At 40.5% G+C, this 143,650-nt stretch overlaps 4 protein-coding genes across 10 annotated transcripts in view; all 4 read left to right on the top strand.

Moving 5' to 3' along the window:
* ZFR (zinc finger RNA binding protein) overlaps positions 1 to 23,856 on the top strand; it is a 45,589-nt gene extending 21,733 nt beyond the window's left edge. Inside the window, exons 8-21 of one of the 5 annotated variants that reach the window (XM_017811295.1) lie at positions 1,215 to 1,515; positions 2,410 to 2,603; positions 4,401 to 4,520; positions 5,010 to 5,155; positions 5,538 to 5,700; positions 7,252 to 7,457; positions 7,676 to 7,826; positions 9,248 to 9,389; positions 14,279 to 14,376; positions 15,200 to 15,295; positions 19,269 to 19,380; positions 19,489 to 19,586; positions 20,303 to 20,512; positions 22,933 to 23,856. In XM_017811295.1, coding sequence (XP_017666784.1) covers positions 1,215 to 1,515; positions 2,410 to 2,603; positions 4,401 to 4,520; positions 5,010 to 5,155; positions 5,538 to 5,700; positions 7,252 to 7,457; positions 7,676 to 7,826; positions 9,248 to 9,389; positions 14,279 to 14,376; positions 15,200 to 15,295; positions 19,269 to 19,380; positions 19,489 to 19,586; positions 20,303 to 20,482 — 2,007 coding nt within the window. In that variant the 3' untranslated portion in view covers positions 20,483 to 20,512; positions 22,933 to 23,856. Of the gene's footprint in view, positions 1 to 1,214; positions 1,516 to 2,409; positions 2,604 to 4,400; positions 4,521 to 5,009; positions 5,156 to 5,537; positions 5,701 to 7,251; positions 7,458 to 7,675; positions 7,827 to 9,247; positions 9,390 to 14,278; positions 14,377 to 15,199; positions 15,296 to 19,268; positions 19,381 to 19,488; positions 19,587 to 20,302; positions 22,667 to 22,929 lie in introns of those variants that run through there. The other 4 variants (XM_017811294.1, XM_017811296.1, XM_017811293.1 and 1 more) reach the window with 4 other exon arrangements.
* Positions 23,857 to 34,647: 10,791 nt separating this feature from the next.
* MTMR12 (myotubularin related protein 12) lies at positions 34,648 to 67,167 on the top strand. Of its 3 annotated transcripts, XM_017811206.1 has the most exons (17): positions 34,663 to 34,766; positions 41,707 to 41,809; positions 42,799 to 42,853; positions 43,752 to 43,891; positions 45,698 to 45,770; positions 46,558 to 46,688; positions 47,340 to 47,433; positions 49,938 to 50,061; positions 51,248 to 51,323; positions 53,603 to 53,709; positions 55,842 to 55,966; positions 58,613 to 58,691; positions 60,313 to 60,383; positions 61,419 to 61,591; positions 62,302 to 62,469; positions 63,246 to 63,407; positions 64,406 to 67,167. In XM_017811206.1, exons 4-17 carry the CDS (start codon positions 43,793 to 43,795, stop codon positions 64,979 to 64,981), a joined length of 2,058 nt encoding a protein of 685 aa, XP_017666695.1. In that variant the 5' UTR covers positions 34,663 to 34,766; positions 41,707 to 41,809; positions 42,799 to 42,853; positions 43,752 to 43,792; the 3' UTR covers positions 64,982 to 67,167. The 3 variants fall into 3 exon arrangements, with proteins under 3 accessions (XP_017666694.1, XP_017666696.1, XP_017666695.1); XM_017811205.1 differs by lacking the exon at positions 41,707 to 41,809 and having other exon boundaries at positions 34,648 to 34,766; XM_017811207.1 differs by lacking the exons at positions 41,707 to 41,809; positions 55,842 to 55,966; positions 58,613 to 58,691 and having other exon boundaries at positions 34,648 to 34,766.
* Positions 67,168 to 83,640: 16,473 nt separating this feature from the next.
* On the top strand, positions 83,641 to 114,746 carry GOLPH3 (golgi phosphoprotein 3). The gene is made up of 4 exons (XM_017811208.1): positions 83,641 to 83,979; positions 101,763 to 101,894; positions 107,664 to 107,778; positions 110,936 to 114,746. Exons 1-4 carry the CDS (start codon positions 83,764 to 83,766, stop codon positions 111,358 to 111,360), a joined length of 888 nt encoding a protein of 295 aa, XP_017666697.1. The 5' UTR covers positions 83,641 to 83,763; the 3' UTR covers positions 111,361 to 114,746.
* Positions 114,747 to 137,368: 22,622 nt separating this feature from the next.
* PDZD2 (PDZ domain containing 2) overlaps positions 137,369 to 143,650 on the top strand; it is a 206,183-nt gene continuing 199,901 nt past the window's right edge. Inside the window, exon 1 of the mRNA XM_017811307.1 lies at positions 137,369 to 137,413. The gene's annotated coding sequence lies outside the window, so the exon portion shown is untranslated. The remainder of the gene's footprint in view (positions 137,414 to 143,650) is intronic.

The following is a 143,650-nucleotide window of genomic DNA, read 5'->3' as shown; positions in this document are numbered from 1 at the left end:
GACCATTACTTCTTTGGGTTCTACCCAATAACTCCATAGTTATATGGAGTATAGTATATGTTATCCTTATGTAATTGGATGTGGTTTTCTCTTTCTGATAGGTAGTCACTAACCACTGCTCTTTTAGGTTCTTACGAGTATAAAAATGAAGTCTGAAAGGACTCTGTTTCTGTGGTAACTGAAGAACTGTGTGCATTCTACTGGAAAAAAAAAAGTAATTTTAAAGAGTTGCTTGAACTTAAATTTATAGTATTGTGTGACATTAATATGTCTGTATTCTGATAGGGAACATAAAACCTAAGAACCTAAGAAATTAATTTATACAGTTGTGAGCATATCATGCTTGTGTACATGTGTTTGCATTTAAGGCATGTCTTAAAGATTTGTATGGTTTTTACTCCTATTTTCAAAACCCAGTCTTTAGTTTTGGTTTTGCATGTTTTCTGCTTATGGACTACATGGATTGCTTTTCCAGGTGATGGTCAGCAGTCACCAAAAAGAAGTCTTATTCTGTCAGGCATATTGTGGAAAGGCCTCTGCTTATTACTTCTAAGAATAAGCATGTACCTCTTTACTATGTAAGAGATATTAAAGAACTCTGAAATACCTCTTCCATCCTCTTTAACTATTTCTATACGTGTACCTTTTTCTCCTCTTAAAGCAAAACGCTTTTGCCCAAGGAACCTTTTCAGTTTTGCTAGATGAACTGGAAATTCTTTCAATATGAATACTCTTAAAATGTAGCAATTGAAAGAGACAGTGTTGTTCAATTTAATTAATTACTTAAATAGTTTAATTAGTTGCAAATACTGTTTGGAACCAAAATAGTTCAATGTGCTACACTTTTGGAGGGAGAATAAAAAGCAACCAGACAACAAAACAGACACATTGAAACAATGGGAGCAAAATGTTTTCTTGAGTTGTGCTGACTTACAAGTTTATTGCATTTCTGCTCTCATCTACACAGCTGTGGGAGTAAATGCTTGAATTTCTCATGGAAGTAAATATTTACTGACATAAATATTTACTGTTTCCTTGTGATACAAATGCCAAGAGCTTTCAAATGTCCTTTTTTTTTCTTTTTTTTTTTTTTTTGCTAGGACTACTTTTTGTAAAAAAACAACAGCCAAGTTTTTTAGTTATATTGATCTTTGTGATGCATAATTGAGATCATATTATGAATTTGAATTATGAATTTCTCTTCATACTTACAGGTAGTAAAGTTGCACACAAAACTGGGCAAACCCATTCCTTCAACTGAACCGAATGTGGTTACCCAGGCGACTTCCTCAACATCCACATCTGCTTCCAAGCCAACTGCCTCTGCTTCAAATATAGCAACTAGCAGCAGTACTGTGAACTCTTCTGTGGCATCCTCTGCAGTGAAAATTCTTACTCCCACGGCAAACACGCCACTTAACACTGCGTCCAACAACAAAACATCTTCAACCGCTGCTAATATACCTGTAAAGAAAATATCTACACCGAAAATTAACTTTGTTGGCAAGTACAGAAGTCAGTCTTTATTTTGAAACCTAACCTATTCTATAATTTTTTATTATGTATGAGTGCAGAGATACAAACGTATTTAGTTAACTTCAGGCATGAGGAACTCCGTTGCATTTAAAGGAATTACTGATAGGTGAGAATAGGGATGTATATTAAAGTTATTTTCAAAATTTGTGGTATTTTCTGCCTGGTTGTCTCCCACCTTCATGAGAAATCGCACGCTTATGGTTTCTTATGTAGTAGCTGCTGGAGTATTGCAGTTTATAGTCCAGCTGGTCCTAATTTCAGTTCACAGCCTGGACTGTTAAGGCACCTGCAGTAGGTTGGCAGTCAGTAACTGGGCAACTGAAACATCCTTGTAAGAGTAGAAATGTAACCGTGGAAACTTTGAACTGAGCATGACAGACACTGAAAGATGGGAAGCAGCTGTTCCACAATAAGCTGTCCTGCTCTTCAAGGAAAGACATACACAGTTGCAACACTATATGGGTATACTGCCTTTACTAGTACAAACACTATAACATTTTAAAGTTCTTTTTTTTGATACATTTACACAATGTCAAAAAAAAATTTAAAATATATTCAGCTGACTTGTTCCATTCTGTCCTGTCTCTTGGAAAAGCGGGGGGAAAAAAAACCCCAAAACAGTAATTTTATAAAGCAAAAGTTTTTCTTGTTAAAACAAAAAACTTTAGCGTTTAAGTCACTTGAATGTTGCTAAACTCATTTTTAAACTCTTTATCTGTATTTAAAAATATGTTTAAGTTCTAACTGATTTTAAAAGACTGATAATGCTTTGGCCAGACCATTGATATTTGCAAATAAAGTCTTCAGTGTGCACATCATGTTTAATCACATTCTCATTTTATGAAAGTTAATTTAACATTTTTTGATTTCTAGGTGGCAACAAGCTTCAGACAACAGGAAGTAAAATGGAAGAAATGAAATCAGCTGAAAGTGTTAAAACAACTCCTGCTGCTACAGTACAAACACAGGAAGTAAGAGCAGACACAACAGCTGAAACAGTGGCTTCCACAACTCTTGCAGCCTTGCAAAGTGATGTCCAACCAGTGGGCCATGACTATGTGGAGGAGGTATTAATGTGAAAATGTGTATTTTAATTGTTTTAGTGAAGCATAATTGCAGAGTGGTTGAGGTTGGCAGGGACATCTTGAGGTCATCTGTTCAGCCCCCCTGCTCAAGCAGGGCCTCCTACAGCCAGTCACCCAGGACCATGTCCAGGTAGTTTTTGAGGATGTCCAAGGATGGAGACTCCGTAACTTTCTTGGGCAAACTGTGCCAGGGCTCACAATAACAAAATGTTTCCTAATGTTCAGTTGTGTTTTTGTGTCTGTTACCTCTGGTCCTGGCACTGTGCACCACTGAAAAGAGTCTGGTTGTGTCCTCTTTACATCCTTCTTCCTTCAGGTATCTATATACATTGATAAGATCCCATCCCCATCAACCTCCTCTTCCCTAGGCTAGACAGTCAAGGTCCCTCTGGATGTCAGGGCAACCCTCTGGCATATCAGCCACTCCTCTTAGTTTCGTGTCATCAGCAGACTTGCTGAGGTTACACTCTGCCCCATCATCCAGGTCATTCCTGAAGATGGAGCCAGTGTTGATCCCTAGGGTACACTGCTGGCTGCTAGCCTCCAACTAGGCTTCATTCCGCTGATCACTGCCGTTGGCCAGGCTGTTCAGATAGCTTTCAGTCCACCACTGTATCCTTATCCAACCTGTGCATTAACGGATTATGTTTGAGGATATTGTGGTCAGACTGTGTCAAAGGCTTTACTGAAGTCCAGATAGATGGTATCAATTGCTGTCTTCATCTGCCAGGCTTCACTTTGGTGAAGCCATGCTGACTGCTCCTGATGATTTTTTGCCCTCTTTGTATCTGGAAATGGTTTCCAGGGTTAGCTACTTGAATCACCTTCCTAAGGATCAAGGTGAGGTTAACTGATCTGTAATTCCCTCAGTCCTCTGTGGATGGCGGGAGTACAGAGACAAAGCAGATGATCAATATGATCAAAGCGATGTCCAGTTTATTATTTAAATCAGTTAACTTTTATACAGTTTAGTTTGTTCTGGGTACATGCTCACAACAAGGTGATTGGATAGCTCAGTCTGTGCACGCGTCTCATGCTTTCAGTTTATTGGACCTGGTACTCTGTCCATGTGGCCTGAAATCATAGTTGGCATGCAAAGCTCTTTCTATTGATCTGCCTTTAGGGTTTTTCTGAGATCTGCAGGTGTTTCATTATCTCCAGTTTCTCAAGGCTTTCTTACTTTAAACATACTGTTTTCTCAAACTTTATAACTGTAAACACACGGCTAACAAGTATAAACATTGCATATTTTCACACAGCTTATAAGTATAAACATTACACCGCTTGCCACTTCTAAAGTCATGGCAAGCAAGGCCTACAGAGTGCAGGAAAAATTGCACTACTCCGGCCACAGTCCTCCTTGAAGATAAGAGTGACAGGGCACTGAACCTGCAAAGGCTTGTGCATGTGTTTACACTTTTGTATTGTACATATTTCTTTTTTTGCTCAGTGGGGCATTCTTCAGGTGACTGGCATGAGAAAGGTTGACCAAGTCTAATGTAAATTTTGTATTATATGCAGTGGTATATAGGTTTGTAATTTATTCAGCTCAGTACGTTCAGGTTTGAATTTAAAGCTATGGACAGTGGTTGTCTGTCAGCAATGAAAGTTCTCCTTTGCCTTCTTTCAGTCATTGAATGAACTTCTTAGCATGTTTTGAGACAGGTAGACATTATCCAGTGTCACTGGATAGTTAGACTAATGGATAATTAATTTTTACATCAGCTTTATAAAAAAAGAAAATAAAAGGCCAAAATGTGTTACAACTTTATTTTCCAGGTAAGGAATGACGAAGGAAAGGTGATCCGCTTTCACTGTAAACTCTGTGAATGCAGTTTTAATGATCCCAATGCCAAGGAGATGCACTTGAAAGGGAGGCGGCACAGACTTCAGTATAAGGTTGGTACAAATGCTAATGCTTCTCTCTGAAAATCAACCAGATGTCACTGATCACGTGTTCTTACATTTAAAGACTAGAAGAAAGGAGGCATATGAAATAAAAGTTAGAGAAATACATTTCCTAGGGCATATACTCTTTAAAAAATAATGCACACTGTGAAACTATTTTGGTTTGGGTTTTTTAAGATGTTTTAACATTGCTTGTAGTATGCAATCAACAATTGTGTTACACAATTTCAAATAGTGTAAAATAGTATTGCTCAATGTTTTTGTCAGGATAAACCATGTACACTCTTTGTGGAATCCTTAAGAAACAAGTGTTTGTAGATTTTTTTAGTGATAAGTGCATTCATGCAGCTCTAAAACTGCATTTTACTCCCCTTCATTTTACTGTAGACGAGTAGGGCTTGTTAAATATGTCACAACAGCTCTGTAATCTTGTGATGAGAAGAGGAAATCAACATTTAATTAATTATATTTTTGAACTAGAAAAAAGTAAACCCAGACTTACAAGTAGAAGTAAAGCCCAGTATTCGAGCAAGAAAAATTCAAGAAGAGAAGATGAGGAAACAGATGCAGAAAGAAGAATACTGGAGAAGGCGAGAAGAGGAGGAACGCTGGAGGATGGAAATGAGGTAATGCATTGTTTTATGAATGAATGAATGAGACAAAGCTGCAGTCAGATTATCTGAAACTAAATTCAGTAGTTACTTATTTTGAGTACTTCTTTGAGGAACTCTGTACTGTCTTGTTTTAAATTAGGTTTTCATTATCTCTCTGGGGTTTTTGTTTGTCATTGTTCACTCCCTCTGAGGAATGTAGAGTTGTTAGAATTACTTTGCTGTAAATTCAGACCTCCTTTTAAAATAATAATTCATTTTAGTTGCCCTCTGGAGTTCACTGGTATTTGCTTATGACCACTAAAAAGTGGTTGGTGAGGACATATGAGAATCTCTTTAGGATGGCTGCAGGTATTAACTGCTATATAAAGAGAACACTTTGATTGATGCACTTCAGGCGGTATGAAGAGGATATGTACTGGAGGAGAATGGAGGAAGAGCAGCACCACTGGGATGACCGACGCAGAATACCAGATGGAGGATATCCTCATGGTCCTCCAGGACCTCTAGGCCTGCTGGGAGTTAGACCAGGAATGCCTCCTCAGCCTCAAGGACCAGCTGTGAGTTTCTTAAATTGAGAAAAAAAATTAAATCATACTTACCAGGAGACCCAGTTAAGAATTACAAATTATTCAGTGCTATTTCATTTGTCTCCAGTGTTTGTTAATAAAGGATTTGGAAAAGTGAAAAATTTTATGGCAATGAAATGGTGTAGGTGGACCTGTCTTCCAAAATAAGCCCACTGAAATGACAAGAGGATGCCTTAAATATTGTTTCTTCTGAAATACAAGTCACATTGCATTTCTATAGTTTTTATTTTATTTGACTGCATTACATAATTTGTGGACAAATACTTGGATAAAAAGTGGCTGGATCATCAGTCTCAAAGGATAGTGCTTAGTGGTGGATCATACTCTACCTGTGTGGAGTGCAGTACCACATAGTTTTATCCTGAGGTCAGTCTGAAAAGGACCTTATGGATGATCTGAAAGGTGATGGGGTGAGTGCACACTCCTGTGGTTTGCAACTGGCATGAAACTGAACCAGTCTGGGATGGGGAGGATGGCTGATACCTTTGAGGGCAAGGCTGCCATCCTGAGGGACTTAGGCAGGCTGGAGGAATGGAACTTTATGGAATTGTGCAAGGACAAATATCTAATACTGCACTCAGAGAGGAATAACCCCATGCCTTGATACAGGCTGGGTAGCAGCTCTGCTGAAAGGGATCTGGAGGTCTTGGCAAACAGCAAGCTGACTATAAGTCAGCAGTGTGCCCTGGCAGCAGGCCAGCAGCACCCTGGGCTTTGGTAACAGGAGCATAATCAAGAGGTGAAAGGAAGTGATCACTTTCGTGAGAAACAAACTGATATAGTACATTTAGTTTGGGGCTTGCCAGTAGAAGAAAGATACAATAAACTGTAGCAGGTTCATTGTGGGGCTACCAGGATGGTGAGGGGTCTGGAATGCATGCCCTGAGAGACAGGGATCTGGGCTTATTCAGTCTGGAGAAGCTTCAGTGGGACATAATAGCCTTCTCTTACCTGTGTATTATAAAGACAATGGAGCTAGGCTTTTACAGCCATGAGAGGGTGAGACACATGCAGCTTGAGCCAAGTCAAAAGAGGTTCAGATTGAAAACAGGAAATCATGTTTTTTCATGCAAATGGCGTACAGCCTCCATCTTTGATGGTTTTCAAAAACCAACAGGCTAAAGCCCTGAGCAACATGATGTGGTCTAACAGCTGACCATGTTTTGCACAGGACGTTGGACTGTACAACTTCCTGAGATCCCATATTGTATGAATGTAGTCATGGATACTTTATTTTGCATCAGTATGCAAGTATTTCCCAGTTGACAGAAAGACAAGAGGTATTTTTTTGGCAGAGGTCCCTCTGATCCTGGGATTTGTAATTTGTTTAATTTTGACACATTTCATGTCTTTCAGACGCTATTGATTGTGACCAGTGTAGATTGTTAAGGACTCTTCATGTTTTGTTACATTTCAGTGATGTCAGGGTTGAATATTCTGTTGTTTAGCCACATGTTTGGGCTTTGATCACAACTTGGAAGTGCACTCAAGTTTCAGAAATACACTTTTTTGTCTGTGTAGCCTTTGCGCCGCCCTGACTCTTCTGACGACCGCTACGTGATGACCAAGCATGCTGCTATATATCCAACGGAGGAGGAGCTTCAGGCAGTCCAGAAAATTGTTTCTATTACTGAGCGTGCTTTGAAACTTGTTTCTGACAGCATGACTGATCTGGAAAAAAGCAAGAACAAAGAGGGAGATGACAAAAAGGATGGCAGTAAAGACAGGTATTTTTTTAAATTAGTTTTTATGAGTGTCATTCTTTTTCCTTACCCAGTTATCAGTGCTTGAGGGATTCTCTTCTCTTTGGGTTTTTATACAGTATATGCCACTGTGGTCCCAGAAGTATGTGGAATACTATTTTGTTTCACTTCTCTATGTTCAGGATTATTTTCAAGGTTTTTCCATTGTTGTTTTAAATACGACTTTTAACTGTAATTCACAGAGCTTTGAAGGGAGTTTTACGGGTAGGCGTTTTGGCTAAAGGATTGCTGCTCCATGGAGACCGAAACGTCAATCTTGTTTTGTTATGTGCTGAGAAGCCTTCTAAGTCATTGCTCAGTCGTATTGCTGAAAGTCTTCCTAAGCAACTTGCAGTAAGTAGAATTTTGGGGTTTAGATTGGAATTTTTGTAGATGTGCTGTAAAAGTCAAGTCACATATCAGCAGGGCTCGCTGTGCTACATTTCATAGCTCTGGTTCAGTTTCTTTCCATTTTCTGAGTGTTTTCATCTGAATTCAGAGACTGCTGCAAATTCTGCTTTCTCTGTATTGTGTCCATACAAGGGTGCACTCTAGCGGTGTAGTACCAGTCATCATTTTATAGATTTTATTTAAATGGGAAATAGAAATGAGCACAAGAAAGACTGTTATTCAGTTATCAGCAGCAATAGGGGTAATTTGTGCGGTGTTACAGAAAGCTTGCTGCCTGAAGGTCAGGTTCTCCATTAATGCCAGTCTTTTTGTAGTTATATCTTGTTTCCCATTTCTGTCAGTGCTTTGTAGGTCCACAGTTAGCTTAGTCTTGTCGGGTGTTTTGTGTGATTTGGATCTTTGAAAAAACAAACATGCAGTCTTAGACCATTCAGTGAAATTAATATAAACCATTTGTGGTATTTCCACAAGGAAGGAAATTTAAAAATAAAGTCTCTCCCTTCTCTCTGCTGAATGAAGCCTGTCCAGTGTCACCCTAGAGTCCCTGTCACAGCATTAGTATTTCACTGCAGTCCAGTATAAATTGCTTGACAGAATATCACTGACATGGTAGAAGCTTTAGCAGGATCAGATTAATTAGAAAATAGTCTCAGGTTTTGCTCTTGTTTGAAATAACAGAACAGAAGTCAATTTAAAAAAATGCACATCTTGGGCTGTCTTTGTGGAGATGTCACTTGTCTATGTAGTTTGTGGAAGAATGTCAGAGAGGTGCTGACAGCTTCCTTTTGGGGCTGTATAGAATTATTAAATAAAATTCGCAAGAAGCAATTTTTAAAAACAGTCTTGTTCAGTTACTCTTAAATTTTTTTCCCTTGGTGTTTATCTTGCCCTTAGTTCTTAGCATGTTGTGACAGCCAAGCATAGGATGTACCTAGCAGTACCCATCCTGAAACTGTGAGCTTGAAAAACAACCGCTGCATCTTTGCTTTTTAAAGGCTTCTGTGTTCCAATGAGAAACACCCTGCTGACATTCTAAGTGGCACTGAGGCTTTTCTTTATCTCAAACACCGTCAAGATTCTCGTTATGTAATTGTATCTGAATTTCCTTTCTGGGTAGTTTTCTTTCTTTTGCATGCTTGATTACTGTTGCGTATTTTCATTAACGATTTGGAAACAATATGCAAGTCCGGATATCTGTCTTTATAGTGTGTACTTTGATTTCTATGCCTACACAGGTATCTGCTTCATAAAATTATGTTGCGTTTCTGTCTTTCTGTTAAAAAAACACTATGTTGGAGTCCATTTTCTTCCCCGCACTTTTATTGACCACATGCTAACAGAAATTTCTGTTTCTCAATATTTAGGTAATAAGTCCTGAGAAATACGATATCAAGTGTGCAGTCCCAGAAGCAGCAATAATTTTAAATTCATGTGTGGAACCCAAAATGCAAGTTACAATCACACTGACATCTCCAGTCATTCGGGAAGAGAACATGAGGGATGGAGGTTGGGAAGTTGTTAAAGATGTTACTTTTTTCTCACCCGTTTTTTTAATGTTTATCTATTCTGCTTAAGATGGCATTAAGGTCCTGGAAGGCAACATGCTGGCACATATATTTGGTCGAAACCTTGTTTTTCAACAACCAGTCTTGGTAGAGAACAGTTGGTTAAAATAAATGCGTATATGATGCTTTTATTTAATTTTTAAAATTGTTAACTTTATGTCCAACCTCAGCTTTCTGGAAAAGGTACAAACTTGACTTTTTTCCCCTCTTTTAAAATTATGTGGAAAACTAAGTATTTTATACTAAGTGGCTATCAACTGGCTTCCTAGATCAGTCTTGCCTTAAGAGAAAGATTTTATGGTTTTAGAAAATCAAATGACAGGGTTTTGGGTTTAAACTGGATCAGTATTACCATCACTTAGTCATTCCAAATAGCAGCGCATTTAAAATGCACTTTCAATAATACTTTCGATGGTAACATTGCTTCTAACTTTAAAAGACAATGCGATTTTTTCCAGCTCTCTGAGGTTGTTTTTTGGTCTGAAGTGCTTTTTGAGTATATTTAGGCTCCTGGTATTACTATCAGTCTTCTATCCAACTGGCAAACCCAGACTAGTACAATAAGAAATGGCTTTGTCGTTGAGCTGAAGCAGAAGGTGGAGCTTGTAAATCAATTTGCATTTCTGAAGTCCACAGTTTCTCTGGTGCCAGCAGTGTTGCTTTAGGGTCTGTTCTGTAACACTTTCAGAGCTCCCAAAGCTTTTAAGCCAACAAGCATGATTAATGTCTGCAGTACATTGGTTCTTTTTATTTACGGGTCAGATAAAATTAACTTTTGTTTCCTTTTAATCCTGTATTTTCATAGTTGAAAGTGATCATAGCAAACAGGGTTCTGGTGTTTGACAGTGAACCTACAAATAGGAAATCTGAGGCGGTCTTAACACATTTCATATGCAGGTTGAAAGAAACTGTATGTGTGTATGTATACATGTGCTTGTGTATATACGTATTTATATAAGCCACAGAGGTTTTTTTATTTCATCTCATCATTACATGTCCTCTAAAATACTTGAGGTTTTTATATTGCATTAGTAAATGTCCGGTAGCTGTGCCTAGTGCATTATAAGCAAGCTGTGTTAACACAGTCATCCTGCATACTCAGAAAGAAAAATTTCAAGATGCATTCTGTGGTTTGGATGACTTCCAAAGAGTCTTAGAGTGCTTTGTACATAATTTTTAAGCTGTGCATATTATTCCTAGCTATAAAGGCTTTGTAACATGTACTGTCACACCCAACCAATTTTACTTGTTTTTTAACAATCTAAGGGGAACGTGATTGGCCTGAATCTGACTTCCCATATTATTTAAGTTTATAAAGAATATGTTCACTTAAAAGATTTTATTATTAAATTAGACTAACTATTAAGTGAAATTATCCTTAAACACCATGCTTATTTCTCAATGTGCTGTGCAAAAGTGCAATATTGATTCCTGCTACAACACTTAATTTCAGATAAGTGATTTCTGGCCTAAAATTCCATGGTGTGGACTAAAAATAAAAGAATTTTCAAATTACTACCATCAGTCCCTTAATTTATGCCACCAAAAGGAAACAAATCTGTATTTTTGTCTGACCCACACTTGAGTTAAATTATCTTTGTGAGTTTATTCACTGCTGAATGCAGTACTGCCTCTAGGCAAACAAAGTCAAGTTAAATTTCTCTTCAAGACACTGAGCAGTATAAAATGGATGTGCAGAAAAGTTCACTTTTGAAACTGGAGCAAATAGAAGACTGAATTGCCAATTATTGCAGCAAAGGAGTTCCTTGTTGCGAAGACTGCTGCTTATTTGCTGCAGAGTAACAGTATGTGTTTGTGTTTTTCTTACTGCAGCTTCTCATGCTCTGTGTCTTACATTGGTTTGAAGTTCTCATTTTTTTTAGCCCGCTTGGGGAGCTAGTTCAGGTGTTAAGGAAGGCTTTACCGGAAGAACCAGTTCGAGTAAAGATGAGACTGTCTTGCACGTGGAGTAGAATCATGTTTGATGTGTAATTACATGATGAAAGGCTAAAAAAACCCCACCAAAACAGTAAAATAAAATTGTTAACCGCATAGCTACTGTTTCTCACAGTATTGTGCATTTGACAGTTTCCTGAATCTGATATTCCAAGAGCTCTAACTCCTGCTGTGGAGTCTTCCTTCAGCAAACAGAGTGTACATACTTACAAAGACATCTGTGTGTGCGCGTGTGTCTTTTTTATCCTTAGCTAACAGCCCCGGTCCAAAGCCTTCTAGCAGAGGGACTTGATTCCTGTCAGGGGTGGCTGCCAAGACATCGGAAGGATTTTTGACCAAGGTTTTCTAAAGCTCAGTGTCACACCTGCCATGCTTTACAAAGGAGGGGTTTGGATGCATAGTCCTAGCATCTACTGTTACTTTGTGTTTGGTTTTTTTTTTTTTTTTTTTTTCTTTTCGTCTTTGTCTCTCTCCTAGAATTAAGCAGTGTTCACACTAGTCTTGAAATAGTTGACTGGATAAAATGTATTTCACATAATAAAACTTACCTAAATTGATACACCTGTTAACTTTTAATGAAGAGGTAGTGTGGACACAGCATGTCTAACTGAAGATTAACCCCTTATGTTTAGCCTAGTAATTAGAGTTATACAGGGTAAGAATTCGTGCCCGTATTTTGTAAATTAATTCAGGTTTTCTCTTAGTTTAATAGGGTGGTAGGTTAGGCATCTGATTTTAGTTAAATAGTCTTTAAGGGGTTAATCCTGAAATGTGAAACATATGCAAAAATCCACAGATTAAATATTACAAGAGTTCCCTTGATATATCTTTTCAGTCAATGTGCAATACATGCCTCAGCAACTTCTAACTTTCAGAGTCTTAAGTTTCAAGAATGTTCTTATAATAGCTATTAGTAGTCCATTTTAGATGGGCGTTTCCAGCACTAAGATTCTTTTCTGTGCATTTAAACTGCAATTCTTAGTAAAATTGTTTTCCAAATTAAAGTTTTTCAGAGGTAGAAGTAAAGTTTAAAATTATTTAATGATTTGTTGTGCTAAAAGTTTGCACAGTGTCACTATTTGCGTATTAGTTTTAGAAGAAAGTAAATAATTGACTGATTAGGCTAGTAGGCCCAACAACACATATTTTTATTTCTAATTCTCAGCCTTACTTTCCCAGTTTTTCCTAGTGTGGGTTTTCTCAAGATGTTCTCCTTGTCTCTTATATCTGGGTTGTACTCCTTTCATCCGTTACCTTACCTGGCACCCCTCTTGTTTAGGTTTTGAGGGGATTATTTTGCTGGAGTTTTTTTTCATTTGTTTTATTTTTTTAAAAGAAACACCACTTGAGATGTCACCATTTGCTCTGTAATTGCCTTGTTAGTGCAGATTTCCATCTTTCCACTTCAACTTGTAGTATGTAAGTTGGAATATCTGTGTGAGGAGATACCTATGTTCTTCTCAACTTTGTTCTTATGAAGTCCTTTCCCTTTTATCCCTGTGCAATGGGGCTGCTTTATCAAAATGCTCAAATCTGAATGTAGTACTTCACATTAAATTTAATTACTGTATTGCAAAGCTATACCACCGCATTAATTCATGGCTTTTCATCGCTGTATAGTAAAGTATCCTACTATTTATTTTACATTTGTGGTTTCAGAGCATTATTTCTGCAACATCCCTAAAAGCTTCTTGTTGCAGGCATGTTTGATAAGTCTCTGTTTTTAAATTTTATGCTCTGGCTTAGCTAAATTTGTATCTTTCTGAGTAAACTATATTGCTCCATACAGCCAGCTCCTGTGAAATGAGTGCAATTGAGTGAGGGCTTTTTGTTCATTTTATCTGGTGTATCACCAGTTATGCTGCCAATATACTTTGTTAGTAGTCCCAATAGCCATTTTCACAACTACTAAAAAAAACTTCTAAAGGTTATCACATTATACCGATGTAATTTTCAGGCTGTGGATACCCTTTCACATTGTTCAGTGGTTCCAGTTTCGCTGATGAAATCACTTCTGTGGTCCCTTCCTTTTTGGTAGCAAAGCAGTCAGTTTGGTAATTAAATCCTTTTCTGAATATTTAAATACACAAGGTCTACTGTATTTTTTTATCTTTCAGGCATTCTGCTTTGTTTTTTAGACTATTCCTTGCTTTTCTCTTTCCTGCTGAATCTTACGTAAAGCAGACCCTTTTCAGATCCAAGTGTTGCTGGAACACATCACGTGTATTATCACTGAGGAATTTTATTTACATGAGTAAGAGAGGATACTAGAAAGCAATGGAACTCTGTAATATTGAAGAACATTTCACATTCCTTTAGTCAGGTTTTTAAAGCAAAATAATTTCAAGTTTAAGGTATGATAAAAATAACATCATTACTAAACATCTAGTGCTGTTAAGATTTGTTATATTTAGTTTTTCTTTTAAGAATAGGTCCCAAATAACACGTGACCATTAAAATTTACAAGAAACTAAGTTTGAATGTTTCTGCTTGGTTAAAGTGGATTTTTGTGTTCCTTCTGTCTTGTGTTCTCTGTGCTGGTGCACTGTGTCCAACCATCCTTCCTTCGGAATTTAATTTTAGGGGATATGTGTTTTTCCAGTGTTAGCTTAAATAAAGAAATGCTGCGCATTGCATGATCTGCAATGCATTTGAAAATAAGCTCAGAGCTGAAGCGCAACATGCTCTTGATCTTCCGACTGGGTTGATGCCCTCATCCGAATTGAACGACTTTCGTTGAACATTTACATTTGTTGCTCAAGGGTTTTAAACTTTAAATGGCATGTGTGACATTGAAGCTATTTAAGGAAGTGTCTTGCTCACCTGGTCAAACACCCATTCCTCACTGCATTTTGCCAATTCAATCCATTTTAGATGTAACCTCGGGTATGGTGAAAGACCCACCGGACGTCTTGGACAGGCAAAAATGCCTTGACGCTCTGGCTGCTCTACGCCACGCTAAGTGGTTCCAGGTTCGGAACATCATTTTACTTTCTTCTTGTAGCCTTATGAGAGATTAGTTCAGTTACAATATAAATGTTTAATTGTGTGAAAAAACTCAGCGTTGTTCATGCTAATAATACTTAATACTTTTCTGGTCCCTAAATTTAACTGTAGAAGGTTGAGTATGGAGGAACTGCTTTATGCAGTGGTTGCTCATTTGACGTCATTTTTTTTTCTGGTGATGGAGAAGGCGATGTTGAAAGCTTGACTCGCTTGGGGTGATCATACGGTGTATATTTGTTATATATTCCATAAGGCTGCAGAGTAACTTCGCTTTAAATAATGGAATATGTGTTTAAAGCTTTGTGTTTAGATTTTAAGACCTTTTTTTTTTCTATTTCTTTAAGTGCATTAAGTGTAGGGAATGAAAGGTGAGAAGCAACTGTTTGGTTTAGTGACTTTGCATGCTGGCAAAGGCACAATAAAGAAACCAAACAGATTCCCTTGACCTTTCAGTCTCTATACCTATTTCTTAGATCTTTACTTTATTCTTTTTTTTCTAATATAGAAAGATACTGTATTTATTGTTACAAATGAACATAGGTCAAAGTGTACAGGGGATCAAGAAATGTTGTTCTTGTATAACCTGTGCACTTTGACTTCTACCACCTTAAATTACTAACCCTATATAAAATACTGCTGTAAATGGCAGCTCATGGAATAAAGTTGTAGAATGATTTGTTTCAATCTTGTATCTGAGCTTCCATTGAACAGCGGTGTTTTAGTCGTTCAGCAAGTCCTATTTGCTGCAGGTGCAGGGATTAATTAATTTGATTTTGTATTGCTCTCAAGGCTAGAGCTAATGGTCTGCAGTCCTGTGTGATTATCATACGTATTCTTCGTGACCTCTGTCAGCGGGTCCCTACTTGGTCTGATTTTCCAAGCTGGGTAAGTAATGTCCTTTTGAATGAGTGTTTTTAATAAATGTGGTACTGCAAGTAAAGTGTAGGGAAGTGTTACTATAATTTTTCAATTTAGATTTTTTCAACAAGTAATGTAGGGGTTTGTTTGGGATTTTTTGGAGCATTTTTTGGTAACAAATACTCCAGATTCCCTCATAAAGTATAATTTTCTGAGGTTTTGTCATTTAAAGCTGGAAGTAATTATTTTTTCCAAAAGGAATTTTCTGTTTCTTTTTTATCCTCTGTGGGTATATTCTTGTTGTTGGTTTTAGCATTTTTTCCCTTTACTCTGTATAAAAAAATATATTTTTTTCTAACCATCTACTCTAAATGCTTGGAGTTGGCTGAAGCTTATTTAAAATGATGTTAGCTGTGCCCAGATAGTTCCATGATAACAGAAAGGCTACTTGAAAGAATAAATCATAGTAATTCCTGTGATCATTAATATGGCCCTCCCACAAGGTGAAATGCCACAGTACTTCAGTACAGTCTGTGGTTGTGTCACCATCCGATTTTAATCAGTGTCACTTAAATCTCTGGGTTGCATAGGGTCAGCTCTCTAAATTCTTGCATCTGAGTGTTTTTGGAGCATTGACCTGAGTGTCCTTTTGCATTGACTATTAAATTACCTCTCCAGGAGTGCAGCATGTGCTCCGGATATTAACAGATGTTTAATCTGCGGACTGGACAAAGTTTGTCTGAAACAAGTCTCTGAAACTTGTATTGTGAGGAAATAAACTTAGCTCTGACTGTTTTGTTTCACAGACCAAATCCAATTGCAATGTGCTCCTTCCTATTCAGATTTGGCAGGAAGGGCACAGTCATTGTCAAGGAAGTTTCAGCAGTTGGCTTTATTTCAATGAGAAATGTTTTACAACTCTACTAAGTTTGCAGACAATTTTATTAAATTACTTCTGATAGTATTTACTGCTTCTGGAAAGAAGTGGAGCGGTTACATCTGGTTTTTAAATATCTAATGGGAAAAAAAGTACTGTTTGTTTCTGTGCTACATTTGATGAAAAGTACATTGGACAAATAGGGCTTCAAAGACACTGAGAAGTAAGTGCCCTCCTAATATCACTGCGATACTAAGTTGCCAAAGAATAAACCCTGGCATACTTTTAGAAGAGCATCCTTAGAACTACTGCAACACACAGCGGGCTGCACATGGGTGAAGAACAAGGAGTGTAGTTCCTTAGTGCTCACATTACCTGTTCTAATACAATCCAAAAGGGAAGAGAGGTAGGAAGCAGCGTGTCAGACCTATCTGTGTCTCAGTTCTCTCCAAAAGTGATTCCTGACTTGCTCCTGGCACCTGATGCATTGTCAGTGACATGTATCAGCATTGAAGTGTAGTCAGCAGTTCTTTGGTCCCGTCGGAAAAATCTTACTGATTAAAACAATGGCTAAATGAAATTGGTGATTTCTGCCAGTCACAGATGGAATTTCATAGACTGGAGAAACACAGTTTTCTTGATACAGGTCTAACTTATATGCCAGAAACCTCTTACAAACAAAGGACATGCCAGAGTTTTAAAAAAAAACCAGCATAACTAGTTGTAAAAATAGAAGATATTAGGAAGTCTAAAATATTGATATTAGTAGCATTTTATATGTCTAAAAGTAAAAATTAAATTAAAAAGCGTTTTCAGGTTCCTACAAGTTAGAAGAAACTATTACTCAAGTTTGGTGTTTCAAACTTCAGATCCAGCCTTTTGTGGACATAAATGCCAGGGCATCAGTCATAATTCATATTTTCCTAGAATTGAGTTCTAGACTTCAGTGTATTGTGTGAGGATTCAAATGAACTAGACTTGAATAAATGCAGAAGCATGGTCTGCTTTGTTCTTCACTGATGCATTTTGCTTCCTACTTGAAAACCACCACATAACTGTTGCCAAGTCCTAAGTGATACAGTATGAGTATGGAAATAACATGCTCAGGAATTGAAATATGTCAGTTAAATGGAGCTAAAATAGAAAGGAATGGGCATCCTTGGTGAAGGATTGGGATCAGCACTGCCTGTAGTTAACTTACATACATGAGAATAAGCATTTACATGTGGAAAGGAAAAATCAAGGGTAGCACTGTAAAGGTAGCGAGAAGGACAAGGACCAAACAACAGATGTGTCCAAAAATCCTACCTAAGAGAGACACATTGTTTGAGAATTAAACTTGCCAAAGAGGTGATAATGAAACATCCGTTTAATGCTTGGAAAGAAAACTAAGGAAATCTAGTCTTTACTTTTACAAATATCTTTTATAGATTTTTCTGGAAAAAAACAGTGTATCACAAAAGTAAACAGTGGAAATAGTCACAGAAAAAAACACAAATGTTTAAAATACAGCTGATGATTTAAACCATTTTAACTAGTATCAAATAATGTGTAAAATTTAGAAAACATGTTTATTACTGGGTGTTGTTTTACCCTTGTTTAACATCTGAGTTAGTGTTAGGCAACAACCAGGAGAAAACTTGCTATGAACTTCAGTTTTGCTAAACTGAAGAACTATTAACCACTTAAACATTTTAAGAACATTAATTTTTTTATGTTTTCTGTACTCTTGTAGAAAAAAAGTATTTTTCTGTATCATCCTGTTAATTTCATTGGCTGTACTGTGTACTATATTAACATGGCTGACAGAATCAAGTGACCCATGATGTTTCATATGCTTAAAAAAGGGCTGCACTAGTTGTCTACCTGCATATGTAGGCTACAAGTTTGTAAATTTCTACAAAATTATTGAACAACTTGTGATGAGAAGAATGATGTCATAGCATCACAGAATTGTTAAGCTTGGGAAAGACCTTTAAGATCCCAAAGTCCAACTGTTAACCCAGGACCATGACCACTAATCCATGTCCTTAAGTGCCATATTCCCGTTTCATGAACACTTCCAGGGATGGTGACTCCACCACCTCCATGAGCAGCCTGTTCCAATGCCTTACAACCCATTCAGTGAAAAATTTTCTGCTTATGTACAATATAAATCTTCCCTGCTTCAGCTTGAGGCCATTTTCTTGTCCTGTCACTTTGTTCCCTGGAAGAAGGGGCTTACTCCCACCTTGTTACAACCTCCTTTTCAGGTGGTTATAGAGAGTGATAAGGTCCCCCCTGAGCATCCTTTTCTCCAGACTGAGCCCAGCCAGCTCCCTCAGCTGCTCCTCACAGGATTTGGGTTCCACACCCTTCCCCAACTCAATTGTCCTTCTCTGGATATGCTCCAGCACCTCAGTGTCTTTCTTGGAGTGAGTAGCCCAAAACTGATCACAGGATTTGAGGCATGGTCTCACCATTGCCCAGTGCAGGGGGACAATCCCTGCCATGGTTCTGCTGGCCACACCACTACTGCTGACACAGACCAGGTGCCATTGGCCTTCTTGGTCACCTGGCCACACTCTGGCTCATGTTCAGCCACTGTCAGCCAGCACTGGGACACTTTCCAGCCACTGTGTCCCAGGCCTGTAGGTCTGCATGGGGTTGTTGTGACCCAAGGGCAGGACCCAGCACTTGGCCCTGGTGAACCTCACAGAATTGGCCTCAGCCCATCGATTCAGCCTGTCCAGATCCCACTGCAGAGTGTTCCTACCCTCCAGTAGATCAACACTTCCAGAGAGCTTGGTGTCATCTGTGAACTGACTGAGGGTGTGCTTGATCCCCTTGTCCAGGTCATCAGTAAAGATATTAAACAGGAATGGGCCTGATACTGAGCTCCGGAGAATAGTGATTGGCCACCAGTATCATTATCAGTACTCAGTTTTAATCTTGCACCACCTTTCTTTTTATTTATCTTTATAAAATAACAGGATTTTTTCTTTCCTTTTTAGCTGAAAGTGTTGTATGATGTGTGGTGTTCAAAATTCCAGATTCAAAAGTTCTGTATTGAGCAACAGGAGCAGCTTTTTTCTGTCTTAATCCATATTCTGATTTGACTGAATTCTCTTATTTTTGGTCTAGGCTATGGAGTTGCTTGTGGAAAAAGCAATTAGCAGTGCTACTGGACCACAGAGTCCTGGAGATGCACTGAGAAGAGTTTTTGAGTGTATATCTTCTGGAATCATCCTTAAAGGCAAGTTGCATTTGATCAGTGTATGTGTATTATGTTTAACCAATGTAGAATCTGTAATCTTGGTTGAAATCTGGAAAAGATGAGCTACTAATAGCCTGATTATCATAGGTGGTCCTGGCCTTCTGGACCCTTGTGAAAAAGATCCTTTCGATACACTTGCTGTAATGACAGATCAGCAACGAGAGGATATTACTTCAAGTGCGCAGGTAAGGAAAGGATGCGTAAAGTGACTAAAACTGATGGATGCTTTTTGCTTAGGTTTAATTTTGGGTTTGTTTTTTTTTCAATGGAGCTATATATTGGACATGAATTTTTCTTCCTCAGAATGTAGTCGGATCTTACCAGTCTTAAGTTAGGCATTAAACATGTCACATTAGAAGATGTAGAATAGTGCTCATTTTTGCACTAAAATTAAAGTATTGTCCTGAAAGGTTAGTAGCATTCTCATACATATATCTGTCTCTCTGTAAATAGGCTCACTCTGCACCAGCATGCTACTAGATTGGACATTACAATGACATTTAATATTTTATAAATAAATCTGTGTAATTTTAATTTTTAATATGACAGTAGTGATCATTCATGCCTGGGGGTTAAGAGGTTACTGCCTCTTCATTTGATCCTTTTGCTAAAGTTTACTAATGCCTAATGGGCCACATGACAAGCAGTGGACTGCTTCAGTGCAAGTCCAGCAGTAAGACACATGTACATTATTTTTGAGCTAAGATGATGTACTTACAGAAGAAGCAAATGCGACATACACATTTTCTTATGTTGACTTTGTTTAGGGAAATAAAGAAGGGATAATTAGAGCTAAGGATAGTATCATGCACCACTAATGTTCTTCCATAATTGTTTGATGAAGTACTCAGAATTAACATTTGTTCCTAGCAGAAATAACTTCTTTCTACCCTTTTTCTAGTTCGCACTGAGACTCCTTGCATTCCGTCAAATACACAAAGTTCTAGGAATGGATCCATTACCACAGATGAATCAACGCTTCAACATCCATAATAATCGTAAAAGGAGAAGAGACAGTGATGGGGTTGATGGATTTGAAGGAGAGGGAAAGAAAGACAAAAAAGATTATGATAACTTTTAAAAATGTTTGTCATCATTGGTAAGATTGAAGGTAATGAAAAGTCCATTTGTTGCCTTGCTTTTACTTCATTCATAATAATGTCTGCTTAAAACATCCAAAACATGGATCTGGTTCCAACTTGGGAATTAGATTTTGAAGTTTGATTAGTTTTTTAACAACCTAGCTCTTCTATGAGATTCTGAATATTTCAATTGGATGTACTGTACCAGACAAATTATGGATGGAAAGACTGCAAATGGAAACTCTGTTGTCATAGGAAAAAATAGTTTTCCTTCATTTCGTTTTCTTTTAATATTTTGCTAACTTTAGTAACTTCTTTTTATTATGTCTTTTTTATTAACAAGTGCACTGTCTTCCTTTCTTGACTATATTTAATGCAGCATTTGTGCTTCTGTTGCTTTGTGTATTTTGACTTTTTATTTGCCTTTGACACTAGTTGTATGAGTTACTTTGTGTTAGGTAGTAGAATTGTTCCCCTCCCAAATAATATTTTGCAGAAGTTGGTTGGGTTTTTTTGTAAAGTGAGACTGCAGGATCATGTTTTATTCTAAATGTGAAGGGATTACAACACATAATTGTCCTGCCATTTGAGTGCTCAGAATTAAATGTTTTTGCCAATCTTGTGGCATTTGTCTCCTTAGTGTGATATAACGGTGTAATTAAGACAAATTTGTGTTAATCTAATCGAGTTTGCTGTTAGTTGTGCATTAGCAGTATAAAAGCTAATATATACAGTATGGTCTTGCAACAGTTTTAAAGCACTGCATAATTGATCAAAGATTTGCATGATGGTTTTTTTTTTTTATAGAAGGGCTTTTAAAACTATTACCTTAGGTTAAATGCGTAGATCTTTGTATGATTGACTTTGTGACATAGCAAGGCCAAAAAATAACTTTCTGAATTTCTTAACAAGCAAAAGTGGGCATTTCCCATTTAGACAAAGTTAGTCATTCTTTTCAGTCAACTTTGTCAATATGGTATTAATGCCTTTCAGCCCTTAAAATAAATGTTTGTCATATCAGTGCCTGTGAGGTTATCCTTATATCTGTTCCTGTATAAACTTTCTGTGACTTTTTCATTAATTCAAAATTTAAAAGTGAAGTATTACTGAAAAAGTGAAGGTTATCAAACAAAAAACCCAGAAAATTATTTGCTGTGGCCATAGTGTATGCTTATGTCTCTTTCGAAAATCTAAATATAGCAGTGGTGTAAGTAAAGTTACATCATACTGTTAATGTATGCTCTGGTACACCGGTGTGATATGTTGTCACAGCACTACAGTGGAATACACAAATAAAAATTAAAATTTATTAAAAATACGCAAATAAAAATTAAAATGTATTAAATGACTAAAATTCATTATATACTGGAAAGTGAAATTTCACTCTGTTAAATGTGTATTATGCTTTGTTGCAAACCCATAAAACACAGGTTAACATAGACTAACATTCCAGTAACTACTTTATCAATGGCTGTAGGAGAGTATCACACATGACAAAGATAATTTGTTAATTCTGGTACTATTTATTAAGGAAAACCCAGCTTTTGTTCCATTTCAAGGTCGAATTTATCTTTGAACTTTTTAATAAGTCACTCTTGGAGTAAAGGGGATGTTTCTTTTCACGACATTTACTGCTAAACAGCCTGGGCCTGTGGAATAAAAATACAGTATTTTAAAAAAACAGAGGGAGTCTAAAGACTTAAAAGAAAAACATGTAATAATAGTGTTCTTCAAGCACCAGAGTGCAATTTTCAAGGGAGTGACTAGCTTTCTAAATAATTTCCATGTCAGAAATACAAAAAAGCAGAAATGCTTTAATATTACTTTAAAGAAATTACACTAGTTCTGTTGTCCAGCCTTCATGCATAGCTCCAAGCATATGCTTGTTCTTAGGGGATATCTTGCTGCCATCATGTCTAGTTCGCCATTACTATTTATTTTGGAAGCTACAGGTGCTATTCATGTGGCTAGTTCAACTCCATACCAAAGTTTCTTTCCTCATAAAACAAACTTGTCTATTCAGGAATGTGACCCTAAAATATAGGATTAAAAAGGTCAAAGATGTATTTTGGATTTTCTGTATTTTTGTTCTACTGGCTTTGAGCTCCTAACCAGTTTCTGGATGTTTTGAAATATTGTATACTTAAAGTGATTCCACATTAAATATGAAGCTGTGACCATTATTTTTGTGCTGTGTGGTGAAGGGTGAATTTGCATTTTGTGTTCGGTTTTCCTGGACGTTTGAATGGATAACTTCTGACTCTGGTTAACAAGCCTAAGAAGAATGGAAAAATGAGGTTTTAAAAAGTACAGAGCTAGCTTTTACTTTAAATATTACACTGTGCACTTAGGAAGACAGAACTGTAACCAAGTAAGCATTTTAATATCCTGTGTTTTGGCAATGCTGGAAGTTGACTAATAAGTAGCGTTTGCCTTTTTTATTCAGCAGTACTGGGCGTTAAAACTCAGAATCACAGACACTGTAGTCCTTATACACAAAAGATAAATGCACAAAGGAAGGGTACTCCCCTCCACGCTCACCTTAGAGGGACAGTTTGTGAGAATGTGAGCTCTTCTCTTTTGAAGCTTTTTCAGCCTTTGACTTGTCTGCCTAGTTAATAAATATGTCCTGTCTGTGAGCAGTGTGGTTTCACATGGATTCTTGCATAAAGGCATTGCTAGAAATTAAAGTATGTTGGACATAGTCCATCAACTTCTAGATGAACAGTTAAAGTTCCAGACCTATTGAATGTGATGCATTCATTTGCAACTTCTGTTTTTAGACCTATTTCCCTACACAGAAGTGATTTAAAGAAGTTCTTAAAATTGTTCTACCTAGAAAATTTCTGAGAGTTGGAATCAACTTTAAACATTCCTACGACAATTTGTATGCATATTTAACATTCTGGTTGCTGTTTGAGTGTCTGCTGATCATTAGTCTGTTAAGTATTCACACAATGCTTAATTCTTTTCTTTATGAAACAATTAAGACTGTCCAATTAGGACTGTCCAAATGGATTTGAATAGCATAGCATTAATAATGGGGGGGAGTAGACACAGTTGGCAATGTTTTTTTCTACTTTTATGGTAAGTTTACAAAGTACAGTGACAGATTCAACAAAAACATCTGTTTTCCTTCCGTTTGTTGGGGGTTTTTTTCAATGACAGCTGTAAGCCAGAGAGTTTTCTAGCCAAAAAGACTAGCAAATTAAATTTCTTTTGAGAGATTCTTTTATAGATCTTCTCAGAAGATCTTTTTTTGCCTTCAGTGTGGTATTTCTCAGGCTTTTAATAATGAAACAGATTCTTGGTCTTTTTGAGGAGGAAAAAAAATCCAAGGAGTGTTGTCTATAGACTTATCATGATGATTTTGATTTATATGCAAATAAAAATCAGGCTTCATTCTGTAAATATCTGTTAATTGTTATTCTCCCATTTTGTTCCACTTTTTCATTTGGCTTACAAAAATCTGAGAGAAGTTTGCTGTTTATTGAACTGCTTTCCGATTGTTTACACTTTGCATTTTAAGAAATGCTGCTCTAATAATACTTTACAAGTGTAGAGTTCCTGCCAGGATAAAGGTCACTGTTTCTCCGAGGTATGTGACTTGCAGCTCTTGCTGGGGATCTTTACCCTGCACAGAGCACACTTTCCCATATAACATGGCCCTTACACACTTCTCTTAGTAAAGGTCATCATTAAGAGTCATCTTCTTTAATACATGTGTTTTCTTCAACTATTTTGCAAGGCCATGGCTGTTAGTATTTATTTATTACAGGGTAGTTTGAAGCCTATCACCTTTTAGGGGCTCAGCCTCTAGTTAAATACTTTCCCATATGCTCTGCATTAGTCCCACCTGAGGCTGATTTCCTAATCTGAAAGAAACATGGAATGGCATCAAGAAACCTCTGTGGATTTTTTAAGTTTCCTGTACGTAAAAATCAAAGATTGCAGAGTGGAGTGGGTGGCCAAGAGAAAATGAATGGCTTTTTCTACAGAAAAAGGTTACTTTAACATTAAAAAGGTGACAGAAAGCCTTTTATTTCTACAAGAGAATCACAAACCTTGCTCCTTACATAAGCTCTTTTCTTTCCTTTTCTGCATGCTGCATCGTGCTTGTATTAATAGTGTGCATACTATTAATCAGGAAATTCTGTCCAGAATATGTAAAGCAGCCTTATCACAGGCTTCACTTCTGGCACACATTTACATTTGCCAGTAATTATCCAGTTATGCAAGTTAATGGACAGCATGGGAGAGATGAAGGTGCCTGAATACAGGAGTTTACTGTCATGTTTTACATGCTTTATGTGCTGCTCCAAAAGAGGGTGGGTTTATCAGAGGTTCAGGCCCAGGGCTGCCAGTCCCACATGGATACCTTGTTGTCATAGGATGTCAAGAATGTCATGGCTTAGGTAACTACCCTATATTTACACACATGAGAGAAAAGTGCAGTAAGTTTAAGAATTGGGAGCCAGAGTGGTCCAGAATGTTGCCAATGTAGTCATGCGAAACTGCAGCCCTGGGAAGGTGGGATAACCATGAAGGAAGCATTGTGGTACCAGCAGCAGAGTGTGTTTGTCACAGGAAAGTGTCTGTGATAATTGTCATCCCGATTTCTACCAGTAACTTAAATAGTTTATCTTAATGTGTAAATAGTGGAAAGGGAAAGGGATATAAGTAGCGGAAATGGATTAAAGTAGAATATAATAGAACAGACTCCTTCAGTTGGAAAGGATCTGCAGTCGCTGTCCAGTCCAACTGCTTGACCACTACAGGGCTGACCAAGTTCGAGGATGCTTTTAAGGGCACTATCCAAATACTTTTGAACACTGACAAGCTGGGGAGGCATCGACCCTTTCTCTAGGAAGCCTGTCCCAGTGTTTGACCACCCTCTCAGCAAAGAAATGCTTCCTAATGTCCAGTTTAAATCTCTCCAGGTGTAGCTGTGAACCATTCCTATATGTCCTCTCCCTGGATACCAGGGAGAAGAGCTCAGCATCTCCTCTCCCCTTACCCTCCTCAGGAAGTTGCAGAGGGCAACGAGGTCACACCTCAGCATTCTTTTCTCTGAACTGGACAAACCCAAAGTCCTCAGCTGCTTCTCACAGGAAATCTCTTCCAGCCCTCTCAGCAGCTTTGTTTCCCTCCTCAGGACACATTCCAAACCTTCACATCCTGCTCCACCTGCAGGGCCCAGCACTGCACACGGTGAGGCCGCACAAGGCTGAGCACAGCGGGATCATCCCCTCTCTGGGCCGGGTGGTTGTGCTGTGTTCAAAGTATCCCAGGATGTGTTTTCCCCCTGGGCTGCCAGGGTACACTCTGCTGACCCACACTGAGCTCAGTGCCAGCCGGGCCCCCACATCCCTCTCTGCAGGTGTCCAGCCACTCCTGTGCCTGTCATTACTCCATCCCAGAACGCAGAATCCAGCATTTGGACTTTGTTAAATTTCTTTCCATTAGAAAGGGGGAAAAAACCCAAGAAAAATGATTACAGAAGAACAGAAATAATTAAATGGGTCCAATTGAAGAAATGAGGAAGGCCATTAGAGAGCTACAAATCAAAGCTAAATTAAAAAGGGAGGAAAAAAGATCAAGTAGTACAATAATCAACTCCAAAAATAGTGTGGAAAATTGAAAAGAAAGACTTTATTTCATGTAGAAAGAAGACTAGTGCATGGTTTGCCACCCATGCATCAATTGGAGTGCCCTACAAAAACAACTAAAAAAGAAGTTCCAGATGATTGAGGAAGTTGAGACCAAAATAATTTAGGCCAGCTGAGTTAAGGTTTTAATAAATGTTACATGTCATGTCACTGCAAGTGAGCTGGGGGAAAAGGTGAAGGGAAGTTTGAACAGAAGCGACTGGAATACTGACCTTTCGTGCATCTGTCCTACCTCACATACAGAACTGAACATGTAGTGTCCACGCACTGCTCCCTTACACGTGAATGAAGGGTGTTAAAAAGCGTGTGAAGACACTTCTCCAAACACTTGGAAACCCAAGTGAATGCTTAACAGCCAAAAAAGAAAGTGCACTTTTATGCAGCAAATCAACGGGTCTGTGTTTGTCCCTATGTTCTCCCAGCAGCAGAGAGCGCTGTGTCCTCAGAAGCAGCTCCCACTGGAAAGACAAAGTTCATTCTCACCTTTCTGTGACAAGCAGGTAGGGAAAACTGATCAGTTTCAGCTACTACAGTGTTCCTCTCTATTGCTGAAGAATGCATTTTAAAAGCATTTTAAATAAGTTTTCTTTAAGTTGCCATGGCAGCAAAACCCAAAATAAAATCTCCTGGTGCATTAGAAGAGAGCAGTGGTTACAAACACAATCAGGACTATCTCGTGAATAAATTAGAAATAAATACGGATATAAAGAAATTAAACAATTCAGAGCAGGCAGAAGGGAGAAGAGAGATTCAATTTGTCCAGAGTCACTGGGAAGCTGCAAAGAAGAAATGAGCTATGGAAGTTCTGCAAGGTAAGGATAGATTCCCACTGAGGAAGGTGACCTGAGAAAGGTTATAAAGGAAGACTTGATAAAAGCTTGTCAGAACACTGTATCTGGCAAATCACCGATAACAGGAGGAGAGGGACATTTCAGATGTAATTCTTCTGTGAGGAGGTACTGTGTGGTTTTGCTTTCTTACATACATTTCTTAAGAAGTTTCTTGCGGGCTACTACCAGGGTTGATTTCAGGGCAATATATTCAGGATAAGCATTCCTCATATCTCAGTTGTAAATCATAAATGAGGATTCTGGATCCTGTAATTAATATCCCCAGCATGTTCTCCAGCATATCCAAAGGCATAAGATGTGCCAATTTACAAGCTGTGTGACCTGTTCAGAGCTCCAGTTACAGGAGTAGCCTGGCCTGAAGTGTTTCTGAAGAAGCAGTGATACAAAGAAAACAGACCTGAAAACCAAAGGTTTGGGACAAAGTCCACACAATAAACTTCTGCCAATCTTCTGCTGGCTTATATATTCTCCCTGAGGAAAAGTCCCTCTACAAATTTCACCCACGGATCAGAAAAAAATAGAAGAATTAAAATAACTTATTTCCTTGAAAAAACATTCTGGAGTTCTATAAGGGCAGGTGAGTTTTAGAATTATCAAGAAAGATACTTCCAAATACCCATCTGCATTCAGACATGCCAAAATCCCCTATAGACATCAGCATGAATATGTTTTAATTCTAGCACAAATATGTCTTAATTGTAGAAAGTTTGGTCAAAAAACTTTCCAAAGGCCTGAAGCTGAAAACCACAGCAATTCCAGAGAAAAATATTCTAGCAAATCGAAGACAGTTGCTAACAGGGTAGAATATATGAGTTTATGAGATATCTTTTACAAGATTTGCTGCTTCCATAAAGTTTGCTGCTTCAAAGACTCGTTTGTCTTAGCCAAATAAAGGCTTACCTTGCTTAGACAAAGGCCTTTTTGGAGTCAGGGACAAAAATGGGAAGTTAGAGCCAGCCTCTAGACTTAAGTTTGTGGTTTTAGTTCCCACTAAAGAGTGTGTCGCTTTCCTGAAGGGGTGGGTTTGTGCCTGTTTCTTAAATTGTCTGGGCTGGATTTTTGAGTTGCAGCAGCTATATGGGAGGTGAGGACGACAGCGTGAGCATTTATTTAGCTGGATGGCTTCTCTCTTACCCAGCATCCATGATCAGTGACACACAAGTGCCTTTTCCATTAGGAAATCAAAGCCAAGAGTATGTCGAGGGCCTGGTAGGCAGAGTAAAACAAGCACATTTTTTTACTGCAGTCATGCACTAGATACAATTGTCACACAAGGAAAGAACATGTGAAGCTACCAAAAGCTTCAAGTCTGTATGTGCCCTTCACAAAGAGAAGAGGCTACTGTATAGGCCTTGTATTTCTCCCTAAGGATACTCTGGAACCTGCCTGTCCAGTACCCTGTGACTTGGATGCTGGATGGTTCTCAATAGCTCCTCTTCTCCCACAGTAGAAGTCCTCATGCCCGATAGGAAGAGTCCTGCACAGGAAGAGCTATTTAACTAGATGGACCAGATTCCTAGCTAGCGATGGAGAGCTGAAAATCTTTCCCAAGGACTTTACAACCATATTGCATTTGGAGAAGTTACTTGGGCAGAAAGAATCGGGGCTGCCCGATTCCTTGGCAGATTTTTCTACCGCTCAGCTCAAGGACTGGCATCAAACTGGGAGCTGAATGTTGCTCTTTGGTTTCTTGGGTTCACTCCAAGACAGAAGAGTCAATTCACATCCTTAGATATCATGAGGACCACATAGCTATTTATCATTCTTGTTTTCTAAGAGATCCTTAAGACCTCCCTTTGGTGTGCAGGTTTAGAAGAACCGAGGGTGAGAGGTGATCCCCAATTTAACTTTTCCTGACATCCAGACATGGCATAGGCTTGTCTCCTGATACAGATGGGCTTTGGCTCACTCTTTGGGTACTGTTAAGAGTAAGAAGTCTCCAGCCTGAAGTGATTTGGATTCACAGCTTTTTGAAGAATGAAAGAAAGAGGTTCACTACACAAACAAAGAAGTCTCTGTGTGCCCATGAAAAAGGAATTGTGTTTGCTTTCAAGAGATCAAAAAAAAAATGAGGAACTTTTCTAGCTCTTGTATTCTTGTTTGTGACACCCATGCTTTCCTGGGTGAGTAGAGTTAGTAGTTACTCACTTCCTCTTCTCCCACTTGTAGCTAATAAAAGAAGGTGATTTTGCTATTAGATGTGAGGTGCTGTGTTCATTCAATTTTCACAAGTCTCATAGCAATACTTTGTTTTCCATCCTCAAGTTTAAAACATGTAATTCCAAGCTCTGTCTCAATGACTAAACACGCTGTTCCAGGGTGTGTTCCCAGCAGGTAATGCCTGTGTCTCATTGCATAATTGTTAATTTGGACCTGCACTCTTCTGCATGCATGTTTTGGCACTATATACCCTATATGCTCCAAATGGTAGATGAACCTTCCTGGTCATTGATCAGATGTTCCCATGGCCCCTCTCTATGGCCTTTTACCATCTAGATTATTACTTAACCAAGACTCCAAATTTTAGCTCTGGAAGGCCCCTGTAGAACAAAAATATCCAATAATTAGGGGATGGATACAAAATTGCAATGGTCTGTATTGCTACTGCTGAAGGAATTGCTGTTTGCCGTCTGAGTCATGATGTGGCCATGTGGGACATCCCAGATGGCTTTACTTAAGAAATAAAATGCATCTCTTCAACCACCTTCAGGGAGGAACTGGGCATGTGGCATCCATAGATTGAGACATGGGATGGATTAGGAGTCAGAGCCAGAGTTTTCAGCTGATGAAAGCTAGAATAGGTCTGCTTTCCCTTTACTAGGGGAGATTCACACAAAACCTCCCCAAAGAAATTAGGTTCTCACAACAATGAATAGAAAACGCTACATACAAAATTGAAACACACAATACAGTCAGTAGAGAAAGATCACTGTAACAAAGATGAGAGATAAAGAGTTCATGTAAGACACCATTACACAATCTCTGACCATATACTTTCATATATGAGGATGGAAACAAATGGTTATACTCCACAGCTCCAGTATTACCTTGGAGTTCACCTCGAAGGTGACAGACTGTAATCTGAACCGAGTTTGGAAACTAACTCCCAAAGGACACTGGAAGTACTGACAGATGAAAATGTCAGTGTGAATCCAGTGATAAAAGCGACATCTTAGAGTAGAGCTTTTATTTTTCTTTTTTTTTAGAATTGTCTTAATTTGCATAAAGCTAACATTCATGACTTTTCATAGGAAATTATCTTAACCTGTGTAAAGCAGAGATAGCTATAGACTGATTTGCTGACCTTTTCCCAGGGGATATCACAGTATATTCGTCATTTATGATTTTTTTCTCTGATAGTTCCCAGTGATCTGACTGCCATCTTCATCTTAATTCTCCTATATTTCTTGCATTCTGATTTCAGCCACTTTAATGTGCTTAATATATTAATCCCTAAACTGAGTTACTTAACTGAACAGTAGAGATAGGGAGTATCAGACCCAGCACGCATGGCAGATCTGTTTATACTCAAGGTAAATCCAACACTTTGGGGACACCTCCTCCCTTCTTAGCACACGTGACCATGTGTAATGCTCTGGGAAGTGTCAAGAGTAACTCTGCATGTATGACAGAAATACCTAGGTTTGTACAGTTCTTCTGGTAATGCCCAGACAAGCGTGAAAAAAAGAAAAATCTTCAAATTCTGTCCAGGTAGCTTTTCTGGATAGAAGAGGAGGATTGTGAAACCTTGACAAAGGGTAACTTTGTAAGATTCTCTTTCCAGCTGCTGTGTCAAAATCTTTACCTGTGCCACCACTGGAGATGCACTTACTAAAAGTAGTGTCCACACCTGGACGTAGCCATGATGGGAGGTCAAAGAGGTGCACAGCCACGGAGTCCTGCCAGTGATTCACCCCTCTGGAATGGAAGCTCTGCCCACCTGTGACTTTGCAGGTCTACAGAAGGGCAAAGGCTCCTTCTATTTTCTTCAGCAAGAGGAAATCGGGAGTAGAAATTCAGTAGTCGCACAAGTTTGCTCAACACCCAGAAATGGCTTTAAAAGTTTGTGACACCTGTGCAACCCATACCAAAGCATCCACAACAACACACACTGACCTGCATCCCACCCGAGTGCACCACAGTGCATGCGAGCACACTCTGGACTCCCCAAGGCACCGCAATTTACAAAGTCCCAGGCTCAGAAAAGCTGGAATGCGGCACAAAGCTGTGTTCAGTGATCTTTGCCAGCTGCACTCCAGATACTGCCTCGGATAATGCCTTATCCAGGCTACTCACTCCCCATGGCCAAGGCAATGCTGATGAGGAGGACTGCCACGAAGGAAAATAGGAGACACAACTTGTAGTTGAGAGGATCCCTGAAAAAAAATTGATAGAAAAGCTGCAAGTGGCTCCTTTGTGTCTCCCCTCCGTCAGCTGTTCCCACCCAGCCTGGGCACAGCTGAGAATTCAGCCCAAAGAATTACTCAAAGTAATGGCACGTAAATTTTTTAAACAAAGCAATCTCTGTTCAGGGGAAGAGCAGAGCTAGTCTGGAGTTTCCCTTTTAAAGGTGAATACTGTGATTATGTTTTTAGAGAGTTCAAAGTATCAGGATAAAATAGGGGCAGTAAAATGCTGGATGTTCCTCACCCACCACAGATAAACTAGAACTTGACTTTTGAAAAGTTTTAGTCTTCTACATTTGCATGACTGTCACTGATATAACTGAGAAATGTAAAACTGAACAAAACTAAATTACATAATTTTACACACTTTTTTTTTTTTAATATACTGGAAGTCATTGGCAGAATGAAACAACACTTCCCATTTAGAAGTAACGTGGGAAGACATATCCTGTTAATACACCATCCCAGGAATTTTAATTTGTTGCTAAATTATGTCTTAAAAAGTCTTCACTGGTGAAGAGAATAATCCCAAATGATGCAGGATTCAACTGCGTTATCTCCTCACAGGGAGAAAATTACAGGGGGTAATTTGGAACAACACTACAGAGTAAAAATGTGCAGGGAGGGAGCACATGAAAGTGACAGAAAAGTAAATATATAAATACATAAATGAGAGGCAGTAGATGACTATAGTGTAAAGACAAGGAGGGGAAGTAGGGCACTTCAGAAGACCAGCTTCAGTCTGACCAAGCTGATTTCCCGAGGTGCTCTGAGCACTGGGCACTCTCTTGAGGCTGTTTCTTAACAAAGGCTATATTTGGGTGCCTTCACAAGGAGCCTATTTCCCTCCACTGTCTGCAGGAGGAATCTATGGAGATCAGGTGGCTGGTTTGAAGTTGGCTTTTGTGAGTACTCCCCACAGACTCCAGATTTTAGAAGAGAAAAGGAGAAGACAGAGGCCTTTCTGAGGAAAGGGAAGATCCCCAAAGGCCTCAGGGCTCTGTAATCTGTTGGGTCACTGTGGGTTGCAGCTGGCCCTTTCAGATGCCAGTGTACTTTTCTGAGGTCAGTTAACCTGCATGTGTGTTAGTTTATTTCATTCATTCCAGAAAAGGTGAACACACTGACTGATGAAGGGGATCTGAATCCCACCCTTAAATTCCAGGCAAAAGGCTTCAAATTCCTTCTGCGATTGGTTGAGCCCTGCACATTTGGCAGCCTGGAGAGCAAACCCCAGGAAGGAACACTTCTTGTTCATTACCAGGACACGGATTTTTTGCTGTGGATATTAGCAGTTACATTCCGATTTTTTTGGATGTAGGGCTTTTTTTTTATGAGATGTTGAAGAATGAATTCCCATGTGCTATGTGGGAATTAAAGCTCCTTTTGCACTTCCCATCCAAGTTAAGACTCTGGCCTAGTGTCAAAACATCCTTCCTCTTTGAAATGTGTTATGTCAGTAAGTAGCTGATTTTTGCCTTAGTGTGCTATAAACTTCATGGCATTCTGAGGTATTCATGCTATTCTCACTGTAAATTCAGATACTTTAAAACTTTTTTTTTATAGTGCTGTTCTCTTTCTTTGTGTATTTTAATACACTAGAGAGCACAGAAATGCAGTCCTACATTTCCCCTCTCCCTGGACTTACACCAATTTAATCCCATGGGGTGTACTTTTGACCTATGCAGCTGAGGTCAGCTGCAATGTAAGGAATGACAAGGAAGCAGCTGTGGAGTGAAACAAGAGAGCTCTTCTGCGTGGGATCCCACACCAGAATAACCTTTGTTGTAAAACTACTAATGAAACCTAATCTCTGAATTTTCTTTTTTTTCTGACCATTTTCTTGAAGGTTATTAAATCCAAAGACTTCTTTTTCCTTGAGTTTGAAAATAGGGAAATTGTTTTATTTCTGAATTAAAACAGTCACTCTATTTTATTTTTATAAAGGCTGTCTTACACACGTAATCCTTTTTCTTCCTCTTTTAGTTTTCCTAGGTCTGGGTTTGGAGCAAGGTAAATAAAGAGTATTGCAACAAAAAGGGAGAGAATGATATCAGAAGTACTTATTATTATTATTTAAGTAGCTATTGATATTCACATCTTATGGTCTACCGAAGTTTGTAAAGTATGTTTTATTTGTAAAAATATTTCCATAAACTCTACTCTGTGTGCAAATTGTCGCCTGGGTTACCATTCATCATTTGAATTGCTGTGTTGTCTTGCTGCATTGCCACAGGCCACTTGCAATATTTGCATTGTTCTGTATCCATATAAAAATGGAGCTTTTAAAAGTAACCTAGATACCAGGTAAACCCGGTGTTCGTTTACAGCGTCCAAAGACGACATTCCAGAGAGGCTGTGGTTGTAACACACGAACAGATATTGAGCAGAGGACTTCTTGGGGTCTATTAGCAGTCAGGTTTTAGAGGATTTAGAGGATTATTTCATGGAGAGCTAATTTTATGTCATTTTCCTTGCACTTCTCCTGCCACACCTAAAACTCTACACCTCAGTGCTTTCTGCAGATTTTATTTAATGGTGAATTTTCTTATAAGTTTGCACAGATACAAGACTGGCGTTTTGCAGCTGAGTACAAAACAGTGCAATGGAAGACTAAAACAAAGTGTAGATTGGATATTAGGAAGATATTCTTGACTGTGAGGGTGGTGAGGCACTGGTACAGGTTGCCCACAGAAGCTGTGGATGCCCCATCCCTGGAAATGTTCAAGAGTAAGTCGGATGGTGTTCCGAGCAACCTGGTCTGGTGGAAGGTGTCTCTGCCTATAGCAAGGGGGTTTGGAACGAAATGAGCTTTAGGTCCTTTACAACCCAAACCATTCCGTGATTTTATGACTCTCTGGAAGTGACAACGGGACCGAGGCACAGGCAGGGGCAGGCGCTCCTCTCAGCAACGCAAAAAGGGGTGCGGTTACCCCGAATTCAAAAAGCCAGCGGAGGAGGGACCCCTGTTAGCCCAAGCCGCGTCCAGCAGATCAAAGCAAGAGCCGCCTGCACCTTCCCGGGACATCCCGCGGGAGATGCCCAGGGCCGTGCCCTCCCACCCCCAGGGACGGTGACTGACAGCGGCCGGGCCCAGTGAGGGCTGTGGGCGGGAGGCGGCGGCCCAGAAATGGCCGTCGCGGGGCCGGGCCGGGGCCGGGTTTGGGGCTGTGGGCGGGCATGGGCGGTGTCGACTCCGTGATGCGGATCCTGGCCGCGCCGCGGCGGGCTCGCTCCTTCCGCTGTCTCCCCGCTCGGGACGAGCCCAGGGAAGCGGTGCGGCCGCCGGCCGGGGCCATGTTGGGCGGCGGGGCCAGGGCGGCCAAGCCGTCCTTCGTGTCCTACATCAGCCCGGAGGTGCGGGGGGCGCGGGGGCGGGCGGGGAAGGGCCGCGGGAGGGGCGGCGGGGCCGCGGCGGGGGCCGCGGGGTCCTCCCGCCCCCTCGGCCCCGGCGGGTCCGCGGGGAGCGGAGGATCCTGAGGGAGCGGGGACGGTGCCCGGGGTGCCGCCGGAGACTGCGGGGCTGCGCCTCCCGGGGGCTGCCCCGAAGGTGAGGGGGTGAAAAAAAAGCTGAAAAAATATTAAGAAATATCGCTGGCTGGTCAGAGGAGTTGTTTTTATGAGCGGGGACCAGATGTCGGGCTGTGGCTGCTCGTCCCGTAAGGTGGGACTTTCCGAACCTGTTGTTCTTATTGTCCCTGAACATCACTTCGCGCTGTGCCTCGGTGAACTCCTTGCTCTCAGTTCTGCCGCTGGAAAGCTCTGGATCTCCCTCCGTAACAGCTCTTGGCTGTGTGTATCTTTCTGTGTTCAACCTTCATATTGTTCTTCCCTCTCGTCCTTGCACTTACTTATTGAAACTTGTGTTGGCGGCTTGATCGAAGTGACCTTAGACTCGGTTTACTGAGGTCATCTTGTTACCAGATGGCGTTAGGTCAGTATTATTCTGTATTTCTCCATTCTTATTCCTGGTAAACAGCTGTTTTCTAGTTAAACCAATCCATGAAAATGAGCCATATGTGTTGGGTTTTTTTCCCCACCTCCTAGTTCTTTGTAATGTGTGTCAGACCGGTTCTTCTTAATTGTCTGATTCTAATGAGATCTTCTTAAGGAAGAGATTTTTGTTTATCATGTTGGTTAGTACAGTCTGTCACTGGTAGGACCTTGGTAAGTCCACTGCTTTTATTTTTTACTGGATCTGAAAACAATGCAGTTGTTACAACTAAAGTAGCTGTGCGACTTAAAACTTAGATCCTTAGTTTGTGATAGCAAAACTGGTTCTATATGTTGTTCAGGCCTAGTGACTTGTAGTTTCATTGGTTTGCTTTAAAAGTTTTCTCTTTCTTGTATTTCCAAGAGAAAACGGGTGTAAATGACATGTACAAATATTTCTGGAGTCAGCCACTAAATCCCTGTGTGACGTCACTGTTTCACCTTAGGAAAGTACCTTGTACAAATATACAAAATTCAGTTCTCAGGGAACTGAATTTTGTGAAGGTCACAACTTGACTTGTTGGACTTACTGGATGATATTTCACCACTTAAATGAGTGAGGTGGATGCCTAAAGCTCGCTAGAAAAAAATGGCTGGTCTGGAAAAGTACAAGTCAAATATATATAATGCAAAATAGTAAAATATCAAATAATAAAGAGTACTTTAGCTTGATTTCAACTGCAGTGATGCAGCACCTCAAATATGATCCTGATGGCTGCAGGAAGAATAACAGAAGTATTTAATATTGGAAGATGAAGCTCTTAATGAAATATCCTGATTCACTCGAGCTTGCAGTCATTAACTCTTGACGTATTCCCGCTGCTTTTAGCCCTCTCCTTTTTAGACTTAAATTTAACAATTTCATGGGCTCTTGCAGCAGAAACTTTGTGTTACAGTTGTGACTTCTGCCATAGAATTGGTGTCTCGCTAGCACCTTCAAAAACTCAGTGAAATTGAGGTCTGATGTAAGTAGCAAGTAAAGCAAGTGTCACTCTGCTCTTGTTGACAGCCTATGACTGCCTTAATGGTTACACAGGAAACTGAAGACTTCAGTGGCTTTTTTGAGGATTAAAAAAAAAAAATTAGATATATGTTGAAATCTGTGAGACTATTTGGGTATCTAGAAAAAGCATGTTGATTAAATATCCTAAAGTAAGCAGAAGGGAGCATCTCTCAAGGAACTGTATTCTGTATGCACCCAAGAAAAATAACTTTCTGAACATGAGTTTCCTGTACAAGTTAACTTTCATATAGCTGAGTTTTTAAAATGGATCTAGGCTGATAGAACAGGGGGAAATTCCTAATTCCCTGGGTATGGAACATAGTTTGGTCGGCTGGGAAATTCGATCAAGGTAGTGTTAACTTCCAGGTGCTCAGGGAGGAATATTGGCAACAGGTTTATTCAGCATGATGCTTCCTCTGGCAGGTCCTGTCAAAAGATGGGTACCAGCAGTTCAGGGACTTGATGAGTTTGAGTTTACATCACTGGAGTAGCATTGGAGTTAGTGGTGAACTTCTTGCTGAATTTACAGAGCCTTGCCTTGAATCTCTTTGTGGTTCTAACCTGCAGCAAGATTTCCTGTCAACCATGGTGCAACAGAGAGCGATATGCTAGCGTTATGCTGTAGCCCCCCCTTGCTTGCAGCCTCCAGGTTCTTTGGGCTTGTCCTTGTTTGCTTGGGAAGTTGTTTAAGACCTTAAGCTGCCCCTTCTGGGTTAGGGGAGCCCTACAATAAGGAAATCAACAGCCAGCGCTGAGTTTTGGTTTAGCCCCTCTTATTTATTCCATCTTCAGATACTTGAGGGACACACTAGACAATGTTCTGAAAAGTAAAATTTAAGTTAGCTTTAAGCTGTGCTGTGTGTTTGATTAAGAAAAGAAACAGGAACACTATTCATGTTAATATATGACCACATGGAAGTAAGGAGTGAAAAGAAAATGCTCTTTATTAAAGGAACAGAAGTATTTTCTGCTGTGAAACCCCAGAATGTTTGGAAAAGCAGTGTTTTTGACATCTGACTAAATATAACCTAGTTATGCTCTGCTGTATAAAACCACAGATCAATCAATGGTCTGTTGAGAGTGAGACTGTAGGATGTTGATATTAATGACACACTTCCCCTCAGGACAGACTTGGCTACCCTGCAGGAAGTGGGGTGAATGCTGGGGTATAAAGTCAATGTTTTGACATGTCTGATCATAGACTTGGAATATTTGTCTATGGAGACACAGAAACAAGAACCATTGAACTACTTCATGATTTCTAACTTTTCAAACTTTCAAAACTGGGGGGATTTACAGGGCAAACAAGGTAGATCATATTTTCCTAAAAAAATCTTAATATGGATAAAAAAGTAGATATTAAATTTGATTTCAAGCTTAAAGTTGATTTTTGTGCACATACATTCTTTAGAGTTAAATCCTTCATGTTAATTATTATGGAATGCTATTTCATGTGTTAGCCCTTAAACTTTAAAAGAGGTTGTTCTGCTCCATGCTGCTTGTCCCTGAAATCTGGAGTACACCACAGACTGCTGAGGGTAACTTTCATACCTCTTGTGCTTTGTCTCTCAGATCCTGCACATTTTTTTAGCTCATAACCACCGCAAATACTTTTTGCTTGTAAATCTTGGTACAATATTGTGCGTTCTGTAGTAATCACTCTTAAAATAGCACAATGCTCCTTCAAAGCTGGAATGGTGTCATTAAAGGGTTAGTGGTATATGGAATAGGAGTTATTGAAGAGGACAGCTGGGCTGACATGGGGGAAGCCAGGAGCTGATGTCAGAGGGGATGGACAGGACAATGTAAGGAAAGAGGAAAGGATAAGAGATGAAACGGACATGGAAAACACGCGCTATGATCTAATGGACTGTTGAATAATGGAGTGAAAGGAAGGAAAACAAGCAGTTAGAAATTATTTTCAGCAATGTTATTGAAGTGTGGTAAGTATATTCTCTGGATTGTATGGCATACAACATGGGATTAGGCTTGTGTGACCAATAAAGAAAATACCAAGTACTTAATGTGGTTTGTTTCAGAATACTAAGTATATGCTATGCATTTGCACAGGTATTTCCTTTTTTGCGTGACGTTCTGGTGGAATCGTCAGGCACAAGTTTGATTTATTTTACTCAGGAACGCTGTACGTTGCTTGTTGGAGCACCACAACTAGCTTGCAAGTATTTCAGTGCAGTTTGACTCTTACAACTGATAACTTAACTATACATTTATCTTTCACCCCTCTTTTAGTCTTTTGATGAAGTAAATATGAAAAAAAAGCAGATGTTCATAGCAAACTTCACCATGATGTAGAGCTTCCCCATGCAGAGCTTACTTTTGGAAAACTGTATAAAAACACCAAAGTATCCTGTGTCCTCACAGCTCTACTATTTGCTGTCAGGTTTGAAAAAATGTACTTTTCAGCCAACACTCTTGATACCCTGAAAGTGATAACTGGTTCCTTTACTGTTTGAATCTCAGAAACATGTTTTCTCAGTATGTTTACTAAAAATCTTATTTTTCATTGTTGGAACTACCTCTAGCACAAATGTCCAGCTATAGATGAATGGAGGCATTACTGTGGGTAAGGTGGGTTCAGAGTTTACAGCATACAGTTTGCAGTAGCAGACTGTATGCGTGGTCTCTGCTGGGAGTGATGACCAACATCCAGTGTCAGTAGACTTGTATCTATCTCTCTCTCTATATATATATTGCAATACTGACTGAAAAGCAAATACCCAGATTTTCTAACAAGGTCTGTGTTCTAGCATGCAGGTAGTGTTTTTCTCTCTTTACATATCTCCTGTACACAGTTGTTTACCTCCACATGGAGTTAGAGGAATTGCTCTCAGTTGTAGTGAGGTTGTAGGACAAAAAGCAGGGCTCACTTGGGATTCCTTTCCTGCTCCAGCTGTTAGGACCGTCTTAATGAAGCATAGCTGCTGCTTGACCTTGCTGCCCTGAACTTGATGTTGCCTCACATGTGCCTTCAGCACTTGGGGAAGACCTCCCCAGACACATGTGGGGAATATACACTAGTCCCTTCAAATACATATGTTTTTGGGAGACCTGAATGTAGTCCCTGGGTATTGCAAACTGTGCAGTTGTTGCTCATACTCAGGTAAAAACCAAGATGAGAAGAGGTGAGCCTTTCCTTAAGAAAAACAGTTTCTGTATTGTCTTTTCTCCCGTGTTGAGGCAGAGAATCTGTGAGCAGTGTGGTGTCTCCTTTCCCTAGCACTTCATGTTATTATAGGGCAATCACCTGAAGTTGCTTTGAACTAGCTAGGAGGAGTATGCATTATGAATTAATAAGGTGTCAGCCTTATGTCAGCCTGAAATTGTGCCATGATTTGGTACTCTGCACTGTTACAACTGATAATTAAAGGGCATTGCTGTAATACCTACCACTATTCTAGAGCCTGGAAAAAGGACTGTAGCACAAGGTGAGTGCACTAGTGAGAAGCATCTCTGAGAAAGAAGTTTCTAAAACCCTCAGCAAAGTTCAGGTCTTTGTCTCTATAGTATCTGAAGTTAATTTTCATCATTTGTGTGGTGTCCTATGGGTGTCTGCTTTTAGCTGTGGCTGCTAGTAGGGTTTCCTGTGTTGTATCTTGAGTAAGAAGTGACAAAATGCTGCTTGGGGAATTCAGAACCAGGAAGCTACAGATCTATCTAAATAGATCTATAAGAAGTATCTCTCTACAATCTGCATAGCTTTCTGTGGTCACATATGGAAAGTGCTTGCATGCTTAGCTTAAGCAAATGGTCAAAGGGTGAAGATTCCTGAAGTCCAAATGTGTTAGTAGCTTTTGTGGAAAAGGACAGATTTATTCCTGCTGCTTCCCTTTCTTTTGTTTCTGTGCTCATCTGACCTGTTGATGAGCCAGTTCTGCTAACAATGGGCACTAACTACAAAACCAGATGTAGCACAAGTACATACATCCCAGCTGATCTTATGAACCAAATTACCTCACTATGTATCAGACAAACCCAGGGATAAAAGAACTGGATGGGAGACTATGAACCTGTGACTAATTAAAGGGATGTTGAACAGCATGAATTGTAGTGTCAGCAGGCTCTTAAGTTAGTGGTAGGATCTGTGTTGCCCCAAAACTTAAATACATGTTAAAAAAAAATTTGAAACAGAATGGAGATGGTAGCTAAAGATGTGGTTTCCTGCACAACTTGCACAGACTCACGGTGAGTTAACAACATATCTTCCTAAAGATCTTTGTCTTCTCCCTGAAAAGAGCAAATACAAAATGTATCTACAAAATGTTACTAGAATTTAATGTGTCTTAATACCCTTCCTTGGAAAATGAGTGCCACAGTATGGATTCTTCGGCAACATTCATGGCTTGCAGTCTAACTATCCCTAGTGTTTAATATGTTCATTAAGTCATTATGGGAATATAAATGTTGACTTTCAAATAGAACTGTTCTGTAGGCTTAGCTCTCGAAAGCTGTTGAATGTTACAGGGTTTCTGCCTATAGTAAGCACTTCAGTGAGTGGGGTTTTGTCAACAAAGCAAAACTGGATTTTACATGGTAGTCTCACTGTTTGACTGAGGTCTCTAATCTGCTCTGATGGAATCTAATGAAAATTCTAATTCCTTTTAGAAGATAACCAATTTAACTTGTAACCAACACCCAAAGCACCTGTACAAAATTATTGCCTTGGATACCTGTATAAAATCTTCATTGCATTTTAGCAAATGTGTGTAAGCATAAAGAACTTATTTGAGGTCAATTTTTTTTTCCTCAGGTCTTATCTGCCAACAGTAACATAAAATGGTACTCATGACAATGAGTTAAAACACTGAAGCAGTGTGTATACAGAAACAGTAGTTATTACATGCCTTATGATATCTCCGAAAGTAAAAGTTACTGGAAAAGCTACCTGGTTAATATACTGCTTTACTGTTCTGTGGCAGTGATTATTGGCATGCAGTTTCTGAGCAGTGTTGCATGTAGTTGCACACAAAGAGTGATTGTATAAGGTATGGCTATTAAAGTCACTAGTAAATCCAAAGTTTAGCTTAGGAGTGGTGAGGAGGCAACACTGGAGAAAGAAAAGAGTGTGCATATCTTCTCTGAATGCAGCAGTACTTACATTAAGCTACAGTAATTTTTCTAGCTGACAAGTGTGAACTTTGATTAAAATCTACTGGTACAACGCCCACTCTTAGAAGTCAAAGGTAGCAAACTGTGTTTTGCTTTCTGCATTAGCTGCCAGCTGTAGTTATGGATTTCTTCCTTCACCACCATTTTAATTTTATAACCTTTTTCTCTTTTCAGCCTGTCATGAACATCTCTGCTGTTCTCATGACATGATTTCCTGGTGGCTTTAGCTTTGCTGTACAACTTTCAAACTTTGTTTTGAGTCTTCTGAGTGTTGAGGGCAAGTGTTTATATGAAGGGCAGGGGGGTTTATTTTTGTGCTCTCAGGGGCTTTTGTTTCTCTGTACTTAATCCAGCAAAACTATTATTGCTTGTATCTCCCTTTGATTGCTTGCCTTGATTTGCAGTATCTGACTCTGGATGCTGGTGACAAACTAAAATTAGATTGCTTATTGCTGTGGCCCCAGGGGGGTTTCCAGTTAACTAATAGTTTTCCAGAAAGACTCCAATGCGTGTGAAGTTATTGGACTTGGAGGAGGAAGTTCTGAACTGACTGAGCAGGAAGGGTGTAGCATGTCCTCTAGTTTATTAGTCTTTTGGCTGGAGATTTTAGCCCAACTATCAGTCCCATGAGGCTGGAATAAGTGATACTGAGAACGTTCATTTCATGCAGTTTAGTTCCAAACTAAAGAATATCCTATCACTGGTTTTTACCTCTTGACTCTGAGATCCTGAAGTCCCTTTTACTTTGTGTTAGTACTGTTTAAGTAACCTTTTGTGCTTTGATTGGAATAATACATGTAAGAAAATCAGAAACAGGTAGTGATGGATGAACCTTGGAAAAACTGTGAAGGATGCATTAGAAAAAATAGTCATATGTGGCAAAGCTTATGAATGAATTCTGGGAGATGGTGTTGTAATACTAAGTTTGTGCTTATTCATTCAGATGTGCTGAGAGAACTTAGTGTTTGTAATGCTTTATTTTTGTCTGTTCTTTACACAAATAATGCATTTTTTTGTGTGTGTTCAGAAATGCATGTAACTGTCACTGTGGGTGGCAAACCACTTAATTATTTAGCTAATAGACTACTGACATTTAGTAGAAGGATCACATTGCAAACTTACTCTCCTTTTGTATAGAAGGCGTTTTCCTTAATTTTAATTTGCCTATTTGCTAGAATGTGAGGTGTGTTAGAGGGGGAGTGTAGTTGTTTACAGCATGTGTTGAAGGTGATAATTCAAAGTAATAATTACTCTTTCTGTCTTTAGGAAATACACATAAAGGAGCCCATAGAAAAGGAAGTAAATCCTCGCTTATTACCAGGTAACTGTTGTATGTTACATGTTTTTTTTGTTTGGGAACTGAAGACAAGAACTAGAGGAAACTTACTTTCTAGTTGCTTTGCTTCTACTGCAAGTTACTTAGGCCTTTTGCCTAATTTACTGTTAAGACTTTTTTTTTTTAATTTACAATTATTTCTTTTTAAAAAATGTTTTCCAAGATCAGGAAAGACAAAATATCAGTAAAAGTTTACAATAAACTAGTATTGGTGTATTAAATTTCTTGCACTTTCTAGGAAAGACCAAGAGTTTGTCTGATTTTACCTATTAAAACTTCATTTTCTTAAACTTGAAGTTCAGTTCCTGTGAATTCTAGGACTAGATCTTTGTTGACCATTATTTATGCAAACTTGCATTTGAGAACTTTAAAATAGCCCTGGGACCTGCAAAATAAGGAATGTCCTCAGTCAAAGTTATGAAGAATTAACCATGATGAACTTGAAATAATTAACTCAAATGTTTCAGCATTCTTAGAGTTTAACAGAAAGGAAAATTGGAAGAGTTTAACTTGTTTATTGACCGGATACTCTTTGTTGTCGTTTGTTTTTTTTTTTTTTTCAAGTACACACTGGCAAGGTTGTTCTTTGCAACTCTGTGTGTTGTTCTTCTGCCACTTAGAGTAGGCCATGGCAGAGATACCTCTGGTTACAGAACTCCTAAGCATCTGCAGTTCAGGCTGTCCAGTAGTGTGAATAACCTGGAAGGTTCTCAGTGTGCTGATTCAGGAGCTGCCTCTTAGTGGTTTTGTGTCACAGTGATGAAATATTTTCAGATGAGTTCTGAGAAGCTGTCAGGAAGTTAATGCTGAGTTTAAGATAACAACTGAAACAATTAACTTATAAATGTCAGTTATGTTGCAAGTTGGTGTTTCTTTCGTACAGGTGAACTGCTGCTTTGTGAAGCAAGCACAGTGTACAAGTATATGCAAGAAGATGGATCAAATCGTGGCACCTACGGGAAACTCGTGTGCACGAACTTCAAGATTTCTTTCCTTGACGATGATTCTGCTTCAGATGATAATGTAGGAAAGCAAGTTTTCTAATTATGACCAAACAGGCTCTAAAGCATGTAGTGTTTCTGAATAAATAATCGTATCGGGGTTTTTTTGCATCCCTGTGTAAAGGAAAGATAAGTTTATAAATTGTTCTAATGCATGCAGAGTAACTTTGGTCTGCATCTGCATCCTCAAGCTCTAATGATTATTTTAATGAAAACCAATGCAAGCTTAATGTGGACACTTACCTTAGACGTAGTTTATAGCTTTTGTGAGTTGATGAAGCTTAAGTTAAAAGAATCTATTGTTTTGAAAATTAAATCAACAGTTTGTTTAAACCCGATTTCTGACTCCTTGTCTGGTAGCAGTAGTGGAAGTGTGTCAAACATGGCTCTGGTACTGGATAACATCTGTCTGACTTGACTTGGGCTACATCTGCAGAATTACTTCAGGGCTGTACAAGACTGAATAAGCTAGTACTCAGTGGAAATGCTCCAGATAACTTGTGTGGCTCACTAAGGCTCTGAATTATTCCATTCAAAGTCAGGTGTTACTGAAAAATTTAAAAATCTAGTGCTGTTGAGCTTGCAAAACAGTGAATAAGCTAGAAGCTCCTCAAATCTTAAAAATTATTTCCATCTTGTTTCCTTTGGTTTAGGTGCTCAAATTGAGCTGTGAAAGGGGAATGATAATGCCACACCTTTTTTGATATGCTTAAGCATTGAAACAGTTTGGTCCATTTAGGTGATAAAAGTGACAGGAGGGCCTGGTATGTGGCTCTTGAGTGCAAGATGATCTCAACAGTGAAGAACAGTGAGAATAATATGATCAGCACACATTGATGGTAGTCAGAAGTTTGTTGGGGTAAAATTTCACAAAGTTTAAGCATTAAAACTAAGGCTTCTGTAGCCAAATACAGATTTTTCAGACCTTCTGGAATTAAAACAAATTGTGGAGTTTTTTAGCATAAATTGCAAGTGATGTGGAAGTAGTTGGTAATTAGTGTGGAAAGTTAGTAATGACCATGCTACTTTCTGTTCTACCACTAACTTTAGACCTTGGTTTTATAGTATGCCAAGTCAACTATATTTCTTTTAACAAAAGTTCGGTATTAGCCACCTGATGCAGCGTACTGCAGACCTGGAAGTAACGTGAATAAGGTTAACTCTGTTCACAGCAAAATATAATTTACTGATGTAGTGTATATCAGCCTTTTGGTAATAATATTTTACATAACCATGTTTAATTGTAGCATCACTGAAATGCCATTTTTAACTCTGAACCTGTGGAATGATAAAAGTGGAGGGAACTCCAAATCACTTCAAGTTTGGTGACACAGTAATAATTGGGTTGTGTGTGTCTTCACTTTACCCAGTGATAAATCTGGCTATGATGCTGGAATATTCTTGGGATGCTTGTTCTTTTAAGAGACTTTGTATTTCCTGCCAGGTTCCCATAGCAAGGAAACTTGTCATAAAAGGGCTTGGATTCCATCAAGTTACTGTATTTCCTGTTTACTGGGATGATTCTACTTTGAAAAGTGACTCTCAATAGAAATACATGCTTTGAAGCTATTGGAAAAATAAAATCTCTGTCTACATTTCAAGCATGGCTGAGACTTAAAAAAACTGTGTCTGCAGTTTACAAACTATGTCTGTGTAACCTGCATCTGTCTGTATTTTAATAACTATTTTCAGTGTTCTGCCTTACACAGCTTGTAAGAATAAGAAGTGCTGCTGCTGATATTAATGTACTGAATGCATCCTTTACTTGTGAGAAGGTGCTACTGCTTAGCAGTGTGACTTTTCTAAGAATATTTTTTTTATGTTCTAGGAACCAGAATTTAAGAATAAAATTGTAGGAGAAAATGACATAACCCTGCAATGTGTAGATCAGATCTATGGAGGTAGGTCAGCTTTCTCCTCTGAGGTGTTTTGTAGCTCTCCTTTTACATGTACATTGTTTTTAGAAAACTGATAGATTTGTCACGTTGGAAACTAGGATTGGGTAGTCTAGAACAAGCAGCTGCAGTTATATTTAATGATGAAATGACAGATAAGAATTCTCTCAGAACCCAGTCTGATCCTTCAAGCTTGTCAAATTAATTTTAGTTTATTTGATTGAATTAATTTGATTAATTATCTTGCTGGGACAAACAGAACAATCCCTTCAAAATACAATGATTCAAACCAGAGAATGTACTGTGAAAAGTCTCTTAAGTTTGGTGCACAAAGATCTTCCAGTGTATCAACTATTCCTGTAAATGTGGAGGTATTCACTTCATTTGAACAGTAGCACTGCAGAGCAGTACAAGTACCAAATTACCAAACAATACTTCTTGTTTGCCTAAGGGAACTTTGTTTTATGAAATCCATGATATCTTCAACATATTAAAGGAGATCTAAAACGAGGTCTTGGTTTTAATTTTCAGGTAAATCAAGGAGTGCTTTGCAGCTGGTTTGGTACAAATTTGTTTTCTACCTCGTATGAAATAATTTGAGGGGTTTGAAAGAAAAGGTTGAGTATATTAACACAAGAGTGTGCCTACCTGTGTTGTATGATACTTATTTTCTCTTGCTAAAACTTGGGCTTGAAATAGTTTATTGAGAATTCTGAAGAGTCAGACAGGTACAACTATATCAACAGATGGCAAATATCTTTTTGATATTTACTTGGGCTTTTTAATTTTACAGTTTATGATGAGAAAAAGAAACTTCTAACTGGACAGCTGAGAAAATACCCAGAAAGGTTAATTATCTACTGTAAAGATCTTAGAGTATTTAATTTTTGCCTGAGATACACAAAAGAAGAGGAAGTGAAAAGAGTAAGTATAGTAACTTAATTTGTTTTTCTATTTTTAAGCTTAGTGTTGAGTGTTTGTGAAGATGAGAGAAGGGTAAAATTCAGCATGAGAGATCCCTGAAACTTTAAGTATTTTCTGATAATTTAAAAAAACTTGCTCTGATCACCTCTGAGAAAGACTGATTTCATTGAATGTCATTATGTGTAGCAGTTAAAAGATCAGATGCACTGACTCTTTAAAGAAAACTGGAACTTTAGAGTGCTGCAGGAAATCAGCTTCAGCTCAGGCAAACTTGTAAAGCTGTTCTATTTGTGATGTGTAATTTCATTATATTTTAGACTTCATCCTTTTTCTTATGAAAGCTGTTAGTTTCCTGGTAACTTCAGTTCTTTTGACAGGTTAATCTGAACTCCAAACTAGATGTCTACTAGTTTTATTTGAAAACGAGTAATTCTGGAAGTTGAACATATGTAATACTACTTAGGCCAAGTAGATACAGTGTCTTGCAGACAACAGAGAAAGCTTACTAGAAGTCAGTTTTCAGCTGTTGGGGATAGAATCCATGAGTTTTGTTTAAAACCTGGATGGAGTGGGTGGCAAAAAAAAAAATGACATTTTTAACACTGATAGTCTTGGTGTGTGTTTGGGTGTTAATTTTTGGTCCTCTTCTAGATCGTCAGTGGTATAGTTCATCATAGCCAGACTCCTAAGCTGCTTAAACGTTTGTTTCTGTTCTCTTATGCATCAGCTGCCCCAAACAACACAGGTAAATGTTTTTCTATTTTTTTATCTGTTTGTTGCATAGTTAGTTCCTTAAGCAGTCTGGGATGTTTAGTATTTGAGTGTCTGCTTGGCTTATGACTCTGTCCTGCTGGCAGATAGCCTCAGAAGATTAATTTTTCCCGTGTTAGACTTGTTGTTCAGAGTCTCTGAATTGTCTGCTGTTGGTGTCTGTGTTTTTTGGGTAGTTGCACAGAAATTTTCCAAGCAAGGGTAGCCCCCCTGGATTGAAAACTTACTGTGACCAATATATGCAAATGCTTTTCACGTGGTTCATCTACAAAATACCTTGTGTATTTTATCAATGTGGTTTTTCCTGTACTATTGCTGTGAACAAAACTTCCTGCTCTTAATTCTGAAATTACTGCATTTCCAGTGGCATCGTGTCAAAAAGTATTTCCCTTTTTGCTCTCATTTGCAAGCAATATGCTGCTTCCAGGCAACTGCAAAAAAAGCATAGGTTTGCATAGCAGGATTCTGGAAGACATCTGACTTCCTCATGAAGCTGATTTATTACATAATCTTCCCTCTTGATCAAACTGGGCTGACTAATAAAGTAAGCTGCAAAATTCAAGATAAAAAAGTTATCAGTACACTTTTTAGCATTCTGCAGTTCAGACCTCAATAGCCCTGTTTTGAATTAGGAACCTGATTCTCAGTGCACCAGCAACACCTCTTCCTTTCACTGAGGGAAGTTTTGATGTATGCAAGGAATTAATCAGACGGTTAGCAAAATATGTCAAGGAACTTCAGAATCACTGAGATTAGAAGAAACCTCTGGAGCAATGTCCATCTGCCCCCCTTCAGAGTAGGGTTAACTACAGCAACTTACCAGGGTCATGTCCAGTTGGGTTTCACATATATCCATATAGCCTTTCTGGACAGTCTGTTTCATTATTTGACCCTCCTTGTAGTGAAAAATTTTATTGCTACATTTAAATGGAATTTAAATTTAAATGGAATTTCCTGTATTTCAGGTTGTGCATAACTGCCTTTTGTCATGTCACTGAGTCTAGAGTCATCTTCTGTACTCTCCTCCCCTGCTTCCACTCTCAGTCAGATGTTTATACAGGCTGGGAACACTTCTTGCCCCCTCTGTGTCCCTGCTGAGCCTGCTTTTCTGTAGCCTGAATGATCCCAGCTCTGTGTCTCCTCATAGCAGGTGCCTTGAGCCCTTCAGTGAAGACAATGGGCCTTCACTGGGCTTGGCCCAGGAACCCTGTGCCTGTGTTGTGCTGGGGAGCCCAGCACTGGACACAGCCCTTCAGTTATGGAGGCTGAGAACAATGGTCACTTCATTCAGGTGGTAGGCAGTGGATTTCTGATGCAGCCCAAGAACACACTGTCCGCCTTTGCTGCAAGGGCCTGTTGCTGGCTCAGGTAGTTGCTGCGGACTTTACCTGTAACTGGTGTTCAGTTTCAGCTACAAACATCAGAAAGACTGAGCTTTTCCAGGGAGAGACTGAGAAATCTGGGAGAAGCCTAGTCTTTATAGCAACATTGGAGCGCTGTGCCAGAATTCTTTCATGCTTTACTAACTGTTTTCAATAGTAAGTGTCTAGGTCTCATCCTTCATGAAATTGTTACAGGACAAACCAAGTAAACTTTAGAAATTGGTTTTTATGCCTCTTATGGTCTGATACTTTTAAAATTGTAACTTTTCTCTAAGAGCTCATTAATAATGTTCTGTTTCAAGCTGTAAATTTTTCATCAATCTTATCTTCTTACAGTGGAAAGTTTCAAGTTGCCATTATATCTTCATTGGAAGTTCTAGCTCTGTTTGGCATTTCAGTGTTAGCTGATGTTGCAGGATGTTACTTAACTATGATGTGTGCCTAAAACAATTGACATTACTCCATAAATTATATAGTTATTATACAAGATTTGAGGCTGAATCAAGCTGCTGTCATAACTTTTGCTGGGGTGGCTAAATATAACTACAGGAATGGTTCTCAGTTGAAATTATTGAGACTGAATTGGTGTAATCAATTTTCTGCTCTTATCGAGTGCCTGAGATGTTCTATTCAATGCAAAACTCCATCATAAAAGAATGAACTTTAAATGAAATGCAGTATCTGCATTTTTGTAGAAAGGTTTTTGATATGATTGTGAATTCTGCATTTAAACCTATATTATTAGATGCCAGTCCAGCAGCGTTAATATAAAATGTTATTTGCTGCACAATATCCTGGACTTTAAGCTGGATATGAGGACAGCCTCAGCTTTCTGGGAGTTCTGTGAGAACTGATTAGTTTCTGTAGGAGAAACTATTCCTGAAGTTATTAGTCACAGCAGTATTTGACAAAAGGTGTCTTATTAAAGATCAAACAGAGACAGCGTGGTGTCCAAAAGGCATTTTATCTTTGACTTTCTGTACACAAGAGGTCTTGCTTGCTTACCTTAGTGGCAACCAAATCCATTATTTAGGAATGCTTTTGTGTTAAAAGTTCCTAGTAGTCTGCAAAGTTAACATGATCGAATATCTGACAGATGGAAGAAACCAAACTGTGATGTTTGATACACTCGAGGACTGGCGTGATGAGTTGGAGCGGACCAAAGGGAATGTGAAATACAAAACAGTGATCACCAATGAAGGCTACAGAGTGTCTGAGAAGTAAGCTTGCCCTAATGAATAGTGAACTTTGGATTTGCAAAAATCAGTGCTACTTCTGATGCTGAGGATTATACAGTTGTTTAGGGCTCTTTTTAGGATCTGGTTTCCATTTTTATTTGTGGAATACTTAGATTTTTTACCTCAGGAGGTGATCTTACACAACCTCCAGCTCAAGCAGGGTTAATTTCAATAGGAGATCAGACTACTCAGGACCTTGGTCAGTCAAGCTTTGTGCAGGTCAAGGAGCGGAGAATACCACCTTAAAATGGAATAGGAAATATGTAGGTCTGGGACTTACACTGCTATCATACTGGTTAGGTTGACACTTTCTCGCACCTTTACTCTGGTAAAATTTCAAGGTAGATGCACTAGAGATTTTTCACTGATTTAGCTGAGGGGGGCTGGATGGGGAAAGAGTACCTGGTTTAAAGTGTATATGCAAAATGTGCCAGTGGAGGTTAAGTTGTGTTGCCTTTAAGAGAAGGTTAGCTGAGTTTAGCTACCAGATTAGCTGAGCAGCATCTATTGGTGAACCCTTTAGAATGTATACAAACCTTTGTATACTACTGCTGTTTTGTTTAATAGTCAAATCTTGAAAGGCTTCACAGATCTTGGAAATGAATACCAACATTCAAACAAGTCTTACCTATTTATTCTACAACTGTTTTGAGAGACCCTAACCAAGTTTAAGAGTACTTACCTTTGTTGCTTCTCTGGGCCTTGAATATAAATGATGTTGGCTAATGCTGGAAATCCATGATATATTAAATTACATTCTTAGATTAGGATGTGATCTGCTTAAAAGGCCTGGAAACAGGAGTAGTTATCTAATACTGCAAGGGTATCTTTTGAAACAACAAAGCATGAGAAAACCAAGGTGGTCTTTACAATCAGTCTTAGAGGTTACAGTTAAATGTAGTATTTAATTGCAACCTTGGAAAGACAGAGGAAAGTTGCAGGGAAAATAATTAAGAGATCAAGATTGGAAAAAAATACCTTGCTCAGCTGAAAATAAAGGAACAGCATTGAGGAAAATATAATTGTCTGGTTGGAAAGATTATTGTAGCAGTAAGAATGAATATATAATTAGCATGTGGGCTAGAACACTCACCATCATTAAAAAAAGGTTGGATATTGTTCTTTGTTTAATTTTTAAGACCAATAAACTCTCCTTTTGTTATCTTAGGCTGCCTTTGTATTTTGTTGTTCCCATATGCATTTCTGAAGAGAGTATCTTGAAGTATGAAGGCAGAGGCATTCCTGTAAGTATGTGCATGGCTGAGGGTAAGAAATCTTACTGAGATGGCAAAATTTCAACTAGCATTTCAGATGTGACTGCATATTATTTCAGAACTTGTTTCAACAGCTTACATGTTGAATATACCTGGCCATCTACTCAAGGGAAACAGATGTTGAAAGGAGAGGTGCTCGAAGTATTCTATATTTCACTAAACTGGGTAATACGTAGCAAAGACATAACAGCAAAATATGTATTTACTATTCACAGTTCCTATTTTCTTACATCAGATGTCAATTTTCCTATAGACTACAAATACTACTAATCCTTCTGTCCATCAGCCTGTTTTTCATGAGGCTGTACTGACTGGCATCTGACTGGGGCAAGATGTAGGACTTGAAATACTGTTTGGTTGTTGAGGTGAAGACCATGCATGTAAGGTGAAGGTGAATACCTCCAGTTACCTGGCTGGGGTGCTGGTTAATGGTATGGCTGTGATGATGCAGTGCTTTTACAAAGTCAAGTAACCCAACTGAAAAACTAGTTCTACCAGTCCAACAGAAAATGAAGTTAAATATACTGGTTTGCACCCTGCAGCAAGCTGGCTTTTGCTTCCTACCTTGTAGTTTAAGAACCAGTAAGACTGAGTAGATGGAAACAAGGAGGAAAGCAATCTCACTTGTAAAGTCTTACCTTAGTTGCTGCATGTCCATCAGATTTGCCAAGGAAACCCATGTTCATTTCATGCCTTTAAATTAATTGGTCCATAGAGAAGATGGTACTGTATTGTCCTGACTAAAAGTTCGGTTCAATTTGTCTCAGTGTCAGAGATATATTACACTGGCTGTAACACACAAACAGAAGTGTTTTCGCTTGTTGATTTGTTTTTTGTTTTTTTTTTATTCCATCTTACATTCATAGAATCACTGAATAGTTTGGGTTGAGAGGGGCCCTTTTAAACATCATCTAGTCCAATCCCCCTCTGGAATGAACAGAAACATCTTCTAGATAAGGCTGCACAGAGCTCTGTCCAATCTGACCTTGAATGTTTCTGGGGCATCTACCATCTCTCTGGGCACCCTGTTCCATCCAGTGTTTCACTACCTTCATTGTAAAAAGTTTCTTCCCTGTATCTAGTCCTAAATCTACCATCTTTTAGTTTCAAACCATTACCCCTTGTCCTATCACAGCAGGACTTAGGAAAAAGCCTTTTCCAGGTTTTCTTACAATCTCCCTTTAAGTAATGAAAGGCTACAGTAAGGTCTTCCAGACCCTTTTCTTCCCCAGATGATCAGAGGGCTGGGGCACCTCTGCTACAGAGACAGGCTGAGATCACCTTTGTGTCTCTCCTCTGGACCTGTTCCAACAGGATGGATGACAGCATTTGTAGCTCTTGTCCACTGTTCAGAGGCCTTGTAGAACTCTTCTCGTTATTTCCAAATTACTTTTGTGAAGGTAGTGTAAAGATAGCTTGACAATATTAAGGTGGTTTGAGAAGGCAGTGAAAAGACAGTATAGTAATTTTTTTCACGCTTGATGATTGTGAGTTTCCTGCATCCTTCTGAGTTGCTCCCCTTGCTTACTGTGAGTTGGTAGCAGACCTTCAGCTTCCCAGTTTGCCCTGTGTGATATTCCTGTTCAAAATGATTCTTACTCCTCGCTTCAAAACAAGTTTAAAGATGAGCTCGAGAACTTCAAGGAGTAGGTGTGAGTCAAGAAATTGTGTAAAGAGAAGTAAGAAGCTTTGAGGACTGATTTGCTACAAGGAGTACCTGGGACTAGGCAATCTGATTCGGTTTTGGAGTGTTTAATTTTTATTTCATATGCCTAAATGACCCTTTATGCATAGTTCATGTGGAAAGGCATATCAGTGCATCTATTGTGAGTTATCTTAAGGCTGAACTATAAAAAAAACCCTGCTATCAATATGGAGAAACTGATGGATGAAATATATAAGTTACTTACAAGTGCTGTCTTGCTGTGGCATATATTCCAATGTATTTTGGCCATGCACTTTTTTTTAACCTGTGAGGGCAGTTGAGAAAGTAGGGTTTTTAGGTAATCTGACATTTTGTTTCCTTGTGTCTGTGTAAGTTTAAAACTTCACTTAAGACTTGCAAGTGGTAACATGGTGTACTGAGGCATGTAATTTTGGTGCAGGTGTAGATTTGCTTCTACTGATGGAGCTTTTGAATACATCAAAAACTCAGTGAAGCACAGCATAGAGAAATGTCTTGTGTTAAGCCAATATCTTGTATGGGACAATTTACTAATTTTTATCACCTGATAAACGTCTTTCTGCAGATTTGGTGTTGGTCTTGCCATAATGGTGCTGCTCTTCTCAAAATGTCTGCATTTCCCAAAGAACAGGATGACAGCACTTCACAAATGCAAAAAGCCTTCTTGGATGGGTCAGTAATAGCTATTCTGTCCACAACACTTTGCTTGGTATGGACCTTGCTTCTCTTTTTCCATATATGCTATATCTTTTAAGCTTTCACACATCAGGAAACAAGTTCTAGATCTGAAAGTAGTTTTCTGTAGTGGAATGTGTTTAAGCCCTTGACTCCACGGCATTGGTCAGTTGTGCAGGACTGGAACTTCACTGAAGGCTTTTTTGTGGAAGTATGTATATATACCTGAGTAATCTCTCTACAAACTATGGTGTGTTATTTAGGACAAGCAGCACCAAAGCCTGTAGGTGTTAAGTACAGTTGAAATATTATTAACTGATGGGCTCAATTCTATTTGCAAGTGGGAAAAATCTAGACTCCATCTCTAAACATGGATTTGCAAGCTGAGTTTTTAAGACTCTGCCATCTTCTGAGAACTAGGTTTGTGTTTTTATAGACAAAGTGATCTAAAAATCTCTTGAGACAGCCTAGCAGTTCACTGCTGCAGCTTTCAGATGTGAAGCCAGACAGTGCTTTTTCAGGTGAGGCAGTGAACTGAATTAGTTTAGCAGTTTGAAAAATGCGAAGTTTAATTTAATGGAAGGAGCACAGCTGCCTGACTGAGAGTTACAGTGATGATTTGTTGCTTTCAGTCTTGGCTTTTTTAACCTGTTGGGTGTCCTGGAGAGAACTTCTCTTAGCAGCCAGCTTTTGATCACTCATATGTACAGTCTGTATGTTCAACATCAGCTCCCTGCTCCTCAAAGATGAAAGGCCTGTTAATCACACAAAACTAACAGAAAATATCTTGATTGGGTTCTTAAAACCTCCTTTGTTTATAAAATTAATTATACTTGCATAGAAAAGGCTTTTGACTCTTCCTGCAGATTCTCTAATGCTTCTCATGTGAAATGGGGAAGATTACAAGACTTAGAACTCTAATGCCATTTCATGATGCAAAAATAAGTAAAATTATACTAAACTGTTACAAGGTATTGACTGATACTTTTGTCCCTTTTCTGGAGTCATTTGAACTTCGGCTAGTATTGCTGATTTTTTTTTTTTTTTTGCTTTACTGCTCGTATCTAAAAATATATATACAAAATGTCCCTGAGGGTGTGTTAACGTGCTGTTGTAACGGTAGTTGCAACTCAGGCACAAAGCAGGTGTTTACAATTAACAGCTTATCTTATTGAAAAAGCTGTTCAGAGCCAGATCTTCCAGCACAAATTGTTTACTTCTTTACTACTTCACTTGGAAGAAGTATTGTATTTAACCAGTGATTGCTTTCCCTCAGTTCTTTGATCTGAGGCATGTTCCAGTAGGTCTAGTAACCTGTGTTTCTGATGTGGATGCCTGTAGTTCTCACTTAAAACAGGTTTCTGTGCTACAGCATACAGGAAACAAAGCACTCTGTCCTGCCTGGAAAAGTGCCCACAAGGCTTCACTTCTGAACTATGAGCTAGAGCAGCTTTTCCCAGGTCTTGACAATAAAAAGCCGGCATGACAGCAGACGTATTTACTAAGCTGATGTTCATCTGAGCTCTGGAACCTGAATGAGAGGGGATGTTCTGGGTCCAAACCAAAGCTTCATCTGGTCTGATATTTTTTCCTCTCCTTCAAGGGAAAAAAATAGCAGATACCTAGGGAAGTGCAAGGTATATTGTCTTGTTTGTGTCCAAATTTTCTTTTACTCATACGTTTCATTAGCAGACCTGGCAACTGGGTATCAGAATGTAATTTGGTTGGTAGAAGTCAAGAGAAATTGTAAGCTTCTACTGGGAGAGTTGAGTGCTTCTATCCATCTTTTCTTTCTGGGTTGATCTCTAGTAGCCTGCTAGTAAAGTGATTTTGGTGTGTCTGGTGAAGATAATCAAATAGTGCTTACAATGTTTGTAGCTGCACAAATAGGCATGAATGTAATTTTACTGGTGTAACAGTTAAACGCATCAAACCTTGTTATAAGCTTGTAGGCAAGCTTTCAGACAGCACTTACAAATGCATGGATGCCACTAGCTTTCCACGGTGACTATCTCTTGATATTACAGCTCTTTCCCAAACCATCCCTATTAACTTTGTCAGTGATAATAGTTGCTGCATTATTTGACTTGTGAAGCAGAAGGCTTTAATCTCTTAATGATTTGATTTAGAATCTATAAGACAATTAGCAAACCTCCCTATGAACTCCTGAAGGTGGATGACTTGTCAAGCAGCCTTCCATCTCTGCAAGATATCCAGACTGCATATACAAGATTTAAACAGCTGTTTTTGATAGGTAAGTTAAATTTTAAAGCAAAGCATAACAAGGCTGTGCCATGTCTCATGAATGCAGTCATTTTTACAGTGTCTTGCTTTTGAGGGTGGTTAAAAGAAGATTTTAAAATATGTAACTGAACACTGTGCTTATGTCTGGCACATTAATGAAGGTTTGTAGTTCTTAGACTTAACTACCTCTTGCTAAGCTGTATCTGAAAATGACTGACTTTTAAAGAGGGTGTCTGTTAGTTGGAATACACCAGCTGGAGTGAAGTTCATAGGAGAGATTTTTCCAGTCTTCTGTGGTCCACTGAAGTTGAATGTTAAGTGTCAGCCTTTAACCTTTGTGCTATGTTAAGAGTTGAGTCTAAATGCTGATTAATTTTTGCCCTGGCTTTTGTTGTACATTAGTCGCATCTCAAAACATGATGGTGCTTAAATTTCGTACACTTGAAAGGAGTAAAATGGGATCCATGAGAAAGTGTACTCCAGACTTACAGGCTCTTTTTTTTGAGACTCTTTAACTCTTCTGCTATCATGAAACAGTACTTTGACCTCACCTCTTGACATGAAGAAAGTTCCACTCCACTTTGCAATATGAGGTATTTGCCACAGTTTTGCACTGAGGATTTTGTCCAGAATACACTGTCAAATCCACAGTGAATCTTAAGAGCTAAAAATAAATACCTATCTGTTAATGAAGTTTCTGGTAACTCACACCCTTCTCCTATATCCTCCTATATGAAAAAGGCCAAAGCTTGAATTTAAGTCATTTAACATCTCTCAGGAAATACTGCATGTTTCAGTGATGTAATTGTATTATTGTCTTCTATTGATGCAAAAGGGAATGTGTTAAAACTGCAATCCACTAAGTGTTTTTGTCTTATGGCTTTTAAAATAAGGTTTGTTAGTAGACTGTACCCTACTGAATATGGCACTATGCACTGACAGTCTGAGAAGAACATTCTGGTAGCGTTTTGCAGACGTACTAAGAGCTTACAGAATTTTACTACCTCTTTGCTTACTTTTAAAGTCTGAACATGTTAACCATTATTTGTGTCCTGTACATGCTCAGCTAATTTGATTTAGGTAACTTGACCTGGCCATGTGCACTCACAGCCCAGAAAGCTAATCCTGTCCTGGGCTGCATCCAAAGCAGGGTGGGCAGCAGGTGAGGGAGGGCATTCTGCCCCTCTGCTCTGCTCTGGTGAGACCCACCTGCAGTGCTGCCTCCAGCTCTGGGGTCCTCAACATAAGAAGGACGTCAAGCTGTTGGACTGAGTCCAGAGCAGGGCCATGATGATGATCAGGGGGTTGGAGCCCCTCTCCTATGAGGGCAGGCTGAGAGAGTTGGGGTTGCGAAGCCTGGAGAGGAGGAGACTCCAGGGATTCCTTATAGCAATGTCCAGTACCTAAAACTAGTACTTAAAAGGACCTAAAGGAGATTGGAGAGGGACATTTGACAAGGGCATGTAGTGGCAGGACAAGTGGGAATGGGGAGGTTTAGATTAGGTATTAGGAAGAAATTCTGCAAGGTGGGGAGATAGATCAAAACTGCGTATAATGTGAGGAGAGCTCACTAGGGAGCTTTGAAGGTGCGTTCCTATGCGTTTTTGGAGAACTAGTTTCTATGGTCAGGGTGAAAGGAATTGGGGAAAGGAAGACTTTAAGTGTAATGAACAGGGTAGAGGGGCAGAGGCATGGAGGTAGAACAGCTACAGGAACAAAAGAGGTATGTACCTGTGTCCTTGAGGATCATAGATAAAAGATGCAGAACAGACACAAGTATATATGGCCTGGAGTTAAATGTTGGAAGTACACGGAGAGACTTTTGGGAGGTGAGCAGTTGCACAGAAACATGCAGAACCGAAGCTATCCTGGGAAGGAGTGAAGTGTGAGACGTATCAGCAGTTTCTCAGTAGTAGAACTGTCACACCTTGGGCTTCAAGATTTGGCTTATGCAGGAAAGGTAATGTATTCTGGTTTTAATTGACTGTATCAACTTGTGAGAGCTTTCCAATTTCTGTTTACTGGCTTTGATAGAAATAAAAGCAATGGACACTTAGGTTGCATTTAAAAAAACTATAGAAATTCTTGTGAAATTTTTAAGAGTTTAATGAATTTATGCTATGGTAATTTGCTTTCCAGTTTGTTAGCTGTTGCTTTTTAGGTATTTTCATGCCTCTTCAGTTGCAGTGAAAACTGTTTAAAACCTTCTTCAGGTAATTTTACATTCCATGAGTTTGTGTAACCTACTTCTAAAACCGATTGACATTTCTGGCTCGGAGGGTAATGACTTTCAAAATCCAGCCTCCTTATGTTAAGCTTTATATAGATCATCATCTCTGAATGAATTTATTTTCTTGTCCTTTCACATTTTGTCAACAGGTTTACTTACCTGGTTTGATTGCTATGAACCTTCAGCATACTTTTTCTAAAAGCTTATGGTGCTATAAAACTTTACTGGTGTTTGTAGGACTACTTTATTTCCTCATTTTAGTTATAAAGTGTCAGCTTTAGCAGTGATTGGTACTTGCTGCCTCCTTGGTATTAGCTTGTTTTATACTGGTTCATAACTGAAGGGTAATACCATGAATGGCTGTTAATTAGCACTACATATATGTGAATAAACCAATTTTTGTTTTGTTTTGGGTGTTTTTTGCAGATAACAGTACAGACTTCTGGGCAACTGATGTGAAATGGTTTTCATTACTGGAGAGCACAAACTGGCTAGAGATAATCAGGTTTGCTATATCCTCAGCTTTCTGTGTTTCAAAATTGTTGATAAATGCATTTGTAGTGGATTTTCTAGCTGGTTTCTTGAAATGTAACAACATTCTTTACCACCAGTAGGAAAAAAAATTAAGTCAGACTTATGGTCCCACTTATATATTTTATTTCTGCAACTTGAGACAGTGGTTTTTACAGTGCAGGTTTGTGTAAAGCCTCCCACAGTAAAGGATGTGAGAAGCAGGAGATCATTCCAATTACAATTCTTCCAGCAAACCTATTAAAAATACAGATCCAGTAATTTTTCTCCTGCACTAAGTCACCCTCTTTCCAAACTCCAGAATCCTATTTGTTTCTTGCATGAAACCTGTTCCGTGTTTCTGACTAGCCTTGCCATTCTTCTCTGTACTCTCTACTTCTGCAATATCCTTTAGGACGGGATGAACTGCAGTGTTCAAGATCTTAGCCCACCAAAGATTTATAAAATGACAGTTGTTCTCAGTTTTGTCCCCTTCCTGTCCTGATTGTTCCTCAAGTTCTTTTTTCTTCTCTCAGCAGTCCACAGTGAGTAAGTGTTGGAATGGTGTTGGCTAACTGAAGGCTTGTTATAGTGGAATGTTGAGGAGCTTTATTTGTTTTCAGTGTTGCTTTGTGCTAGCTCTTTTGTCTGTCAGTTTTTATTCTGTGGTCAGCTTGTTACCATGAAGTACTTCTGTAGTCAGCTCCAGTCCCTTCTAGTCTTAATCAATAAATATCAGTAGTTATCAATTCATTAATTCAGAATTTAAATGTATGTTTAATAAGAGGTTCTAGCGAAGACCATGTGTTGAGAAACTCATTGACATAACCAAGAGCACAAGTTTAAAGTGTAAGCCAGCCCAAGTTCCTATCCTTAGGCTGTTTTGAGACTGGTCATTTCCATACTTGGATCCAGTTGCTTCCTGGATCAGCCTGGTCTTGGCTCTTGCAGTTTGTAGGAATGCCTGCTCAGCTGTTCTAGATGCTAGAACAAAGAATCTGACAATTCCACTCTTAGGAAATTAACTGTCAGCTTCTACTAGTGACCTAAGCAGTTACAAGAACCCTAATTTGTGTGCAGACTTTTGCTAGGAATAACCAACTTGAGGAAGATTTATATCTAGAAACCAACAGTGTTACATCTGTTTTTGTGATCTTTAATTCCACTGATTTTTCCTTGTGTTATGATAATTCTGAATAAATTTTGTCAGTCCATTTACAAGATCTGATTGCTCCTCCTTCCCTCTGCCTCTTAAAACCAGATTATGGAAGAAATGTATTATGTAGTACATTAGAACTTAAATTGTGGTGACATTGACTCTTTCCAGAGTAAAGATCTGGCCCTTAGCAGTTGTAATACTTCAGTGATGGCTGCTGTTGGTCCAGAATGAAGTGTTTTGTGTAACGACTGGAATTGCATGATCAGTGGACAAATAAGATGCTCTTGAAGCTAAACAGTTCTTCATTTACACAAGCTGAGCGTGGGGTTTGTGTTTTAAAGGAATAGTCAAGTTTCAAGTATGGCATTCTAACCCTGTCTAGGGGAAACTAATGTAAGAAACTTAATTGTAAAAATGCTATGAAAACATTCCCTTAACTTTTCTTGTACCACAACAGGAGAGTCTTGAAGAAAGCAATAGAAGTTGCTGAGTGTCTTGAAAGGCAGCATACAAACGTTCTCCTTATAGGTAAGAACTTAATTACATTGTCCTATATATTTTTTTTTTTTAAATTTATTTTGATTCATTTCAGTTACTTAAGCTGTAAGGTTATAGTTACCGTAGGGACTTGGTAAAATTCATACAGTATTGAAGCACTAGACCCCTAAATCTCTTATGCTCCTGGAAATGCTTCTTCTAGTTAAAAAAACCTGGTAAGTATAGTTCCAGGCTAAGAGAAATATGATGTGAATGAGAACTGCTGATAAATTCGCAGGAGAGCCATGCATAAAGAAGATGTAGCATTCCTGCTTCCTAATTTATTTTATTGAAGGTCTCCCAGACTCTTTGCTATACTTTGAGGGAGGGGGACCATATCTACACAAAGGACTAGTAATGTGAAAAGTTTGTAAAAGGACTTTTTTGTGTTCTAGATACACACTGAATACTGTGTAGTCTCTTCATGAAAAATAAATGAAAGAATATGCTTACTGTACACATGTTGAGCAGTTTGTTTTCTTAGATTAAATAATCACACGGAAAACCAAACCTAATGTTAACCATTAAGTTACTCTTGGATTGGTAACTTAGTTGGTTTTTTCCCACGTGTTGCCATTTGAGAAACCTGGCACAGAAAAAAGGTGGTTTTGGGAGGCAGCTGAAAGGTGAAGAATGCATGTTGCATGAGGAGGCAGTTTCACACCTTGTGGAAAGACGCACGGAGGATAGCAGGGGTAAGGAGGGATAGCTGGACTGGTGTGTGTGTGTAGTGTGTGAGACTGCAGAGTGCAGGCGTCTGAGTTATAATAGTAAAAGCTTGGGGTTTGCAGGTTTTATTGTCACAGTATTTTCCTAGGTTAAATGTAGAAATAACCTTACACTTTTACAAACAGAAGTACTGGAAACGTGGATTAACTCCTCTGATGGTGTAACACTTGCAAAAAATCCTGTTTCTCTGATCTTGAAATACAATTTTGTTTATGCTAAGATAGCAATGCATTGCTTTTTTACACAAGGTTTTATGAATGGCTTAGTAGATAATATGGTTTCTGTTCTCTTCTGCAGAAGAGACTGCTACTGATCTGTGCTGTGTGATATCTAGTCTGGTTCAAGTGATGATGGATTCATACAGCAGAACAAAGTCAGGGTTTCAGAGTCTTATTCAGAAGGAGTGGGTAATTGGAGGACATAGCTTTTTGGATCGCTGTAACCACTTACACAAAAGTGAAAAGGAGGAGGTATGATTTTATTACATTCCTTGCTTACTACTTACGAGTTTACTCAATGTAAGGAGGAATTTAGCTGTTAGTCCAGAAGTTACTGTTACTCAGGATCTTTTGTGTTTTGTTTTATGGATTGATAGTTTTACTGTTTTTGCTGTTTAGAGGTCAGCAATGTCTTTAATGGGAAATTTTATATTTGTTCTCTTTAATTTTGTAGCCTTTTGAAAGTCATGTATCTTCTGTCCTTGAAAACTGTGTTAAATGGCAGTAATCTCCGTAGAAATAAGTCAAATGAGTTGCCTATTTGTCTTACATCCAAAGATCAACTTCTGCTGTCTTGCTAAACTTTGCAGTCTCACCTCTCCATGTTTGTTTATATCTTGGGATTAGATCAGATGGCTATACAGAATGGAAATAGTAGGTGTAAACTGATCAAGAATTGCTATAAACTAGTTTTGCTTTGCCAACGTTAATAGGCTGCATAGTGGCATCTTTCAGATTCAGGGTAGGAAGGGCTCATCTCATCTGTCAACAGTTGGCCCAAGGGTAGCTCAGATGATACTTCTTCAGAGCTCAGCCAAATGTATGTGCAGCAGTTCTGGAGTTAACCAGGCTTCTTGCCTTAAGACTTGTATTTGGAGACACTAAATACTGTAAAATAAATAGTGTCCATGGTGGAACAATTTTTTTTTTTCTGAAACTGATGCAATATTTTCTTTACTTAGGCTCCTGTTTTTCTGCTCCTGCTAAATTGTGTTTGGCAGTTGGTACAACAGTATCCTCCAGCATTTGAGTTCACAGAAACTTACTTAACTGTCCTGTCAGACAGCCTCTATGTGCCTGTTTTTAGCACTTTCTTCTTCAACTCCCAACATCAAAGAGACACCAGTACGGTAAGGGTTTGTTATTTCGTGGATGGAGAGTGTTGAAGAACAAGTTTGACTAAGAAGCAGGGAAGACTCAAAAAAGCTAATTCCCTAGCAGCACCTCTTTTCATACTTATCAAAGTGAGTGAGTGTAACTTTGGCTGTAAGGAGTCGAGTTCAGGACTTAAAAGTTTATGATGACAGAACGGATCTATTACTTCTCATGTGTGGCTGTATTTTCATGTTTATTGCTCTTCAGTGAAAACAGAGCTCTTTAACCTAAGAGGAATATCTGGCTGTCCTTCAGAATAAGTTATCTATGAAATTCTTGTGTAGTATTTTCAGTTGTATTCCAAAATCAACATTTCCTGAATGCTGATTTTTATATTTGGTTTATGCTTTTCTCCAGCCTAAGAATCTGGAAGCAATGGAAGTATCCTCTGCAAGGCTGCACAGAGACTAAAAAAAAAAGGGAACACCGCCGTCTTTCATAAATAAATTGTCGACCACAAAATCTAAATAAGTAGCACTGCATAACTGCAGTGTCTAACATTACCCATGTTTGAAGAATCTGTCTCATGCCCAAGTTTGAAAACTCTTTTTTTTTTTCTTAGATTATTTAACCTTATTTTCAAATGTGAAAGTCTAATTGCACTGTTGTTCAGTAACTGAACATATAGAAAGAAAAGAGCATTGTTGCAACTCTCTAGCCTCTTCTCTGAAAAGCCAGTTTCTTAATTTCACCTTGACTTGGTCAGAATTCCTTTCTAACAGTATTAATTGTAACCTGTTTGTTTTGGCAGAGTGGTGAAAGCCTCAAGACACAAAGTGGTCCTTTCAGATTTCTTACCGTGTGGGACTGGTCTGTGCAGTTTGACCCCAAGGCCCAAGCTTTTCTGAACAACCCTTTTTATGCAGAGAAACCAAAACCAGATAAAAGTCAACGGAAAACTGCACGATTCAAAGTAAGATATGTGCTGCTTAACTTTTTTTTGTAAATGATAGAAATATTTTGCACATCTCCTATTTCAAATTTACTCCCAGTGGAAGTGTTGGTACGAAGGTGGGGGTTTTTTAATTGATAAAATACATGTACACCTCAGACTCACCTGGATCTTAAGAACCCAATTTGCATCCACCTCAGTTGTAAATAATTGTTTTACAGCAACTATTCATAGTCATGAAGTTAAGGGCTTTTTCTTCATACTTTTATGCAAGTATAGCGGTAAGTCATGAGATTTAACATTCAGGTTAGTTACACTGGCATGTTTGAAGGGAGTTTATTTTGTTGTTGCACGGACTACCTAACCAAAATACATAGCAGGTTTATAATTGCCTCCCTAATTTTGTCTGAGTGTAACCGGAGTGCATGTGTGCACTCAGAGAGGGAGTGCAGCAAAAACTGTCTGGGGTGTGGAAGATTATGGGTGGGCCACCTCATTACTGGAAAGTAGCACAGACTCAGGAAAAAAACTGAGCTTGGAGTTGCCTCTTTCAATTGAAATTTCTCCCTTGGTTAAGTTCTCTACTGTACAAAGCATTCTTGAGTGAGGCGCTGCCAATATGATCTACAGCATTAATCTCTTATGGAGAGAAATGCAATAAGGAACCACTGCATAAGCACAAATCAAGTGCTCTTGGATTTGTGACTAGCTTAAACTAAACAGGGAAGTTTGTAATACTTGAAAGGATTTGGCTTTTTCAGAGAAGATTGCTTTATCAGTGTTACTTCATTGCTATAGTTAGTGCAGGGAAGGTATCTGGCAATACTGAGCGTGCTCTGTGAGGTATTTGGTGTATTAGCCGAGAGAACAGTTTAAACACAGCCACTGCTTTGCCATATGGTTGAAGTGACTATTGCTTGCAAGTAACTTCTGAATACAAGTTTTTCTTCCTCTTAAAGTTGCTTTCTGAAGTCCCATCAATACTTATCTCAGTATTTCTCTTTTCTTTCCTCTTAAAGCATCAACGGCAACTTTCTTTGCCACTGACGCAGGCAAAGCCTTCCACAAAGAGAGGATTTTTCAGGGAGGAAACAGATCATCTAATTAAAAACATTCTGGGTAGAAGAATTGGCAAGTTCATAAATTCTTCAGACGAGCCTCCCAATAATTTAAGGGAGTTCTATGATAGCTGGCACAGCAAACCTGTTGACTATCATGGCCTTCTGTTACCTCGCATCGATGGCCCTGAAATCAAAGTGTGGGCACAGAGGTATTTACGATGGATCCCTGAAGCCCAGCTTCATGGTGGTGGAACAATAGCTATAACTGCCAAGATTTTGGACTTGATGGAGGAAGTGCAAAGCTTGCAGGTGAAAATAGAAGAAGAACATAGTCAAGCTGTTTCCGGAGACGTACATTCTGTTACCACGCCGAGAAATTCTGCCCGTTTGTCATCCTTGTTTCCATTTGCATTACTCCAGAGACAGTCTGTCAAACCGGCTTTACCCACCAGCACCTGGAAGGACTTGGAAGATGAAGATGACTTGGTCAGGAGGGATGACGAATTTCTTGATCTAAGTGGGGATATGTCATAACATGTATATAGATTACAGTATGGATTGTATGTGGCTAAGCTCAGAGTTTAAATGTTGTGCTGTATCTTCATGTATGGAACTTGAGCATCTGCAACCTGTTTAATGGGTTTGTGGGGTTAGAAAACCTTGATTGGAAAGAACTACTTGCCATAATTAACTGAGCATGTTTTGAACTTCTGTTTTACTCTAAAGATATTTATTGCTGAAACGTGTTTTTAGCATAGGCATAATAAAAACAGGAGTCTTGGCTGATGTAACCCTGTGGCCACTCCGTTTAAAAAAGAAAAACAACAAAAGAATACTTTCTGCTGTAAAGGTGGAATACTAAATGCATACCGCAACAATCATGCCATCTTAACATAACACCTCTTCCCCTTATGCTAAGAGTACTGGGAATGGAAGTACTGTGATGAGGAACTTAATACATCTGCATTTCCCCTCCACATAAAATAAACAGCGAAAGGTGCAACTAACTGTGCATTCACAGATGAACTTCTGACAGCTGAGGAATAAACCTGTGGTCACCAGGGGTTTTTTGTCTGCTGTTGCATCAACAGAAGTCATGTGCTTGCCCCCTCCCCTCTCACAGTGTTTTGTCTGTGTGATATCACAGTCACAGGTTGGCTGCTCTGAGCCCGTGCTTGCAGTCAGCTTAGGGTGAGATGCAAGAGCTTGATGACACATTTCAAGTCTTAGTGCTGCTGTGCTATATGCCCTTGCTGCCTTGGAATATTAAGTTTGCTGTTAATGTTAAAAAAATGGCCTGACTATGAGATTCTAATTTGCCACAAGTGGTTTTTCTCCTTTCAGTATAGCGAGAGTTTAATTTTTAGTTTCCCCCATGGATGCCAGTTGCCTTTAAGGCTTTCTGTAGCTTGCACTGAGACCCTCCACATAGCAGGGAAGACTCTTTTCCTGTAATCCTGCAGAGAAGCAGGATTTGCAGTCTGTTGCCACTTGCCATGGGTTGGTGGTACAGCTTATGAATGTGGCATTTATACCATAGGACATTCGCATCCTGTTGCTGGATGTTGTAACAGTACCTCAGTGAAAGAAGCCATAAAGAAATGCCTGTTGACTTGGATCTACTGTGTGTATGTTTATATAAAGTATTTTTACTGCAAATAATTGTCCTTTTTAAAGCTGAATATTATTTGACTGTCAAATCTATTTTGAACCCTTAAATTCTAGAATACACCAAGAATGGATTCAAGTCATAAAATCAGTTATACTGAGAGTTTAGACATTGAATAGTTTCTCTGTTCTCATAGGAGTTTAGAAATCCATTGCTGGAAAACTTAGCTGGTGGTTAAACTGTTGCTTAATTTGATCAGCTCGGTGAAACTGGGGATATTAAACTTTGTTACTGACTTATCACTTCACACTGAGTTGTATTAATGGATAGCAACAATTCATCAGCAGCCCTCTAAAAATAATTTTTCGTATGTTAAAGTAAATGTATTAATGGGGAAAGAGGGAGAGCTTGATGCAACTATGCCAAAAAGAAGCTTCCCAAGTCTTGATTGCCTTAAGTCTTAGTGCGAGGACAATACTTGAGTTTGTCGTGTTTTATTTAAAAATACACTAGTACTTATGCTTTCTTCTGTGATATGTATGATCTTACAGCTAGCACTTGCTAGAATGGGCTGTACAGCACATTTCCTTCAGACTTAGTTGTTGTAATTCATGTGACTCATGTATGCAATAATACTTTGCATGTTGAATGAGCAGTGTATTATTATGGTGAAAAAGTACTTGTCATTCTAAGGTCATTTGGGTTCAAGGGTGGGTTTTTTTAAACTGCCATTAGGAAAAAAAATATTAAAATGATTTTTCTATACTTTTGATCAAACTGTTGTAATATTTCAGTCATAAAGATTACGTATTTATATTAAAGAACAGATGTTGGACGTTTATTTGTACATAAGTTATCAGAAGTATATATAGAAGAGAAGCATATATCTGGAATTGAACATGGGAACACTTCTAACATAGAGTAAATACCATTGTTACCAGTTTTCTGCACTGAGGGATTGGAAATGTACTTCATATTTTTACTCCAGGCTTCTGTTTATACCTCTAAGTTTTAACACTGAATGCAAGCTAGAAGCTTTACAGGTTTTTACCTTCTTGTTATTTCCAACAGGCTGTTTGAAGAGTGTCAATAAAATATACTTTGAAATACTTGTCCTGAAATAAGAATGTATGTTTAAAGTCCTACTTCGCAAATGATGCATTAAATCATAGGCAGCTTGACAATCTGCAGTGACAAGGCTTTTCTGGTTATAACCCTGTTTTTACAGACTTTTACAGGAAGGAAGCTGTGCCGTTTTGACCTGGCTGTACTTACTGGAGAGGTGCTGTTGGCACAGGAGAGAGCAAAGTTCAGTGTAGTGAAGTAGGATGGCTGTAGGAAGTTACCAAGGTGATCTAGAAGCTGTCTGCTGAATGTCCGTATTTGGGGAGTTATTAAACAGTGTTTATTTCGGTCTTAGCGAGGTACTCCCCCCATATCCAGAACAAACATTGTTCTTACATTGTTAACTAAGCAACTTCTTGCAATCGCCACAGTGGGGTGTTTCTGAAACCAAATGCGTGTTTGAGCAGGGACTGAGAGGTGGTCACAGTGACCTGTGGAGTATGAATCAAAAAAATTCCACTTTTTTTCAAGACATTACAGATTACTAGCCCCTGCTCAAAGCCAGCACTTGGGCAAATCACACGTTCAAAAACTGTGCCACTTGGGGTATTTCCTAAAGCCTGTGCCAGGCTTGTTCTTGGAGCCCTGTACAACAATAGCTGGTGCAGCTGCTGCGGGTCATGTTGTAAACACAAGGTGTGCCTTTGCCTCACCCACTCCTTCTAAAGACCAGTGAGTGTACTTTGACCACTTGGCTTTGATTTAAGACTGTATTCACTATTGAAAATGTTCAGCTATTGATGTGTAGCAGATTGGAATGCACTTTATAAAGGTGCTTACAGCCAGTTTGGCCTCCTGATCTGTTGCTCCAGCTAAGGCTTTTTCTGTTTATGCTCAAAGCATGGAAGCAGAACTTCAGGCGGTAGCATAATACTTTCTGCTGAGGATTTCTTACAATGGATTAGTTTTGTCACACTAGAGGTCACCTTCATTCTAATCCTTAGCTGGAGACCTCATACACAGTATTTACAGCTTGGTACTTCCTTAGAAAGAGCTAGGTTTTGCATAAAACTATTTAAAAATTAAATAGGATGGACTTCATTTTCTGGGACAGGAAGGAGATTTGAATAGTGAACTTAATCTGAGTCTAAAAACAGCATTCTACATACAGAACTATACTTGTTCTTCCGCAGTGAATTGGGCAAGGTGGGGGAATGGAACCCTTCTTACCATCTCATGTCCTTTTCCTTGTCTTGTAGTAAGGTTAATGTGACAAATGATGTTGTCAGCATTTGCAGGATGAGAGAACTTGGTGGGATAGTAGAGTTACCTTGGAAAGGAGTGGACACAGAAGGTAAGGAGAGCTGACGTTTGAGCTGGTGAAACACTTCTATGGGGAGGGCACCACTATGTTGAACATAAAGGGAGTAGAAATGGTGTTGTTCAGGCTGTGTTAGAGGAACATGGTAGAGACTACACACAGTTCTGAGTCCCAGAGGACTTCCTCTGCTTGGGAGGTAAGTTTGACTTGAGTCACAGGTTTAAACTTGCTGTGGAGGCTGAGAAGAGGTTAATGGAGGACTGCTAATGTCTTGGCAAGTGTTTGTATTGGCAAGGGATGCCCGGTGCTGCCATGTTTTGGGCTGCTGTGGAGCCTTGCGCTCATGTGTGAGCCCTGTGAAACAGTAAACACTGCTGCTTGATTGCAGCATGTTACTCTGCGTTTGGTTTCTCTGTTTATTGTTTCAGCAATCCAGTAGAATGAAGTAGGTACTTCCCTTAACGTTATGCTTAAAGCAGGACGATAACCCATACCTAGGAATGCATTTGGAAACTTAATTTGTGAACACCAGAACTACAGGGTCTGATTTCCCAGGGCCTCGTCTTTTCTGGCCATACCACAGTTCCCTCCACTTTGTCCTTTCTTCTGGCATTTCCTGCCCTTGTTCATACAATAGCATCTTTAGTCTCCATCTGTCTCCTCTCTGTTCCTGACTCCTGTGCTGTACCAGCACTTCACATGTTTGTCACTGCTGACTTGCTGGACAAGACAAACTCAATGTCTTGGTTCCTGGGGGACCAAGTAAATACCCATGACTTGACCTGGCCAGGCCACATAGCCTTCAGACTGACTGTTGGAATCTAGTAACCCTGGAAATAATATTTTGTCAAAACGCATCAAAATTATCTGCTGGTTTTCCAAGCAGGTGGGTGGAGAGGCTATTGACGAGCTGCCCTGTGTGGTTACTGAGGAAATCAGAGTGGGAGAAAGGAACGAACTCCCCCGTGCCTGCAGCTCAGGCATGATTCAAATCTGCAGTTCTCGGGCTAAAAACAATGCTGCCCTCAAATAGGAAAATCTGCTCATTTACAGCCAGATCAGGTATCCTCGTTTTCTCAATGCAACTTTTTTTTTAATGTTGCATATTATCTGGTTTTGTGCTCTGAAATAAAATTTTTGTTACACTGTAGAAGCCAAAATTCAGGACATAGAACCACTGAGTTTCCTGGAAACCAACTGACATTTCTATGAGTTCTGAAAGGTCACTTACAATCCTCACTGTTATTATTACTCCCATCTGAAGAATGTGTCAAATTAAGAACAGCAAACGCTGCTAGAATTAATGTACAGTTTTGCTAATAAAGAGTGTAAATTTTCAAGTATTTTACAAATACTAGTGAGCTTTTAAATGTCAATGCTTTGTGGGCTCACTTTGCAGTCAGTGGGACTCATTTCCTTTTGTGTTTTAGAGACTTTTTTGAAGTATATTTATGCATGTGATGACAGAGAAGCTAATTTTATGCAGAGGGTGTAAGTGCTCATTGCTTCATGTTTTGGTGATGATGCAAGAAGATATTTCAACTTTAGCCATGACCCCAATTCATAAATCAAAACAGCATGCTCCTCACCAGCCTCCCTGAGTTCACCACACAGATGAACCCAGTTTGTTTCCTACAAGCCATTTCTTGCATTTTCCAGTTTCCCAACCCCGATTTTCTCCTGTGGGTTCGCTCTTAAAGAATATTTGTTGTTTTTCCAATGGCTGTTCATTCAACTTTGGAAAAGACTGGTTTTATACCTGCCAGCTATACTTTGTTTTTCCTGTTGCAAGGGGTGGTGGGAATAGCTGAAAGCGAGATGAGGAGTATTACAGATGACTCAACCAGTCTTCTCAAAGCACAAGGTCCCTCTCTTCCTTGCCAATATGGAGCATGGCAGCTCTGAAATTTACCCTGAAATAATAATTATTATTATTATTATCTGGAGTAAGTAAAATCCTCCTGGACAGCGTTTTTTTCCCAAACAAAAACTGCATCAAAGAAAAAGCAGGGTGGTAATCCTGATAATAGATGTATTTTCTAATGCAGCACATCTCCTGTAGTTTCAGTAGTTTCCTGTGATGGTTTGGGTTTGGGTCTGGGTCACACCCAGTGTGGGGCAAATGCAGACAGGTGCCAAAGGGGGTCCTGCTATGCACTGTTAGCCTCAGGTAGCTGCCAGCTGATTGAATGGAAATAGGTATTTTGCTTTTGTGGATTAGCTTTCTATCAGATCAGCTCATTTACCCAAATCACCCCATGAGGGTGCAGGGGGAAACAAGGGGAGCAGATGGTTTAAGGATGCCCCTCTCAACAGTTGGCCCCCAGTCAGAGCAGATGAGGTGGAAGGTGGAACCACAGGAGCAGAAAATTGCTCTTGATCTGCCATGTTGTTGAAAAAAAGATAAATCCCGGGAACCACGACTGAAGTGTGGCTAGCTGAAATGTTGTAAATAACATGTCCAGCCAACTCCAGCTATTTAACACTTCTGAGGGAAAAAAAAAAAAAAAAAAGAGAGAGAAGAAAAAACCACAACCCGAAACAGCTTTGCTTTGAGGCTGCCTGTAGAAGCCTTACAGGGTGATTTAAAGTATAGTTGTATTGGATCTGGCCTGTTTGCCATAGAAGGAAGGTAAGTAAGGAAACAAATCCAGTGAATTCAATCTGTGGCCATCCATTTTTGTTGAAAAGCAAAAATCATGTTCTGACTTGTAATCTAAAAACAACAATCGCTCAGCAAGTGATTTTTTGATTCCTGGGGCATTCCTGCTTTTCTCTTCTAAGCTCCAGCCACACATAGGTTAGCTGATCGGTTACTCCCCCACCCTCCTTTAGCGTATTTTACTTACTTTTTCTTTAGGTTTAATGCAGGTGATCTGCTTTGTCCATATGCCACCCATTATCTCTCTCAGGTGTAGGATATAGTACTCCACCTGATTTTCCATGGAAATTTATCTACCTAGTGTTGTTCCGAAGGCAGTGGCCCTTTTTATGGTTCAGATTGCAGCAGAATAGCTATCTGGCAGAGATGATGATGAAAAGGGCAAGTTACTGAAATGAAATACAGTAATAGTAAAACCACTACTCAGTGGCTTGGTATTAAGAGGAGGCTGCATGAATATGCAACCCCCTGGAGTTCTGAAGGTAATAATGAATGCTAGAAACAGCTGAAATACAATTACCAGGGACCCAGGCTGACTTAGGCAGCAGGAAATGACCGAACATAAATGTTTTTTTATAATCTTTGGATCTTATTAAAGTAATAATAGCTCTGCTTATGCTGGCTGCTGACATTAATATTCTGTCTAGGCTGATAGACATCCTTCCCCCTCCTTGAACGTTTTCCCCCTCAGTTATTAATATACAACCTGCTGCCTTCCAGCTCTAGCCTCATGAGGGAAATATCTCCCCAGCTGCAAAACAGAGGGAAAGGTTGACTGACATCTCTGCATTTGTCAGAGGACCATAGTAAATGGCTGTTCCCTGCCAAGAAATTTCTTTTTAAAAGTTACATTCAGCTAGTAAAATAATATCTGGGTGTATCAAACCAGAGTTGAAAAAGCTAAATTTAATTACAGAATTGGAAAGGAATTCTTTAATACACCTGAGCTCTTTCAAGTGAGGAAAGGATGATTAACTCTTTCCATGGACATGTGAGGGAAAAGAAACACTGTCTGGCTGTCCCCCTGCAGTCCACGGAGGTCCATGTGGGAACAGACATCCACCTGAGGACCCCTTGCTGGAGCAGGTGGATGCCCAGAGGAGGTTGTGACCGCTTAGGAAGCTCATTTGTTATATGTTCTGCCCTGCCCTGTTGAGGAGAGGAGTGACAGAGTGGCCTTGGTGGTCACCTGTTCTCCAGCCAAGGTCAACCCCCCACAAACACTTAAACAGTTGTGCCCTTCAACAGCATCTGTTCGACTGTGTGGGCTGTTTGAAAGCTTTAATGGTGAGAATTTCAGTCCCTTTAGGTATGGCTGAGTTTAAAAGATGTTGAAAATTTATTTCACACATCTGTACTAGCTTTTGTTCAATTCATTTAACTATTGATCTGCCAGTAGGTGGCCACTCTCACAGGACAGTCTTGTTCAGTTAAAACCACCCACTGATTGGTATTTTCCAAGTCTTCTGAATGTCTTCCTGGGCCTGAGAAGATATGTGTTGCATTAATAAGCCAGTTGTCTTGGTGTGGCCATCACCAAATCCTCACTGCTGAGCCATGGAAGCCCAAGCATTCTGTTTCATACTGGGGCAGGGAATAGCCTGGTGGCTTTGTTGTGCCAACTCAGTCAGATTTCCGAGAGGTATTTGATGGCAGTGAGGAGCATGAAGTGGAGAATTGCTCTATGGAGAACTGGTAGAGGAGATGCCTTGCAAAAGGGCTCTTGGGTCAGGTGCTGGCTGAAAGAGCTGTGTTTGAAGAAGCTGTCTGCCTCTAGCTCTTTGGTTTATACCGTGCTCAAACAAGAAGGGCTTCTTATATTTTTTTGCAAACAAACCAAACTGCGTCAAAGATACTTTATTCCTAACTGGAGCAACTTATTGGACACTGAGCTGGCCAACTGCCCAGATTAAGAAAGATCTCTTCCTGCGGAAGGGAAACTGTCAGATGAAGCAGAATTAGGAATCTTGCTGGGTTTTTTATTTTTGTCAGTTGTGGTGGAGAGACATAGTAAAAAGCCTACTTTGAAAAAGTTTTATCTATCTATATATTTTCAAATTTCAGAGTTTCTTCTGTGCAGCAGCATCTTTCCAATATGATCTTGCCAAAGATGGTAAAAATGGTATCTTCTTCTTTAAACAGTTTTGGTCCTCCATATTCCATGCCATATTTTGTGATATTAATGGCAAAAAGGAGTCCCTCCTACAGTCAGCCTGGAGCACACCTTCATAAAAATTATTTACTGAAATTTTCACTTCTGTTGCAGTAGAATAGCTGAGAGCAATGTGGCCTTGTGAAGCATCAAAAATAGTTCCTGCCATAAAACAGGATGTTAAAAACACTTGGCACTTTGTATTAACCTTGTATTAACAAAGACTAACAAACACATGTTCAAATATGACATTCATATCTGAGGCCAATTTACAATCCTGGGGTCATGCAGATGTAAGTAGTGCTTTGGTTTTGACTGCAGGATGTTTAGGACTGATGGTGAGGTGCCAAGTTGGTTCTCCAGCTCCAGGCTGAGTTTGAAGCTAGGAAAACAGAACCTATTTGATTTAAAGAAGAGGGAAAGTCCAAAATTTGTGGTTTGGATTGAGGTTTTTGCTTTTTGGGGGGTTTTTTTGTAGCTTTTGTTTTGGGGGTTTTTTTTGGTTGTTTTTTTTTTTTACAGAGCTGTGTTTCAGAGTGGGACCATGCTTCCAGGATAGGGAGTGCTTTCTTTGCTTTGGCACAGTGCCTGGTCCTGCTCTCCTGCTCCAAGCAGTGCGAGATCACCTCACTGGATTTCAGCCACAGGTGTGTTTTGGCCACTGAGGCCAGTAAAAGCTTAACTGTCTTCTGCTCAAGCATTTGTTCCGCAGAAACACAAGACTTGCATTTGTTGTTCCATAACAGGCTATGAAAAATGAGACTGGTTTTATTCTGGGGGGAGTTTTTAAGGATTTTTTGGTTGGTTGGGTTGTTGTTTGGTTTTGGTTTTGGTGGTTTTTTTTTTAATTTTCTCTCTGAAGGGCTTAACTGTGTAATAAATGGCTGTTAATTAAAATCACTGTTTTATCCCTTGGCAAAGGGAATTAAGCTGGTGCCTGAGTAAACATTAGGGAAAACACTTAGTGAGAAAAGACCATACATACACACGGAAGTAGGACACCTTGATGCAGATGGCTGACTCATCAGCGTGACATATTCTGTGTTAAATATGGAAAGCTCAGATGTCATTTGCTGTATGTCAGCAAGACAGAAGGAGATTTATTTTTGTTTGTTTCTTCCAAAGATGCCTTGTAAACCAGACAGAGTTCTCGACTGACTGTCTGTGCAGGTGAAAACACTGATACACTGTGCAGCTTCCCTCATTCCCCACTGCAGCCATGGGATGCATCCCTGTTGTTTGGAGGTTTCTGGACCATGCCAGGGCAACCTTCTTAGGCTGCTGGATGTATTTCTATTACCACTCACCAGCTGGGTTTCTCCACTAACCTTTTGTTTCTAACTTCCATCTTAATTTGTGACTGGCAATAATTTAGCTGCTAATCCTTTTTCATTTCTCCTCCCTGGGGCAGTCACTGGAGTCCTGAAAGTCTCATCCTGGCTTCACTGATGCAGCTTATTGCCATGAGGATCAGGCTGCCTCCAGCAGCTGTGGAAGGCAGATTTTTGGGAGGCTCAGGAGATAGGCTCTGATGTGTAGATAGTGCTGCAATCCCATCAGCACAGGATGGTCGCCTGCATTGTCATGGCTTGGAGTTATAATGTAACAGTAAATGTGATTCAAGAGGAGAGGAAGGCTTCTTCTGGCCTGTTCAAATATAACATTTGCAACAACTTATACCTTTAAAAAAAAAAAAAAGATAATGCAAATGTGAGTGGCCTTTGGCAAGACAGCAGTTCATGTAACTGAACAAGTGATGCAAGCACTTTTTCACACTTTCTTTCCTTTTCCTCCCAGATATAGAAAAGACTTTTGGGGAACTAATCTCATGCCAAGTTTTTCAACACAGTTTTTGTCAGGCTCACTAGCTGTCACTTGGTGCTTGCTGCATGCCTGGGCATGCAGAGAAATGTACCCAGCTGCTGGTTCACTCTGGAGTCAGCGAAGCATTTGTCTAGTAAGTCCCTTCCCCATACCAGCATCCCTAGAAAAAGAGTCATATAACATTTCCAGCTCTACTGTGTAATTCTGGTGCTGTTTTAGCTCCCTTTGGCTTCACTAGTGAAGTTTCAAATCCCCCATATTCTTCCTTAATCTAGTTTTCAGGGAGAAAATATAGTCCACTCACAGGCAAAAAGATGAGCATGCTATAGATGTGTAAGGCTGATGGTAAAATTATCACCTCTTTATGAGTTTTCTGACAGTTCCTGACTACTAATCAGGTTCCTGCTCTCTTTGAATCCACTGTGATTGCTACAAATACTAGTTTTAAAAAACAGGAGACATTCTAGAATCCCCCTCCTTCTGTGTCTCATGGTTATATATTATACACCATCTTGACTTAGTTCTGTGCAGAATGTCTTGTGTTTGGTGCTACATTAGTACACAGAAGGAATTCCTACACATTTGTAGAAAATTAATCAACTCTTAAATGCAGTCAGTGCTTATGAAAATGTACTTATTCGACTGCTCAGCAAGAAGTTTTTAAATAACTGGCTAACCTTAGAAATAACATTGTGTTTTAAAGCTAAAATGCTCATCAATTTCTACGATGCAGGTAACATTTTAAACAGCCTTTGTTCCAATCATTCAAATTATTATTTCAATTTGAATTAAGAAGGTGGTGCAGTGTAGATAGGATCCCCTGTGAAGAGGTTTCTGTTTGAATAACAGCTCTTTTGCAGCCCATTTATATATTTGCATAGAAGGTAAAGTGCTTGCCGGTGAAATCTCTTTAAAAGCCATCACATAGAAATGATATAACCATAATACCAGTTTTCAATACCGAAGACAGATATTGTTTCACAGATATAATCCAGTGCAGAATTAACCACCCCAAAAAATCAGTTCACTTGTTTTCACCATTTGTGGACCCATTCACAGGGATAATATTCTCAAACTTTCTGCCTTGCGGTCAGAGGAGGCACCTTGATTACAGATTGAAACAGAGAGGTGGCAGTGCTGTGGAGCTGAGCACTCCATGCTGCTGAGTGGGGAGTCCAACTTCTGAATTTCCCCAGTTAAGAGCAAGTGTATCTCCCCCAAAAAAATCTGGAATTTTCTCCCCTTGACATAGTCAGCTGTGCAAGGTAGCTCACAGCACGATGGTGAGACGTAGTGCTCCCAAAGACTTAACTCGGATTTCATTCTTCCATATTTTCAAAGCTAACTTTAGCAACCCAATTAGAAATGCTTCCATCCTGGTTTGACTCTTGAATGAATCAGAGAAAAAGGTAATCCAAATACGTCTGTATGTTTAATCTACAAATGTTTATCAATGTTTTTTGCTCCCTGGATAGAAGGTACTGTGGGAGGTATTAACATCTGTGCCAGACTTAAAAGCTTTCTGGCATTCCCTGTGTTCACAACCTCCTGGCTGCCATCAGGAGTACAAATCATCCAGCACAAGCAGGGTATGCAACTTGTGCCAGGAACAGAACAGACTGCAATGCACTTGGCTGATTTTTTCAGGATCAAAGTAACTTGAAAATGCAGCTTTATCTCCCTTAAACAGGCTTTATAGCGGCTCAGAGCTGGCTGCTGCCAAATATTTCCAGATTGTTCTTCCATTTCCCCAGTCCCAGCTGCTCACACACCTTTTCTGAGCTGATGTGACCACTAGTTCCTGGAATCCATATTTTTCTCAGACACTGACTCCATGACTCTGTTTGCCTCACATCTGCAGTTCTAAAATTACCACCCATTATTTGATTCTCTCTGCGTGGGTCCTTGGTCATGACGAGAGGGTGTAAACCTAAACCTACCAAAAGTTATTCTGCACACAATACGAATGCTCCCAAGTACTCTCTATTTAGACAACATGAATGCTGCTCTAATCACTATTTATCTTGTAGATTACAACTCTATGGAAACATTTTCTTTGCACCATCTGGCCTGATGTATTTTTTAATGAGCTGATGAGTATTTATATGCGTTAAAAGGAACAGATAGCAAAGCATTTGTTACAGTAGGACGTGAAATAAAGATTTTTCAAAACTGAACTTGCATAAAATTCACCGTATTAAATGTTTTAAATTTTGCCAAAATACCAGGGACAGTTTTGGCGAAGGCTTTATGGGACTCATTTTACTCAGTGAACATCTATTAAGGAAACTGCACATTTTTCTTAGTGATGCTGGTTGAACAGGACCCCTGTGTAGAAATGAAAGGCCATCTCAATTACAAACAGCACTTTGACTGATACTTTTGTCCTTATGATTTCTGTACTGTAATTGTAATATTAAAATAACCAGTCCAGGTTCTTGCTGCTGAACAATCTCACTCAGCTACAAGGAGGAAGATGCTATTACAATACAAAGATTTCAGGAACCAGGATGATTTGAACTCCCCAGGAGGTAAGAAAATGAGAGGATCTGGAAATACTCGAAATAAAGAAAACCTTTTTGAAATGAGCTAATGTGCACAGCGCTTCTGCATTTCTGCCTTTGGTCTTTCTAAAATGCCTGTCATTCTTTCTCTAAAAATCCAAAATTTATTGCATTGGTAGATAAAAAACTTAAAAGCAGCATGCGCTGGTTTTTAATTCAAAGTCATTTGAAGATAAATTCTATTACTAATGTAGAGGCTGCATCTGGTTTTATATGAGCTTGGTGTTAAAAACTGGCACTATGCTGCTGAAAGTAATAACTAATTCTTCAAATTCTTTAGAAGCCTAAAACATTGTCTTTGAATCAGCCTAAGGGACAAGCTTAAAAGAAGGCTTGTTGGAAAAGATACACTTGCAAATTTTGATTTTATAAACTGATAATTTTAACAACATCTAAACTGCTGGGCATTAAAAGCAATCAAAAAAGAGTTTGTTGCGTGGACAGAAAGAGCCATATCAGTAAGGGTTTTTTACTTAGAAAAATTTGCTGTTAGTGTTGGAAAGTTCACTCCAAAACCAAGAAGAAAAACCCACCTGGTTTGCACTGGCTGGTGAAGGATTTATTTAGTAACCAAAACAACAGCTGGAGTAAAACAGGTGCAGCTGAAACTGAAAGAGAGAATATTACATGACCACCGTGTACCAGACACGATTTCTATGGCCAGTTGATCATTGTCTCTAGTTTCTTCCCACACACAGTGTCACACATTAGTCTGCCCATGTCCCATATCTCTGATCTCCTTCTCTCATAACTCTGTACCTTTCAGCCTCTCGATTCTTATTGGAAGTGAAAATCCTGCTCTTGGAGATCCTGCTGATAATAATGGATAGAACAAACCTCAAGATAGTTTGTTTCCAGTTCTTTTCTGGCATTAATGTCTACTCAAGCACTCAAGCAGCATATCTGCAATCAGCATGGTTTTAGAGACCATTTGGCCTTAGGAAATTTGTCTCCCTTTGCTTCTAGCCCTTGGGCTTCCATACTTCATGCTTCTTCAGTAATGATACAGTGCCTATATGTGAGGCTGCCCTGTCAACAGATCCCTGAAATTATATAGGGGAATATGGCCTTTTTCTTGACTGTTGTTTTTAAGTCAGACTCTTACAGGGATTCAGGTCACAGCTGCACCTGACACTTGTTTTTAATGGCGTAACTGGGAGTGTCAAACTTTCACTGGGAGGGAATGGAAGACACAGGCAGGAATGTAAACAAGCTTGACTGGCGAAACTGCTGGATGGCAAAGCTCTGTTAGCCAGCAGCCATCTTCTAGAAAACAACTCCTGTTTTCTTGCTGTCAGCTTCAAAACATGCACATCCTGTTCACCTAATTGTCCTTCAGGGGGAAAATCTGCCCAGCAGTACCTTGTTATGGTGCTGCTGCAGCACTAGGATTCATCCACTATGTCTGAAATTCCGTAGCCTGGCATGTCTCTTAGGTTGAAACTTCCACAACTTCTTGCTTTACCCAGCTCTGCCTTGTGCTCCTGATGTTCAGGTTGTTAATTTGTCTGTAGTTAAGAGCATGCAAACCCCTACTTCAGGTGTTAAAGTTACTCTTTGCCTGACTTGCTGTCCCAACACACCCTTGCATTTAGTTTGTCACTCACTTTTCCTGCTGGCATGACTGTGGTAATCCCCTGCTCCTACAGGGAAGAAAGTCATGGCAACTGGAACTACCACAACACAAAGTAAGGCTCTAGGACCTATACCTTTGCTATTTTCCCTTTTAATTCAACTCCCCAGTTGGCTAGCAGCAATTCAAAAACCCTAGCTCCTTCAGAGGTCTACTGCATTCTGCCAGGTATGGGCTGAATAAACAAGAATGAATTACAAGGGCTATTTACTGCAAGATGAACAAAATTGTTTCTAGAGTACAGCCTGTACTCTTGCGGTATTTCTTCCTAACAGAACGCTCAGAAGATTTCAGGCCTCAGCTCTTGGGTTGGATGCCACTGGCATTGGAATGGGGGAGGAAGGGGGTCCTGTCCCCGGCAAGATGCCCAGTGACAACCCAAATGACATGAACCACACATTGCAGTGTCAGGGGCTACAGCATTCTGAACTCCTGGTGGAGCCATGGAGGACTCAGAAATATTTTTCTAGTGCTGCTTGGTACTGTAAAATAAATTGCAGGTAAAAAGGTCATGACACAGGATCTCCTGGGTATCTGCCAAGCCTGGTGGCCCTCGGTAACACACCAGATCTCAGCTGTGTAGAAGGGATGAACACTGACAAAATCATGTGCTGAATGAAGTGCGTCCTCTTTGCCACCCTTTTCACCCAGATTTGGGGTTTCTCTGTCAATGTTGCACTGGTGTAAAAAAATAATTTAATTGGCTCAAAATTCAACCATACGTGTTCTTAATTTGGTTTGCACTGAATTTATTAGCTTAGGTTCAGCAGATGAGTCAGAACTGAAATTAATAATGAAGAAATAAATTTCTTCGAAATTACACCATTCAATTTGTGCAAACATCTGAGTTACTAAATCACAGAAGTGACTGTCAAGTATAAGGAACTTCATAGTACACCTCATCCTAATAAAAATGAAATTGATCAACAAAACTAAAAATTATTAACCTACAAGTGATCCTAATTTGTCCCCTTTTGTAACAAAATACAGAAAAGTGGGCAAATTAATAATATGATTAGCAACTATTTTTAAAAACTGATTTTTACAAAACTGAAAACAACAATGAGTCCTTTGATGCCCCTGAGGAAAGGATCCAAATAAAAAAAAAATAAAACTAAGAGTTGCTGATAAACATTCCATCAATTAACCATTAAAATGCAATCAGGACTAAACCCGTAAGTACTTAAATGTCACAGTAGTCCAGTGGGACTGCTAAAATAATTGTAACAGCCCAAACAATTATTCTATTGATAAGAAAGGAGAAGATAAAATTGCTTCATTAATTAAAGATAGGAATTAGAGAAAATAGAAATGATGTTGAGAAATGTTCTCTTTTTTTTTTTTCCAAGGGAAAGAAACAGGGAATTGAATGTAGGTGCAAGGCAAATTATAACAATGATATTACTAAAGTGAAATGTGAGAATTTTGCTAATAGTGCTTTTAAGAAGATGTGTTCAACAAATAGCTTTGCATTCTGGGGAAATAGGTAAATATTATCAGATGGGGTAAAGATTAAATTCTTTCTACTAATAGTATGCTTTAAGAAAAATTTTAACAGCAGTACTAAAGTTAGGTAATTCCTATCAGTAAGCCAGGATAGATTGCATTCAGTTTTCTGAACTAGCTTTTTGGAACCTCTTTTTGATCTCTAAAAAACCTTGGGAGTTCCAAAAAACAGGAAGAAAGCTAATATAGTGACTATGTTAAAAGAAGGCCCAGGTAACGACCCAAGTTAATTATATGCCTGTCATCTTGATTGTAATCCTCAGCAAAATATCCAAGTTGCTCACAGAGGACTAAATTAATAAATATTTGAGTTTAATTACAACCCAGAAAAGACATTTCCGTAAAACAGATCTTTTAATGCTATTGTGGTGTCTCTTCTTTAAGCAAATGCTTATTTGATAAAAATAACAGTCATGTTATATCCTTAAGCTTCAATTTGGCATTTGAGCTGGTACAGCAAGACACTTTAATTAAAAAAAATAAAATTAAAAGGATTAAAAAAACCCAGAACGTCATACAGTAAGTGGACTGTGAATAATTAGCAGGCTTCAAAAAACAGAAGAGGAACAATGAGCAAACACTTGTGAGAGCAATCCAGATCCTCTGGGGATCACTGTTGTCCATCTGCTATTCTTTCTCAAGCTGTACCAAATTGTCACCAAGTCACAATAGCAAGGGATGCAAGGAATGGGGGTGTGGGAAACAATTGAGGCTACAGTCAGAGCTCTCAGTAAACAGAGTCCAGTTAAAAAAAAACCTAAACCAACAACTCACTAAAGATAACTCTTTATTAACATATTTTATTTAGATATTAAATATATGGTTTATATATGTTTATATGTATGTATTTCAGTATGGTGAAATGCAATATTCAAACTGTGAACTAAAAAGTGTAGGCCATCCTTGCACCACAAGCACCTTTATTCTGCAATAAAACACACTGCCTGGAAACTTACATAGGGTTTAGCCTTGACAAGATTTTTTTTGAGTTTTTGGTGTGCCATTTACAAAAAGGCTAAAGGTTTGAAAAGGTGCTTGTTGACACCAGAGCTGAGGGACTCCATCTTTGCGGTTTGAAGTCAAAACTGTTGAGAGCTCACCTGAATTCATTCGACAGGTACATGTGTGTGTGTATATATACATATATACACACATACATACACACCTTTAATCATGGAATCACAGAATGCTTTGGGTTGGAAGACACCTTAAAGATCATTTCGTTCCAACCCATCTGCCATGGGCAGTGACACAGAATCATGGAATCAATTAGGCTAGAGAAGACCACTGAGATCACTGAGTCCAGCCTTTGACTGAACACCACTGTGAGAGAAATCTCCCTTTCGAATTTAGAAAGACAGCAAAAACCTGTGAGACAAAGGAAGCGCAACGGAAGGTTTTATTTGCAGCACGCTGGGTGTCCAGGCCACTAGGGTCTGGAAGCACACTACCAGTTTGAAAATCCCACCTTTTGTAGTTCTTTTGGTTACATAAACTGTTACATATTCATTAAATGCAGTTTTTACCTCAAAAGATTACTTTCTGACCAGGGAGAGGGTGTTACCCTTGTTTTTGATTGATTGTGATGTCCCCGGTACACAATAGGCTACCACATGGCAGAGAAGGTCTTTGTTTAGTTACATCTTTACTTTTTGTATTTTTCCCTATTCCCAGCCGCAAAAGTTCCCTGGTGTCAGGTGCAGACAGAACCATTCACCTTACAACTCCGCGACACGCCTATTTTAATTAAAAAAGAAAAAAAAGGACTGCTCTTTGATTAATAAAAGCCACCCCCTTCCACTTTTCTACTCAGTTCATTTGCTTGTAATAAAATCAGGTTATTTATTTCTCCTATCACCATGTCAACTAAACCATGGGACTAAGTTTAGTGCCAGCTAAACACCTCCAGGGACAGTGACTCCACCACCTCTCTGGCCGGTCCAGTCCAATGTCTAAACACCCTTTCAGTGAAAAAATTCTTTCTAATGTCCAACCTGAACGTCCTCTGGTGCAGCTTAAGACCATGTCTTTTTGTCCCATTGCCAGTTGCCCAGGAGAAGAGACTGATCCCCACCTGGCTATAACCTCCTTCCAGATTGCTGTGGAGAGTGATAAGGTCCCCCCTGATCCTCCTCTTCTCCAGGCTAAACACCCTCCAGCTCCCTCAGCCTCTCCTCACAGGACTTGTGCTCCAGACCCTTCCCCAGCTACACTGTCCTTTTCTGGACTCACTCCACCACCTCAACGTCCCTCCTGAACTGAGGTGCCCAGAACTGGACACAGCATTCGAGGTGCGGCCTCACCAGTGCCTAGTACAGGGCGACAATCACTTCCCTGGTCCTGCCGCCCACACACCTTCCAGCAGCCCAGGTTGCTCAGCGTCCCATCCCGGCCTTGAACGCTTCCCACATGGAGGGAATGAGGCTGGAAGGGGCTGTGCCAGCAACCGGACACGGCCTTCTGGCTAAACATGAATGGCCAGGCATCGGAACAGGTTGTCCAGGGAGATGGTGGAGCCACCACCCCTGGAGGTGTTCAAGAGGCATCTGGATGTGGCCCTGGGCGACGCGGTTTAGTGGTTCTGGGGTTACAGCGGCAGCGCTGGGCGGGCGGTTGGACTGGACGTTCCCGAAGGTCTCCTTCAGCCTTGACGGTTCTACGATTCCAGGAAACCAATCGGACTTGAGGCAGCATAAGAGGCACCTTTAGCAGGACACCCGCCGCCCGCACGGAGGCCAGTCCGCACCCCGGGTCACGGCCGCGCTCCCTCAGCCGCGGGCCCTTTCCGGCACCGCCCCCGCCCGGCGCTGCCACATCCTCCGCTGACATCAGCCCGCGCCGCCATATTGAGCCGCCGCCGCCGCCAGCGCGGCCGACCCGCTCCGGACCCGCTGCCCATGTCTGCCCCCGGCCGGAGCGCGTAGGGCGGAGCGGCCCCCGGCCCTTCTCATCCCGGAGCCCCGCTCTCCCCCCGCCAGCCATGACTTCCCTGACCCAGCGCAGCTCCGGGCTGGTGCAGCGCCGGACCGAGGCCTCTCGCAGCGCCGCCGCCGCCGACAAGGAGCGGGGCGCCGGCGGTGGCTCCGACGATGAAGGGCGCCGGGACGAGCCCGGCGACGACGAGAAGGGCGATTCCAAGGAGACGCGGCTCACCCTCATGGAGGAGGTGCTGCTGCTGGGCCTCAAGGACCGCGAGGTGCGGCCGCGGGGGGTGCCCGGGGGGACACCGGTTTTTTGAGGGTGGTGGGGAAGGGGGGCCGGGTGGTGCGATGGGACCGAGGGCGCTGCAGGGTGAGGGTGGCTGCGGTTCGGGGGCAGAGGGGACGGGGAGGTGATGTTGCTGGAACGGGCTCGGTGTTTTGGATGAGGTGAGGGAAAGGTGCTCGGATTTTGGCAGAGTTTGGATCGCCTTTGGGGTGCGGGGTTCGCGGAGGGGCTGTCCTATAAATATATATGATGGGACATATACAGGGCTTGGGGCAAGACGGGGACCTAGATATGGGGGCCAGGGCCTCAGGCCAGCGTTGGACTTGGAGGCCTGAGGTGGATCTGGCACATTTATACTCCTTCTGCTTCAACTTAGCTACGGCTCTAATGTGGGAGACCCTTTCCTCCTGTGGGTTTTGTCAGGCGGAACTCCGTGATAGTTACGGGGTTCTCAGGTGCTCTGGGTTGCTGAGCAGCCCTTTCTACTAAGACTTTCCAGAGTAATGCATGTGAAAAATGTCTTACAGGGTTATATGACAAAAATGGGCCCTGAGTAACGAGAAGCGTGTCAAAATGAGGAAATGGCATTACTGTATAATTCTCTGTTTCTGCTGGTTTCACAGCTCAATAGTTTGCTGTGAGACTGTGAATAAGTTATTGAGGAGGGTATACTTCTACCAGTGCGTCAGATTTTCGTTTCATTTGAAAGAGGCAATCAATATGGAAAGCACACACCCTGCAGAAAGCCAGTTCTATCGAGGAAGCAGTTTACTTTGATGTGGTGTATGACGAAGTGTAATACACCTTTATTTTAGATATGAAATATATTACGGATTTGATTAAGCAACCTGCCTTTTTTTTTTCTTTTTTCCTTGTGTGATAAGGAAATTAATGAATCCAGTTCATTGATTTGGGTGGAAGTCTCTTGAAACTGTTCATGTTCCTGGGGACAGAATAATGGGGAAGGGAAGCTGCTAGGTGATATGTTCTTTGACATTGCATTGCATCTAAAATAGGCTTGCTGGTTAATAGTGAATAAAGAGTAGTTTTCCTGGTTAACGCATGTAGATGTCTTGGTGTACGTACCTGCTGCAATAACATTTCTCTCTCAGACTGTGTGTTTTGGGCCATATTCTTGTAGCCCTGTTTTTCCAGGTGGACCTTGCCATGGCATCCTCATAGACTCAGTAGATGCTCAGTGGTGTGGGCTTCCACCGCTTGAAGACTTGTGCATTTCTCTTTCTACACACCTGAACGATAGGGGGAAAGTAAGTTGGGGGGAGGGGGCAAGAGAGATTCCTGGCAGGGTTGCCTAGGAGGTCTTACCTTGAAGAAGGTGGGATAAACTGGGTGATCTTTCAGCTCTATTTTTTTTTTAAAAGGATTGTGTGCTAAACCTGCTGAATCTGTGGGCCTTATGTTGTAAATATTTCAAGACAAGGGAGCATTATGTCTGCCTAGGAAAGAATATATGGCGCAAATCTTGGTGGTATATCAAAAGGTGATAGTTGACATTGGGCCAAAAAATCAAGCTTTGCAGTGGTGTGCATCAAAGTTATAAATTATCTGACTTTGCTAAGTGCAGCGGTGACATACGTTGCAGATGTAATATTCCTTTGTATGGAAAAAGGAACTGAGTGATTACAGTGGCGTGGATATCCATAATTCCCTTGGGATTTTGCAGTGGAGACATCAGACAAAAAGAATGAGAATGTTGTCTCTAGGGCAGGGGACTTATGTGCAGGAACTGTAGCACAACCTGTTTGTGAGCTTTGTTAGGCATGAAGTACTGGGATTCGGACTTTGGGTTTGTACCCCTGTGTACAGGCTGCACTATATAAATCACTTGTCTTATTTTCTCCTTTCGAAACTGGAAATAAAACTATAGGCTCACTTTCCAAGAGGAATATTTTTTTTGTTCTCTTTTGTTCTAATGATAACTAAGCAGAACTAACTTACTTTACACATCTGGAAATGCTTTTTACAAAGTCTTTACTTCCAATAGAATGGATTTACTAGAATATTTGTGTGAGACTTTCTCAAGAGAGCAGGCAGAGAAAAGCAATATAGGGTCTGTAAAGTGTAACTATGAAAAGTCTAAGGGACAGGCTAAGGCAGGTTTATGAAGTACAAGCACAATTGAAAGCCAGTTAATTTAAAGCTGATAACATCCTTCCTTTTTAGTCCAGCAGGATGAAGCAAAAGTAGTCTACATTGGCCAAAGAGTATATAAGTAAGAAATATAAAAACGAGGACTCTCATTTGGCCAAAGAACATGTTTCCCTAAAAATAGCTTCTCTCTCAGAAGAGTCACTGATACGTGCACCGATAGCTTTGTTTTCAGATTTTTAGGTAATTTTTTTTACAAAGTTAAACACTAGTGAGTATGGCTTAACTTCATATAAACTTTATACAAAATACCTCACAAGTACAGAGCTACCATTTATGATTTGTGAGTGTAGGTGGAAGAGTATTTATGATTAGGAGACAGTTTTTCAGGAAGATCTATTCAGTGATGGATTGATGAGTTCAGTGTTCATAGACTGTTAGATGTTTATGTGAATCCTACTTTCAGGAGAGAGTGATGGTCGTAAACAGCCACAGCAAAACTTTTTGAGTTGTTGCCCGGTTGCTGCTACAGAATGGGTTAGGTGATGGGAATGTCTGGCAGCTGTAAAACAAACACACCGCCCCTCAAACCCATTCCTAATGTGCTAACACAATTAAATGCATTTGAACACGGTTCTTGGACATGGCCTTTTTGTATGTTAATGCTGTGCCCCCCAGCAGTTTGGCCTAATTAAGTTAATACTTGATGTATATGTGTTTTCGTTGCTCTATTCCACTTGCAGTTCCTCTTCCATGTGTATCTTCTGTGTATATGTAACTGTTTCTGTATTCCAAAGTCAAGACAAGGGATATGTGCTGAAATATGCATCTTACATAACATGACAGATGCTGTGTCCTTGGAGGAGCAGGTAATAAACTGGAAGAAAATGCGTTACTAAAATTTTTCAGGGAAGCGTCACAAGAACACCTACATGTATTTGGAAACCCTTCAGAAACACGTCTGGGAAAGGGAGTCTTGTTCATCCATTAAAAGCAGAGCAGTAGCCTGTTGCTATAGGAATAGAAAACACTCACTGAAGTAAACCACTTTGCTGTATTAGGTGAAAAAAGTGTTATGTGTGGTATGATAGGTCAAAGCCACAGCAAAAGGGAGTTATTGTGTAGAACTACTGAAGCATCTGAGGGCATTGCTCCCAAAAGAAGGGAGTGGTAAATGTTAAAAGTTAGATTACAGCTTATTAAAAAATGATAGCGAAGAGATGAGTGGAGGGTAGTTTGTTCATTACAGGTCCCCCAGACATCTCATAATTCAGTCCCATAAAAACTTAGAGGTTGCCAGATGGCTGTGCCATGTAACTGTTGCTCCGTTGAAGTTCTTTTAAGTTTTTTGTACATGTGCAGGGTTTTTTTCCCCCTCCTTTTTGGAATTCTCTCTTAGTACTAGTCAGGAATCTATTCTAGCACTGTGCTGCTTCTATCCTGTACACAATTGCCAGAGCTAAAGAAATTGAAGCAGCTAGAGAGACCTGGCACCTACTAATATAAAATATTTATTTGTTCTGTAACTAATTCCTTATTTGCTGAAAGAATACTCATGTAAAGTATGTTGAAATAATAGCTGGGTGCTGCAGTCTACTGCAACAGTAAATATTTCCTGGGGTTTTTACCCTTCCTTAGCTGAAGACTGAAATGTCATTTGTAGGAGTGAAATAATGTTAAATCTCTTTGTTAGGGCCAGAAATTACCTTGGATCTTTGTTACTTATGTTTGGCCATAAGAAACTTGATTTATTGCTGAAGGTTTGGTTTTGCAGCATAGCTTTATGTCCAAATAGTTCGTGTGAAGGTCTACTGCTTACAATATTTTTCATTTTATTGAAATAAGATTTTAGGAAGCTAGTCTGCCTGCTTGAGATGGGCTATTTTGTGTTGATCAGAATAGGGCTGAAATGTAGTTTACTTATTCTTCTTAAAAATATGAGGTTCTGGATTTGTTTCTTATTTTTATATTTTAATTCCTAAAGATATTTTTGTGAAAGGTGAAATAGGAATTTTGAAAACATTCAAAATGTAGTTGGCATTTTTCCTGCTGTAAAGATTTGACTTTGTGAAACTCATATTATGATGCAGAAGCCTGAGGTTTTTTGCCTGTGTAACAAGTGATCAGTTTTTAAAAGGTCGTCTTCCTGTCCTTTCAGTATTTTTTTTCCCCTCATTAAAAAAAGTTTCAGCAACAGACTGAACGTCAACTCAGAAGCGCCCAAGTTTTGCTGGAAAATTTCTGAGACAAACAAGTGTAACATGAAGAGGCGTCTACTGGGAATTCATTTGCATTGAAGTTGAAGAATGATGTATGAATGTGTTGAAACTTGGACAAAGACGTTCTTTTTCTCAAATGTTCAGGGCCTAGTAACAACAAACTGTGTAATGTCTGTGGTGAAAAATCCTTTCTTTCGTAGTTACCCACCTTTTTGGTCTTTTTTTCATTTCATGTCCATACACAAGTTACAGGCTAGGAGAAGATAGGAGGTGTGAGAGGAGGAGTACCCCAGTTCTGGTTGCTACAACGTGCAACCAGAAAAAAGAAGTGCCTCTTTACTGTGCTGCTGAGTAAATAAATCCTGCTTTGGGGCTCTTTGGAGGATATGCTGATTTCAGAGCAGCTGCATGCAGTTTGTGTGGTTATCCCTGCGCTTACAGCATGGCTAATCTGTAATCTGTATTATTTTTCTATGGATAACTTTAAGTGCAGTGTAGTCCCTTCTTTCATGTCAAGCTGCAGGGCAAAAGTATTGTCAAAGCCTTTCTAGTGATGCTTTCCAGTTTTTTGAAGCGCTCTTAAAAAACAAAGCTTGAACTCTAGAGTGCTCATAAAAGCACACCATAACTCTTCATCCTCTGCCTATAGGAAGCTCCTTAAATTGAAAGTTTTGCTTGAAGTATAGATAAAAAAGTATTGCTGTTTATTGCCAGAATGGAAATAATAATGAAACTGAAAACCAGTATTTTATATTAAAGAAGTAGTGGTATTTTTTCAGGTGTTCTTTGATCCTGATGTAGTTAGAGTGCCACAGCATTTTTATCTCAATTAGTCAAGCTCCACGTAATGGGACTTCCTTACAAGGCTAAATTGACCAGACTGAGTGCTACAGGCTGTATGTTTAAGAATGACTTTCTTATTCACAGAACAAAGAATTACTACAGCACATATTCACTTCTGTGTTGCATTATTGGAGAAACGGCAAGCTAGTCTGGAGTAAATGTGTGGCTTGATTTCCTCTGCACAGACAATATTCTCAATAAATTTTCTCATAACTCTTAGTAAAGAAAGAAAAAAATCAGTGGCTTGCCACATGCCACTTTTAGCTGGTTTTTTCTTGGCTTGCAAACAGGTCTTAGATAAATGTCAGTAACTTACTTTCCTTCAGCAGTATTCATAAAATGTTACTGCAGAGTGATTTCACATACATTTTCAGACATAAAAGTTATGAGGTTACACATAAAATAGTGCATGTTGTTCTCTTCCTCTAAGTGCACTGTATGTAAGCCTGGATGAGCAGGAGTCCAAAGGTGCGTGGTATTATCACTGGTATTATCACTCGACACTGCCATGTCGAGTCTTTCCCACCACCCCCCAGTATATCCTACACTAAACTACTGCATTTCACCAATTTTTTTTTTGTTTTCCCCCACCCCCTTTTTATGATGGACCATTGAATTAATAAAATACTATTCCTTGTGAGCTAGATCTTTATAGTTGGAGAGGTGTTACACTCAAAGCTCTTTTATTATTTGTGGATGTTACAGGATTTATTCATCGCACCAGGAAATTAGTCTGTCGGGCTTTTTGCGTATCTTTCTGTTGCTGATACTCTTAAGCACTTGTAAGCTGCTTTTTTGCTATACACTTTCTAGTCATCTGCCTTTATGGTCTTGCTAGATAGCATCATGTGGTTGTGTTATTTACAGAGTCCTTGGCTGCCAGGCTTTTGCACATGGGTTGTACCAGGAGCTTTGTATTTAGCCTGTCATTCTTGTACAGAACAGCACATTGCACTTCCATTTTTTAATTTCGGCAGACACTTGACTTTACTGTGGCACTTCCACATGGGACAGTCTCTACCACAGGAGAAGCATTCCATATGTATTGTGTTGTAATTTCAGTATGTCTTCTGTATTGCACAGTGGAGAAGGCAGGTGTATAACACTTATTGTCTAGGTTGAGGTAAATGCCAGGTGGATGTTCTGTCTACGTTAATCCCTTAGGAAGGGCTAACAACAACTACTTTGCCTGTGCTGGATAATTAAATGGGACTTCTGCTTTAGCAGCTTCTGCAGACTGTGGCTGAGATTTTCAGTTCACAGTTAGTATGTGTTAAGTACTAACTGGAAGAACTTGTTCTTTTGAGTGTGAGAACAGTGCAATAAGAGGATTTTCCTTTTTTTTTTTTCTTAATCTCATAATGAAAATGTTGACATGGCATTATTATGAGATACTCTGTTTATTAAAAATTGTTTGCACCTGTACAAGTGAAACAAGTGAGAAACCTGTTTGGAAGAGAACAAACTGAAAGGAAACTAGGAGAGGTTTAGACAAAGAAAAGAGGAATCTCTATCCATTATGTACATTTTTTTTTTTGAGACCCAAGACATGACTCTAGAAGTTCATCCATGTTGATGGCCAGATGTAGATTCCTCAAAATTGTACAGCTCCCCAGATTTGTAATAACACAGTGCTTTACACAGTATTTTAAATTGTGACTGCTGTAGAAGAACAGATGGAAGAGAGGGGCAGCTGTTTTATTTGAGGACAGATACACTGTATGTGTAAGCCTGGAGAAGGGAATTTTAGTTTTAATTACTGTAGCCTAGTTAGTCAAAGTTAGTGAAACCTCCCCCTGTTACTTAGTCAGCCAGTAATGGACCTGCTTTGTCTGTATTAGGAGGACATACCAGATTTAGGTTTCTCCTATGCTTATTAAGAGAAGTATACTGGACCTGGCAGGATTAGAGTTAATTTTTGTCGTAGGGCAGCCAATATGGTGCTGTGGTTTTGATTTTTGGCTGAAACAGTGTTGATAACATACCCCCTGTTTTTTGTGTGGCTGAACAGTGTTATACAGTGTTAAGGCCACCTCTGTTTTTCACTCTGCCCACCCCCCGAGTGTCAGGAGGTTGTGTTGTACAGGGGGGCAGCCAGGACAGCAGACCCCAAATGACCAGAGGGGTACCCTGGCCGTAGGTGGTCATAGCTTGGGGACTGCGTGGACATCAGTCTGGTTGTGGGAGGCGGTGAGCAAGTGTTTTGCATCACTTGGTTTTACATTTTCAGTTCTGCTCTTCCTTTTCTCTCCCCCCATCCTGCTGAGGTGATTGAGGGAGCAGTTATGTGGGACTTAGCTGCAGCCATGGTCAGCCCACCGGTGGGAGACACTAAATACACACAAGGTGTGTGCTGTAAGCTTCTGGGTTGTTAGCAGGATCTGATCCTGCTCTATTTGCTTACTTTTGTAGGAAGAGTTGGTTTTTTGAGTGAAATATCTGGCGTGGAGTATTTAGGCACTAGTTCTAATTAAACATTTCTTTCAAATAAATGTCAGATTTTACACTCAGTGACAATAGCTGTTAGACTAGAAATCGGTTTGTAGAAGTAGGAGGTTATTGAACAAACTAATTACATCTTTATTTTGCTCCAATATGGAGAACAGAGGTTGGACCCCTGATGGAAGGTGGATTTGCAAGGGCCATGCAAATATTTGAAGTCATTATCTGCTTGTGAATACACTTAATCATGATAAAAGTTGGGCTTCAAAGTTTGTCTTTTGGTTTCTAAATTAACAGTCAGACTCTTAAGTGTTGATTTAATCAGAGATCTCATAAGGGTTCAGCAGTGTGCATGTGTTAGTTTGCCTTGTCCTCAGCAAAGTTAGGTGTTTTTATTATCTTCATTTTAATGAGAGATGTGTCATTGTAACATATGCCTATGTATGTGCTTGAAAAAGTGGGCAACAGCATTTGGCTTTGGTGCTTTCAGCAGTTGACAGCAGTTACTGTTTGTTATTTATTCTTAAATGCAGTGGCAAGTTAATCAAATACCTGACAAGTTTCTTATCAACAGTACTGTGCTTTGTAGAATCTGTATGCGTGCTTTCCTGAAGGATTTCTAGTGTTTGACTGTCAGAACACTTCAGAGATTTCCCTCAGTAACTTATCTTCTATTTATAACTGGAGTACAACTTATGTTCCAGTAAAATGGCTAATGATTTCATTTGCATCCAAAGAGGAAATTGAGAGGGACTAGAGTCAGACATCAAAGCCCTCACATTGTAGTATTCCAGTAATAAACACTGATGCACTCTGGCTTGCATTTTTTTCTTAAACAGATACTAATTTTCAAAAGTTTCATAGGTTCCTGCAAGCTTCTGTGTTGAGAAGGTGATGTCTTACTTAATAGGCCAGATTTGCAGTAAAGAGCTGGTTAGGTATAGTTTGGCAAATACCTGTAATCTCACGTGAAGAGGATTCCAGTTTATTTTAGTTGCAAATGACTTGAAGTTTGAGAATTTTTCCTTTGACACATGAGAAAATCCAGAGTATTCCTGAGGCAGCACTCTAGTAGATATTTTACTTGAGCATTTTTTTTATCATTCACAAGTTTTGGGCATCTTGTTTTCATCTTTTTATTGTTTTTATCTTTTATTATTAAGTTTGCTGGTGACACTAAATGAGGAGGAGCAGTTGGCTGCCTGAAAGTCAGAGAGTTCTTGCAGAGAGACCTTAACAAATTAGACCAACTGTATGAAGATTAATGAGGGCAGGTGCCAGGTTTGCTTATTGTTATGTTGTGAAGCTGCTTGCATCAATGTGCTGGAAGAAAAGACTTCACATTTTTTTTAAGTCTACCATATTTTTAAGGTATAATCTAATAATTATGTGATTGAAGCTTTTAGGTTTGACAGAAAAAGTCAGGTATCAGATTTGTTGGACAAATACTTTGTGAAATATGCTCAATATTAAATTAAGTATCTGTGGCATCAATTTTGCTGACTCTCACCCCATTCAAGAGATTCAAAAATGTGCGTTAGTTGTTTCTTATGGAACTATGATGTTCCTAAACTACTGACTTTTAAGAGTTTTTTCTATCTAAAAATCCCTAAACTTATTGCAGTAACTCAGTTACTGATTTTGATTTGCCTTTCTGCTCATAGTTGTGTTATCACATAGAAGAGATTTACTTACCTGCAACGATATCAGGCAGTTTTTCTTTCAGCAATCAGCAGTTCCAACCAGCAGTTTTACTTTCTAAAAAGGATAGGAATGACAGAATCATGTGCAGGTGTTGGAAGCCAGTGTTCACTTACTGTTCTTTGTCCTCTCCTACCACTGTCAGCTGTTATCTCCATTTAATTCAAGAGGACGTAGTGTTTCTGTCATAGAGGAGTGCTGGTGATAGATGCATTTGGAATTCTTGAAATCAAGCTTTTGGGTCAACAGAAAGGATTGAAATTCTATGCTAAAACATAATTTATAATAAACCCTTTTGTTACATTTTCCCTATTCTTTCTGCTTATGTATTTTGCCTATTTGGATTTGGGAATAGCTTTAAGGAGATGTGTTGTTGGGAATAGCTTTAAGGAGATGATGTTGTTCTTCAGGTGATGTAAGTGCTTTCAAAAATCCAAAGTAATACTAGTTGTTGTAGAGAGACTACATGAAGGAAACAGTATATTTAGATGGTTCTTGTCTTTTTTGGGAATATGATAGCCCTGTGCTTTTCAGTCTCTTCATTAAAATCAAAATACTGTTAGGGAGTGTTTGTTATCAGCAGTCATAGCTGTGAAGCAGATTAGAGTTATAAAGTTGCTTGCTACCCACTCTTAGGTTGGAGATAGGATGCAAGGGGAAGGAAGCAGACATCTGACTTGAAAACTGGGGCAGGTCAGAGTTCCTAATAACTCTTAACCTGCTGCAGTGCACCTGGACAGTGTGTGCTGTTAGTCCTTTCCCTTCTGTCCTCACCAGCTGTCTTTCTCTAGATAACAAAACTATTTCAGAGAGGAACTCCTTGACTAAAAAAGGGACTGTTCTTTTGCAATTGTAAGTCCTTTGTGAAATTCAACTTGCCACAGCACATATGTCGAGATAAATTGTCTCTGCCTGCCTTTTGCAGTAGGTTTCAAATGGGTGACAGATGACGATTTTAGATTATTATGTTCTGTCTGTGCTTTGTGTTAGCTATTAATAGGCTTGAAAGAACTTGCTATTGCTTCTGAGAATTGGAAAGGGATGCTATTGCTGTCCTGTCAGATTTAAATAATATAACTTTTTGGTCATCAGGTTAATCACTGTCGAGGTCCAAAGCAGGGATCTGAAAGTAATGATGAATATAGCACATGATACCTTAAGCTTTATGCTTTTTATATTTTCTGAGCAGATTTTGCCCATGAATGGCTTCAGTACAGGTACCCCAATAGCGTACAATTTTTTTTTTCTTGCCTCCAGTTCGTTATCCCAAAGACTAAGAGAATAGTTTTATCTGTAAGGATTCAGGTTGTGAAAACTATTCAGGTTTTGCATGCGGTTTGTCCATTGAAATGTGGGTTGTCACTGAAAGGGGTGCTCTTGCCTTTTGCTGTCTGTCCCAGCCACATTCCTTCCCTTTCCCCTGTGTCTTAAATTTGTTCACCAGTGTGGTGCATCAGGTGAGGGAACTGACCATTAAGGTCTCAGACATGAACACTTTCACATCTGGCTGACAACACAAATGCTGCTGTGGGCTCGAGAGAGAACAGCAATGTGCTTCCATGGAGTGAAAAAATACTTTGTCTTCAGCAGCAGCTCAGGCTTCGTTGGAGCTGTCTTGGGTTTAGTCCTCAAAGGGCTAAAAATGAAGATACGGAGGAGGACGTACCTTCTCTAATTACGTGGTTTTGTGCATGGATAAAACGAGATGTGGTGACATTGACTGGAAAGGTCACTAAAACTGAAATTAATCTCTCCAAGGAAAAAAACAATATTTCAAAAGAGATGCTTGTGCTGGCAAAGCAATTAAACACTGGGATATCGTTTTGTCCTCAGTTTCTTTTCCTGCTTCCCCCCCCCCCCCGCCCCGATGTTTCCCTTTGCCACTTTTGGTACCTCTGAGAAAAGGTATCTAATTTATGCATGTACAAAACCTGTGTCTTTCTCAGAATTGAGATAACTATGCAAAGTAAGTATGCGGGCACATTCACCCTTTGTGACACGTGCTGTGTAAATGCTAGCCATAAGTAGGCTCTTTGTGCTATTCAACATGAAAATCAGGTCATATATAATTTATACCAGCAGATGACTCAATTTACCTTGTCTAATCCAACAGATGGCCTGAAATGACTTTGAAAGGTTTTTTTCCTTAGTTCCACATTCACTTTAATTAGTCTATCTCAGCATCTCTTGAAAACAAGATTCTTCTTGTTTTCATTTGAGCAGTAGAACTGGACCTTGTGTGTTTTACAGATCTCCAAAATGTATTTTTGTTATACTGGCATGTGTGTTTGGCAAGGGCAACTAACTGGACCTGAAGATAATTGTCCTCAGTAAGTTCCCATGATACCAGCAAGCACAGAATACTTTCTAGTCTGTTTGTCATCTGTGTTTTTTGAGAACATACCATAAAATTAGTCTGCCACGTATTGGAAAGAAGAGATAGCAAGAAACCCTCGTTTGGGAAAGCTCAGCACTTTTTTCGTATATAAACAAACCACTAGTTTTATGTTTCAGAGCTTTTGTATTGCTGCTCCAACACAGTGTTTGAATGCCATCTAATGCAGAAGTAATAAAAGTAATAACAAAGTCCAGCGAGTTTGAGAAGTCTTATTTTTCTTATCTTGCATCATGCAAATAGAGTCTGTTGAATTTTTTTTCTCTGAAATACTCTTCTAATGGAGAACAGGGTACCTGTAAATCCAGACTTTAGTTTGCTAATGCGAAAGCTTTCTTTAACCTAGATTGTGCCTCCTAGCTGAGAAACTCTGAAGTTAGGGATTTCATGTCTATTGCCTAGACTGTGAGATGTATTGCCTCAGAGCTGGGACTTCCAAACTTCTAAGGAGCAGTGATGGGTTATCTTTGCTTTCTCTTAATTTCCAGGTTGGCCCAGCTGCCATGGCTGGAAAGGGTTAAAACATTTTATTTCTTCTATCTCTACATGAAGTTTCAGAAATGGCATTATTTACCAAATTTCAAAGTCTTTTTTTTTTTTGTGTCTTTCATAAAAGAAGAATTTGGAATTTCCTGAGAACAGGAATTCAGGGTTTTGAGTAGCTGTAGTGATGTTCCTCCTTTAGGAGGTTCCTTTCAATTGTTTGGTTTATTTCAGTTTGTTTATCGTAGGTCTTTTATTTTGCTTTTCAAGTAGAGGGTACTAGGTGAGGGTCTAAGGAATATTATCAAGTTTTAATGTAAAACGAAAAGGCTTTTGGTAAGAGAAGTAGACTGGGCAGTGTTACCAGTGTGTTATCCCAGGGAAGCTGTTCTGTTGTGGTTCTTTGTAAATGTAAATTGAGTCTGAGTCAGGGCCAAAACTTTGACCTAACACTGACCTGTGACACTGAATACGAGTCCGGGTCTGAGAACAGGCCTGAGGGGCCTGCTGTGCTAAAATAAAGAAATACTTTATTTTATTTTTTTTTAGTGAGTAGGCTGTTGTAACCCACAAGTTATCTTCACAGACTATTATGTGACTTTTGATGCTTTTTTGGGAGACTAACAAAGCTGATTTCCATTTGCAATGGCTCTGTGGTCTGCAAAGTAGTCTGTAATAGCAGGAGACTCATTGAATTAGAATGCATTGGCTACAGTCAGTGTTCTGTAAACAGGTGGCCTTAACCAAGTAAGTTAAACACCTCATAGTTATTTAAATTATCATGTGTGTATTTTGAAGCCTCACGGTTGTATTCTGCAAGCATTTTTCTTTTCCTTTCTCTTGAATCTGAGAGATTTTCATGGGTTTTTCACTCTTCCCTCATCTTGCCTGATCTGTGCCAGGTATAGTGGAATTGCAGCTCACCTATTCTGAGTTAACTGAAGAAGCGGAGAGAGGATTTGTATCTCTTCTCTCTGGGAAGATTTTTAGTAACTGATTCATAAAACAATGTAACTAAAAGATTACCTAAGATTCCTAAACGACCGAAGATTCCTAAATCTTTGTTTGCAAAGCCTAGCCATGATGATGAAAAGATTACTTGGCCTTTTGTACTCTATTTTGTTAAGAAAGTTTTCTTTTTTTTTTATTAACTTCACTCTGTAATCCAAGATTACATGATTATATTCTCTCATGATTATATTCCAAGATTATATTCTCTTATAATATAAATATAGTCAATATAAACGTAAAATGGCATCTGCAATTTAGTTGCATTTTTTGCACTGTTACTGCTGGGTGGCTTTTAATTGGGAAACAGAAAATAGTGATGTTTCTGTGGGTTTGGTGGGTTTTTTTGTTTGTTTTGTTGTTGTTGTTTTTCTTTGTTTGTTTCAAATATAGCTAGTGTAACAGTGGCCTGGATTCTGAGCAGAGCAATGTGAGAGTGATGGCTCTGTGAAGGTTGGCTGTTCTGTGCTTATGTGAAACGATTTTTGAAGTTTTTTGCAAGTCTTAAAGTAGCCTTGATCGTATAAAAATCAATAACATACTGGGCACTGAATACCTTCAGGCACATCTGGTCATGTTAGTCTTGTCATTCTGATTTTTTACATACTTATTAAATTATAGTGGTTATTGCTGCAGTGCCTTACTGGGTCAGAGATAGAGTTAGCCCTTTTTTAAGGGAAAAAAAATAATTTAAAAATAATCTTTGAATTACAAAATCTCTCGAGTAACTTATGGATTTAAAGAGGCAAGGTAAAAGCAGGAAGTGGAAGGGAAGGTAGTTTGGGTAATTCCAAGGCACAGAGCCTTCCTTAGGCAACCGACTATTTTAATATGTGAGAGTTTCAAGTGGTTAATGGATAACTGAACAGGAAGACCTGTGTGAGCTAGAAGTTGGGTAAAAGGAATGGGAATAGGAGAAAGTGAATAAATGCCACAGGAGGTGGTGGGAAGGAAATGGCCTAGTGAGCATGGATTTTGAATAACTTGTTCTTAAAACAGAAGGAGGATCTTAATCTTTAGCTCTGTGCTTTGCCATGCCTATGTGGAAAGTCTGAACTTTCAAAGTTAATATGGTAGAAAGTTTTTGATGTAAACTTTTTTCTAATTTCCTTTTATGCTTGTCTAGCAAAACTAGTTTTTATCTGAAAGTTTCTAGGTCAGATCTGATGAAAAATGCTGTGTTTGTGTAAATAAACATGACAGTTGTAAACATTCTTTTGATCTTTGAGTCATTGTAGATTTAAAATTTTGTCTTGCAAGCTATTCATAGCTTAAAGTGCTATTCTGGTGTGATTGCTGTCAGATAAAAATAATTTCCTGCTTTGTAAGACTTCCCCCCTGCTGCTTAGCAAGTTTAATGAAATAAGTATTTCTTTGAGTTAGGAAGTTTATAAAACTATGTAACTTGAAAGAAGATGGATAAAGTAAAAATATTCAGTGTTACATTTGTGAGAAAACTACTGCTGCTTAAAAGCATTAAATAGTGGAATGAGTTGCATTTATAAATAGTGGTGTTTGATCTTCAGTCAAGTGTTTTGAGACTGTTAGGTGTTTGGAATAACAGAACAGTGTTAAAAATCACATCCCTGTCTTATTCCATAAGCTGTAATGAGCAATGGCCGGGTGGTGTTCAGGGAATGACAATTCCTCCAGTGTACACCTACTTCAGCTGAGTGGGAGCTTCCTGATCCATGTGTGGTTTACAGCTCAGGTCCATTGCTGTCTGTCAAACTTTATTATCAATCTCAGTTTTTAAAGGATTTTAAAAAAACTTTTAGCTCCCTGTAAAAACAGTTGAACAGAAAGAGAAAAGAAGTTGGCCACTGACTTTTCTAACCTGTGAGCTGACTTCATTTACCACCTTTTAGACCTTGTTTGCTTTACAAATAATAAAGTGCATTATTCTATACTGCCATTCTGCCCCTCCATTTAATATTATTATTATTATTATTATTATCATCCACCCCTTTGTTTCTCTTTTGTATACCTTTTTGTAGTTATGCTGTAGGCCATTTAAAGTAGGTGTCAAGAGGGTGTTTGCAGTGTTGAAGATAAGTGTCTCCTATTCAGTTCCATGTAATTCAAGAAGTATGAGTTAAAGGATGAGTTAGACTGTTGTGTCCTAAACTGATGTTCTGTGAAGATTCCTTTGATTATCTGGTATCTTTGCAGTAGGTGTCAAAAACAATCAGTTCATCTACCTGAACAGTCTGGAAAGATAAGTTTAATTGATTAAAGAATGCTCAGGATTACACAGACTGTTATAAAATATCTCCTTCCTAACTCTGTTAGTAGCAGTGCAGTCTCTGTGTATGGAAATAAAATGTTCCTTCTCTAGAGGATCACCTGCAAACTCATCTTAGCAGGAAAAAAAAAGGGAAAAAAAGAAGGTGGTGACACAGTATGTATTCTCATGACTTTAATGTCATCTAACCCACCAGAGCAAGTGGTTCCATTTATGAAGAATATAATCTCCTTGAGCTGTTTTTCAGGATCACTTGATTAGAAACTGTTGAGTGGTTGTGCAGTCTCCATTCTTGGAGGTTTCCAAGTCTTGCTTGAATAGAACCCCAAGCAACTTGACCTGAGTGCAGCAGGAGGCTGAACTAGAGATCTCCTGTGGTCACTTTGAACCTGAATTATTTTATAATCCTGTATTTCTCAACAACCCACAGCCTATGGCCATCTGTGTTGATTAACCACTGGGGTAGAGGAATTTACATCTGGTAATTACTGCAGGGAGTGGTGTAGTTAATGTCACTTCATTGAAAACTAGTAATTTAAAAAATAAATTCAGTTTTCATGACTAAACAAAGAGGAAGAAACATCAGCACTTCGGTTGTTTGCATAATAGTATAATCCTTTTTGTGAATAGAAAGAAGTATAAATTTATTGTGCCTGTGAGTTTGTGCAGTAGATTTTTAGTTTGCGTATGTGTTGTCTGATTTCGCAAATTATTATGTAAAGAATCTGATTGGAAATAGAATGTGGGAGTCATATCTCTTCCCCCTCAAGCAAATACTGCACTTTATCATGTATGTTATTTGGCGAAGAAATGTCTGGTGCCAACCAAAATCTTAATGACAGTATGGCAGTGCAGGAGTAGCTGATACTTGCCAAGTGTCAACACTCGAGTGGAAGGCTGATTAGATAACTTCTCAAATGCCTCTCCAACCTTATATTTATGGCATTTTAAATAAATATCTGTGGCATATTTCCGTAATTACTTTAGAGATTGAGGGCTTTTGTAGACTTTTCAGAAGTATTGGTCATCTATATAATACAACTCTTGAAAATAGGTAAGTGGGAAGTGGAAGCAAGGATTACCACATTCCTGGAAACGTGTACTTGATGGCATTAGTTAGGGACTGGTTTGTAAGTTGAGTGCACTTAGGATGTCTGTGTCTTGTATCTCTGTGTTGGCAGCTTTTATCTGCAAATAGAATAAAGTTGAATTGGTTAGGATAAATTTTGTGAAAGGGAGAGCTCTCTTCCCCCCCATCCCCCTACCCCTTCTCCTGTTTACAGCACCTTTCTCTGAAGTATCTCAAATATTTTCAGAATATTTTCAGAAGTGCATCACTAGAGGAGTTTTGAAAGCGCTTTATGGATCATACCAAGTGTTTCTGCAGACATTTCTCCAAAGACAAAAAATTTCTCAATGATTTTGTTTTGTCTTAGATACTCAAGTATTAAAAAATGTGCAAGAACACTGTTGGCTAATCTATAGATAAAATAGAATTCTTTTAAAAAGATTTTTGGGGTCATAAGTGTTGAGCAGTGGAGTACAAAAGTCAATGCATGTATTTTTCTAGATACTGATTAGTAAATGTAGTGGATTAAATCCTCTCTTCTGCCATTTAAGCAGATAGCTATCAGTGCAGAAATAGAGATAAAAAAACATGGTAGGTGTGACGTGCTTCACAGAATAAATGTGTTTTGCAGTTTGTATAAGAACTATATGCTTCAAGCTTTAAAAATACATGTTTTCAAAGGATTTAAATGACGGAGTAGCTATTCCAATTATTTCTTTAAAAACTTTTGTCTTTACAAGCTAAAAAAAAAAATCAGTTCTGTGATTTGAGTTGATTGCTACATTTCTGTTTCCAGTATACTCTGTAGTTTACTTAATATCCATTTTCAGGTTATTGTTGCTTTATCGCTGCCATGGTCTTTATGCATTTAAAATCATGTTAATGTTTCTCATTAAACTCAGATGAGTCTGTGATGCCAGTAAAGCCAAATGCTTGATGTCTTAAAAATGCAGTAAGTTCATTTTGAGCATGTATAAACTACACTTCATACCTCACAGTTCTTGGTATCACCCTCTTTTGTTCTGTATCATTTTCCTGATGTTTCCCTGTTCTTCAAACAGCAGAGACTTGAGTGTCAAAACTAATAGGGAGTGAGTCTGTTCCTCCTTCATGTTTTCAGGGCAGGAACTGGTGACTAGTGATGCCACTTCAAAAGTATATGAAGACAGGAGAACTGCTTAGAGAACTCAGTGAGCCCCTTCTGCTGTTTGCTTTCAGGTGGAGATGGAGATATCTTACTGTGTTTCATTCTTCACAGGGTTACACATCTTTCTGGAATGATTGCATCTCCTCAGGATTGCGTGGCTGCATGTTAATCGAATTGGCATTGCGGGGGCGTCTTCAGCTGGAGGCTTGTGGAATGAGGCGTAAAAGTCTGTTAACAAGAAAGGTAAGTGGAGGAAAATGATCACATTTACTTGTGTCACGCTTCACGCAATACAGGAGCTCTAAATTGCAGCTGGTTCTAAGAAAAAGATTTGATTTTTTTTTTGCTTTACACGAGAATAATGATTCTGAGTAGTGACCTAAGTTGGATGTCCAAAGTTGGAAAATGTTTCAGAAGTGAGATAAAGTGCCTTGGAAAATCTCTGATTTAAGCTCATTGTTCTCGCTTGTTCTGTGCTCCTGTTTGTTCCTAGTAGTGTTGGGAATCTTGCACCAAGAGATTCCTGTTGGCAGTGGCTCTGGCCAGGGTGAGGTGGCAGCAGTTACTGCGGGGAGCCAGAAGCACCAGCTGTGAACTGCTGTAGAACTGGGTTTCGCAATGCCGGTGGGATGTGGGCTGATGCTAAAAGGAAGGGATAACTGACAGCCTGCCAGATGTGTCCTGCAAGCCAGCAGTTCTGGTCTACACAATGCTGCAGTTTATGCCTGCAATGCATGGGAAGGAAGCCATCCTTGTACCTGGGGCCCCTGAGAACACAAAAATATATGCAGTTTAAACATGTGACTGGTGTGTTGAATTGGTTGTGCTCCCTGACTGTTAAAACGGCCACATTTCTAAGGTCCTTTATTTAATTAGGCTGAATATTTGAGGCCTTTATATATTACTTTTACCACTGGGTTTTTCCTTTGTACAGAATGTGCAAAGTGACAGTCTTTGAAGAATTTTTACTTCATCAGCATTAGAGGATACTTGTAAAATAAGTTTATTGAAAACGTGGTCAAATGTTGCCTGTCCACGACAAATAAATTCTCTTATGGCACATGTCCCGGTCAATATTATCTTTTGCTAAATTTTAAGGAAAGCTTATGCATTCCCCAACCTTCTCCCAGCTTCCTCCACTTCAGAAAAATTGAAGCTCTGTTCAGACAAACAGCACCTTCTTTTAGCCCCATTTAAGCATATTCAGCATTGATTAGTTTGCATGTTTTTTTTCCTCCAGAGCTTTTGGCTTCTTAGGCATTCAGTAATGTTCTTTAGGAGTTATTTTCGGTCTGTGCAAACCTTGCCAGTTCTGCCTACTTGAAATATTAACTGTGGAGTTGTTGGGATTTTTAGGAAAATGGAAAAATAACCTGTGTGTATATTCACTAAAGAATACAGGCAAAATTATTTGCTCCTTTTGTGATGGTCCAGGTTGTGTTTGGGTTTTGTTTGTGCTTGGGTGTTTTTTGTTAAAATTTTATCATGTGGTTTTGTAGTTGGGTAGATGTGTTTGTTTAAAGCGATCTCAAAGCTACCTAATAGTGGAGGTTTTCTTCTTTCTGCTGTTGTAAGGCATTGGAGATATCTTTTTTTTTTTTGCGGGCAGAAGGATTCTGTAAAAAAGTTGTTAATTAAAAATGTAAATGAAGACTGCTCAAGTATTTTCCTGCAAGTAGAATCCCTAATTGCACCACCGCCCTCAATTTAGAAATAATTCTTGTGAATGACTTGTGTTGTTTTGTACTTTATTTGAAGTTTTCCATTAACACCAAATTTCAGTCTTGTTTCTCTGTTGGCTGGACTTAAGTGCCTCAACTCTGTCCTCCTTGTCCTGCTTCTGCAGGCTTTGCTCCACTTGCCCTTGGCTTTGGCTGTGAATTAAATACTGTGCTAAGTAAGTGGAATGAGCTGTCTGATAATATATCTGAGGTTGTGATTCCCTGGCAATATTGTTTTCTGTAGCTTCTGCCTCTCAGGAGATCCTCTTTCTCCTTGCCCCAGGTCTGTCTTTCGATTTAGTGGGAAGATGAAACCTTAAAACTCAAAACTTTGATTTGTGAATCAAAACCCTGCATCTTCAAGCCATGGTCTGAAGGCAGGATTTTAGGCTTGGGTCACTTCAGCCCATGCTGCAGCTGGGAAGGGTAGCCCTGTCCCTGTGAAGAGACTTATTGGAGTCTCTCAAGTTGTTATTATTCTGCACAGCCTTGCCAGGTAACACCTCTGGCTGAAAACAAGTTTGCTTTGATCAGTTTAGTTTTTACTTGAAGTACTCTCTTGACCTTGTCATCAGACACAGGTGACACTGCTGGCATGGGAGATGAGGTGCAGGCAAAAAGAGGGTAGAACCAGTTCTTTGGACAGTAGTGTGGATTTATAACCAGCCAGCTGTGGCCTTGATCATACAATTAACTTACAAGAATGGTAATGATTTCCACTTCAGGCCTTACAGTAAGTTGATCTTTGCTCATTATATTTTGCAGTGTTTAAGACAGAACTTCAGAGTGGATTGAGATGCGTTAAACCCATGATGGAATGCCACAGAGAGACAAATAAGACTGAGAAAAGAGTCCATAAGGACCTGGTGGGCATTAGTGAAACTTTGAAAGTGGATAAGATATCTTACACATTGCAACATCCTTATAAATTTGGTTTAGGAGTATGTAGACACTGCGTCATTTTGGAGTTCTATCTACTGGGATCAGTTTTAGAAACAAATAGTTGAATGTTGAGGTTTGCAAATGAAAAATGGAAAATGGTACTCTACATTGCCTCAGAGCTTCAGAAAGCAAACCAAATCAACAGAGTTATTAAAAGCAAAAGGAATCCCAATCCTTGGCAAATTTACTTAAGTATTTTATTGCTAACAATTATGAGCAATTCACGCGTGAGTGAATTTTTATATTAAAACTAAACAATGAAGTTAACTTAAAAATCAACACAAAAAGAGCTTAATCTTTAGCTTTGCTGAATTGCCAAACTGCATTGTGAAAAACACAAATTAAATATTCTGTATAATCGAGATTTTCTCAGTAGATGAATACCAGGGAAATCTAGTACCTGATAAATCACTGAAAAATATGAATAAAGAGATTTTTTTTGAAGTCAGGCTGCATCATCTCTGAAGAACAAGGATCTTTGCTTCTTTCTGTACTTTAGCCCCCCTTGTGGATGCTTAATCTTCTGTGGTGGTTCAGTTCATGAGACCCCCCCAAACCCACTTGATTTCCCACTCTGAAGAGAGTTAGTCAAGAGGGATTCATCACTAAATCCTTCAAGAAAGAGCAGATCAATGAAGACAAACAGGTGTCTGGGCTGCAGCTGCTGTTGCCTGTCTCCATGTGCTGGGAAGGAGATGGAAGAGAAATATTATGGAAGTGAACTGAAATACTTTTATATGAGGGGAAGGATAATCAGAAGTGTGGATGTTCAGTGTAGCAGAGGAGTGAGGAGAAACGGTGTTTGGCTGCAGAGAACTTGGTAAACTTGGAAACAAAATAGCTGTGTGGTGTGGCTTCAGAAGAGCTAATGGAGTCAGTCCTGAATCGAATCGAGGCCCCTGTGCTCCTTACAGCTCTTTCCTGTAAATTCCTGTATATTTAGGCTCCTATTGTCATGGTGCATTATATTCATGCTGGCTTCTTAAACTTCTTTGCAGTGGTAGAAAAAAAGTATTTTAACTCCCAATAAGCAAGGGAAGCTGTTTTCTAAACTTTTAAAAAAAAAAATCTTTTTCTTATGTCCTAGACTTTATTTTACTTTATTTATTTATTTATTTTTTTAAAAAAAAAACCCAAAACATTTTTAATCTTTTCAGTGAGGTTGGTTTGTTTGTTTTTAAGAATAAATCAGGTTAAAAAGATAACTTCACATTTTACCTGTTAAAATGAGATGGTGAGTACCAGGTACCAACTGCAGAAGGTTGGAGAGATCCAGTGTAACAGAGGTTACCGTGAAACTAATCATATGAGACACTTCAAAGAAACTAAAATACTGCTGGAACGTCAGCTTTGAAAAGAAGTAAAGATGGCTAAATTGGCTGGTTTTAGGATAATTATTAAAGGAATATCTGAAAAGTGCCTGTTAATATCTGCAGTCTTGCAGCTTAAAATCCTAGCTTGAAGTGTGCTCCTGATGAAAGAACAGGCACTTCCAAAAGTTCGAAATCTTGGTACAAAACTGGAAGATGTGTAATATAATTATATGTGGTTAATAAAGGTTTTGAGTGGTGCTGTGCATGCTTGTAAATCAGAAAGATAAATATGTGTTGTTGTGTGCTTAGTTTCAAATAGGGATTGTGTGGATTTAAATGCAGATGTGTTCTTAAAACAGAATATCTGAAGTCTCTGTTGGAGTGATCTCCAGCTCCCCAAAATGGAGACCTGAACAGTATCTCATGAGTCCATCTAATCTGGATGCAGTAACAGAAAGTGAGGTTTCTCTGGTCCCTCCTTGGCAGATGTTTAGTCTTAAAATTCTCCGTTGCTGAATGTAGTTCAACAACCAGGTTGTTTTAATTGCCTTATGAAGTTTTTGAGAGTGTGTCCTGCATCTTCTGTATTTCCAGACTAAGCTGGTATCTTTTATATTTACCAGAGTAGGCTCCCTAAACTTCTGTTTGTTTCCCTCTTTGTAAAAGTAACTCTCTTTTTAAATCTAAATAAACTTCATTCATTTTAGCTTGGCATTGTGGACTGGTTCATTCTTGCTGATTTTTGTTGAAAATCTTAGTTTCTTGCTTTATATAGACCGCCTAAATTGGAAATAGCATTCCAGCTATGACCTGTTAGGTAGTCACAAAGATCTCTTCATCAATTTTATTTTCATCCTGTTCACTTTGTACACTTCTGTACATCGACTGGGGATCGTCTTGCCGGGGTTGAAGTTGTCTTATCATTGCTACTCACTTCAGTGTCATCAACAGACCCTATGAAAGTGCATTGCATTCCTCTATTGTTTGTAGTAAGGATTGTTGATGTATTAGTTTTTCTGTCAGTGACCTGTTATCTTTTACCTGATGCTTATGAAGTGCTAACTTGTAAAACTACTTCAGTTGCCAGATTATAATTATTTTAGTAAGTGCTTTGAAATGGTAGTAGTTCTTCTGTTAATAACGAAAGATAGATTTGATTTAAACATGTTGACCTGGGCTAGCTTAATCTGTAAGTTTTCATTTAGTGCTCTTAATTTTCCCACCAGAAAAGAAATTGTATTTTGGCTGGTTTATAATACGACATATACTGATAAACAAGCAGTTACTCAAATTCTTAAATTTTATTGTATTATTCTGAATAAATTTTTTGGTTGTTCTCTTGTGCTTTCTTGAGGGAACTCCCAAATAATTTTAGAAGTTATGAAATAACATTTATTGTTGCATATTAAGAGGTTTATTAGTACATATGTATTTTCCCTAATACAAACGGTTTTACTGTTAATGAGTGGAACAGTGTTATGGGGCAGTATGTTCTTCAGAGTTGTAAAACTTGCAGATGTTGCCTTGAACCTATTTTTATCCATTAATATCCGGAAGGAGAAAAATAATTTTTGTGCTTTTCCAGTTTGTAATTTTTTTATTTCCACAAGACCTAATTGTTTAGCTGAAGTATTTTGAATAACTTGACTTGAAGCAGTAAAATAGACTGCCATCAGAGACTAATTTAAGAGTGTGTAGTGTACTTTGTTTTGACGAGCTAGCAAATGACCTGCCTGGGTAAGTGGTTTATTTTCCTTAAAAAAATTAGGTTTTAAGTGTGTTATTAATATTATAGTTTTAGTCCATTAAGGTTAATTTAAGTTACAGATAATGTCACAATATATCTTTGAATTAGAGCCTTATTTTTTTTTAACAACTAGGGTTTGGTTTTTTTGAAGTTGTATATTCTTAAGAGATAGCTCCTTATTTTTTAAAAATGTCCTTGCTTTTCGTAACAGATTTTTTTTTTAATCGATGAGTGCTTTTGTCATATATGAATTAAGTCAAAATACTGACTGCATTTTATTCTATCCTAGGTGATTTGCAAGTCAGATGCTCCTACAGGGGATGTTCTGCTTGATGAAGCTCTGAAACACATAAAAGAGACCCAGCCTCCTGAAACAGTACAAAATTGGATTGAACTGCTTAGTGGTAAGCCTTGGACATAACGTATTTGCTTTTTTTTATCCCAATAAAGCTAATTATCTGGCATCACTAGAGATTATACTGTAAGGTTTTTCAAGAGAAAGTATGCAAAAAAGTTAATTAGTCTGTCCTCTAGGGTAGTCTCTTGTTGATTGTAACCTTTAATCAAATATAAGTAACTGTTGCTTTTGACTTAACTTGGTAAAGAAAGGATCTGTATGGAAGTGTCAGAGGACATCTCAACTGTGGAAGAGATGTCCACTGACTGAAGTAAATCAGGACTGCACCCTGGAGATGTAACTGCCTTTCTCTGTATTTGGAAGTGAGGGTTAGTGGAAGTTTGGAGCCTAAGTGTGTGGATTCAGTATTCGGATCTTTGGATAAAGAAGGGAGATAAGGAGCTCATAGCTCAGACATAAAAACTGAGGGTGATTTGGCCATTAGTCATAAAGAAACAGTAGTCAGGAGTTTTGTTTTTTCATTAACTGAAGAAATGTAATAAATATTTTAAAATGTTAGGCACTTCTTGATGATCAAAACAAAGTCTTCAAGGTGAGTACTTTGCACAGAGCTCTTCCTGTAAAGCTGGTAAGTTGTTGCACAAAAAATGAAATGCCAATTATCATAGAATAATTCAGGTTTGGGTTGGAAGGGACCTTTACAGGCCATTTAGTCCAACCTCCCTGTAGTTAGCTCGGACACCTTCCACTAGGCCGGGACACTCAGAGCCAAATCCAGCCTGACCTTGGATGTTTCCAGGGATGAGGCATCCACCACCTCTCTGGACAATCCGTTCTAGTGTTTAGTGCTCTCGTTGTAAAAAACTTCTTCCTTGTATCCAATCTCAGTGACCTCCTTCACTTTAAAACCATTATCTCATGTCCCAGGCCATGCTTAAGTGTCTGTAGGCCCCCTTTAAGCACTGAAAGGCTGCAGTAAGGTTTCCTTAGAGCCTTCTCTTCTCCAGACTGAACTGTAGACAGAATTGATCACCAGTGTTCATCTACTTTCACAAAACATGTAAAATGCAGCTTCCTTGGAGTAGATAAGAGCTGTGCTTCAGTTGTGCAAACAGGAAAACAAACATCTTTTGTCAGCGATGGAACTGGGAGGTCTGGGGTAATGAGATTTGGGAATTCGCCCATTTAAATCTGTCACTTCTTACAAGCAGTAAGAGCTGCAAAGATGAGCAAAATCTTTCCACCTTGCTCTGCTTTCTTGTTTTCTTTGTTCTTTCCATTTGTCCTGCACCACCTTGAACAGCTTTCCTTGAGCACCAGTTTATTCTCAGGTCCTTGCCATCCATCCTCTCCTGCTCCTTGGCTGTCAGGCAGTGGGGAGACAGGACTACAAAGCCGCCCTTGTCAGGAGCGGGCATGGCTGCTGCAGAGCCTTGCAGTTCAGTTCTCACTCAGCTCCCCTTCACTTTTACAGCCTGCAAAACCAATTCATTTTTCTTGTCCCAAATATGTAATTTGTGCTGACATTTCACCCTCTTTCCCAGTGCAGAGCACATCAAGTTAGGGCTAATTCAAAAAAGGTCAGCTAATTAATGAACAGTGTTGTAGGCTTTCTTTGAGCTAAGCTAAGGTTTTTCTGACCCCACTGAGCTTTGGCTCTGGGAAGACAGTTATCATCAGTGCTGTGGCTAAGGCTTGAATCAATCATTTTTACTTATATATGGTTATTAATTACTAATTCTTGAATGGCATTAGTGTTCTTTGCATTTCCTGTGGTTTAGAGGACTGTCCTTTGAAGAAAAATATTTCAGTGTGGGGTTTTTTTATTTGTTAGTTTGTTTTGGGGGTTTTTTGTTCGTTCATTTCTTTGGTTTTGTTTTCTTTTATTTAATAAACTCATAAACTCTCTTGGAATTTTGCTTTAGGGCCCAGGTCTATCCTGGAAAATAGCTACTTTATCTGTGATTATCAGCAATGTGGAGAATGCTGCTTGACTTTACGGTACAAATGAGTTCAAAGCCATCACAGAAGTATTTATATGGACGTGTAAGGTGAAGTGTGCCAGGCCCATGTTTATAAGATAGCCTCTAAGGGAAGCAAGTGTAGGGAATACAGAAGCTGGAATCAGAATGTCACATTTCCTCTAGATGTAGCAAACATCTGTCTGTGTCAGGACAAGTGTCTGTGTAATTGAGGAGCTTGGTCACAAGGTGTCACCACAGCACTGACTTTAGTCCACATGACAAATGTAGAAAATCTAGGAAATAGTCTTTGCCATGTGAAAGGTAGTAAGGAAACTACTTTTTTGTGTTTGGATGATCCAGCTGAGGAATGACATTCAGTGATGTGTGGGATATATAGGGACTTGTGTACTCCGGGCCTGGGTGGGTTCTCTGCCTATCACTCTGCAGTTGGAATCACCTCACGTGTTTATTTAACTTGGCTGTTACTTGAATACAGTGTATGTCACCCTCCATCACCTTGAAGTCATCTGTGGTTTATGCTTACTGTTTTTGTTGTAATTGTTACTGTATGTTAACCAATAAATTTTTTAAAAGCTTGGTGTAGAAATTCTCATATCATTTGTAGAAAACCTCCGTCTGTGTAAGAAATATTTAATGCTCTTTCTTACCTCCTAAAATGCATAGTGCACACACCCACTGCACACATACTCACACAGTGCATGTTCACTGTTTCATCTGGTAGAGGTAGGAAGGGGAGAAGAGTGGAAACCTGAAGAAATAGAGAAATGCACAGGGTGGGTGTGCATGATCCTACCTGTGTGGCAAAAGAAAGGCAATGACACTTCTTCCAGTCTCTGAAATGGTAAAAGGCTGGATACAGACAAATGCACAAGACTGTAGGGGGATGCTTGGTTTTATTTTTATTATTGTGACAGGTTTGGTTTTTGTTTTATGAGACTGCTTTCTCATATCTTTAATCAAGACATGGCTTAGCCAGCGTTTCATCCAAACTTTAAATGTACCCCAGAGTTCCTCCAAGGAGGCCCTCCTGGTTTCTGTCTCTGTGCCTTTTTCTGGGTAGGTCAGGGCTCAGAGAAATGCTGACGGGAGCACAGTGTTGTAGTGTAATACTCAGCTTGTATGAATTTGACAGCTCCTCCTGCACCACAGAGTGGGGAAAAAAAATCACTGCAATAGTACAAACCTTGTCTGACTGTTGTGGGTTTTTTGCCTTTTTAGGTGAAACATGGAACCCACTGAAGTTGCACTACCAGCTACGAAATGTCCGTGAACGGTTAGCCAAAAATCTAGTGGAAAAAGGTGTACTGACAACAGAGAAACAGAACTTCCTTCTTTTTGACATGACAACCCACCCTCTCACCAACAACAACATCAAACAGCGCCTCATCAAGAAGGTTCAAGAGGCAGTTCTTGACAAATGGGTGAACGACCCCCACCGCATGGACAAGCGCCTGCTGGCACTGGTGTACTTAGCCCACGCCTCGGATGTCCTGGAGAACGCTTTTGCCCCCCTCCTGGATGAGCAGTATGATTTAGCCACAAAGAGAGTGCGGCAGCTTCTGGATTTAGACCCTGAGGTTGAATGTATGAAAACCAACACGAATGAGGTTCTCTGGGCTGTTGTAGCAGCTTTCACAAAGTAACTGCGTTCAGACTGAAGTGTTCTCTCTTCTTTCATGTAAACCAGTTGTTTCTCTTCTATTGACTATTCATGTTTTCTGTCATTTGTACCTTCTCACATGATAAATTGACTTTTGTTTAATGGGAACTATGTTGGTGTATTCCCTACTTCTCTGTCTATCTGTATACAGGATTCTGCTGGTACAAGAGACTTTCCTGTTTGAAAACAACAGAAAAAGGGTTAACTGCCATATTGGCATTCCATTTCCTATTCAGTTTGAATTTTCTTAAATACTCTGTTTAATTTTTCACCTTGTTATTGAGATGGTTTAAGTCACCAAAGCTCCATGTTGAAGTGTCTGTCAGGACATTTTATATACAGATGTTTTCAATTATATCTAACAAAATTACTTTAAAAGCAGAAATGCCATTAAGCAACTTTGTCAATAGTACCTGTAAAATGCCCCATACATTTTACTTTCCATGCAAGTCTCTTGTGTACTTATATTTTCATTAGAACAGTAGCTGAGTCATAAGGCTAGTGTAGAAAGGTCCAATTGTTTCATTAACCAGTTTTGTGAGGGGATACATTCCATTATATTGTATATATAGTTCAAATTGTATATTAACAACTGCCCCATCTTAGTATTTTGCAAGACCTACTTACCTGTACACCTGGTGCCCCTTATTTGCTGTCAGCCATTGCCATTTCATGCAAAGAAAGGCCTCCTGCAAAGGTCTTGTATGTGAAAGCTGTTTGTTTCCAGAGTCTCCAGAGTTTGCCACCCAGGTATTCTCAGTCTATGCATTGCCTTTGAAAATTAGTGAAGGGAAAGAGACCGCTTTCGATTGTTGTTTGTACTTTTTTCTTTCCTTCCCCCTCTCTATGGAAGAGGCTCGTGACCAGTACCATTCTTAAGTGCAGTTTTAGATTTGTACACAAATTAATGTTTGTCTCTTAAGCCTCAAACTATTTTACACTTTAAAGACAAAAAGTCAGTCCTAGCAGGTGTTGCATGTAAATGGTTAGCAAGTAATGACTGCAGTTCAGACAATTCAGATTTCTGTAATGGGACGCTCTGCTATATTTTAATTTTTATATATACAATTATGCTGATTAGCACACTACTGTAAAAGAAAACCAAAACCTATATAAAACTTTGGCTTTTTAAAATCTGCTGCCTCTTTGCTACTGCTTGTTATTTCCCATTGATTTCACAGTGTAAATATTATGCATTGAAAAAGTTAGGCATTGATTTATATATTTTTTTTTTTCCTCATAACAATGCAGATTTATAGTGGGGCTTACAGGTGTTTAGAAACATTTTTGGTTAATATTCAGAGCAAGAATACTAGATGGTGTATAACTGTAGAGTTGAAATTTAAGGGATCCCTTAATCTGTATACTAGCTTTTTACCTACAGTAAATAAACTATGATCTTGAAAGTGCCTGAAACAGAGTAAGCATGTCACTTTTATTTTTTGTTGCTAATTAGAAAGGTTTTATTGCCTAACTGAAAGCTGTAGTTAATATCCTTCTTATTAGAAAGGAAGAATTTACATTAAGTAGTTCAGACTGACTTAATCAGTGGTGTCGCTCGGATCTGCAGGATTCATGGCTGGGGCAGACTTGAGTTAATTTGTGAGTGTGCAGCTGTGCCTGCCATGGGTAGATCTCTTCTATCTTGAGCACAACTCTACAGCCTCATCTGTGACTGGACTTCCAGTTTTGCACTTCATTTTCAATCATTTAGATGCTTAAGTAGTTGACACTAAAACACAACTTATATTCATCATACCTATATAACCTTTTTTAATAAAGGTTTTTACAACAGATCCTTAACACTTAATGGCACACTGTTCTTTCAGTTCTTAATGCTGTTTCTTTAGAAAAATGAAATTAAAATATATTGTAAGATATTTCAAATTCTGGTTTACAAATAAAAAGACAGACAGTGTTCTCTCACTTGTAAGATGCTGTGTTTAAAACTTTGAGGAGTTTGGGCATGAACTGGGGACATTGTTTTTTAAACATTTCAAACCATGATTGCTTTAAGTGGAGGTAAAATGAAAATTGCAATGTTGCTCTTATATTGGACAGCTTACAGCAGCTTACTTTTCTGTACTTGGTATTATATGCTAACTCACTGCTTTCATTGTCTCTTTCTCCTGTGATCAACTTTCTTATTTTCTGTTGCTCTTTGAGAGAAGAAAAAAGTCTTTAGGTGGAAAGGTCAGAAAGACAGTGCAGGAGCAAGTTCTGTGCACAAAACTTTTAAAATGGCTTTGAAAATCGAAGCTACTTGAAACATGCTTCAGACTGAAAGTATCATTCATAGTCCTTTTCCTGGCCTCTCATCTTCCTTCTGTGAGTATTTTCCATGTTCCTGCTGATTTCAAGTTTCGTTGTGGGGGATATTGGAGTTTTATCACCCTTACAGGGCGATAAACCAATATGGTTTAAAAGAAGTCATGCTTTAATCCCCCCTCTCAAAAGATGATTTGGGATTTTTTGACTTTTTTTATTTCCACATAGGGGATAACTGCACACAGTATTTATCAGCTTTATTTTGCTTAAAGATAGTACCTCTGACCATGATGGGGAGAGTTGGTGCTGGACATGTCAAAGAAATGTGATGTAAGCAACAACGGGTTTGTGAAGAGCAGCAGTGTCTTTTGCTGAACCCCCTGTTGTAAGCCTGGATGTGGGAAATAGATGAGCTTTTGGAGTCTTAAGTCCTATGTAGTGCTTCAAAAAGCCCAAAGCCTCAAGGAAGGTAAGTTTGGTAGGTTGACAGGAACTGATTTAGCTGACATGGTTGCCTTCATTCCTATTTCAGGATCCAGTAAAATGGTTAAACATGGGAGACTGCTTTGTTCTGCTGAAATTCAGGTGCCCTTCTACCTGTTAGCTGCTACTGCAGCTTGTGGAAACCTGGTTTCCAGACAGCTGTCTGCTCCAAATCCTCAGCTCTCAGTGGCTGCTTGAAGTGAAGACTGTTACCCATAGCCTGAACTTGAACATGTGCCTCAAGGAAAAACATATATTATTCAGGGACATGTTATTTTAAAACAAACTTTCAAGTCAAAACCAGGATTTTGAAAGTTAAATCCCCAAGCAGTGCATATATATCCATAGTTTCACAGTCCTTGAGGTTTACATCCTCCTCTCCTGTGTCTCTAGAGCTGATGTTGCAGTGCTATTACATGGAATGCTGGTGAAACCTGTGTGCCATAAATGATGCTTTTGAGGCAAAACGTGCATAAAGTGGTGATACAAGGCTGGTGACTGAGTGCTCACGTGTTCATGCCCATTTCTCCTACAAAGTGAAGATATGTATTGACTGATGTGTTCTCTGTGAACTGGACTGAATCTGTACTGTAATAAAATAAAGACCCTTTCATGCTACGAGCTGCAGGTGGTTAATGTGTTATCGCATGCATGCAATACCTAAAGGCTTGGGGTTTTTTCATTTGCTCAGTACTTTCCAGTGACTCTGGTATTCACTAGTTTGGGAAACAGAACTCAAGATTTTCATCAAAGCCTCAGTTCTGCCTCAGCTGGGCTTCAAGCACTTCAGGTAGCCCAGGCTTGGCCATCTGTCTTTCTCTATGGGGGGGATGTTTCCAGTTTCAGAGAAGTATGAATTTCTTGAAAAAGGAACTTGTTTATTTTATAGCAATGCTTAATATATATAACAGCCTAATAACTTGGTGTGTAAGGAAAGACTGTATGTGGCACTTGGTGCCATGGACTAGTTGACAGGGTGTTATTTGATCATAGGTTGGACTCGATGATATGAGAGGTCTTTTCCAACCTAATTGATTATGTGATTCTGTAAAATAAGATGCTTTCAGGTGCTTTGTAAGTATCAAATATGAAGTGATTTCAGGTACGTGCAGGGGGCAGCTGCCTTGGATTGGAGTGAGAGAGGGTCTTTGGATGGGGAAGAAGCATGGTCAGAGCTGCTGCCCATGTTCATCTCTGAATAACATCTGGATTTTTCCTCCCAAAGGGTCTTGTTTTCTCCTGCTTACAGAGCAGCAGCATGAAGCCTGTGGAAAGTAAGAAATGCCTTCTGACCCAGGAGGAGAAACATTCTGTGGGAACACAGGAAAACCTGGCTCCTAGAACAGCAGAAAAGAATAGGAAAAGAAATACTGGTAAATAGTAGCCTTTGGCTCTCTCCCCTGCCCCCACATTTCTGTGCTTCCAAACAATTTGCTGCTTCAGCTGAGGGAGCTGGAGGTGTTTATCCTGGAGAAGAGAAGGCTCAGGAGAGACCTTATCATTCTCTACAACCACCTGAAATGAGTTTGCAGCCTTGTGGGGGTCAGTCTCTTCTCCCAGGGAACCAGTGATGAGAGGAGATGGCCTTAAGCTGTGCCAGGGTGTCATGGTTTGAGAGCCTCAAAATCCAATTCCCTAGTCCAAACCCCCTCCCACATCTCAACCCAGTGTGAGATGGGTTTCCAGACACCACATAAGACTCAAAATGGGGGAAAGGGAATATATTACAATGACTGTACAAATAAATACTACAATACATTATATACAATCTTAGCTATCTCTACCATGACATAAAAGTATTTACAATGGATCAAATCTCTTCTCCCCTCCAAATAAAAGTCCAGGAGGGAAGATGGAAAGATCCTTTCCACTCTCAGAGCAGTAGTGTCTCTAAAACAGCAGGCATCTCTTCTTCTCATGCAGTAGCTGTAGCTGGATCTCTACCAGTACACACGAGGGGGTATCCAAGCCCCTCAGCCCATCGTCTAAAGTGAGGGTCTTCTCTTCTGTGGGCTGTGTAGCAGGGACAAAACTCGCATCACCACGTCATATCATGGGGTGTAAGACCCCCGTGAAGGTCCCTTCCTCAGGGGATTCACCCCCGAGTCAGAATATCTCGGGCAGCTTTCAGTTGAAGGCCTTTGCCTCAAGAGTTCTATCAGAGCTTCTGTGCTCTGATCTCAGGCTGCTAGCTTAGCTTGGCAGCAGCGGCGAAGGGGGCCAAGGTCACCCCCCTCTGCATTCTTTCTCTGAGCTTTTCAGCTCCTTTCTGCAGTGCTATAGCACTCCACGACTCTTTCAAGTAAGAGTCCATCATCCTCCTTTCTCTCTCAGAGGGGTTTGGGGTGTTTTGGTGCAGTTCTTACCCCAAAACTCTGTCTCTGTCTGTAGAGCTTAGTTGTCCCTCTGCTGCTGGCTCTCTTTCTCTCGGACAACTCTGTGTCTTCCTACTTGGCTGCATGTTTGTTTCTGCTGCTTCTTCAGTTCTTATCTCCTTCTGGCCCTCTGCCACCGTTTCTCCGGATGCTGCTCCTGCTGCTTCTTACAGTGGAGAAAACTTCTTTAGCTCTCAGCCACAGGTACTTAGCCCAGCCTTACGCTGTTCCGTGTCCCTGCAGCCTCCCAGCTGGGGGCTGGGGGGCCAGAGCCCTCAAGGGGCTCCTTCCCCTTCTTGTCATGGCCTCAGAACATGGCTCCTTCTTCAACAACAACTACAACTACCTTCTCTTCCGTTGTGCTTGTGATATGTTTATATTTTGCAAAAGCACTCATTGGGTAAAACCTCAAGGGTCACCACCCCCTGGGGTTTTACCATTTTATAGCTTCAGGGGGGAAAACTGTTTCTCCCCACCACACAGGGGAGGTTCAGGTGGGATATCAGGAAGAATTTCTTCACTGAAAGGATGACGAAGCATTGGAATGGATTGCCCAGGGATGTGATGGAGTCACCTCCCCTGGAAGTGTTCAAGAACCAATGGAATGTGGCACTTGGTGCTATGGCTTAGGTGACATGGTGATGTTCGGTCAAAGGTTGGACTTGATGAACTTGGAAGTCTTTTCCAGCCTAAATGATTCTATGAGTCTGTGATTCTGGAATGTTCCCCCTCTTGCTAATTTTTTTAAATTAATTTATTTTTTTCTCTCAGTTTTACTGTCAACTCGAGCTTGACTCTCCATTGCCTTGTCCTCAGAGTCGCTTTCCCTTCCGGTTTGATTCCCTGACAGTGCCTCAAGGAACCTCCCCTTCGTCAGCAAACGGGTTTGTCAATACAACCTGCCTTGGTGGCTGGACTGAAGCAGCTGGCTGCCTGCTGCAGCTCACAACACGTGATTTGTTAAGGTCAACAAAACCTGTTCATTTACCTTGAAACTGCTCTTTGCCTGCTTCAAAAGCAAGTTATTGTCCATACAGTGGGGAGAACTTGCAGCTGAAGATCGTGATTTTTCCAGTTCTCTAAGTACGTCTTATGCCTGAGCCAGTGCTTCAAGGACTTGCTTTCTCTCAAGCTTTTCCTACAGTGAGAGCTTTATAAAGAAGAGTAATTTTCCCTTTTGTGCTCTCTGCTTGTTGAAAGAGTTGAGTTTGTGTTGCAGGTCAAAAAAGCATCTTCTCTATTTGGCTATTATTTTTAAAGAGTTGTAGACACACAAACTGTTTGGCAGGTTTCTTGTATTGAATGTGATTAAAAAGGACAAGTGGGAGAAGAAAGAGGCATCGATACACATACATTTTGATCACATAAGCCATTTTCCTATTAAAATAAACCAAAATATTTTTGTCTTTCTATTTGCTTGACTACCAATACATCATTCAATTCATTCACATCTAGTACATCTGATGTTGCCTCAGAAAGGATTTGCCATCATCTAATGCCCTAGTCCTTCAGGACTGTGTGCAGTCACATGGCACATACAGGATGGACAGGGGGATCAGTCCCAGCCAGCATGGATTTAGGAGGAGTGGGTCCTACCTGACCAACCTGATCTCCTCTAGAGTGACCAGGTGACTCGCCTGGTGGATGAGGGGAAGGCTGTGGATGTGTCCACTTGGACTTCAGCAAAGCCTTTGACACCATCTCCCACACCAACTCCTGGAAAAGCTGCAGCTTTCGGTTTCCAGGAAGGCTCAGAGTGAAACTACCACACCATGGCTTGGACAGGGGCACTCTGTGCTGGGTTAGGAACTGGCTAGAGGACCAGGCCCAGAGAGTGGTGGTGAACGGGGCTGCATCCAGTTGGGATCTGGTCACTGGTGGTGTCCCCCAGGGATCAGTGTTGGACCAGTCCTGTTTAATATCTTTACTGATGATCTGGATGAGGGGGTTGAGTTTACCATTAGCAAATTTGTGGATGACACCAAATTGGGGGGAGGAATGTCAATTTGCTGGAGGATAGGAGGGCTCTGCAGAGCTGGATAGATGGGCTAAATCCAACAGGATGAGGTTCAACAAGGCCAAGGGCTGGGTCCTGCAGTTTGGCCACGACAACCCTCTGTAGCGCTACAGGCTGGGGACAGAGTGGCTGGAGAGCAGCCAGGCAGAAAGGGATGTGGGGGTTCTGGTTGACAGGAAGCTGAACATGAGCCAGAGTGTGCCCAGGTGGCCAAGAAGGCCAATGGCATCCTGGCCTGGATCAGGAACAGTGTGACCAGCAGGACCAGGGAAGTGATTCTTCCCCTGGACTCAGCGCTGGTGAGGCCAGACCTGGAGTGCTGTGTCCAGTTCTGGGCCCCTCAATTTAGGAAGGATGTTGAGGTGCTGGAGCGCATCCAAAGAAGGGTAATGAGGCTGGTGAAGGGACTCGAGCACAAGTCCTATGAGGAGAGGCTGAGGGAGCTGGGGTTGTTTAGCCTGGAGAAAAGGAGGCTCAGGAGGGACCTCATCGCTCTCTACAACTACCTGAAAGGAGGTTGTAGCCAGGTGGGGGTTGGTCTCTACTCCCAGGCAACCAGCAGGAGGACAATAGTGTTAATCTATTTCAAAGGAGATTCAGATTGGACATTAGGAAGAAGTTCTACACAGAAAGAGTGATTGGGCATTGGAATGGGCTGGCCAGGGAGGTGTTAGAGTCACCATTGCTGGAGATGATGGTGATGCAAGGAAAGACTGGATGTGGCACTTAATGCTCTGGTCCAGCTGACAAGGTGGTGTGCAGTCATAGGTTGGATTTGATGATCTCAGAAGTCTTTTCCACCCTAGTTGATTCTGTGATTCTGTGATTTATATTCTGTTGCCCCTTCCTTTTTCACATTTATTCAAATCTTGGGGTTTTTTTCTCCCTTTGAAGTTAGGTGTTAGGAGAAGACTTTGGTGGTTGTAAAGTGCAATGACAGGCAGTTTATAAGCGTTCTTTGCCATGTCAGGGCGTCTTTATAGGTTCTTTTTCTTTTCTGACTGTTCAAATGAAGCCAAATCATGTCTCAACCAGCTTTTAAAAGGCTGCTCTGATTCCTTAAGCTCCTGAGGGCCTCGGACACTTCTGAAAACAAGATTTAGCTAAAAAAGGGTTTGCAGTGCTGAACAGACCAGTAAAAATCTCAAACCTTGTATTTTCAGAGGACTTGCAGAAGAAATTTATCAAAGCCAGATCATTTCTCCAAACAGCAATCTCATGGTAACCCACCTCAGCAGGGACAGTGAGCAGAGTCCTTTGCAGAGAAGTCACACTGGTGCCTGAACAAAAATTGGTGCAAGGGAGCTTCCTGTCCTGGAAAGGTCTGGGATTCCTCAGGCCACTGTTTTCTCAGTGAAGATCTTATATGGATACAAGCTTCATTACTCTTCACCTACAGTGAAAATGAAGTTGGCCGTGGGCCAGAGGCCGGGGACCTTTGGTGCCTCTCAGGTAATGTGGGAGCTGATCTCTGTCCAGGCTGGCATGAATCTCACAGACAGTCTGTGAGAGAGTGTCTGACAGACGTGAGCATCTTCCCCAAGAGGCCGTTCTCCCAGTGGTCCCCACTCTGTGTGTGCCAGGGAGACCTTTGGAGTCAAAGATTTTCCTCTGGGCACAGCAGAGGAGGTGGAGGAGCTGTGCAGTGAGAGAGTCTGTGCCCACCAGTCAATACACTGCAGATGTGTCTGGGGCTGTGCTTGTGCCTGCGTGGGAGGGGAATAGCAGCTGCTCACAGAGGTTCCAGTCATCCAGGAAAACACCACATCATGTGGGTGAGCGGCTGTGCCTGAAACGAGGGAGTGCGTGTGACCTTCCTTAAGCTGGAGTACGTACAAATAAAACAGGCCTGAAACAAAATGCAATTATAAACACATTTGGAATAACAACTGAAGTCTGTTTTTTTGGATACGTTGCAAACAGGAAATGGAGCTTAAATTCATTGCATTAATAGGTGCTTTGCTGCAAGGATGTTGCCTGATGTTCGGCTCTAGCTATTGAGAGCTTCCTTCTGAGATCCAGCTGAAGATTTGCACACATTTTAATATACCCAAATCTGAGATGTTGAGCCAAAGACATCAGGATCCCTTCTGTACGAGCAGCACTGATATACAGAGAAATGTGCACACAGCATTTAAAGACTTTTGAACCAACTTCTTACATTGTCTTTTAAGGGGAAACAAAGTCGCATTTTGATTGTACTGAAGTAACTTTTTTTTTTTTAGTTCTTTCTTCTGTGTGGAATGGACAGGACCTGCTCTCAGGATCACATATGGCTGACAGTCAGCACAAGGGTTAAGGATTTGTGAGCCATGAACAGCAGAAATGTCTGGTACATTTTCAATTTCTCTGCATGGCAATAGAAGAGGCAGCCTTAACTGAAGTGTAGCTTCAGAACGTAATTGCTTAGGAGAAAACTAGAGGTACGAGCAGGTTGGTGACTTCCTGCTCTTAGTGTACCTTGCAGTTTATGTTCATCAGAAAGGAGATCAGAAACCCTGTGGGGTTGCAGTAATGAATGAGGTTTGATTCTCCTTGGTCCTTAGTTCTTCGGTTTTACAGTCGAATGAGTCCCAGCTCTCCCACGTCAGCGTCTCTGAGCTGCTCAGGGCTTTGCAGATTTGCCACTTGCCTGTTTCAGATCTGCAGCCAATTGCCAAAGCTGCTGTGGGAGCTTCTCTGCTCCCAGGCTCTTCCTTTCTCCAAGGCTAGGAGCCTCGTGCCCGTAGGCTTCCCACACTCAGCACTGGAGATCCAGCGGGTTCACAAGGCAGCGTCACGTATGTCATTCCCAGATGATGCAGCACACAGTGAACACTGTGGGTCCACCAGGGAATGAGGAAGACAACCAAGTGAAATGAAAGATGAGAAAATGCTGATGTACTCTTCTCTATCTGAGCCAGAGCTTGTTGTGTGCCCCAGCAGTGAGCTTCAGGGACAGTTCAGAGAGGCTGGAGGTACACAGGTCCATATGGCTGGATGGGATTCACCCCAAGGAGCTGAGAGGGATAGACAGCTTCAGCTAGGAATAATCATGGTGACTCAGAGAAGTGCTTGGGGACTGGACCAGTGTTGTGCCTGTCTTTGAGATGGAGAAGAGGGTACAGTCAGCCTTGTTTCAGGTCTTGGGGAGGTACAGGAAGCGCAGCCTCCTGATTCCACTCCAAACATGTAACAGGGCAGGAATGTACTAGGGAATGGTCAAAGATTCATCAAGTGCAAACTTGACTAATAAAACTGCCTTCTCTGATGAAATGCCTGGCCATGGGGGTTGAAGGGGAGTAACAGTGCATGTAAGTCTACAGGAAGGCTTTCAACACCGTGTCTACAGCATTTTTGGAAAGGAGCTGTGGGGGATCTTATCAACATCAACAGTACCATGTCACATGTAGTTTCAGGTCTCCTGGTTCAGAAAGGATGTTGAGGAAGTAGGGTCCAGCAAAGGGTGTTCAGGATTGTCTTGAGCCTGTGGGGCATGAGTTAGAAAAGTAGAAGAGGTAGAAAGAGCTGGGACTCTTTAATCTGGGGAAGACAAGGGCCTCAGGAAGAGGAAAAGGCTAATATCACTTCAGAAATGACCAGTCAGAGCATCTACCCTAACAACCCACAACTACGTGGTGGGGGAGTTACAAAAATAACAGGGACCAACTCATCTCAGTAGAAGCAGATAATACAGTAGTGAGTGATAGCATCAAACTGCACTTTTGAAGTTCCAATTTGAATGTCAGGAAAATTTCTTCACTAGGAGGGTGCTACAGCCCAGAACAGACTAACCAGAGACATTGTGGTGTCTTCATCCTTGGAGGTCTTATACTCTGGTCTAGACAAAGCCACAGCTGACCGGATCCAGTGTTGGCAAAAACCCCACTCCAAGTGGGAGGTTGGGCTGGATGACCTCCAAAGGTCCTTCTCAGCTAATATTCCTGTAATCCTGTGATCAGCTTCATTGCTCTGACTGTGACTGCTAAGTTGGATGCTCCAAGTTTCCTGCACAACAGGCTGGTCAAATAGCAGAGGGAGGGACTAGGAAATGGAGGGTGGTCTGCTCTTGTTTTCTTTGAGCAGCAGAAATGCAGTCCTCACAATGTTATTCAGCTTTGTCCTGAATGCCCCCAGTGCCCCAAAATTTTACATGTGCCAGAAACATAACTCAATTCTTTCATGGGACTGAATTAAGATGCAGATTTTCGATGTCTAATGTGACAGATAAACTGGAGGTATTGCCAACCAAACTGCCAGAATCAACACTTCTTTTGCAAGATGATGACAATGTCAGGCAGATAATGAACCAAGGGGTCTCATCCAGGCAGCAAACCCCAAGGAAGGCACCAGACCCACCTGTAGCATGGCATGAGGGATGTGTGGAGCAGGAGAAATTCTGCACCTCTGCCTACTGTCAGTACTGTCAGAGTAGTGTGAGCTGAGAAGTTTTTTGAGCTTTTTCAAAGTCCTGCGAGTCCATGGGTGTTATTTATAAAGTTATTTCCCTACTTCAAACATTAAGGAGAAGATCCTTATTGTGGATACTTCTGTTAAACAGAACCTGTTACTTTTTTCAAAAACAGAGTAACATACCTGCACTAGTGAAATACCTGCCTTTCCTAATTAATGCACATCCATATTTATGAATGAATGTCAAGGAACTTAGTGATGCAGCATGAACCTGTATTCCCTGCAGGGATCTCTCCTACTGTACTGGTCTGCACACAGAGAGACTCTCTCATTTACACCATAGTGTTCATCATAAATTCTTCTTGTCTCCTGTTTTTCAATTCAAAATCATTTAAGTCCAATAAACAGATTGCCACCTTCACCCAACTTGCCCTAGGAAGAGAAAAAGGCTAATATAACTTCAGAAATGAACAGCCAGAGCACCTACCTTGACAAACTGTCTTTTGTTATTTCGTCATAAGGAGAAACATCAGCCCAGATCCTTTAGACAGAATCAACAACAAAAAAGAGTTAAAAAGCAAGCTCAGCTGCAATTCCAGTTTGCTAAAGAGTTGCACTCATATCATAAATTGTGGTAATTGTTTTTTAATTAAATTAAGTGTGCACATAGCTATATAATTAAAAGGCATGTAGGCATTCCAGATTTCTTTAGAAACTACCCACCACTTTGAGTTTTATTATCTGTCTGCTTTAAGGCACAGGGGACATGAACCAACCTTTCTGAAGAGCATTAAAATCTTTGGAAAAAGAAAGGGGAAGTTTTAAAGCAGATGTTCCGTGTTATCAGAAAGAATGGTTTACTGCTGCCACTCAAAACTGGATCTCTGGGTACACAGTGGGATGCACCAGAGACAGGATGGAGCAGAAAGGAAGGGACAGGGCTGTGAACTGAACTCACTGAAAGCACAGCCTGACCCCAGTGCCCAGGGAAATCAATGGCCCTGCAAGCATTTGTTGCCTTTGGAAGACAGTTTGTTCTGTGTAGGTGATTGTAAGAATGTTACATCAGTGCAATTCTTATTCTTGTTGCCTTTCTTTTTAAGTGATTGTAAAAATGTTATATTGGTTCAGTTCTTGTCCTTGTTGCATTTGTTTATGTGGATGCAAGGTCTCTAGCTTTTATCACAGGACAAACCATCTGTGTGTCAGTGAGCACCTCACGTTTAAGTTGCTGAGTTCAGTAATGCATGAACTGGACTTCTTAAGTTTCTATGTAAAATGAGCCTTACTTAGGTACCTCTTACTTCTAGGACTGAAGGGACAATTCTTAGTCTCTCGCCCATGTTTTATCTAAATGAATCACTTTGCTTTCTTGTTAGTTTTCCTTCATGACCTGTTATATTGCATGGTTCCTAAAAAAAAAAAAAAAAAAACAAACCAAAAAACCACCAAAATGCATAGTATTCCATGCAAGTCAAGTATTCCAAGTTGCAGAGATATTTCTATATATAGTTGAGATATTTCTATATATCTACATCTTCACTCTGCTCGCTCTGAGATGGCCAAGTTTCTCCTTGAAGCTGCAGGAACTTGTGCAGTGGTGACTTGGAAGGTAAGGAGAGACTGACAGTAAATCTAGTCCCATCTCCTGACCAAAAGCTGTATCTGTTTCCCGCTGTGCATCATGGGTTTTGGCTAAGTCAGATTTTCTGGTAAGACATCATACCATGGTGTAAGGATAACAAGAGACTTACACTTCTTTTTCATGCTTCACTAACATGATTTGGATAAGGTTATCATGGTGCTGATACTGCGCAAATGCCCTAAATTTCTAAGGTTAGGATCCTGCCTGCAACTTCCAGCCATTATATTGTGATACTTCCCCTATGAAGATGCATTGACATTGTAATTAAGTCACCTCACAACTTCTTCAAAGACAGATTGAACTGTTTAAACTCCTTAAGGGCATGTCAGTACAGAAGAGCATGCACATTCTTTTGGCACAATTATACCAGTAAAATAAAGTGCTAGGCACCAACAGAACTCCTCACAAGGGCACTGTTGTTTTGAGGTAGAAGTAGGTTTTCTTTTTCTTTTCTTTTAAACTTCTTCCAGAGGGATCTTGGAAGCTCTCCCAGTGCTCCCTCCTGCCTAGGGGAGGATTTGGAGATGGGTGAGGAGCACCTGAGCCTTTGCAGTAGTTCACCCCAACTGCCACATGTCAATCTGGAGATGCCCTTGGGCCTGTGACCCTCTTGGATGTGGGACATGAGCTTTCACAAGGGCTAACGAGAGCCCATGGGAGTCCCTGTCACTTATCCTTCTAGAAGAACCCAGCACCCCAAGACCTGCTGAGAACCCACTCTGCCCTCATAGCTCATGAGACTCATGGGTTGAACTGACAGAACACTTTTACAATCACTTACACAGAAGAGTCATTTTTGTTTAAAAACTCAAGGATAGTTACCTCAAAGGTTGGTTGATTTTTTTGGTAGGTTTTTTTTTTTTCATAAGTTAAGAGCAACCTGAATATAAAGGCATGAAAGTTCACTGGAGCCTGTTTCAGCCTGTAAGTGGGTCACAAGACACTGAAGCATTGAGTGAAATAACACCCACACAAATCAAATAAAAGAGTAGCTAACCTGTATTTAAAAAGAATAATCTTTCTGAATGCCTTAGTCATAGATGTCTTAGCCATGAAATATTCAAGACACCAGGCACTTAGTGGAGAAGCGGCTGCAGAGGATGCCTCCAAACCTAGGTACAAAATTATCAAGCTGACATTAGTAGTTAAATCACCTCCCCTCAATGCTCCAGGGACCTGGGATGCATGCGATTTCCATCAGAAATAATGAAATTCATGAGTACAAACCTTGGAAGCGGTGTTTAGTGAGAGCTTTAGGGGAGAAAATCTTACCAAAATATCTCACACAGAAGTTGGCCTTAAAAAAAAACCAACAGGAAACACAACAATCAACAAACAAAAAAGCCCAAACAAACCCTCACACAAGCACAAAAAACCCGAAGAACAAGGGAGCAGGTAACACTGTGTGAAGCCCCGCATGGTGACCAGCTGACATTGCTGAAAGACGGATGCTGCTGTGGGGAGCGCTGCTAAGCTGAGCAGAATTACGATCTAAATAGCTCTGAGAGCCTGCTCGGAGGTTTTATCTTTGCTGCTGGTAATTACAGCACAGGCCCAACCAGCACCACGGTTTGTCTGTAATTACCATGGAAGGTTTACGCATTCTGGTGGCTGGGTCTGACTGCTGGGAGGCTGCAGGCAGGCAGACAGCCGCGGGTGTGCGAGGCTGAGCAGCACTGGAAGGACAGGGATTTGTCTCTGGAGCATGTCTGAGTGCAGGAGTAGGGAGGAGGCTCGCTGGGAAGGAAGAGGCGGCAGGTGCTGAGCACCATCCAGAATGCCTGGAAGGATGAGCTAATACTCCTAACAGACCCTTCAGACTTCTCCCTGCTGGGGATGGCTACTGGGAAACTTGGTGTGTGTGGCCCAGCCTTTCACCCTTTTCTTATGCTGCCCCTCTCATGGGTGTGCCCTGCAGATGCCTGTGGTCTCCCCATCGGTATTTTCCCCAACCACGCAGCTGCTGGGTTGGGGCTTCCCTATGTTACTGCTCTTAGTTTTGACCAGCAGAGATCAGACTGTGCTGCAGAGGTCAATCTCTGCCTCTGGTGTGAGCTCCCCTGCCTGTGCAGCATGGCTTTCCCTTAGCAGACCTGCTGAGCCCCTGTTTACCCGTCCGGAGCGGGATGAAGGATAACAGCAGTGGGATGTGAATCAGAGCAATGAGTCACTCGGTTTTAACTTACCTCTGCTTCTCTGCTGGGAAACAGAGATAACTGGAGATAATGCAGTTACTCTCCAGCTCTGGGCTTGCCCTGTCATCATCCTATGCTTCCATGGTGAAAGAGAAGAGAGAAGAGCACTGTACCCGGACATGTCTACGGTCTTCTGGGTATTTGACAGAAGGCAATCATGTCCTCCCATTAGCATTACTTCTGATTTTTAATTTTTCTAATTGACAGTAAAAACCAGAATGGAATAACTTCATAGTGAAAGTGGTAACAACTCACAAGACAGCAGGAATATAAGGTTATTTGCACCTATCATAATGTTCTATGTGCAATATCCTGGCAACAGAAGTGGACCTTCCTCACAGAGATGGTTACCCACTATTTGAGCCTAAGCTTCAATGTGCCCTCATGCAGCAGCCCATGAACAAACCAAGGATAAGGGCCCCTCAGCTGCACCATCTAATACAACCCCCCCCTCCCACTGATGGTATAAAGGGCCAGGGTACAGACTGGCTAAAAAGGAGGATATATCCCAAAATTTGGGACACCGAAGGGAAATCCAACACCACATCACAGAAATGTTTTCTGTATTTGTCAAATTAGCCTCATGTTTGGCATCAGATTATGGTCAATGCTTTCATGGTCCTGAAAAGGACAAAGGATGGGTGACTGTAGAAGTGCAATTAGGGGGGCTTTTCTCATCAAGCTGTGGTTCAGCTGGGTTTGGATAATGATGAGAGCACAAAATACCTTTATTGCCCATTAATACAGAGCCTGAAATCTGTGGGAAGTCCACTTTACCAGCTGAAAACCCACTTTATGAAGAAAACTAAAACTCTTGACCTTGAAATAGCTTCCAAATTCTAAAAGCAGCACATCAAGCTGCCTGTTACAGACATTAATCACTGCCGTATTTTTCACAGCATGTAAAATTTAAGTAATAGAATCACTGTCCCCATTGCCATACTTGCAACTAAAAGCTGATAAATAGAAGCACTGACCTCAGCTGGTCGATTTAACCCGATGAGTCATGGTCTTAGGGCCACATATGCTTCCTCTGCTAATATTCTCGTTCCTATTTATTTTTTTTAAAGTGTGCTGGCATGCTGTGTACCACAGAATAGCTTCTCTAATGGGCAGTTCCAGAAATAGAAATATCCCACTGGTTCGCTCTCCTTTGTCGGGGTTTCACAGTCCCCACTTAGTCTACACAGAGCCACAGCAGCTCAAAGAGATGCCGGGAGAAATGGAGGATGAGTGAGGCTGTTGAACAGTGAATTCCCCTTGAAGTTCTCTGTCTGAGAAGCACCCTGCTATATTCTTGATTTTTGCATTACAGGGAGCTAAGCTGTAGAGAAAGATGAATCAGATGCAGGCTCCTCCACCTCACCTGCTCTGGGTAGACATGTACCTGCCACAACAGGGTCTACCCACAGCAATAGCTTTGGTGTTGCTCTGAATGAGACTTTTCCTCTGAAAAAGGCTTGCTTTTACATCCCAGCTGAACAAGAGTACTGAATCACAGTTGGTTTGGCGTTTCAATCAGGGTGGTGGTCCACAGCAGATTCCTTGCCTTGGACTGGGCTCCCACAGGGCTGGGCACTGTTCAGAAATACAGAGTGGAAAAGCCTCAATCTCCCAGGCAGACATTGTTTGCAACTTAATAACTTTGAAAATTAATATTCACATGTATAATATTTAATGACGGGGTGTGGCACTTATTCTAGAGTTCTGTTGGCATAGTGGTGTTTGTCAGAGGTTGGACTCGGTGATCTTGGAGGTCTTCTCCAACCTTAATGATTCCATGATTCTATGAATGAATGCCAGCTGCCCTCACTGCCATATTTGTGTTGATCTAAGCTGGTGACTCCTGGTCTTGGGGCCATGTGTGCTTTCTCCACCACCATTCAGATGGGTACAGGCAGGAGTGACTGTACAGGGAATGGATGAGATGAGGCTGGGCAGAGATGTGTGCTCAGCAGCCCTGGTCACACAAATGTCCCACAGCAGACAGCATGGATGCCAGGGTAAGAAGGGCTGTGAAGGAGGACTATGGCACTTTGCAGACTGGGCTGGGCTGTGGAGCATCAAGGGGGAAAATCGTGGCTGGGCTTCACGAACGAAGATTGGGGAAGGGCTCTACCCATGTTTGTTGCAAGGAGAGAAATACCAAAGTGACTAATGGAAGATGTCAGATGTAGGTCTACTGTAATCTGGTACTATCAGAAATGGCATTTGCCCAGTGACCTTCCACCAACCCTGTCATTACAACCTTAAAAAGATGGCAATCCAATGTAATTTTCGAAAGTTCTGTCTGTAACCAGACATGGTCCACAGTCCAGTGTCTTCCATGCAGGCAGGAACCTGTCTGGCTTGCAAGATAAAGACTTGGCAGACTACAGGCTGTCACACAAGACCCCAGAAGCCATGACTTTCACAGCCTGTAAGTGCTCCCGTGCAAACCTAGTCCCTTGCAATAAGGACCTGATGGGGACTCTCTGCTGGCCTCCAGGTGGGAGCCTGTGAGAGGCAGGTGCCTCCTGTGCCTCTGCCCCATCCCCAGCTTGTGGAGTGGGTACCTGGGATGTAACCTGGGAGGGTACATTGCTGTATTGCTTTTTCCTCTTCTGTGGGCAGATCTGTAGTGCTGCAGCTCCCTGAAGGAGTGGAGCAAGCAGTGGGCTTGCACCTGGGTGCCCCTGCAGCACTTTGGCACTAGGTACTCGTTCAGATTGCAAACTGGCAATGAAGCTTCAAAAAGAAAAAGAAATGAAGTGAGGCAAAAGCCTTTGGCTGCCTGGATAAAAGCCATTTCTACCACACAAGCATCACTCAGACACCCTTGTTGCTCATGGTGTTTATGACACTTAGACTTTTTTGCTGCAAACAAATTAACTTAAACTAAGAGTTGTCCGTACATTAAATCTGACAGATTCGTGATAGGGAGAAGGCTTGTTTATTTCCCACTCTCAGAAAGAAGCAGCTATTGTGCTGATTCACTTCCATGTGTGAGTTCATCAGGCTGGGGAGCCTAATGGGCTGCAGATTCTGGCCCACAGCTGGACCTTTCTCTCTTCAGGCATGTCTCCACTCCTTCCCTCTTTAGATGGTAGTTCTCTGCCTTCTGACTCTTTAATGTCACTGAAATTGAATTTATATGGGGGATATTTAGCAATATTACATTAGTATTTGACATTTCATCTCTTGGAAATTTTCGATGATGTTATTTGCAAGGACATTTTTCATCACTCTAAATTGCAATCCTTCAAGAACAGTGTAGCAGTTTAATTTTCTAAGTCTGTCTCTTTGTCTCTCCCTCTTTATGAGGATTTCTGGTGATTTATTTGATTCACAGGTCCTTTGGATTTTTTATGCTTGTTACAACACACCTGTGTCTCAACAACACAGAAAAACGTTGATTTGAAGTAACAGCTCTGGCTTGCAGTGCTTTGGATATGATACAAAAATAGAACTGTGTAGAAAACCTATTTTATTAGCTTTCTCAGAATTCTAGACCTCAGGTAGTTCAAGCTGAATAACAACATGTTTTATCTAAAAAAGGAAACCAGATATTGGTTGCTTGAAATGGCCACTGAAGGAAGATCTGGGAGCACTTATGAGAGACTTATGGTGCTTCACAAGTCTTTATATCACATGCTCTGAGGACTATAAAATTCAAATGTGCAGCTTTTTCCAGTAGTGAGTTTATACTTTGCAATTCTTGCATCTCTCTTTTCTTTTCTGTTCTCTTTTTTTTCTTTTGTCTTTAATGATTAACTACAAGAAACACAAAAGGAAACATTACAGTGCAAAAGCCTTAATGAAAATATGTTTGGAAGAGGCTGCTGTGGCTGTGCAATGGGAGTCTGATAAAGAAACTGCAGCCCAGGCAGTTAGTGGTAGGCTTGTGATTTTGGTTGGGGTTTTTTTATTTTCCCAGAAAACTCTTGTGATGAAGGATTTCTAACTGTAGCAAAGTACAATTTGGGGAGAAATCTGTAGGAACAAAAATAAAAAAGGATGCTGCATATACTACAGTGTTAAAAACTGACAGACTAAACTGAGAAGTCTCTCCTGAATATCAAATTTCTGTACACAAGATTACAGAGATCTTCATGATCCAAAAAGACATTCTTACAGTTCACTTAATTTCTACCTTGCCCTCATTTAACAAGATGATTTTGCCTTTCTTCGGCACTTCACATCTGAGATCCCAAATGCCATGGACAGCACCTGCCATATGGGCCCCGGATAGATGAAGATGTATTTTTTTGTCCTTATTTGACATGGTAGAATATGAAGACATCGAGTTATGGAGAGCTCAAAAACCTGTTGAGAAAGCTGCCTTTGGAAATGGTACATCCCTTTCAGAGCTGCTTGAATTTCCAGAAAAATCACTGCTCTTATGAGAAAAAGGTTTAAAATATCTCTTCCTTTCTTATTTTTTCCAAGTTTAGAAATACAGTTACTGGCAGATGGCCTGTGGTGCTCAGCACTCATTCAAACAGTACTGAAATATTAGGAATTTCTTTCCATGTGTCCAGGCACACACAGACACAGATGCACACAGAGACAATTCTAGGCAGAGTTTTAACGTGATTTTCAAATCAAAGCATACTTCAAGGCAGATGTCAGACCAGATTCAAGCTAAATTTGTAGGCTGAGCTCATCAGATGGGTAGTACTGTCTGACTGCAAAGGATTATAATGATGAACATGTGTGACAACCGTTTTATTGAACAACGAGTAGATTGTTTAAGGGATTTGTCTGCAGCAAGTTCTTCCCAATCCTGTGAGGAAAGGACATCAGGCTGGTTATCTGTGTTATGAAATCAGGCTGATCCTCTTGGTTCTGGTGGACTGTGACGTGGCCGTGTTGGGCAAAGCATGATGCTTTGGGGGGAAAGCAGGAGCACTGCCAGTATCCAGGAGCAGGGTAGTGCTGGCAGCTGGCTAGCCTTGGGGCAGTGTTTCTCCAAAACTTGGCTAATCTCTTAAAACACTTTTCTTTGCACAGCCCCTGATTAATGTGATACTGACGAGGCGCTGCCTCTGCTATTTGTGCATTAAGGATATGGACATTCCCTGGCGACAAATTGCTTTGGCAATGTTTAAGAAGGACTTGGTATCTATTGCACAGTTATTTGATAACTCCTGCGTGCTGGTTCTGTGCAAGGAAGGGCTCAATCAGTGCTTTTCTTATCATTCTGTCCAGGCAGCACACACTCAACTATTGTAAATAAAACATTCTGGTTTCTCCAATAGGTATGAGGAGATACAGATTTCTGAGCAAAGATGAAGTTCAAATTGAAGAAGGTGCTTTTGAAATGGTGAAAGACTCTATATGCAACCACATATTTAACAATGAAATCTAATAAATTCTAAGACACACAGAGGCACTGCTGTAGACAAAGGGAGAAACTGATTACCTAATAAGAGAAAGCAAAGAAAAAAACCCACAGCATCAGAGCAGACTTGATAAACACTGCACCATAAAAAGAGGAGGATGACTAATTTGCTAAAGAAATTTAGCAGAAAATCTTATCTTGAAGAGAAGCTCTAAGATGATAATTAGTGACTGATTTATTTTAACTTTAGATTTTTGTATCTATTTCTTTGGTCTCTGCAAACAATGCCTACAGTCAAGTTCTACTGGTGGGTGAATTTGTCCTCTGATATCTTATACCACTGAAATCACAACAAGTGTTCATCTTAGAATTACATGAAAGAGGGTCTTTAGAGAACTGTGTCTTGCGTGTAGCAAAATAATCTTAGCCTTTTACCCTCAGGAGCCTGGAAAATGAATATTTCTATGAAGATTTGTAGTTGAGTGCTTGAATCTGAGGCTGACTCTTACTATTGACTTTGGTTTGCTATAGTATTTATATAGAGTGCATGTCTGAGACTTTTTCAGCAAATGAATAATTCAACGTGTGGTATCCACAAACAATGTATAATAAATGTATCTAAGTGTATATTTTCTCACTTTAAAGTTTAGATCTTGTTGATAATGGCATTTTTGCTGCCTGCCTTTACCCCTCCACCATGTATGATGGAGGCAGTTATGCTTCCATGTTTCATGCTAATTTAAACTAAATACTTCTTAAGGGTTGCCCACTTTTGTGCTCTAGGGGAAACCCATTGCATCTGGGGAACTTTACATCCTAGTTATTCTTGCCGTTAGTCTATGAAAATTCAGGAGGAGAGACATAAATGGAGAGAAATCCCTGCTGATGGATTCACAGCTCTTAGCTTGTTTTTCCCCCCTTGCTGTAAAGATGTTATTAGGCTTTCAGAAAGGAGTAAAAAAAAATATTGTATCAGAATCATTGTTTTTTTATTATTGTTGCTCCCATTTGTAGCTGATGGTCCAAATTAAAGCTGGAACAAAGTGGAGTGTCACTATTACAAATGACACAAGGCTTTGCAGAGCCAAACTGTGACAGTGGCTCTGAGCCTGGCGTGACTGTTCACTTTCTGTGCATGGCTCTATCCGATTTCCAAGATTTCTCTTTTTCAGCCCTTTTAGTCTCATATTTACTGCAGCACATTGATGGAGGAGACATATGTAATGTGTTCCCTCTCTTGGGCTTTGCTTATGCAAAGAAAATCACTGTCACTGCCACTGCAGTGGAAGCTGCACGGATGCACTCTTTCAAAGTAAGACAGCGTCCTGGAAAAATTGCTCTGCTTTTGAAGTAATTATTTCCAAATAAAATTGGAACACTGTGCCCACCTGAGGACCATGATAACTCTAGGTTATTACTGTAATCATGCCGGTTAATTTTTCCGTGCAGAATAGTTCATTTTAGCCTCCTTGTGAATGGAATTTATAATAGCACAGCCAGTAGTAGCTTGTCCTTGGTCTATTTTATACCAGCCATGTTCATGGGGGAGTCTGTGTAAAGGACAGATATGTGAAGAGAGAGAAGATTATTATATCATAATAAAGATGAAGGGTCCCACTTTTGTTCCGTAAATACAGGAAAGCACAAGTCTTGCTAGTGGAGCTCACAATTTGTCAGGACTCACGCTGCGTTTTTTAAATCACAGCCTGAAATTTGGAAGCTGCTGGGGGGAAGTCATAATTCGGGTTAATCAACCCCAGACACGTACTGCCCCACTTTTTGCTGTCAGTGGTGGCAGCATTATGTACACCCTACCTGGATATAAAGATGTTGTGCTTTTTCATTTATGCTTCCTTTTGTACCTACTGCTAGACAGTCTGTCCCCTAAACTAGACCCAAGCACCATCAAATCAGCTACAGAAACACTTCAGAAAAATGTGAACCCCCACATTTGGGGATTTCAGGGAGATCTGAGGGCAGGTCACAGCTCAGCAAATCTGCCTGGATTACTGGATGCTGTCCAGCCATCCCCAGAGCTTGGCAGAAGATGAACACTGCCAGGGTGGCACGGGTCAGGGCAGAAAATCCTGCTTGTGTTTGGAAAATGTGACAAAATTACAGACTGTTGGAGATGGCATTGGGATAAAACATTGTTAGGGTGACAAAAAACTGCTGTGTAGCAACTCTGAAAGTACTCCATGTTTCTGAAAGTATGCTACTGAAGTTCTGTCCCACTGGTACAGCCACACAAGGTTGTATGTTCTCGGGAGTATTTGAATCTCAAAAGCTGAATATTACTCCGTTGGCCTAATCTGATTGTTCTTTCTGCTTCCTTGTTTCTCCCTTTTTCTTTGGGCTCCAGTACCTCTTCCAGGTTCCTCTGGGGTCCGAATAACTGCTTTAGTTTCAGCATCCTTCCCTTATCTAAAGCAAAATAAAATGAGATTGTGGGCACTGTCTGGGAGGTGAAGTATGAAAGACACTAGGGGTTACATTTAATCTCAGCTATCTGAGAAAAACATGGACTAGTACTGATGCTCTCAATATCTGACCAGGTTGCAAAATACAAATTCTGAAATTCTTATATATCAGTGTTGAGAGATCCATACTCATGAAACCCCATTTAATTAGGATTTTGATGCTCATATTCCATAAGAGGTGCATAACCTTCAGGAAGAGCAGTAGAAAAATAGTATTTTTCAGATGTGTAAGAGGAGAATGTAAAATATTGCCAGCAGCTTTCAGAATTACTGATTCTGGTTATAGATAAAGCTGACCTTTCCACAGACATCTGCAGAATAAACCCAACACGTATAGCACAGTATCTTTTCCACTTTTTGGCCTGAAATCAAAAGATATAAGCAGTGATTGATTTACATTACAAAACTGAATGCCAACAGCTGCCTATGAAAGCACTTAGTAAAAGACATTGTTTATGAGCATCAGCTTTGACTCCGTTGTATTAATCCTGCCAGAGGCCAAACGCTCTGCAGCAGGAGCACCCAGCCTTCAGCACTTTATATTGTTATCTTGCAATTGATGCAGAAAATGGGGAAAATGATCATGACTGACTTCAGAGAGATTTAAGTGATACTGTTATGTGAAAGGCAAGAAGGCTAAAGGAGTCCCTTTCTATGCTGCCTCTATGTTGGTGTAACCGCTGAAATGAACAGAATTGCTCTGATTTGAATAAGAAGTGGTTCATGCATATTCTGCTCCCTTGCCTTAGCAATGAGCTGAACAAATAGGCTGGACTTATGGACCTTTTAAAATTAAGATAATGGATAATCAGAAGTTAGTGCATGTATATTTTGGTGATTCTGATAAGCTGCTGCTGCTGGAGTTAATCATCACATTTGCGTGGCTATTGTATATTATTTCCTGCCAGAATCGATCACAAGGGACAACCTGAAACAAGGACTCAGAACTCCAGGCTGCTATCCCGAGGTGTTGTGGGCCCTCTGGGGATTTTTCGTGCCCCGCTGGGAGATAATCACAATTTTGAACTGGGGAGTCAAAGGGTGTAATTCTCAGAGTTTCTTCTGCTTCACCCCCTCATCCATCTTGCTGCTGTGAGCCAGCACCATTTCTAGCGAGCTACCTGGCAGCACAGAGGAATGATTTGCAAGCATGGCTGTTCTCATGTGGATAAATAATGAACAGAGCATTGTTCAAAGACAGGTTTCTAGAAACAGGGGGAAAAAAAGTCATGGAGGGAGGCTGAGTGAGTCTGATATTGCAGTGCTTTCGGAGGGGTCTTGAGTGGTGGTAGAACTTCATGCACCTCCAAATCTTTTTACAAGGACATTTCATTGAATCATGTGCTGGATTAACCCTGCAGTGAACCACCTGAGGGGCTCACACTTCTGTGTGAAGATGAAGGGGAAAACCAGGATGGGATTTGGTCCTCCTGGGTGGTGCAAGTTGACAGTGACCTGGCAAGGTGTCAACATGTTTGCCAGCAGCATTGCTAGAAAAAACTCAGCTGGCTGGGATCTGCTCTCTCTCCTGTCCCAGAAGTTGTTACTTGCTCCATGTGCCTGGGATTTCCTCACTGGAACAAGGCCACTGTCAGGAATCACACACCTGTTTTTATGTACCTCATCCCAGAGTTCATCACTGTGAAAGGAGTTTTGTGTGGTTTTTTTCTTTTCCTCATTGCATGCTATGACCTGGCCAAACATCACTGCAAACCTTCCTGCTCTGCACGGAGGGTGGTCCAGGGTGTGCTCTGCAGTGCTATTTTGTTTGTGTGGAAGTGTTTTGCATCCACAGAACAATTTGGCTCAGCTAACATCATCCTTCCCCTGCTGAAGAGTCCTAAGGCACTGCCTGGTACCTCATGCACAGCCTGTCACTGCAACAAGTGCCTCTAGACAACCCTCTGCTATGAACGCTGAGCTTGATTTAGTTATCAGCCCAGACACTGCCATCATGAGCAATCATCTTCAAAGGAGTGATAGGCAGAGCATCTGGGCCAAATTGTAACGTGATTACCTGACAGAGCTTTTAATAAAGACAATACTTCAGAGACACTTTGGTTGATCTGAATTCTTTTTTTTTCTTTTTTTTTTTTTCTAGATTTAATTTTAGAACGGCAGTGCTGGAAACACACTCCTTGAGCCTTGTATAGGGGCATGAGTCAGGAAGGGACTCTGGTTTGAAAGAAAACAGAGTTACTGATAATTCCCTTTTCCTGTGCCTAGGAAAAGTGAACCTGAAAAAGCAACTAAACATTTCAGAATGCACTTTCATTTTAATAATCTTAAGTTTCTCGTAAAAAAAAGCTTCTAAAAAAAATTGGAAAGGATTGGTTTAGCTCTATTCAAAAAAAAAAAAAAAGGTAATTCACTGTTCGTTTAAATCATCTTTGGAACTAGCACTGCCTGCTGAGTGAGAACAGAAGATAAAAGCGATACAAACAAAACGTTTAAAGGACTTTAAATAAAACTCGATGTGCCTGAAAACATTAATACCCTGGCAGCGAACAACGCCTGCTCCTCGGGGGCTGCAGATTTCAGGCAAACTCTTCCATCGCCGGCCGGCCCCCGCAGCCCGGTCCCTGACCTCCACCGGCTCTCCGCAGCCCCAGGAGCGCCGGGGTGCTGCCAGTGGGTCCCGCGGAGGGTGGGGAACCCCGCCCGGCACCGCCCCGCCGAGGGCCGCCCGCCCGCCCCTCGCGGGATCCCCGCGCCGCCCGCCCCGTCGGGGCCGCCCCCGCCGCTCCCGGGCCGGGCCGGGCGCACCAGGCGGCGAAGCAGCGGCGCGGGGCCGGGGCCGCCTGCCCCGGGGACGCCGAGCAGGTGTCGGGGCGCCGGGGCCCCCCGAGCCCGCCGAGGTGAGTGGAGAGCGCAGGGCTGCGGGCGGGGGCTGCGGGCGGCCGGGGCTGCCCCGCTGTGCGGCTCCGCTCCCGCGGGCACGGCGGGGCTGCGAGGGGCTGGGATCTGCGCTCGCCCCGCTGCGCTCTCCCCGCGCTGCCGCAGCGGGACGCGGGGGTTCCTTTCCCTGGCGGTCGGTGTGGTCATCCCCCCGCCCCCGTCCACCGTCGGCTCCGGGGCTTCGTTCCCCGGCGGTCGGTGAGGTGCAGCCGCGTCCCCGTTGCCGGAGATGTGGCATCTCCCGGGGATCGTGGGTGCCTCCCCCAGTACGCTGCGGGCTCCATCTGCTGCGAGTGGGCAGGGTGCACCTCCCCACTCTGGTGCTGGGGCACTTCACCTCACCCAGAGTTGTTTGTGAGCGGCAACAATCCCCCCCCTCCATGTGTCGGTGGGGTGCCTCCACCATGATCCCTGGGGCTCCATCTCTAGCGCGCCTGAGGGTGGCATTCCCTCTGCAGAGGGTCAGGGGGATGTGTACCCCATCATCGTAGGGGCTCCATTCCCAGGAGGCTGGTGGGTTGCAGGAGTCCCTGCCCAGGGCCCATTGGGGTCCATCTCTTTGTAGGTCAATGGGGCAGGTGTTGGTGGGGTCCATCCCGCAAGGATTGGTGGGGTTTCATTCCTCTGGGGGTCAGTGGAGCATATCCCCTGATTTGGGGGTGCTTGTAAGGTGTTTGCCCAGCCCTTGCTCCGCTGATCCCAGTGTGCCTGCCTGCAGGGCAAGGGGCAGGCTGTGACACTTTGTGCTATCACCCTGCGCTGCGGATTAGGTCATGCCGTGACACTGCCTGTTACTGTCTTGCAGTGCAGCGGGGCCCGGGGATATGAGGAGAGGGGTTGCAGTTGCAGAAAAAACAGTAACCACCCCCCTTTGCTATATGCAGCGGTTTAATAAAATCAGACAGCATGAAGCATGCGTCTGATTTTTCCTTCCCCCCGATCATCAGAAGGTAGTTCTCTGTGTCATTAAATACTCGTGTCCGCACAAAGCAGGCTGTGATATATGCAGTGTTGTAAGTTGTGGATGAGATGTGTAATCGGAAAACATCAGGAGCTGACCTCAAACTCCAAAGTTAACTGTGCTGTCTCTCCTTCTGGTGGCCTGGGGTACTCTTTTAAACCTGTCTCAGTCTATAACTACCTGTCCATTACACGTGGCTGCAGGAAGCTCTGATGCCCCTTTGAAGGTGCCATAAAGCTGTAAATGGGCTTAATATAGCCCATCCCGTTAACCTCAGTGCTTTCCCTCGGTATCCTTTTAATGAACGGCTCATGAATTTCTCTCAACGGGCTGTCAGATCTTCTCTGCTTCTGGCTGGAGAGAGCTTGGCGAGGCTGTGTGAGAGGAGACTTCCCAGAGCTTCCCAGAAGGATCAACACAAGGAGTTGGTGCGCTCTGGCCAGTGCAGTGGCAATGGGTTCAGGCACTGTCCCTGCATCAGCATCTTGATTTTAGGGCACTCCCAGGGCAGGGGAGACATCAAAGTCTTGGCCTTCACTTTGCCCCTGGCAAAGGGACAGCCGGAATGCTTGTGAGCAGGCCATCTTACCAGAATGCTCAACCACTTTGGTCTGTGTTCTTCTGCCTTCATTTTGAGGCAAACTGCAATACCTGTACACCCTCTGCAACTCTCACTTTCATGTCCAGGATGCATGTCCTTGCAAATATTGTGCTAATCCCTTGAGATGACTCACTAACTTTGCCTTTTTTAAAATGTCTTCTGCCTCTCTTGCATGGGTTTTTGCACTGGACAAATTATCTTCTGGGCAGCCAAAGCTCATAGTGGGTGGAAGAATAGCCTGCAATATTACTGAGTTAATAATTTTCTGAAAAACAAAATGCCTGAATGCAAATAGAATGGAAAACATGTCTTTGAAGTCTTTTTTCTTTAAAATTATTCAGTGCCTAGCCTGGAGGAAACCTATTTTTTAAACTTTTATTAAACTCACTAGTATTTTACAGAAGCGGGAAGTGATTTTATTGTTTCTCCTTTTTGTTTAAAAGTCTTTCAGTTTTCATGACATGAGGTCTTTTCTGTGTTACCTTTTAAATGTTGACAGGGGATTGCTAGTCTAAGAAACTTTATGTGTGAGTAGATGTTTAGTCTGGTTTACCAGCTCCTGCGCTGACAAAGGCAGCTGCCAGCAGCTCTGCCTGGGGCACAGCACGGCTGAGTCCAGCCAGGGATGCTCGGGAGTCCCAGGGCACTGATTATCTCAATTGAGTTGAAGTAGGGAGAGAAGGTCAAAGTCCATGTGGTATTGTAATGGATTACCTAGGCATGCAGAGAGCAGCAGCTATTTTGTATGGCAAGTATCAACTGCAGGGGCTGTTTGGCAATGCTGGTGACATCAAACCTCTGTGTTGTAAGAGCCAAATTTAAAAGGTATTGCGTGTCTTCATGATATTGCCATAGGTGTTTTGCTAGCTTTTCAGTAGCTTTATGAAATAAGAAACATCTCTGAGCGGGAGTCTGTCTGGGTGCAATAGCGCACACTGGGTGTTGGGATGTAGGAAAGGCTTTAATGTAAGGTCCATCTGCCTTAGCTCATCTGCACAAGGGTTGGGAAATGCTTCCCGCCTTTCAAATCCGAGCCATGACATCCAAGTCTGCAAAAAAACCCCTTTTTTTCTTTTGTTTGTTACTAACTATAGTTCTTGTACACAGCACACTTTGTCTCCTGAAAGGGCAGTTGAGATGCCCTAAATTAAAAGCTGTGGGTTTTGCCTGAGTAATACATGAAAAAGTCTTACAATGCAGGCACATTTCTTAATTGTGTCTGAATGTTGTTATTACAATTAACTTTGCTGTATTTGTACATGTTTCTATACTAGGTAGATAATATTTCTGAATGCTATTACTGTCTTCAATATAGGACTTGTTCTCTTGCTGGGTTTCCTGCAGGTGATACTAGGCGCTCTGTGTAACATTCTTACCTTAAATGGGTTCAAACCACTAATAAAATCCATTAGACAAATGCAGAATTAAAAAAAAAAAAAAAAGTAAAAAAAATGGTTTTACTGGGCAATGTTAAGTCAGGAAATACAGAGGCTGAGGCTCCAACAGCAATATTAACTTGGCTGCAATACACATCCTGTAAGCTCTTTTATGACATACATCTCATAATGTAAACAGGAATAAGCATGTAGAATAATGTATGCAGAGGAGTAGAAAAGAGTATTTTTCTGAGCCTGGCCCCCTTGTCCCTGTGTCAGCTGGCTCTTGCACAGAGCCTGGAAAAGCCTGGCACTGCTTTACACTGTGCTGGGCAGTGTGTCCAGCACCGACTCAGCTGCACCCGATTGCTGATGGAGTAAAAATAACTGCAGTGAATGAGTAATTTGGGTTTCGTTTCTGTCAAAACAATACCAGAGTAATGAAGTTTGTTTTGCTCCTTAAGGTCTGTGAGCTGTAGGATGTATGATCCTTAAGCGTTCCCTCTTGCATTATTCCCTACTGGCATGCCTGGCCCTGCTGAGGCTGCTGTGGTTGTACTGAAGTGCAGTGGCTTTTCTTTGGTGAGTCTCAGCTTTCTACTTGTATTACCCACGTGTTACAGTAACAGCTCTCCCGGCTAATTTTAACTAGATCATGTACAAAAGTGATTACATGCATATTGTATTTTAACACAGATCTCCAATGGACCAAGCAGTATTGCTCTTTGTATTATGTTGTCTTAATTAAAAACTGTGTTATTAATATTTCAGTAAATTGATAAATTTCGCCTGAGGGTCAAATAGTCTAATCTGACCTTCGCCATGTCACAAGACATTATATCTCATGCAGTTACCACTGTTCTGAGCTGGAGATTTGCATGCTATGTGGTGTCATCTAGGGCAGAGTCTGTGGTCCTTCAGCATCAGCTTCCAGCAATGACAAAGGTGGTCTGGGTGAATAAAATTAATTTATGGGTACTCTCCAGGAGAAAATAATTATCCTTTTCTGTCTAAAAAGGGCCCCTAGTCTAGTATCAGCACACTGATATTGCTGCCTTGCTGTGACATTGTAAAGCTCTGCAAGGGAAGTGGGAGCAGCTCTAATTCTGCAACCTAATACTTCTCCTGTTATACCTGCCTAATTGCAATGGCTCCTCTTTGGTGCAGCCTCCCAGAGATGCTGCTAGAGCATTGTTGTAAGCCACAGCATTGTGCTTTAATTTAATTACTGTTTGATTTGGCCAGCATTTTATTCACTTTCTCTGCAGTGTTAGACAGTTTGCAGAGGGGTTTACTACCTGGCTGGGTTACAGCACTTATTGTGTGCACTTAACCTCAATTTCTCTTTAAGTGGAATTGTATTAAAATAATTTGACAAAACTTTGAAATTACAATAGGGCTGCTTTTGATAATTGACTTACTCCCCTCTCCCCCCGTAAATAATTGTATTTATTAAAATTATCATGATTCAGAGAGTCAGAATGGTTCAAATCAAACAGGGTGTTTGGATCCCACTGGGTTTTGGTTTTGGCCATTTTTGCTTTGTGAGAAGTGAAGGTAGGCACCACTTTGGGGTCCCACTACAGTGAGCGATCAGCTGTCCTCTCTCAGCTCTCAGAAGTGGAACGGTACCTGTCAGGATTTGTGCTGAGGGAGTTGTCAGAAAGAACAGCATTGAAAAATGAGAAAAGCATAGAAAATGGTCTCTAACTACATTAAAGACTTGTGAAACTTCTGCTGTTCTGCAAAAAAACCCTGTAATTTTGCACAGTGAAGCCATCCTCCCTGACTCAGACTGGGAGAAAGACCTATTCAATGTTACATTTTAATCATATACAACACAAAGACTTTTGCTGTGCTGTTTAAAATCCAGCTTTCTTTCAGGCTGTGTTCTGCCGGGATGTTTTCATCCAAAACGGACTGCTGAGGCTGACAGGAACAGTCTGAAAAAGCAGCTCTAACCTTCCTTCCTGACACTTCAATAGTGACACCCACTGTGGGAAACTAGGGCATAAATGCATTAACACTTGTCACTGGGAAGAAAATCCTCTCCATGATGGGCACCAGAAGAGAGTGATTCTTAGATTCATGATACAAATTGGTTCATTATTTATTTCAATCAAAGTCTGTAGGTGCTCCTACAATGAAAAATTAAAGTGCACTTTGCAGAATACTTGTGAGCTGACACTCTGCCAACCCCAAAGCCTTCCTGACCTACAAAATGAAAGAGAGCTTTGATATTCGCTGCACTCTTCACAAAGTCTCAAACAAACAGGCTTTGCCCAGAATTTTGACAGAGGCAGGACCTACTGAAACAGATGCCAAACCCACTTTGTTCACTGTCGCCTTCCAGGGGAAACATCCTGTTGTTGCCTGTTGGCGTTACAGATCTGTATGAGGGCAGCCCAGCTGCTTGGTCTTCTGTAAATACTTTGGACTTCAGTAGGTATCCCCTTACCAGTGCCACCATCCTGTTGCATGTTGTCTAAGTTTAGCAATGCTCTCATCTTCCCAGATGGGTAAAAGACAGCTTGTTCCCTGCTGGAGCAGGGTTTTCCCACTCCTCCAGCTGTATGCAAATGCAACACTTCTATAAATCAGTAATTGTGAAGGAACTAAAGGAACACACTGCTGCTTCTCTCTCTGCTCCCAAGGCAAAAGTGGTTGCCCAGCAGTGTGGGGAAAGTCTAGCTTTAATACTGAGCAGTGTATTTTACTAAATGTGCTGGTCTTAGAATCATAGAATGGTCTGGGTTAGAAGGAACCTTAAAGACCATCTACTTCCGACCCTCCTGCCGTGTACAGGGACATCTTTCACCAGACTAGGTTGCTCACAGCTCCATCCAACCTGGTCTTAAACATAGCTTCCCTGGGCAACCTGTTCCAGTACCATGCCACCCTAATGGTAAATATTTTTTTCTAATATCTAATCTAAATGTACTCTCATTCAGTTTGAAGCCACTCCCCCATGTCCTGTCATTACATGCCCTTGTAGAAAGTCTCTCTCCATCTTTTTTGCAGGCTCCCTTCAGGTACTGAAAGGCTGCAAACAGGTCAGCCTGAAGCCTTCTCTTCTCCAAGCTCAACAATCTCAATTCTGTCAGCCTTTCCTCATAGGAGAGGTTCTCTATTCCTCTAATCAACTTGGTGGCCTCCTCTGGACTTGCTCCAACAGGTCCATGTCCTTCCTGTGCTGGGGACCCCAGAGCTGGATGCAGTGCTCCAGGTGGGGTCTCACCAGAGCGGAGCAGAGGGGCAG

This window comes from Lepidothrix coronata, unplaced genomic scaffold, assembly GCF_001604755.1.
Source record: "Lepidothrix coronata isolate B3197 unplaced genomic scaffold, Lepidothrix_coronata-1.0 Scaffold31, whole genome shotgun sequence".
Taxonomy (NCBI): Eukaryota; Metazoa; Chordata; class Aves; order Passeriformes; family Pipridae; genus Lepidothrix; species Lepidothrix coronata.
Note: the sequence above shows the minus strand (reverse complement) of the source record. Positions and strands in the feature narration are given on the sequence as shown.

Excerpts from the sequence above, each read along its gene's own strand:
- MTMR12 (XM_017811205.1), top strand. The coding sequence starts at position 34,707 with ATGTTGGGCGGCGGGGCCAGGGCGGCCAAGCCGTCCTTCGTGTCCTAC. Across the intron at positions 34,767-42,798 it reads TGTCCTACATCAGCCCGGAG|GAAATACACATAAAGGAGCC; the intron begins GTGCGGGGGGCG and ends TTCTGTCTTTAG. Across the intron at positions 47,434-49,937 it reads AGCTGCCCCAAACAACACAG|ATGGAAGAAACCAAACTGTG; the intron begins GTAAATGTTTTT and ends AATATCTGACAG.
- GOLPH3 (XM_017811208.1), top strand. The coding sequence starts at position 83,764 with ATGACTTCCCTGACCCAGCGCAGCTCCGGGCTGGTGCAGCGCCGGACC. Across the intron at positions 101,895-107,663 it reads AAAGTCTGTTAACAAGAAAG|GTGATTTGCAAGTCAGATGC; the intron begins GTAAGTGGAGGA and ends ATTCTATCCTAG. Across the intron at positions 107,779-110,935 it reads TTGGATTGAACTGCTTAGTG|GTGAAACATGGAACCCACTG; the intron begins GTAAGCCTTGGA and ends TTGCCTTTTTAG.